We start from the raw sequence: 144179 nt of genomic DNA, 5'->3' as shown, positions 1-144179 counted from the left end.
AAGGTAGACAAAATTATGCATCTCATCTGTATAACAAAAGTTACTGTGTCTGTTCAGCATTGTGCACAACGTTTCATGTTATTTGATTTCTCCAGTACAATTAACACTATCCATCCAGTTTTATTAGTTGAGTAGTTCTAGTGGGATGACTCCCTCATGACCTTAAGTGTGCACTATAGGACTGGCAGACCACAGTATTTTCACCTACAACACTGTGAGGTCAGCAACACTCAGAATGTTTATATTCACTGTAGATCAAAGTAAACACCTTAATCAGATTGCAAACGGACTAAATTGGAGTACCAGGCCCAGAGTATTCGATACATTCGGATAACTCCTGGATGTTAATGCCATTCTCGAATTGAATAAGAGAATGCATTCTGCACGTACTCAGGTCTCACCTCCCTGGGCTGGAAAGTGAACAAGACAGGGTGATAAATACATTGGTGGTTTTGTCTGTTAGCATTACTCTTAGGGACAACATTTATGGATTTACTCTTAGACATGTCTCCAAAGAGATATGTCCCCATCTATGTTGTCGCTAGGGCTATTTGTTGTGTGTTACATAAAAAGTCAAGCTGAAGTGACTAAAGACCCAGCAGGTGAAATGAGAACAGCACTGCCTAACGTCACGGAGGCAACACAACTTTAGCCTATAATCCAACTACAGTTGTGGTCAGAAGTTTACATACAGTACATGTTTCTACACCATGCTAAGTTCAAGTTACACACTTGAATCTTGAATAACCTAGCATTCATGAAGCCCTAGGATTAATGCTTTTGAGAAATAAAAAGAAAAGGCAAAAAGTTCTTTATAATTTGAGATTTATTGATATTTCTTTGCAGAACACTGCTTTTTCACTGGGTCACAAGTTTACATACACCCTTGTCTTCAGGACTTAGTACTTGGTAGCATTTCCATTAACTTTTATAATTTCAGCAAGCCGCTTCCGATAATCCTGGCAGATTTGGTACAACTCGGTCAGATTTGTTGGTCTTCTCTTACGGACTTGTTTCTTCAGTTCACTCCACATATTCTTGATAGGATTGAAGTCAGGGCTTTGTGAAGGCCTCCAGTACTTTCACCTTGTTCTGCTGAAACCATTTTGAAACTAATTTTGCAGTATGTTTTGGATCATTGTCCTGTTGAAAGATCCAATTTCAACCAAGCTGCAGAGATTTGGATGACTTTTTGAGGTTTCCTTGCAATATTTCCAAGTATTGCTTTTTTCTCATGATTCCATTGATCTTCTGGAGTTCACCAGTTCCTGATGCTGCAAAGCAACCCCACAACATGATACTTCCTCCACCATACATGACCGTCGGGATGGTATTCTTGGGATTAAAGGCTTCACCCTTTCGCCGGAAAATGTATTCTGGCCATTATGCCCAAACAGTTCAATTTTTATCTGTGCGACCACATGACACTCTTCCAGAAGATTTTATCCTTATGTCACACCGTGGTGAGGTTGTCTTGTCTGGGCTCACTGTGTCTCGTCATTTCCTGTTTTATTTTGAAATGCCTAACTCTCCTCTCGTTTCAGAACACTTGCCCTTCCTCATGTCTCCGGTGTGTCCTCCTGATTACCGATTGTCTCCACCTGTTCTCCATTTTCCCCCACAGTTCAAATAGCCTGTCTTTCCCTTGTCTTGTGCCAGTGTGTCGTCATTTCATGTCTCACACCAGCGTACGTCCAAGCCATAGTCCTCGTCTCCTTGCGTAAGCCTTTGATCCTCTACGGAGTGAATTTTTGTTTGTAAACTTCTATATCTGAGTTAGCTCATTTCCAACAATAGCCTTTTGTTTTTCCTCTGTATGAGCAATTTTTTTTTTTTTTTTTTTTTTTTTTTTGTAAAATCTGTTATTTAGATTAATGTTCATAGCTTTTGTGTTTTTCCTCCTTGAGAGTGATTTTGAGTTTTTATACATTTTTATAGAGTTACCTTGATCCTCCGCTTAATAGCGCGAGTGAGTTTTCTTTTGTTTAGTCAGGTTTTCCTCCCTACGGAGAGTTTTGTGTTGTTCCCCTTTTTCCCTCGTGACTCCCCGCTGAAGTTAAGGTTTCATAGCCTGGTTTCCTTTATTCACTCGGTTCTGAGGTCATTGCTACCGAGAATAAAGTCTGTGACTGACCAAACCTCTGTTCCTGAGTCCTGTGTGAGTCCCAGCCTGACAGTACACACTGGCCAGTATGGACTCAGCAGAGGCGGCCCAGCTGATGGCCACACTACGGTCCCAGGAAGCGCGACTGACCCACCAGGAGGCGTTGCAGGGGGCGCTGTTTGCACGGATGGACCAACTGTCAACCCAGGTGCAGGCCCTGGCCGGACATCCGCGGCAAGCCGCCGCACCACCCATTGAACCAACGGCTCCGAACGCGGTTGCCGTTCAGGCTGCGCCCGTTGCTGGGGCCGGCCTCAGACTGGCGCCTCCAGAACAATTCTCGGGGGAGCCCGGACTTTGCAAGGCGTTTTTGATAGACTGCTCTATTCACTTCGAGCATTCTCCCCATGCCTTTTCCACTGACCGAGCAAAGATTGCCTTTATGGTGTCCCATCTGACCGGGAGAGCAATGGCATGGGCCATGGCGGAATGGGGTCGTGATTCCCCACTTTGTCACTCACTCCGAGATTTTCAAGCGGCTCTCCAGAGAATGTTCGACCCAGTAACCACAGACCGGGAAAAGGCCAGAGCACTAGTCGGGCTGACACAGGCCGATGGGCCGGTCAGTGACTACGCCATCCACTTCCGCACCTTAGCGGCAGAGAGTGGATGGAATTCCGCGGCATTGTACGACGTATTACTCAAGGGACTATCTACACCCATACGGGAACGGCTGGCTCAGGTGGACCTACCCGGGGATCTGGATTCACTCATCGCCCTAGCCATCCGGACGGACAACCGGATGAGGGAGCTCCGCCAACATCGAGGACCGACGCCGCCGTCGGGGAGGTTCTGCTGTTTCCCGAGACCGGATGTCCCGGCGGCCCCAGGTTCAACCTTGGAAAGACCAGCGGGGGAATCCAAACCCATGGAACTTGGCAGAGCACGCCTGACACCCGAGGAACGGCAGCGACGACAGCAGGAGGGCCGGTGCTTCTATTGCGGGGAGCCCAGCCCCCTTATTGCTGCATGCCCCGCCAAAGGGACCAAACGGGTGAGTTCACCCGCAGTTCAGGGCCGTGTTTCACGCGCCCTCACAGCAGCGACGGTTTTGCACCACGACAGTCACACGAACCTTAAAGTACTCATAGACTCAGGGGCGGATGAGAGCCTGATGGACTGGGGGTTGGCGACCAAATTAGGGCTCAATTCCGAGGCGTTGGCTAAGCCCATTAGAGCTCGTGCCCTTAACGGCAAGGAGCTATTCACTATAACCCATGTCACTGAAACCATTACGCTAAAAATCCACAGACATCAGGAACACATGCAGTTTTTTCTCTGCCACTCCCCATCACAGAAACTGATCCTGGGTTACCCCTGGTTGTGTACCCATAACCCCCACATTGACTGGAAGACCGGAAAGGTCATAGGGTGGGGAGGGGGATGTGTGGAGCACACTGGATGTGTCCAGAACCCGGAAACGGCCTTGTCAAATATTAACCATGTTTCTCTCCATGTCACTACAGACTCAGAAATAGACCTTATGTCCGTTCCCCCCTGTTATCACCACCTGAGGGAAGTGTTCAGCAAAGCCAAGGCCTTGTCGCTGCCTCCTCATAGACCCTATAACTGTGCAATCGACCTAATACCCGGCTCCAGCATCCCCAAGGGCCGCCTTTACTCGGTCTCCGGGCCGGAGAAGGCAGCCATGAAAGAATACATTGAGTCTTCACTGAAGGCGGGGCTGATCCGCCCCTCTTCGTCAGCTGCTGGAGCCGGATTCTTCTTTGTAGGAAAAAAAAGATGGTTCTCTTAGGCCTTGTATTGATTACAGCCCCCTGAATGACATAACAATAAAAAACCGTTACCCATTACCTCTCATGTCTTCCGTTTTCGACCAGATCCAACAGGCCAAAATATTCACCAAATTAGACCTCCGAAATGCCTATCACCTTGTAAGAATCAGGGAGGGGGATGAATGGAAGACGGGGTTCAACACTCCAAGCGGCCACTATGAATACCTAGTCATGCCCTTCGGACTCACTAATGCACCGGCAGTGTTTCAGGCCATGATTAACGACGTGCTCAGGGACTTCCTCAACCAATTTGTATATTTAGATGACATCCTTATCTACTCTCCAGATATAGACTCCAGCCGAAAGCATGTGACCGCAGTTCTTCATCGATTATTAACCCATAAGTTATATGTTAAGGCTGAAAAAAGCGAGTTCCATGCCGACACCATCTCCTTCCTGGGCTTCATCGTAGCCCCTGGGAGAGTACAGATGGACCCGGCTAAAGTTAGCGCTGTGGCCAACTGGCCCACACCTGATAGCTGCAAGAAGGTTCAGCAGTTCCTCGGATTTGCTAACTTTTACAGGCGGTTCATCAGAGGCTTCAGCGCCATAGCGGCCCCTCTGCACGCACTAACCTCATCCAAGGTACGGTTCTCCTGGTCTCCAGAGGCAGAGACAGCCTTCCAGACCCTGAAGTCCCGCTTCACCACTGCTCCCATTCTCACAATGCCGGATCCCAGACGACAGTTCACAGTAGAGGTGGATCCCTCCAATGAGGGAATTGGGGCCGTCCTCTCCCAACGGTCCGAGCTGGATGGGAAAATGCCCCCATGCGCCTTCCTATCCCGAAGGTTATCTAAAGCAGAGCGCAATTATGACGTTGGCAACCGAGAGCTGCTAGCAGTCAAGGTGGCCCTGGAGGATTGGAGACACTGGTTGGAGGGAGCCGAACAGCCATTCATCGTCTGGACGGACCACAAGAACTTGGAATATATACGCAAGGCCAAGAGACTGAATTCCCGTCAGGCCAGGTGGGCGCTCTTCTTTAACCGCTTCTCTTTCTCCATCTCTTACAGGCCAGGGTCCCGGAACATAAAACCGGACGCCTTGTCACGTCTCTACGACCCTGAGCTGGTTGCCAAGGAACCCAAGCCTATCCTGCCACTGACCTGTGTGGTTGGAGCGGTGACTTGGCAGATAGAAGATGAGGTTGGGCCCACTCCTCGCTGCTTTCCTGTCATCCGGGAGTCCGGCGGACGATGTTCGTCATCTCCCGGAGGTTCTGGTGGCCTGCCATGGAATCGGAGGTTCGGGAGTACATCGAGGCGTGCCCGGTCTGTGCCAGGAATAAGGCGTCCTCTAGGTCACAAATGGGACTACTGCAACCCTTGCCCATCCCTTCCCGACGTTGGTCGGACATCTCCATGGACTTCGTCAAAGGGCTCCCGGTCTCACAAGGTAACACCACTGTCCTTACGGTGGTGGATAGATTTTCCAAGATGGCCAGATTCATTGCTTTACCGAGGCTGCCTTCAGCCAAGGAGACGGCTGAAATAATGATAAACCAAGTGTTCAAAGTTCATGGTTTTCCTAAGGACATTGTTTCAGACCGGGGGCCCCAGTTCGTGTTGCGATTCTGGAAGGAATTCTGCCAACTCATCAGGGCCAAAGCCAGCCTGACCTCAGGCTATCATCCGGAGGCCAACGGCCGGACCGAACGCCTCAACCAGCAGCTGGACACCGGCCTCCGTTGCCTAGTGTCCCAGAACCCCTCGACATGGAGCAACCACCTGGTCTGGGTCGAATATGCCCACAACTCCCTCCCCACCTCAGCCGCCGGATTCTCCCCGTTTAAGTGCGTTTACGGGTATGACCCAACCGTTTTTTCGGCCCAGGAACCTGAAGTAACGGTCCCCTCTGCCCACGCCCTGATCCGCCGCTGCCGACGCATCTGGGCAGCGGCTCGACAGGTGTTGATCCGCCAGGGGGATCGCACCAAGAAAGCGGCGGACCGCAAGCGACGACCCGCACCCGCTTACCATCTAGGTCAGAGAGTATGGCATCTGCCAAGAACTTACACCTTCGGGTTCCTTCTAAGAAATTGGCCCCACGCTTTGTGGGGCCTTTCCCCATCACCAAGGTCATCAGCCCATCCGCAGTCCGTGTGCGCTTACCTCGCTCCCTCCGGATCCACCCCACATTCCATGTCAGCCAGGTCAAACCTGCCAAGGAGAGTTCCCTGGTCCCGCCCCTCCCCCCCCTCCTCCTCCTGAGGTGATTGATGGGAGCCCAGTCTATAAGGTCAAGCGGCTGTTGGCCGTCCGCAAGAGAGGCCGGGGCAGACAGTATCTAGTGGACTGGCAGGGGTACGGTCCTGAGGAGAGACAATGGGTCCCTTCGTGGTTTATTATAGACCAAGACCTAATCACGGATTTTCACCGGGATCACCCTGAACAGCCTGGACCGTCTGGCAGCCGGTCCTAGAGAGGGGGGTTCTGTCACACCGTGGTGAGGTTGTCTTGTCTGGGCTCACTGTCTCGTCATTTCCTGTTTTATTTTGAAATGCCTAACTCTCCTCTCGTTTCAGAACACTTGCCCTTCCTCATGTCTCCGGTGTGTCCTCCTGATTACCGATTGTCTCCACCTGTTCCCCATTTTCCCCCACAGTTCAAATAGCCTGTCTTTCCCTTGTCTTGTGCCAGTGTGTCGTCATTTCATGTCTCACACCAGCGTACGTCCAAGCCACAGTCCTCGTCTCCTTGCGTAAGCCTTTGATCCTCTACGGAGTGAATCTTTGTTTGTAAACTTCTATATCTGAGTTAGCTCGTTTCCAACAATAGCCTTTTGTTTTTCCTCTATATGAGCGTTTTTTTTTTTTTTTTTTTTTTTTGTTTTTTTGGTACAATCTGTTATTTAGATTAATGTTCATAGCTTTTGTGTTTTTCCTCCTTGAGAGTGATTTTGAGTTTTTATACATTTTTATAGAGTTACCTTGATCCTCCACTTAATAGCGCGAGTGAGTTTTCTTTTGTTTAGTCAGGTTTTCCTCCCTACGGAGAGTTTTGTGGTGTTCCCCTTTTCCCTTGTGACTCCCCGCTACAGTTAAGGTTTCATAGCCTGGTTTCCTTTATTCACTCGGTTCTGAGGTCATTGCTACCGAGAATAAAGTCTGTGACTGACCAAACCTCTGCTCCTGAGTCCTGTGTGAGTCCCAGCCTGACACCTTATCCCAGTGCTCTTTCACAAATTTGTCTCTTTTGGAGTAATGGCTTCTTTCTGGCCTGGTACCCTGTTAGCCCATGTCAAAGGAGAACTCTCTTGATCGTGGACACAGATATTTTTTCCTGAGGCAGTCAATTTATTGCAGATGGCTTTCTTGGTCGTCTTGGGGTTAATTTTCACCTTTCTGACCAAAAGCTTTTCATCTCTGGATGTTAATTTCTGTTTCCTTCCAGACCGTGGCATTACGGCTGTTCTCCCAAGGTGCTTATAAGGTGCTTTGTGGACAATTGTCTGAACAGATGCCCTTGGTACATCAAGCTGCCTTGAAATGGTCCCAAGGGATGAGCCTGACTTAAGCAAGGCAATAATTCGCTCCCTGATGTTATCGCTGTATTCTTTTGACTTTCCCATTGCAAGTCTCAAGTTGAAATGCAGTGTGTGTAAAGTCAAGCTGCTTTTATACCCCATAATTTCTACACCTTGGCTTTTACACAACATGAATGAACACCAGAATAAAGGGATGATTCCATGAAAGATTGCACAGCCTGATTTCAACTAATTTACAATTAAATAGGCCAGACTAGTGGGTGTATGTGAACCACAAGAATCTGAAATAAACTAAATATCTATCTGAGGTCAAAAATTCTAATCTGCCCCATGGGCAGAATAATGAAGACACTCATTATTGAATAACCACATATGTCTTCATTCAAATTGGGTGGCAAATTGGGTTAAAGCTGTCTTGAATAGTTTTTATCTTTGGTGTATGTAAACTTCTGACCACGACTGTATCTATTTGGGATGTAAATGCGGAGTAGGGACAGTTCTCCATTTTGATTCTGAGTAAGAAAATAACTCTGATTATCTAGAGTGCTTGTAAACTTACTGACTGTGGCTCTTGACAGAGTCCTGTCAAGAAGTTTTCTGATGGCTCTGCTCTGGTTAGATGTATTAGCGAGGGTGATGAGTCTGGGTATTGGGCTGTAGTGAACAGCTTTGTCACATGGAGTGATGGTGTCGGAACCACACATGAAATTGGCCCAAATCCTGTTTGAAAAGGTCAGATTCCATGCGGTTTGTGGTGTAAACAGTCATTAAACAATCAGATCATAGCTGTCTGTCCTGATTGGTCGGATGTTGAATAAGAATATGGATCTAGATCTTGAAAAATAGAACACCATGGTAGTTACTACATATGGATTGACACAATTGTGGTCACAGTGTGTCCTTGACCACCTGTGGAGGTGGTTTGGCTGATTGGATCACTAACTCTCCTCAATGCAACCATCTACTGCATGCCCCCACACTAACCCTAAACCAAGCCTTTCCATATTTCCTTTATCATTGATAAATGATAGATAAGATTATTACGTGATTATTAATTGTGTAATAATGTGCATAACTGCTGCCCTTGATTTAACTGATATTAACAACATACACTGCACTATTTTAGTTTGCATTTCAATATTTCCCCCTAACTTACTTCTCATTACATACATCTCACCTTAATTATTTAACAATGTGTACTTAAGATTATCATTTATTACTATTATAACTTATTCGTATACATATTCTTGTAATATTTCTACCTCTTTTTCTACTTCTATCTCAGAGAACCTGTAACAAATGGAATTTCCCTCAGTGATCAATGAAGATTTCTGGTTCTTCTTCTGATTCTACTAAAGTTATGTGCAACCACATAAAGGTTATATCAGTCTTTATGTACAGTGAATGTTAAGCAATTATTATTTACATTAACAAACAAAGTGCTGTGCATATATTTAAAAGAGTAAAAATCGAATTAAGTCAGTTGGGCATGAGTTAATCAAGAGAGTGATATGCCTTCATAAGTGGGAGAACAAAGTGCATACACTGCCTGCTGCATCAGCAGTTACAAAGGTGAAGGTACACACCTTTACCACAATGTGTCTCAAAATGTTTCTGAATCATTTTAACTACAGAAGTAGTTTCAGTACAGAAGACATGATCACAAAGTTCACAAAGATACAATTGCTGGAGGCGTTAGCATCCACAGATGCTGCTGCCACCACGAGGGCAGCCGATAACATTAAGACTGCAAACAGGTTATATTAGACCAGTGCTTGCACTGGTACAATTCTAGCAATTTTTGTCATGGTACAACCCCACAAAGTATGGAGAGATTGATAGAGTAGACAAACAGCTCCACAATTACATCTACAACAGCTTTGATCGATATCAGTTGGACTTAGGGGGTTATTGTCTCAATGTGGCATTGTGTTATTTACTAATGTTTTTAGAGAGGTTTTTCCCACGAGCTCATCATTTCTAGTGGCGCTTCCAACATTTTGGGGTTTTCCTTGATTTTGCTATGAGGGAGCACGGTATTTTTATGATTTTGACAAAGAATTTCATTGAGCACTTGCCATGATCTCTTTTGATCATCCCGATGGACTTTGATGATTTCAGTGTAGTACCTTCGCTTACTCATGCGTATTACTTGAGTAAGCGAAGTACTTGAGTATTCCTGTACTTAAAAACCCTAGTGATGTGAACAAGGAAATATATTCTAATAATCGATTATAATTAGCTTTTATGTTCATAGATTTTATAATACCTTTTGTAAGCCAGGATTTTTGTTCAGTAGGAACATAAAGCGTTATGTATCTTCAGGGTATAGTACAATCTATGGAAACCGTGAGTTCATTAATTAAAGCATTATATGCAGCATTCGGCTCCTTACATTTATACACTTCATACTGCATACTTCAGCTCCCAGTATCTAGTTTAGTGGAGGAGTTCAAATGTACTAAGGTTAGGACAGAGCTCCTGTTATCTGGGAGTAAAGATGTGGTTGTTAGTAAGGTGGTTCCAAACCCGACCAAGGGGAGAAAATGGAATCCAAGAATGGCAGTGCAGGAAGCATAAGCAGCTCTTAGGCATACCGAGATTGTGGGTAATGTACAGATAGGCCGGGGAGGCTTGGGGCTTGGCTCAGGCAAACCGGTGTGGAGTAGAGCAGGTCCCAAAGAGAAGAGGAAGCTAGTTGTGGAGCAGGTTCGTAGACAGGAGGAAATATTAAGAGGTGCGAGGGCAGTGGCTCAGGCTAAGCAGGGACAGTGGTTGAATTGGGAAGGTGTAGAGAAGAAAAAGCTTAGTTGGAAAGAACTGTGGAGTATGGAGGAAAGTAGGATTAGATTTTTGATAGGGGCAACATATGATGTATTGCCAACTCCCCAGAACCTAAAACTCTGGGTAAATGGAGACCCGGTATGTTCGTTGTGTTCAGGTACTGCAACTTTAAAACACATCTTGTCAGGTTGTAAGGTTAGTCTCTCACAAGGCCGATATACGTGGCGACATAACCAGGTTTTAAAAAGCTTAGCTGCAGGCATTGAAGATATACGGAGGCAGGCAGTTTTAGGAGGGTCTAAGACAAAGATAGTTGCAATACAGTTTGTGCAGGAAGGAGGGAAAGTTAATAAGATAATAAGGAAGCAAGGCAGTTTAGAGGATGCTAGTGACTGGGAGATGCAGGTAGATTTAGGAGGAAAGCTTGTTGTTCCCCAGGAAATAGCCTGTACAAAGCTAAGGCCTGATATAGTTTTGTGGTCTAGGAGTAGAAAGAAAGTATATTTCATAGAGCTGACTGTGCCTTGGGAGGATTTAGTTGAGGAAGCATATGAAAGGAAAAAGCTCAGGTATGCAGATCTAGGTAAGGATGCTGAGCAGCGAGGATGGAAGGTTAGGATTTGTCCAGTGGAAGTAGGATGTAGAGGTTTTGTAGCCAGATCTGTTGTTGCTTCGTTGAGAGAGTTAGGAGGAAGTGGCCAGAGGGTGAGGAAAATAGTGAAGGAAATGTCAGATGAGGCAGTCAGATCCAGTCAGTGGATTTGGGTCAGAAGAGGTAATAGTAACTGGGGGCCCAGCAGGGGGAGCTCTTAAGATAGACAGACTCTAGGGAGAAGCAGAGGAAGAAATCCAGGAAGGGGAAGTGTATTTAAGTGGGGGTGTGGCCTGTTTGAGCCTCTTTGCCACCATGCGGTTAGTCTAGGCCTGTGTTGGTGTGTTGATTTTACTTGAATATAGGAGTGTTTAGATGAGGTTAGTTGCTGAATCTGCTAGCGTAGCTTGTCCAGGTGAGTTGGCCTGTGTTGGTGTGTTGATTTTACTAGGATTATTTAGATGAGATTAGTTGCTGAATCTGCTAGCGTAGCTTGTACTGCCTCCACCTCCTGCGCCCTCTATACTTTCATGCCCCCTACCCGAACCAGGGTCTGTATCCCATTCCTACTTTTATCTCCACCTCTTCTATTTCTCCCCCCTACCCGAACCAGGGTCTGTATCCCCACCCCGCTTTCACTGGTGCAATTGGTGAGAGGTTAGAGTAGTTGACAGTGGTGTTGCTTGAAATAGTTTTGTTTGTGCCTTTTCGATGCCATGCGGTTAGCCTAGGAGAATTGGCCTGTGTTGGAGTGTTGGCTTTGGCTGTTCAGGTGAACTTGGTTTCTGAATCTGCTGGTGTGCTAGCGTAGCTTGTAGTTCCTCCACTTCCTGCACACTCTATACTCTCATGCCCCCTACCCGAACCAGGGTCTGTATCCCATCCCTACTTTTCTCTCTCCTCTATTTCTCCCCCCTACCCGAACCAGGGTCTGTATCCCCACCCCGCTTTCACTGGTGCAGTTGGTGAGAGGTTAGAGTAGTTGACAGTGGTGTTTGAGATAGTTCCTTTTGTGTTCCTTTTCTGTTTGTGCCTCTTTGACACCATGTAGTTAGTACAGGTGAGCTGGCCTGTGTTGGAGTGTTGTTTGAGTATAGGACCATTTAGGTGAGTTTAGTTGCTGAATCTACTAATGCAGCTTGTATTGCCTCCACCTCCTGCGCCCTCTATACTTTCATGCCCCCTACCCGAACCAGGGTCTGTATCCCATCCCTACTTTTATCTCCACCTCTTCTATTTCTCCCCCCTACCCGAACCAGGGTCTGTATCCCTACCCCGCTTTCACTGGTGCAGTTGGTGAGAGGTCAGAGTAGGTGATAGTAGTGCTGTTTGAGATAGTTGTGTTTGTGTGAGGAGTGGTGATGGCTGGCATTAGGGGGGTGACTCTGGGACGCCAGTGTTCACGGTCTAGCCTTCTGGAGGTGTTGTGGGCCTAACTAGACGAAACACCGGTGAAAGGAGGTTCCCACCTGATGACCCCAAAGACATGATAGCTATCACCGCTCACTGGTCTAGTTGGATATTATCTGTAGGGAACATAGAGCAGTGTGAAATTTTGTTGCTAGGAAGGTGATCACTGAGTCTGGTCCATTTTTTGTCGCACAAGTTTCTTGTGTTTCTCTAAATACTGAATCCCATTTCTTGGTTCGCAGGTGTGCACCTAGATTTTGCAGTGTTTTTCCAGTTAGAACTTCAGCTTTAATTTTGGGGGAAGGATCATCAAACTTTTCTACAAGGTCAGTAAATAAAACAATAGTGTAATGAGCTGTTAGGTCTGAGTACATTATACGAGAAGCTATTGAAGATCTATGTGAATTTGTGGAAATATTGTCCATAGTTGTCTTGCTAGTCTCTGTAACACCGGTGGGTTTATTTATTGTGGGAAAGAAAGAGGAGAAATGTAAAATATTTATGAAATCATTTGTCATGGTATCACCCTTACCAAAATCTATATTATAGTCTCAGAGTGAAACATATTTTGTTTGCTATGTTTATGTAATGTAGAAGTTTTTTCTAAATACATTTTGAAGATTTCAGTATCTGTAAATTACTGTTACAGTGATGTTTTTATCATTTTTTTAAATCTATCTCCATGAATGATGAATCAGAGTGACCATCCTCAATGATGAGGTCATCACAAATACTGACTGAAGAATCCTGATTTACCATATATATTTATTATGTAATTGGTTAAATGAAATCTCAATCTTCATGGATACAAAGTTTCACTACAGCGTGTCACTAATGTGTCAGCTGCTGTGGTAGAAAATGCTTACAGTTTAGATTCCCACCATTAGAGAGGCAATGCTGCTGAAGTACTTTGTAATCTGCATTGCAATTTAAATCAATCAGTCCCATACAGTATGAACCTATAATAATAATAATAATAATAATAATAATAATGTTAAAATGTTAACATTTTTGATATTCAGTTACATCCCCATTGTAATGACCTAATAAAACCAGTTACTCTTGAATTGTGCAGCGTAGATGGACTGGATTTAACATGCCGACTTTGTGTCCACTTCTTTTTGGAAATTTAATCCATGGTCATAACTTTTTCACTGCTGCTTGGTTGGTGGAGACATCTTACACTCCCATGTTGTCATATTCCCAAAGTGTGATCAGGAGGACAGTGATGAAACTAGAAAAAATATGCTTGTGTTCCTGTCAAAAACAGAGACCATTTACCACATGACAGGAGCCAAAAGAAGCAGGGAGAAAAGAGACCAGATGACTCTGTGTGTGTCTGTGTGCGCATACAAGTGTGTCTAAATATTCTTGTTTTTAGTCTGCCATAGGGAAAAAGAAGGGCTTATGAAGTGTGTAAGTGGCTAAGAGTTTTTTGTGTCTTTGTGTGTGTGGTGGCTACGATTGACAGGCCTTGACAAGGTGTGTCTCATTCCCATCTGCACACTGAGCTTCCGATCCAGCATTGCTTTGGATCAATCAAATGCTTCTGGGATGGGAATGTTGAGGAGGCAGGAAAACACGACTCGCTTCCCTGGTTTTACACAAACTCAGACAGACAGTGATATTGATTCACAGCCTGATCTCCATCACTGCTTTAAAACCATAGCAGGCAACTGCTCAGTATTGAATCTCAAACCATCTCCAGATTAACAGGAAGTTAACAATAACTTGAGTTTATTGCATCTAAAACATACGTTTTCAACAGTGTACAGACATCAGTTAAATCACTCATTCTGTTGAAGTAATGGATGAGTAAATAATTAAATTTAGCATTTTCACAGATAATGAATAACTACTACACTTCAGTGCAAAAACAAAAATTGTTATTATGTTTGCATAAAGCAAAAGATAAAACTTGCCATGTCTTCAAACTTCAACATCAGGCTTTTCACCGACTTTTTTTTTTTGACCTACCTAAAAACATTTTGTTTGCCTTTACGTATCACAGGACTTATGTAATACATTATTTCTTGGTCAGGAAGAGAAGCTGCTGGGAATCTCTGCTGGTTGCAATCAGATAGAAGTAGTATAGATAGATAGATGTGGTATGGTTAATATTACAATCCAAAGTGAGTTGAGAAAACATTCCCTACAACATTATGGTGCCACAACATGTTAACTGGTCTGTGCAGCTGAGGCGACCAAAAAGAGGGGACCCAGACATAGGGTGACACCAGTTTATATAAAAGGCTGTTTAACACCTGACAGATACCATTTCATCACACACCTGCCTAATAAAAAGCACAACTAATAAATAGGTAACTGGACCCCAGGGAACTCTTTTATCCAGGCATCCTGAGAGGAAGAGAAGCAGCAGAGGTAAATTTCTTTATGCTCACATAACCAATTATCAAGATAATACAGAGACAGATATAGACAAGCAACCACTCACACTCAAACCTACGGACAATTTAGAGTCACTAATGAACCTAAAAATGCATGTCTTTGGACAGTGGGAGGAAACCAGAGTACCCAGAGGAAACTCACGCAGGTATAGGGAGAACAAGCAAACTCTGCGCAGAAAGGCCCCAGGCTGGGAACCAATCCCACGGCCTTCTTGATATGGGGAAGCAGTGCTAACCACTATGCTGCCGTGCTGACCTAAATTGAATCCTTCAAATCATATTTACTTCCACACCGCCAAATCATAACAGATACATTATGGCATTTTGCATATCGAGCTGGTTTAGATCAAATTTGTTATGAAGTTATTAAAGAGACCCAACAAATCCCTCCATGAGTAAGTACTTGGCGGAAGTTGCTGGGGCTTACCTCCACAAGTAGCTCTTGTGGCTCCCAACTGCCAGGCTTAGAGCCAGATAAGACCTGGCAGTAGTGCTCAATTGTTGTGTTCTTCCAAAGTTTCAGGAAAAAAATCTTAGAGTTTTCAGAGTGTTTTGAGGTTGCAGTTTTACTCAAAGTACAGCAAGTATTTGAACAAACAGCGTGAGTGGTTTGGACCCCTGTGACAGACCCCGGGTGCAAACCCTGGGGTCTGAAAGCACACCAAAAGCACACTCTGAACACACTGAGGATTGATTCTTTGCCCCCCCCTATATAAGCTTCTTTGAGCTTTCACACACGATCTACACTCCAATGTCTCCAAGCTTCCTGTCCTCATTAGTATTCCCACCAGGCTCCTACACACCATTCTGATCGGTTAAAGGATTCCATAGCATCAAGTGAAAGTACAGACATAGTTGTTTTGTTATCTATTTCAGCATAAATGATGTGAAGTAGATGTAAAACATTATCTGCTGCAAGCCGCAACTTAATGAAGCCTGTCTGATCAGGATTGACTAATGATGGCATGTGGTGCTTGAACAAGAGTTCCTTTGGATGAGGGCTGGGTGTACAGAACAAGGCAAACCAAAAGTTGCAAGTATGCAAATTTATTTCTAAATGTTGTTAAATTTCTAACATCAGTTAGAGGCCTTAGAGCGCATCAGGGAAGCAAGAGATGTGAGGGAAAGGAAGGGCAGTGTGGCCGCATCAATCAGAACTTTTTAAGAAGTCAATTGAGTAAGTCGGATGAAATCCAGCGACAGGTAGGTAACACAGCCACAGAGGTGGAGGAGGACGTCATAAGAAGGGATGCAGCTGATAATATGGTGAACAGGCCAGTCAGAGAGAGAAATATGGAGCAGAAAATTTGAGTTAAATGGCCTAGGGCAAATAGTAGCAAGGAATGGGAGACAGGGACTTGTCAATAATTCTGACCAGACTAGGAGGAAATGCAAGCGATAGATTAGAGAAGATGGGAGACATAATTTACTCATATGGTGTCGAAAGATTTGGGGTGCAAGATAGAAAGAGGGTTGAAAGAGTACAGGTAGCTAAGTCTAGACGGCAAAGAGAAATGGAGAAATTAGTTAAAGAAAGAAGACAATCAAGAAAGCAGTGGAAAAGAGCTACAGAGGAAGAGAGGGAAGGAATTAATGCGTTGCAAGAGTAACTGAGAAGTAGGCTAGCAATACTCAGATGGGCTGAATATTTTAGGAAAAAGAGTTAAAAGAAAGAATATGCAAGGACAGCGTTTTACAGGAACCCATTCGAGTTAGGAGGTCAGATTCTGATTCAGATTCTGAACAGAATAGAGTAGCGGGGCTTCCACTTGAAATACCACCATTAGGGGAGATAGATCAGGAAATTAATGTTCGACCACCTAGGTGGAAGGAGCTTGAGGAGGTAGTCAAGTGTGCAAAGGCTTCGTCGGCTTGAGGGCCAAATGTAGTCCCCTTCTGGGTCTACAAAAGTGCACATGATATTCTAAGGTTCTTGTGGAGGCAATTAAGAATAGTTCGGAAGAAACAGTCTATCCCCAGAGCATGGCGTAGGGCAGGAGGTGTTCTTATTCCAAAGGAGAAGGAGTCTTCAAACCTGAGTCAGTTCCATATGATCTCTCTCCTGAACGTAGAGGGGAAGATTTTCTTTAGTGTAGTTGCACGGAGACTAGTTAGTTATTTAGAAAGGAATAGCTTAATAGACACTTCAGTACAGAAAGCAGGAATACCAGGTTTCACAGGATGTTTAGAGCACACTAGTATGATTTGGCATGAGATTCAGGCAGCCAAGAGTGAGAAAAGAGACTTGCATGTGATATTCTTGGACTTAGCAAATGCTTTTGGGTCAGTGCCACATAGCCTTATTTTGGAGGCGTTTGACTATTTTAGAGTGCCTGGAGTAGTTGTCAATTTAGTAAGAATATATTTCCAGGATATCAGACTATGTTTAAGTGCAGCAGGTTTTACAACAGGTTGGCAGAGGCTAAAAATAGGTATTATGGCAGGGTGCACAATTTCCCCATTAGCATTCACAATGGCAATGGAGGTCATTATTAGAGCTTCTCGGTGGGTTGTAGGCGGAGAGAGGTGGCAGGATGGAATACGCCTTGCACTAATTAGGGCATACATGGATGATATGACATTGATAACTACAACGGTGCCATGTATGAAAAGAATACTTGAGAGACTCAATGAAAGACTAGTAAGCTTTTACACTAGAAAGTGGCGCGGTGTTCCAAGATGTTTAAGCACTGTGGCAATGTATGGGAAAAGCATACTTCAGCTCCCAGTATCTATTCTAGTGGAGGAGTTTAAATGCACTAAGGTTAGGCCAGAGCTCCAGTTATCTGGGAGTAAAGATGTGGTTGTTAGTAAGGTGGTTCCAAACCCAACCAAGGGGAGAAAATTGAATCCAAGAATGGCAGTGCAGGAATCTGAGGCATACAGAGATTGTGGGTAATGTACAGATAGGCCGGGGAGGCTTGGGGCTTGGCCCAGGCAAACCGGTGTGGAGTAGAGCAGGTCCCAAAGAAAAGAGAAAGCTAGTTGCGGAGGTTCGTAGACAGGAGGAAATGTTAAGGAATGCAAGGGCAGTGGCGACATAACCAGGTTTTAAAAAGCTTAGCTGCAGGCATTGAAGATATACAGAGGCAGGCAAATTTAGGAAGGTCTAAGGCAAACAGAGTTGCAAATCAGTTTGTTCAATAAGGAGAGAAAATTTATAAGATAACAAGGAGGCAAGGCAGCTTAGAGGCCAGTGACTGGGAGATGCAGGTAGATTTAGGAGGAAAGCTTGTTGTTCCCCAGGAAATAGCCTGTATAAAGCTAAGGCCTGATAAAATTTTGTGGTATAGGAGTAGAACGATAGTATATTTCTTAGAGCTGGCTGTGCCATGGGAGGATTCAGTTGGTGAAGCATATGGAAGGAAAAGTCTCAGGTATGCAGATCTAGGTAAGGATGCTGAGCAGGGATGTAGAGGGTTTGTTGCCAGATCTGTTGTTTCTTTGTTGGGGGAGTTAGGAGGAAGGGGACAGAGTGTGAGGAAAATAGAGAAAGAAATGTCGGATGAGGCCGTAAGATCCAGTCATTTGATTTGGATTAGAAGACCTAATAGTAGCTGGGGGCCCAGCAGGGGCAGCTCTTAAGATAGACAGACTCTAGGGAGAAGCAGAGGAAGAAATCCAGGAAGAGAAAGTGTATTTACGTGGAGGGTGTGGCCTGTTTGAGCCTCTTTGAGACTAGGAGGTTAGTCCAGGTGAGTTGGCCTGTATTGGTGTGATTATAGGATTGTCCAGGTGAGTTTATTTGCTGAATTTGCTAGTGTAGCTTGTCCTCCACCTCCTGCACCCCTCTATACTTTCATGCCCCCTACCCGAACACTTTCATGCCCCCTACGAACACTTCAAGAGATTCCATAAGTAAAAAGAAAACTGCCACAACTATTGTTGCCAGTGGGATTAAACGGTTAATATCTGGGATGTCTACAAAGTGGTCACTGGTTGTAATTCTCATGGTCAGGAGATGGCAAGGTCTGACACCATGAAAGTAATATTTGTTTCTGGTCCTATGAATTTGACATTCTGACTGTTGCTTCAAAATGTTGTTGATTTCCTTCTTAACTAGTGTACGCTGTAGCACAATTTGCTCTGTAAAATTAGATACCAAATGTTGCACTCGCACTACATGTTAGCCCAAACGTGTAGTGCACAGAGTATGGGGTGAGGGGGTCTCTGGGAGTACAGAGATTGGATGGCCCTCAACAAAGTGAGAGCTGTGTCCGAGTGCTCGGCAATAAGTCAGACTTGTTTCAGGTGGGGGTTGGCCTCCGCCAGGGTTGAGCTTTGTCACCAATCGTGCTTGTGATTTTCATGGACAGGATATCGAGGCGTAGTTGTGGGGGAGGAGGGCTGCAGTTCGGGGAGCTGGGGGTTGCATCTCTCCTTTTTGCGGATGTTGTGGTTCTATTGGCTCCATCGGCCTGTGACCTCCAATGCTCACTGGACAGGTGAGTCGAGTGTGAAGTGGTTGGGATGAGGCTCAGCACCTCTAAATCTGAGGCCATGGTTCTCAGCAGGAAACCGGTGGCATGCATACACCAGGTAGGAAATGAGTCCTTACCCCAAGTGAAGGAGTTTAAGTATCTCAGGGTCTTGTTCACGAGTAAGGGTAAGATGGAGCATGAGATTGGCCAGAGAATCAGAACAGCAGGGGCGGTGTTGCGTTCACTCTACCGCACTGTTGTGATCAAATCAAATCAAATCAGATTTATTTGTATAGCGCCAAATCATAACAAAGTTACATACTTTACATATAGAGCAGGTCTAGACCAAACTCTTTATACATTTATTTAAAGAGACCCAACAGATCCCCTGATGAGCAAGCACTTGACAACAGTGGCAAGGAAAAACTTCCTTTAACACTAGAAGATTCCATAACTACTAGAACTGCCGTAAACGGTCATTTAGACCGCTTGGTTCCAAACTCTATAATCTCTCATGAAAAATACCCAGTTAAACATGTATTCATTAATTGTGTTATGATATCTTGATAAAACAAAATAACACCAAGATGTATAACTATACATCAACAAGTTTAACAAGTTTCGCTCATTTATTTTAGACATTGTCTGGTCTCCTTACTCTAAACTTTGATATATAGAATGGTACAAATACAGATTTCTGTATAATCCGAGACCGATTGTGACTTGACAGACAGTGATAGTTGCTGAGCAACTAAAACTGCGACATAAATCGTGGGAAATATGAACTTCAATACCGTGAAATTTTGTGCGGTCAATATGACCGCTTACGGACGAAAGAGGTAAAAATAATCATGTCTGCTTTGTGTTTTGTGTTATTTATATAAAAAACTTTTTAAATTAAAATACAGACACTTTTAGGAAAAGTCAAGTACCAGCAGGATTGTATCTTATTATTTGACAAAGTTATTGCACATAGAAATTTCAAAACAGTCAAAATGACCGTCTTGGCCGTTCTAGTGTCAAGAGGCAGAAATCTCGAGCAGGCTCAGGGGGGTGGCCATCTGCCTAGACCGGTTGGGTTGAGAGAGGGGGAGAGAGAGAGACAGGCATTGGAGGAGGGGGGGGGTGTAGGCAGGAACATATTGCTGCATGAAGTTCATAGAGTTGAGCTGTAGTACAGAATTCAGGAAATATGGGACCAGCAGGTGTTGCAGGAACATGGAATGGCGATGAGTCACCACCTGCAGGGTGAGGACAGGGAGAGAGAGGAGAAGAACTGGGAGAGATAGAGACTTTGGCAGAATATGATTAGTAAATGTAGTATAAATGCTTAAAACTGGGTGAAACTGTGTTTTTTCAGAAGGATGGTTCTTATCAAGAAGGGGGGAGGACAGGAGAGCGAGCGAGAGAGGGGGTGACAGAGAGAGAGAGAGAGAGAGAAGCTCAGTCCTTCCCCCAGCAGCCTAGGCCTACAGCAGCATAGCTAAAGAGTAGAGGACTTTAACTTTTTAACTATAAGCTCTCTCATACAGGAAAGTTTTAGGCCTGGTCTTTTATTTTTAAATTACTAAAGAGTCCACCCCCCCAGACCGATACTGATGATGATGAAGAGGGAGCTGAGCCAAAAGGCAAAGCTCTCTATCTACTGGTCGGTCTTTGTTCCTACTCTCACCTATGGTCATGAGCGATGGGTCATGACTGAAAGAACAAGATCGTGGGTACAAGCGGCCAAAATGGGTTTTCTCAGGAAGGTAGCCAGAGTCTCCCTTAGAGATAGGGTAAGAAGTTCGGCCAGCCGGGAGGAACTCGGAGTAGAGCCACTGCTCCTTCGTGTGGAAAAGAGCCATTTGAGGTGGTCCGGGCATCTGATAAGGATGCCACCGGGACGCCTCCCAAAGGAGTTGTTCCTGGCATGTCCAGCTGGGAGGAGGCCACGGGGCAGGCCGAGGACCAGGTGGGGAGATTATATCTCCACACTGGCATGGGAGAGCTTTGGGATCCCCCAGTCAGAGCTGGCCAATGTGGTCAGTGAAAAGAAAGTGTGGGGTCGCCTACTGGAGCTGCTACCTCTGTGACCCAGCCTCTCGGATAAGCGGATGAAGATGAATGAATGAATGAATGAATGTTGCACTCTCAAAGAGACAGGACTCCTTCTTCTGTTTGGCAAATTTATTCTTCCTGGTCCCCCTCTGGGTGTGAGATTTTTTAACCAGGACATGATCACCCAGCTCCAGGGTGGAACTCCATCTGCACTGGTTGTAGTTTCTCTGTCCTCTTTCTGCACTCTTTTTCATATTTTTCATCGCCACCGCATAGGCTTCTTCCATACCCTCTCTCCACTGCTCTGTGTAGCCCGTTAGCCCGACTAGAGTTGGCTCGCGACCAAAGAGAGGAAAAATGGGGAAACACCTGTCGAATCATGCACTGACAAGTTTTTGCCATGAACCACATTATTTAGACACTATTCTCAAACTTTTTTTTCCCTGATCATGGTGTATCCTGGATGGAAAACCAAAGCGCATGATGAAGTCATCAAAGACTTTTCTGGCTGCTGTCTTCCCAGGCTTTGTCGCATCAGCCTGTGCAGACTTGGGGAAATGAGCCCCGACTACAAATATGTATTCTTCACCTCCCTTACTTTTTTGCAGGTGCAGATACTCAATTGGGATCATTTCAAATGATGCAGAAGTTTCAATGCTCTGGATTAGCATTGTGGTTACTCTGTTAGGTTTTTTTCTTTTTTATGCACCTGAGTCACAGAATGCTCCATTTCCTGCCTCATCTTGGGCCAGAAAAAGCATTCCCTGGCAAGAGCAACCATCCGGTCTGCCCCAAGGTGTCCCATCTCCTCGTGCAGATATTTGTAAATGGTGGCTTTCAGGGACTCGGGAACAACCACCTGCCATCTGGGCGCTGTCTCTCTCCTGAGGATTCCTTCCTTATCGACATGCAGGTGGGGCCACTCCCTAATAAGCTGTCAGACAGCGTCACTCTCTGCCAGCTTCTGTGTTCTATTCAGCACCAAGACTCTTTGTATGACAGGATCTGTGCTTTGAGCTACTCTGATGTTTTCCACTGTGAGACGCTGCATCAGTTCACAGATACTGCTCCCTTCCAGCAGTGCGTCAGGGTTACAGGTGACAACAGAAATGCAATTTATTTCTCCTGTTTTTTTCTATCTCCAGAGCTTTTCCGATGGATTCAATTACCTCCTGCTGGCACTCCTCTGTACATTCCTGCATAATTAGCTTGATGGCCTTTGATCGCCTAGATAAGAAATCAGCATCCCTGTTTGCTGATCTAGGCCTGTACTTGAGAGTGAACCTGTAAGACTAGCAGCCAGCACCCTTTTTCTTATGGTTGTTCTTCTGCTTGGTCTTTGGTTTTGCCAGCAGCTCGTAGAGAGGTTTAGCTGTCCTGGAAAAGTCTGGTATATAGGGTAGATAGCAACTGAGGAAACCCATCAGTTTTCTCACCTCTCGAACAGTGGTTGGTGTCTCTTGTCTCAGAGCTTGTACCACCTCCACCTCTTTCGGGTTCATTCTGTAACCCTCTGCTGAAATTACCCAACCAACATAGCAGACCTCACGTTTTAAAAAGTCACATTTCTTGGGCCATAACTTTATGCCACACTGATTTTGTCACTGTAGAACCCACCTCACATCTTGGATGTGTTGTTGGAAACTGCTGCCCAAATGGGATTCTGACCCATTTATAAAGTCCCCATGGTGTTATGAATGCCGAACAGGCGCTGCTTTTCTCACTCATGAAGCCCTGGTGATAGGCTTTACCCTGGTCTAACACCACGAACCAGGATTTGCATCCCAGGTTTTCCAGGATTTCTTGTATCCTGAGGATGGGATGGTGGTCAGGCAGTGTTTTCAAGTTTAGCAATCTGTAGTTGATGCACAAATGAAGACGCTTGTCTTTCTTCCTGACATCCACGGATGGATCCCAGGGCTCATTCTGTGACATCTGGCTGGGTTGCTCCCCTGAGGGTATGACACTGCCGTCTGCTGACTGAGATTCCTGGCCCTCCATAGGTTGTGCCTCCAGTGGGTAAATTGCTTCAACACCGTGCAACCAGCCTAGTGTGGGGCGGCCATGCAGTATGATGTCATTATGAGTTAAATTTTCAACTGGCACTCTTATTTTCCCATCATGCTCTTGTGGCAGCTGTATCAGCTGTTCTGTGATGGTAAGTCCTGTGGGCCATGGTGCCTCTTGGTTCGGCTCCAGCACGACATGTGACTCACTCAGCACTCTCTGATTAATCTGGTCACATTCCACTTCCATGACTTTGTTTTTTGGTATAGTGGCAGGTTGTCTGCCAAGCCTGGCTATGTAGGGTTTTCAAGTTTTTTTTTTTTTTTGCAAGATCTCTTGCAGTTTTGCATCTCACCTGTAGTGTTGAGCTTAGTCTGTACCATGTGACCAGATGAAATACAGTCTCCGGATGTGTTGTTTGTCAGTGTCGGCTCCTCAAACACATTAAACCCTATGATGGGTGTTCCGGCCGTCGCCGTGTTATTGGGGAATCTGTCTGTCTCTCTCTCTCTCCCTTGGTGGTTGTTTCGAGCAGATCACCTGGTGGATCCTGCGGGGGGGGATGTGGCCATTTGCTTTTGTGCCAAATCCTCAATCCCCGATTTTGACTGTGGCCCTTTTGTGTTCCACGTTGGCCACCTTCTTTTGTTCACTGATTACTTTTATTAATAAATACCTTTTATTTTACCTCTTGCCATCGGGTTTTTATGTTACTTCCGTTTCCCCAAATGAGCTGGTCATAACATGGGGCATTCCAAGTTGCTATTCGGATACCAGGATTGGGATCAGAATTGGTTTCTCACTCATTCCAGACACAGCACTTTTGGACTGGGGGAACTCAACTCCCATCCATCCTTCATAGGGAATATATGTCCTGTTTGCTGCTGAGAGGTCCAACTCTCCTTCCTCAAGCAACTCCTCCACGAGTCTCACCTCAACATCTCGCAGGTGTTCCTTTTTCCAATTTAGTCTGACAATGTACGCTTGTTAGCCTGTGTCCCACAGTGCGGTCATGTCAACACCACCAAGGGACGATCAATAAATCTCTTCCTTACCAGATTGGCAGTTTGTTGCTGTTTACCTGTAAGAGGTGTTCTCAGGTTAAACTGATCCCTCTGGTCTGTCTTTTCTCCAGGATGGAGTAGAGTCTCAATTTTATTTGTAGATGCTGATATGTTTTTGGTGCGACAACCTGACGCCCAGTGTTCTGTGCTGCCACATTTGTAACAATGTCCACATTTTCCTTCAGGGTTGGACACCTGACACTGCTGGCATGGTCTTGGGTTTGCTGCCCTGGGCTATGGCCGATATTTCCAATTTATCTGCTCATCTGCCTCATTGTTTGAGGCCTTGGTGAAACTGTGGTCAAAGTGAGGAATAGTCATCACCCCACGCCAAAGTCTCTGGGCATGGAGCTGGGACTAATGCTTGAAAATACCCTGCTTCTTTGAGTGAGGTGAAGGCCTTGTATTGAGCACCGTCTTTTACTCTTTATAAATAATTTTCATCTTTTCAAAGGACAAATACAGAACTTTAAACAGTTACACATTCAGGGTAGAGGGATGATCAGTATATACAAGAGACAAAGTATCATATATATACATCATATACACAACACCCATAAACATTCTCACTCATTGACAAAATAAGCGATCCATTTCTACTATCGTTTCTCATCCAGATCTTTTTGGAGTTGGATTGAGTAGGTCATTTGCTCAAGGACACATAGTTGTTTTATAGTATTGACAAAAGTATCTCTAGTGGAGGAAAATGGAGGAAGATGGATGATCAGCTGCAGGAAAAAAAAAAGTAATTTGGCCTGAAAACCATCTCTGGCCACAAGGAACCTGACTCCCAAGCTGCTCACCTCATCAACCCAGCACTCCCCCGACGCCAGTGCACAGCCCCCCTGCTCCAACTTGTCCCTCACAATTACCCAGGTGTGAGAAGCCAGCTCCGGAAGATCAAGGCAAGGAAGGCTGCAGGCCCTGACGGTATCAATTCCAGGGGTGAACCATCACCTCACTCACTGGATTCTGGACTACCTCACCAACCATCCACAATATGTGAGGACCCGGGACCGTGTGTCTGACACGGTCATCTGCAGCACGGGGGCCCCGCGGGGATGGGTCCTGGCTCCGTTCCTCTTCACCCTCTATAATGCAGACTTTTCCTACAACACACCCACCTGTCACCTGCAGAAGACTGCAATCATCAGGCTCAACACAGATGGAGACGAAAGAGAGTACAGAGTCACCTGTCACTTGCAGAGGACTGACACAGGACTTCTTGGACTGGTGCCAGTGGAACAACCTCCAGATCAATGCTGGGAAAACTAAAGAACTGGTGGTGGATTTCCGCAGACGAGCTTCCTGCCCTCCAACACCAGTAAACATCCAGGGGACAGACATAGAGATGGTGACATCCTATAAGTACCTGGGCTTTCACCTAAATAAGGAACTGGAATGGACTCTGAACACAACCGCACTTTACAAGAAAGGCCAGAGGAGACTTTTTCTACTCAGGAGACTGTGGTCTTTTGGGGTGCGGGGGGCACTCCTGAAGACCTTTTATGACACCGTGGTGGTATTAGCCATCTTTTATGGAGTGGCATGCTGGGGGAGCAGCATCTCGATGGCTGACAGAAAGAGACTTGACAAACTGGTCAAGAAGGCCTGCTCTGTCCTGGAATCCCCCTTTGACTCAGTGGGGGTGGTAGGAGAGAAGAGGATGATGGCTAAGCTGTCATCCACGTTGGAGAATGACTCCCACCCCCTGCAGGACTTCTTAACAACGCTGGGGAGCTCCTTCAGCAACAGACTGCTTCACCCAAAGTGCATGCAGGAACGATATTGCAGGTCCTTCCTTTCTGAAGCTGTCAGACTTCACAACCAGCAAGTTGCAGAACCAGCAGACCACACACACAAGTTTCTAAACTGACTGTACTGTACACATTTTTTTCTATATTACTACTGTACATACTTTTTATATTACTTATCTATATTCTATTTCTTTTTTAGTGATTCCCTCTTTTGCTGCTGTAATACTGTAAATTTCCCCAGTGTGGGATGAATGAAGGAATATCTTATCATATCTTAGTGGGGGCGTTTTTCTGGAGCCAACATTTTGTGATGGCCTTTTTACTTGCTGCCAGCCAGACTTTGAAAAGATACTTATCAGCTTTACTTATCGATCCATCAAGAATATTTCCAAGGTAAAGGGTTGAAAAAGATACATCGTTATTGAAACACAGAACCTTTGAAATGATTTCTGCCACTTCTTTCCAGAACAACTGGATGAGGGGGCAAGACCAAAAAACATGGGCCTGGTCTGCAGTGATCTCTTCACAATCTCTCCAGCAGGCCGGTTGTGTACCAGTTTGTTTGTTATAGCAGTAACACAATAGTAGGTCCATTGTTTGTATCTGTGATCATTTAGTGCTGGTGTAGATTCAGGGTCATATGCTGGCCATCTAAGTAGTTTTGTCTGATTTTGGAGTTCAATTTTTTTAACCACCTCTCTCCATACCTTCAATAAATAATTAACCAATTGGCTCTCTGTAATATTTTTCCCCATTCCTGTGCACCCAAGCAGAGATTGTATTGTTGCATCTGTTAAAGATAGTTCCATAGTTTTCCATTTAGCACCATACATACAGAGATCTCAGTTGGGCAGCCAAGTAGTTATTCCTTAAAGATGTGAGGGCCCTGCCACCCCTCTCCTCCAGAAACTGAAGTGTGGAAGATTTAACCCTTGGTCTCTGTTGATTCCAAATGAATCAATGTTTCTGTTTATTACTATGTTTATTCCATTCTCTAAATGTAGGGATTTCTACTCGTATTAATAAAAAGAGATATATAATATAATAACCTCAGGAGGATATTAATTTTTATTAATCTCATTTTACTTCCAAAGTCAAGAGGCAGCAGGCCCCACCCATCAAGGTCATCATATATTTTTTGTTAATACAATTTTAAATATTATTGAATAATTGTGATATGTCCTCAGGAAAGTTCACTCCCAGGTATTTAACATAGGAAGAATTCCAGTTAAAATGATACATTGCGTTGATTTCTTCTTTAGGAGTGTAATCAAATGTTATAACCTGTGTTTTATGTATGTTTAGGACATATCCTATATAATACTTATTCAACATTTTCATTAGTAGAGGCAAGCCTGAATTAGGCCCTTTTATTATAAAAAATACATTGTCCATGTATAGACTTATTTTATACTCCACTCCTCCCATGAAGATACCATTTAGTCCTGACTCCTGACGTATTGCTTGGGCTAGAGGATGAATAAATTAAATAGGTTGGGGATGAGGGGGCAGCCCTGTCTATAACCACGTTGTAATTTAGAGTAAACACAGGAAACTTATGTGACAAAAAAAATGGACCAAACTAATTGACTAACTCCCTTGCAACAAACTTTCACCCTGCCCTATGTGCCCTAAAGCTAATATCTAACTAGTCCAGTGAGCAGTGACAGCTAACATTGTATTTGTACAGGCTATTTCCTGGGGAACAAAAAGCTTTCCTCCTAAATCTGCCTGCATTTCACAGTCACTAGCATCCTCTAAGCTGCCTTGCCTCCTTGTTAACTTTCCCTCCTTGAACAAACGGAATTGCAACTCTCTTTGTCTTAGACCTTCCTAAATTTGCCTGCTTACCTATATCTTCAATGCCTGCAGCTAAGCTTTTCAAAACCTGGTTATGTCGCCATGTATACCGTCCTTGTGACAGACTAACCTTACTACCTGACAAGATGTGCTTTAGAGTTGCAGCACCTGAACACAACAAACATAGCAGGTCTCCATTTACCCAGAGTTTTAGGTTCTGGGGAGTTGGCAATACATCATATGTTGCCCCAATCAAAAATCTAATACTACTTTCCTCCATATTCCACAGCTCTTTCCAACTAAGCTTTTTCTACTCTACACCTTCCCAGTTCAACCACTGTCCCTGCTTAGCCTGAGCCACTGCCCTTGCATTCCTTAATATTTCCTCCTGTTGATGAACCTGCTTCACAACCAGCTTCCTCTCTCTTTGGGCACTACTCCACACCAGTTTGCCTGGGCCAAGCCCCAAGCCTCCCCGGCCTATCTGTAGATTACCCGCAATCTCTGTATGCCTAAGAGTTGCTTTCGCTTCCTGCACTGCCATTCTCGGATTCCATTTTCTCCTCTTGGTTGTGTTTGGAACCACCTAACTAACCCTAACCCTAACCCTACCACATCTTTACTCCCAGATAACAGGAGCTCTGTCCTAACCTAAGTGCAGTTAAACTCCTCCACTAGACTAGATACCGGGAGCCTTTCCCATACAGTGCCACAGTGCTTAAACATCTCGGAACACCTAGCCACTTCCTAATGTAAAAGCTTACTAGTCTTTCCAGCAGATATTGGAATCTCATATCCCGACAGTGGACATCAACCCTGGAAATAACCCTAACCACCACAGCGTCAACTTTCCTGGAAGTCCTGATTTGTCTATTCTATCCAGTCCCTCAGCAACATCCTTCCGAAACTGCACTACCTGTTTTCCGTCATGCGAATCTGCCTTCTGCTACCTACCTAGACTCTTTATTGGTTTTTCCCTAGTTATTGGAACTTCCTCTTCATCTGTTACAAATGAATGAACTAACTACCTCTCAGCCCGTAGACCACATAACAGCTGTCTACAGTAATGTGGCCTTACCGTGTAGTAACTCCATCATCTCTTTGTCTCCCCTAATTCAGGACCAACACCAGACCCGGGCAGTGGCAAAACGGACTCTTTCAAAAGAAGGAATAGAAGGTGGAAATCATGTGATGATGGGTGATACCTCTAAGGATACACAATGTCTAAAGGACTCCCACTCTGAATCCCCTTCTAATACCATCACTCACCTTGATGAAGAGTCAGTTGAAAACACTCATCCCGAGCCACATAGACATCCTAATACCTTTCGGAAAATTGCAGAATGGTCCTTCAATGCCCACAAACCTGTAGTCATTATTGAAGACTCTAACCTCTCCCGTATTCCCCCCTTTACCAGCTCACAGGTTCAGGTGGACAGTTTCCCTGGTGCCACTTTCCTCCACATCAAGGAGATCCTCAAAAAGAACTCTCCTATGCCAAAAGCAGAAAGAGTGATCCTATCATTAGGACTCAACAACTGCCTTAAAGGCCATAACAACTCCACTACCTGGAAACAATTACAACAACTGTTGAAAACCTGTGAAACACTCTTCCCAAAGGCTCAGATATTTGTCCCACTGATCAATTACTCAGAAAAACTCAATAAAATTCAACAAGAACGACTAATGGCATTGAATAAAACAATTCAAGAAAAATGCCTGTTCTTACCTGACATTAACAAATTATTATTCCAAAAAGAGCCAGATGATCCTGTCTACTGGACAAAGGAAACAGCCTCCAAATTTTTGGAATTTTGGCTGGATCAAATACATTTTTCATAGGGGAGAATAGCTCAATCACTACTCCCCCTCATAGCAATATTATGAACCTCTCCACTTCCTTTGTACTGTCCACCCAAGAAGTGGAAGTTTTGGAGAAGGGCCTTACCTTTATCCCCACTCCCACTAAATTTGACTGGAAGGAACTCCACAGGGACCTCTATAAATACCACAGACGGCTGAGAATATTGGATTACTTCAAATATAATTCCAATTTCTCTTATGTGCCGTTCATTGACCCCTCTACTTGGACTCCTCCAGCCGAAGGAGCCTCTGACAGTGTCAGAACCCTGATCCTAAAAGACATCAGGCTCTCTCCACCCTCAGGTCACAACCTCCATCTCGCAAGGCTGAACAAACAAGTCAGAATCAAACCAGACAAAGAACCAAGGGCAAGGCAAAGGCGAGGCTGATGGAGTCACACCACATAAACTGGACAGGACAAAAGAAAAGAAACACAATCACAAAACATGAAAAACGGTCATGAGGCAACTGGGAAATAAGTGTAACTGGGTGAATGAAAGGCATAGCTTCAAATAACAGGGATATAACAGGGATGAGGGGCAGGAGAAGCAGGAACACAGAGAACAAGACAGCAAGGAAAAAACATAAACCATGACAATTTAACTGGTAAGTCTAATGCTGGGTGGTAAAATAAATCTATCTATGGTATGCTGTTACACCAACCGTGAGTTACTCTCCAAGGAAAAAGAATGGCTGGAGTCGCTACAGTAGTTTGAGGTGATTTCATTACAAAAAAGGTGAAAAACAAGAAACTCGGGTGTCCAGGAAATGGAATTCAGGAAAAACTGAGGGAAAAAATACTGACAATGATCTTCCCATGCTCTGTTCGGCAGCAACCCCTAGACTGAACCACTCAAGCCTTGATGGCCAGCTTTTAACTGCCAAGCCCCTCCCTCTGGACCAACCCATAGTTAATTGATAATCAAATAAAGGTAACAGGTGAATCCTATACTGGAACGACTGAACACTACAAGATAATACTGGACTAGAGAATACTAGAGAACATTACAGGACTGGGGAAACATAACAGAACTCTACAGAATCTTACGGAGTAATGCAGGGCATTACAGAGCTTACAGAATAACACAGAGCAGTACAAAGGATCCGGGAAGGGGTGAACAGAAACCAGGGCATAAATAAAAATGGAACTAACAACACAACAAGGAGCAGGTCTGGAGACAGGGGCAGGCAGGGAGCGTATTGATTGTAAGGACACAAGGAGGAGGGAGATAACAAGACAGGTGAAACATATTAGGGCAGGGAAGGCAATCCACAGGTGGGAAACTTGACAGGGATGATACCAGGACTTCAAAATAAAACAGAAAGTGACAAGACAAAACATGGAGACAGGAAAAAAAATCCCAACAATTACATGTACATATGTAATGTACCATGCATGGTGACTAAGTTCAAACCAGTTAAACAAATCTGAAATATATGTGCATTGCACACTAGGTTGTGGGGACTCAGATGCAGGAAAGGCTTGAACATAGAGTCAACAAATTTCGATAGAAACATAGGATCACGTGATCTACTAGATCTACTACTTCCCCTAAACTTGGAACAAGGACTGGCTGATCCTGACGCTCTCTACAATTGCCCATAAACAACCCAGATGTACATTTGACTTCACTGTTACCTCATATCAAACAATCCCCCAAAATCTTACCACAAATCAACTTCATTGAATAATTACTCAGCCACACAGGGTATGCCCCGCTGTTTTCTGTTTGCTATATTACAATTGAGAGCAGCTCTAGTTCAGAACTTTTAAATGTAGAGAAGAGAGAGAAGAAAAAAAATCTGACTGACTGAACTCTGGCTGTGTATTTTCTTTGTAGAGTACTTTGTTATGATTGGGCGCTATACACATAAATCTGATTTGATTTGATTTGATTTAGAGGCATGTGCTGTCTGTCCTCAGTGACGGGCCTTCATCACATTGCCACCTTCCTCTCCTGCAGCAACAATGTTTGGCAGTCTTGACAGGAATCCCACTGTTATGTTCTCCTTGCCTGCTTTATTCTGCAGGGTTGAAGCTCCAGGTACCACCTAGTCAACCTTGCATTCCAGTCCTACATTGACTGGATTCAGGTCAAAGCTCCCTCCCAAGAAGGTAGTATCTTCGGCTGTCCAACGCCCACTTGATCGCTAGACACGCCTTCTTGATTGTGGAGTATAGAGTTTCACGAAGCAGAAGTTTCCTGCTGAGGTACAGCACTGTATGTTCCTCATCTGGCTCTCCAGCATGGCACCAATTTCCACACCAGAGGCATCCACCTGCACCAGGAAGTGGCTCTCAAAGTCAGGGCTCTGCAACACAGGGAAAGAGCACAATTTCTCCTTCAGGCCCTGGAAAGCATTTTCACACTCCCCACTCCATTTCACATGATTACAGATTGGTCAAGGGGGCTCCCAGTGTGGAGAAATGAGGAATGAATCATCGGTACCAACCGATCAGGTCAAGGTCTTGAGACTTGGTGTGGCACCTAGGGCTGTTCAGAATGGCCTCAACTTTGACCACCTGAGGCCGAAGTTCACCTCTCCCCAACTGGTATCCCGGGTAACACGTTTCCTGTTTGGCCCGTTCACAATGACATGGGACCATGTCATAACAAAAAAAGACAAATGCATTTTGCTGGTCAAACACTAGATACAGGTTCATGAGCATTGCTAAGGTGTTTAGCCCTATTCAATAGATCATACAGCACACATAAATCCTGTCCCAAAAGCATCTTTACTGGTTGATTCTTCACCACCCTCACTGTCAGATATTTTTGTCCATCTACCTCAACTGTAAGCTCTACCTGTGGCTCTGGCTGACAATCACCATGTACACACAAATCCTCTGCTGACTGTAATCACTCGTACAAGGCACACAACCTTTCCTGATGAATGGAATGGAGCTACCAGAATCCAGAAGAGCAGTAAGTGGTTTACCATTAACTTTTAGTGGAACAGACTTAAACTCTCCCTCCCCATCCTGATAGTCACTCTGCTCCCCTTGTCTAGGCACATAACACAGTCCAGCCAATTTTGGCCTCTTCAAGGGGCAAACAGATGCCTTATGTCCCTGCTGCTGACAATGATAACATACCAGAGTCCTAGTAAAAGACTGAGCGGGATGTCCCTTGTCATTTTCCAACTGACTACCTTCAAAGGTCTTTGCAAACCTGTCCCTGGAGTGGTTGTAGTCCCTAGTATCCACCTATATTGGCCGAGATGGGGCTCCTTTTCTGGCATTCATGTACTGCATAGCAAACTTCTCTGCCGTCTGGCCATCCCTGGGTTCATGTTCCCTTACCCATGTTCTGGTGTCTGGAGGAAGCACTTGCAGCAGCTATTCAACACTTTTTATTTGTATAGTGCCAAATCATTACAAAGTTACATCAAGGCACTTTACATGAGCAGGTCAAGACCAAATTCTTTCTAAAATTATTTTAAGAGACCCAACAGATCCCTCGATGAGCAAGCACATGGCGACAGTGGCAAGGAAAAACTTCCTTTAAGTGGCAGAAACCTCGGGCAGAACCAGGCTCAAGGGGGGTGGCCATCTGCCTCAACTGGTTGGGTTGAGAGTGGGAGAGAAAGAGAGAGAGGGTGAGAGAGGCATTGGGGGGGGGGGGGGGGGGGGGGGGTGAAAATGTTGCAACATGAAGTCCATGGAGATTGCTGTAGTACAGAATTCATGAAGATATGGGAGCAGCAGGCGTTGCAGGGACATGGGATGGCGATGAGTCACCATCTGCAGGATGAGGACTGGGAGAGACAGAGACTTCGGAAGAACATGGTTAGTAAATGCAGTGCAAATACTTAGAACTGGAAGAAACAGTGATTTTTAAGAAGCATGGTTCTTATCAGCGCATGCAGGGGGAAGGGAGGGAGAGAGGGAAAGAGAGGGAGAGAGATGCTCAATCCTTTTCCCAGTAGCCTAGGCCTATAGCAGCTTAGCTAAAGAGTAGAGGACTTTAGCAATTTTCAAGATCGGCTTTTTAAGCTGGGGTTTGATGACTATGGTCTTAAGAGCCTGAAGTACATAACCCAAAGATAAAGTCAAATTAATCAGGTCTAGAATGAATGGCTCAATTAAATAAAAAATCTCTTTAAAGAGGCTAGTTGGTACTGGGTCTAATAGACATGTTGACGGTCTGGATGATGAAACTATAGAAGCTAGCTCTGAGAGATTCAGAGGTGAGAATGACTTGAGATGTAAAAGAGGCGTTGAAGTAGATTCAGGAGTTGCTGTATTCAGTCGAAGATTATTGTCTAATGTAGGCAAGAGCTGATGAATTCTTTCTCTGATTGTGAGAATTTTATCTGTAAAAAAGCCCATAAAAATCCATAAGGGGATCATTGGTTATTGGTCATTGGTCATACTGGCTACCGTGCTGGAGAGAAACCTGGGGTTGTTCTTGTTTTCTTCTATTAGTGCTGAGTAATATGAACTTCTAGCACTGCAGAGAGCTATTTTATTTGTGTTAAAGCTATCTTTCCAGGCTCTGTGAGACTCTTCCGACTTAATGGAACGGCAATTTCTTTCTAATTTCCTTGATGTCTGCTTTAAGGGACGGATTTGGGAATTATACCAGGGAGCCAGCCTCCTCTGTTTGATTAGTTTCTTTTTGAGAGGGGCGGCATCGTTGAAATTTGAACATAGTGTGGCCATAGTGCTAATCACAAAGTCATCAACCTGTGTATGGGACAAATGCTCATTTGAATTTAGATATGGCATTGTTGGGAATGTTCTAAAATTTTGCCACAGCATCTTCAGATAAACATCTTCTATAGCTGAGTTTATTCCTCAAAGCTATGCAGCCCATTAAAGTAAATTAAAATGTTATAAGGTAATGGTCAGTCAGGCGAGAGTTTTGAGGAAAAATTGTTAGCTTGTCAATTTCAATGCCATATGTTAGGACAAGATCAAGGATGTGATTGTAGATGTGAGCGGGTTCATTCACAAGCTGGGAAAATCTATCAATAGAGGCCCTTCAGCCAGTGGTACATCTGTCTGTTGATGTACAGTGTTGAAGTGGCATGGAACCGTTGAGGATAGGTCTCAGATGAGATGTCAAACTTGGCCAACAGTGCCTCCCTCAGGTCTGTGTAGCTGCTGGGCTTGTCTTTGTGAATGGCCACCAAGGTGTTCCTGGTCAACAGGGTAATCAGTAGGTAGGGCCACTCCTCCCTTGGCCACTGCCATGTTTTTGCCATGTGTTTGAAACGTAGAAGGTAATTTTCAATGGCTTCATCTTGGTGATAGATAGGTATTTTGGACTCCTCACGCTGGACTACTGAGGGGTCAACAGGGGTCCCTGTAAAAAAAGGAAAAGACAGCCTTGACTGGTCAAGTCAAGTTTATTTATATAGCACATTTCATACACAGAGGTCATTCAATGTGCTTTACATAAACAAAACCAAACTGTAAAAATGTAAAATAAAAAAAGCATAAAATGAGGTAAAATTATGTAAAAATAAAGAATAATTAACAAGAAAAACATAAAAGACACACGGTGGAATAATTAAAAGACGGACCCAGAACTCAGTGTCAGAAAGTATTTGAGAACAGTTTGGTCTTAAGTCTAGATTTAAACTAGCTGCAGTTGGGGCCTTTTTAATGTCATCCGAAAGTTGGTTCTAGAGCTGAGCTGCATAGTAGCTAAAAGCTGCTTCACCATGTTTAGTTCTATCAGCCGGGATTACTAACAGGTTTTTCTCCTGGGATCTGAGAGGATGAGCAGGTGTGTACTGATGAAATGTGTCTGATAGGTATTTAGGTCCTGCGCCATTTAATGATTTATAAACAAGCTGTAGCGCTTTAAAGTCAATTCTATGACTTACTGGAAACCAGTGTAGGGACTTAATAATCGGAGTAATGTGATCTGTTCTGTTTGTTTTTAGCTGTTGCATTTTGAATCATCTGAAACTGTTTGATAGTCTTTTTTTAGGAAGCCCTCTATAAAGTCCATTGCAGTAATCAACCCTGCTAGAGATAGATGCATGAATGAGTTCTTCTAAATCATGTTTTGACATCAGCCATCTAAGTTTGGAAAAATGTTTGAGGTAGTAAAAAGCTAAATTAGTTATCGCTTTCATGTGGCTGTTGGAATTTTGATCACTGTTGATTAATACACCAAGATTCTTAACAGTATCCTTTGCTGTCAAACCTTTTGTGTCAAGGAGAGTGGCAACCCTAAGTCTTTCCTCTTTTTTTCCAAATATAATTACTTTTACTACATTACTACAGTTTTTTCTGTGTTCAGCTGAAGAAAATTTTGAGACATCCAGGTGTTGATTTCTTCTATACACTGACACAGAGATTCAAGGGGACCATAGTCATTTGGGGAAAGACCTAAGTAAATTTGTGTGTCATATGCATAGCTATGATATGAAATCTAATTATTTTTGAATGATTTGTCCAAGTGGAAGCATATAGAGGTTGAATAATAATGGCCCCAAGATCTACTCCTGGAGAACACCACAGGTCAAGGACGTTGGTGTTGAAGTACAGTTGCTGATGGCAACAAAGAAGCTCCTTTCTTGTAGATATGATTTGAGCCAGTTGATAACTATCCCTGTAAATCCAACCCAGTGTACTAGTTTGTGTAGTAAAATATTGTGATCAACAGTGTCAAATGTTTTACCTGAATCTATGTTGAGGTGTATGTCACTGAAAACCTTAATGAGAACTGTTTCAGTGCTGTGATTTGCCTGAAAACCAGACTGAAAGTAATCAAAATACCCATTTGATGTTAGGAAGGTGGTTACTTGATTAAAGATTACTTTTTTCAATAATTTTACCAATAAAAGGTAGATTGGATATGGGCCTGTAATTGTTTAGTTTACCAGACAGCAGTAATACTTTTACAATGTGAAGGACATCTGGAGCTATAAGGTGAAAAACAGTTTTGAAGAAATTTGTGGGCAGGGTGTTTTAACCACGTGTGGAGGAGCTGAGATTCTGTACCATTTTTTTCAAGTGTTTCGTAGTCTATCAAGTTGAACTCTGACATCAAGTTAAGTTTCCTTCTATTTGTAACTGGAAGTTCTGGATGTTGAATAAGTAATTGAGCAGATATGTTGAATCTGATTTTGATCATTTTACCTTTGAAAAAAAGATGAAAACTCATTGCATATATTAGTTGAGAGAAATTCAGGCATTAATTGTGAGGGGGGATTTGTTAACTTATCAACAGTGGAAAATAAAACATGAGTATTATTTGAACTTCAACTGATGATGTTTGAAATATGCTAAGCGAGACAATCTCTATTTTCTGAGTTAAATGTGTGTAGCATCTCTTTATGGATTTCATCGTGGATCTGAAGTTTGCATTTACACCATTCTCTTTCAGTCTTCCTACACTCTCTTTTTAGTTTAACTGCTGGATTTTGCTTCCATGGTGCTTTCTGTTTGTCCTTAACTTTATTCAATTTTAATGGAGCAATGTCATCCATAATGTTTGCCATTTTTGCATTAATGTGAGCCAATAAGTCTTCCACCGAGTCTGACAATTTATTTGATGCCTGTGAAAGTGCTTGATCAAAAAGACCACTTGTCTGATCATTTATGATTCTCCTTTTTGCCATCATAGATCTGTTCTGAGTGTTTGGGGACATTGAACACACAGAAATGATCAGTCCTTAACAACTGTAGAGACATTGAGACCCTTTCTGATAACAAGGTCGAGGGTATGGTCTTGAGTGTGTGTTGACCCCTGTACATGCTGTATTGGGGAGAAAGTATCGATTAGTGCAATTAATTCCTTGGCATAATTGTTTTCCGGATTATCCACATGCAGGTTTAGATCCCCTGATATAAGACAGTCAAACTCTATGCAAATGACTGATATCAGTTCACCTAACTCTTCAAGAAAGACTTTAGCTGAATGTTTTGGAGGCCTGTAAATAGTCAGTAACAAAATCTGAGGATCTGAGAATCTGCAATTGCAGAAAAGGTTAAAATTGTCAATAAAATTTATCCCAACTGAAAAGCATGTTTTTGTGAGCCTGGTGTTTAAACTGAATAGCCTGGTAAATACAAAGCTTTCCTCTGCTGGGAGTGGGCCACTGATGAAAGTTTGTATTCCAAGCTTAAATAGGGCAGAGAAAAGTTCCTTGAAATCTTCTTGGACATACAGCTATTCTTTGTAAATGTCGTTTGCTCCAACATCAATAAAGATACGCCTGATAGTTGCCTATTTTGCCACCTGTTCTGCAAGTTTGTTTTTTGTGTCAGACACTGAAGCATTTGGGAAATGTTACGACCAGCTCATTTGGGGAAAAGGAAGTAACATAAAAACCCGGTTTAATAAAAGTAAACAGTTAACAAAAGAAGGCATTCAAATCTTTTCCATAGTTTTATGGGCTCTGGGTTTCCCTTAGGGTCACAAGCCCGATAGCAGTTTACTGATCTGTCTGTATTTCTGATCTGAGTTTGAGGTGACATAATTACAGTTCTTGTATTACGTTTTTTGCCTTTTGGTCTGGCACCCTGCCTGTGCCAAAGCTCAGTACTCTCATTTCCCTTTGTGAGGTCAATGGATTCAATGCTATACTATGCTGTTGGGTTACATTCTCTGTGTTTCCAGCTGTTGCTGTACTCATTCCATGAGATGTCTCCTGCAGTTCATCCGTCCTTCATTATAGGGCATCAATCTTTGATTTAAAAGTAGAAATCCTCTGTTCTAGGTCAGTACATTTTCTAAATGATCTCCTGGGTCTCGGGCCAGAGGAGCACATTTTGTTTTAATCCCACTTCAAGGTGACTTGCCATTCAGTTTTTTCCCAGTCAGGGGCGTCACATCGGCTAGCCCTTCTGGGTACTGGTGTCGGGAGATGCAGTCTGGGGCTCACACTTTCTGCTGTGGCAGACTGCCCGGATGAAAGGGGCTGCAAAGGCTGTCAGGAGCTCTTCCTTGAGAAGATCATCTCTCTTCTTTTGATTGGCCAAAAAGCCAAGAGAGATCTCCCAAGAGAGATCTACCAACTCTGAGGTCGAGATTACGTTCTGCTGATTGTCCAGGATGCAAGCGTCGTGTTTTGAGTATTGCCGCTTGTGCCTTAAATCCTTGTGTCTTTTCTTCTGATGTCACGGCCGTTTCCCACTCATCCTCATCCTTCTCCTGTGGCTGCTTGGTTTGAGATCATAGCCCAGGTCTCTTTTTAAAAATATGATCATGCTTGTGTTTGGCCGTCCCACCACTGCCACCATGTGTTACACTAACTGTGTGTTACTGTCCAAGGAAAAGGGATGGCTGGAGTCGCTGCAGTAGTTTGAGGTGTTTTATTTACAAAAAGGGTGAAAAACAGGAAACTTGGATATCTGACAAATACAATTAAGGAAAAACTGAGGAAAAAGTACGGACAATAATCTTCCCCTGCTCTGCTCAGCGACAACCCCTAGACTGAACCATCCGAGCCTTGATGGCCAGAGGCTTTTAACTGCTGAGCTGCTCCCTCTGGACCAACTCATAGTTACTTGATAATCAAACAAAGGTAACACATAAACAAATAGAGGATCTCTACAATGTCCCAAAAACAACCCAGAAGTACATTTGACTTCATTATTACCTCATATCAAGCAATCCCCCAAAACCATACCACAAATTGAATTGAATTGAATTGAATAATTGCTCAGCCATACAGGGTATGCCCCACTATCAGCACACCTATGTGGCCGGCTGATTTCTTTTTGCTATATTAGGCACTTAAAAGCAGCTCTGGTTCAGACCTTGTAACTGTGGAGGAGAGAGACAGCAGCTACCCCTCCTGTTGTCCTAAGGGTAAAAAATGACCCATGTTTAACAGCAGAAAAAAACCCCTAAATTACCTTATTCCAACTTGCAATTTTATGACTTTCCCCAAAGTGACCCCAACATTAGAAAAAGTAAAACATCGCCTTTGTTCATATTTCCACAAAAGCTGTACACCACCATCGTACAAAGTTTGTCTTATGGGTCATTTTTGACCCTGGTGTAATAAAAACATTTACACACCACAAATAAGTACAAAGGCACACAAACACACATCATCTTCCATAACATCATTGATGTGTCCTCATACAATGCCTTTGTGATATGGAATAAGATCAACCTGGATGTCTGAGAAGAAGAACAAGAGGAGGGTGTTTGTGGTGTTCGTTCAGCAGGGAAAAGCACTTGTAACCTGTGAAAGCTGTTCAGGTGGCTGAATCTTGTCCTGACCTACCTGAGGCTGCAGCTGGGCCAGGCAAGAGAAGAAGATACCAATTCTGCCCCCCAAAAAAGGGCTGCAAAACAAATATTTTGGGCTGCACTTTTGAGAAGTATATCTGCAAAAATCATGCACACACACTTGCATACTGTCCTACATGTGCTTATTAGAGTGGATTGTTCATCACATTTTTGTTTTGTGTCTCTTATTTCATTTTATTCTTATTTATTGTTCATACATGGTCATGCTCATGGTTCAGAAAATGAGAGAATACTAGTATTTTGTAGTTGAATTTCTATAAGACTATGTGGGAATGTCAAATGCATTGCTTGGTATCAACACTCCCTCTGATTTTATTGCCTCTGGTCATGTGGCCTGGCTTCAATCAAGAAGTAATAAATTGTTGCCTGTCTCAGTGCAGAGCCCCTTTGACTTGGCTGCAGCACCTTTAAATGGTGACTCACACAGGGTGATACCCAGGCGGGTGCGTCCTGTCACGGCGTCGAACAAAGTGAAAATAACATTCGTGATTGATGTGACCACTACGAATGATCCCGGGCTAGAAACTCAAAGACACTGCTGAGCACTGGATGTTTCCCTGCCCTCCCACATTAATTCTTCCATGGGAGTTATTTTATTTTTCTAGTTATTTTTGTGTTTTTATATAACTAAAATTGTTGCATTCTAACACTGTTGGCTTATAGGTTTGTAGGCTATATGTTCTAGGCGTCAGGCATCGATTGTCCACCTTTTATCAATACCAACTGTTTGACTCTGTTCAAGGCCAGTTCCACAGTGTCACACTGCCTCTTTTCTGTGGTGGGACTGCGCTGGTGGTACTGTGTAGTGCTATGTATACTTAATCAAGACACTGCATGTTGTGTAATCGATAAATTGATAAGATTGTTGTGCATGTTGGGGTTTCCTCTGTCTGCATCGTTCTTGTCTCACAGCCTTTCTTGGTTGTTGTGCATAGCACATCGACAGACTTCTTATTGTAAGAAGTACAATAAGTACAAATTTCTACCATCCATTTATTGTCTTGGAGTGTTCTGTTTATTTTGCCTCATGCCTATTTGCATGAGATTTTAGATTTTTATATTGTAATAAAGCCAACATATTTTTTAGACCAGCTACACCTCTGTTAAATTGTTCCTGTTCGGGGAATTCAGAGTGGGTCATGCAACATGCTGATGAACATATTAAATGTTTAAGGGTTCCTCCTGGCCCTTGATAGGAGGTGGCATGGTTGGTACCTTTAAAGAGCAGTCTTAGTAGCAACTATATAACTATGTTACCAAAAAGTTCCAGACTGTTGACAGTTGACTGCTGTTTCCATTCAGTACAATTAATTTAAAACTAATTTCGGCACACTTCACCAATGGAGTACGTTTAGCAATAGTAATAATAAACCTCTAATTTTGTAAAGAAATCAATTATGACTATTGTGTTGTGATAAAAACGAATGTCCACTGCTTAGATTAAGTCTTTCTGCACTGTGTAAGAGAAAACTTGGATATAAGTTTTATGATGCCCTCAGTGCTCTGAGATGACTTGTTTTGAGAGTGGCACCATACATATTAAAACTGAATTGAATTGAGTTGAATTGATGAATAACAGGTTGTTTCATCATGAAAAATAGATTTTGGATTTAAAATTAAATTAAGCTGGTTTATTTAAGGGGTTAAGTGGAGGGGGCACATTCTTGACCCTCAGTCAAGGAGAGTCTACAAAATGTTAAGACTTCACAAGGGCCAGTACATTGCAGCAAACAACCAAAAGGTGAGCATGAATAAAAATGAAAAAAAAAAATCTGACAGACTAAACTGTGGCTGTGCATTTTCTTGGTAACGCTATGTGCTGTCTGTCTTCAGTGACGGGTTTTCATCAGCGTGTTACGTCATTGTCACTGGTGGTTGTGCTCTGTTACCTCGTGTGCTGTCTCTGCTATTTTTTTGCTATTCACCTGATTAATCAACAGTATTCCGTTATCAAACTTATACTAGCCCAGAACTCCATCTCTTCCCCCTTCCTAAGCTTTACAGCTGCCCCCCTGTAGCCAGGGCGGGCTGACCAGATTCTACGGCAGCTGAGAGTTTCCTGCCCCCCAACGGCTCCCGAGCAGCCCGGATCTAATCAGGGTGGCTGGGTGACTGTCCGAGCCAAGCGGCATAGTCATAGGCAGCAGCCCCGGCTCACCTCCAACCAGTTCACGTTTAACCACTGGCTGTCAAGGTGGTGTCCCAAAAACAATGTGGGCTACATAGATAACTGGAAGACTTTCTGGGCGCGACCTAGTCTGATCAGGAGAGATGGTGTCCCCCACTGTGAATGGGGTCGCTTATACCTAGGAATATGGCCGATTTTATTAGAAAGCCGAAACCTTGACAACCTTAAATAGAGACCGATAGGCAGAGCTGCAGTTTAATACGCTCCTCTGCACCTCAGTCAGAGCGGTCAACTGCCAAGAATAGAATAGAGTCTCTGTCTATCTTTAGGTCTATATATACTGTGTCTGTCCCCCAACCACTTGACTTTAGAAAAGTTACTAAACCCAAATTAAACAGAAGAGGAGCTAAAAACAAAAACTGCTGCAGCAGGATGAGTATCTTAGTCTTATTGAAGCTACACCCCCACTCATGTTAATTTCATGTCCCTCGTACCACAGGTTGAGGAGGGTGGGTGGCTGCGATATTTCAATCAAGCCTATTAATCAACCCTAGGCCAAAGTCTAGCTGTAGGTCTTCTGAAAGCCTCACTCTTAGTCTTTACTGAGTACTAACTCAGGTTATAAATGATATAAACTCAGAAAACTGTAATTAACAGAACTGGTTTTTCACCTTTCCAATTTGAGTGGTAAAGATAAAATCATGGTATTGGGTGAATTCAATATACGTGTAGATGTAGAAAGCGACAGTCTAGGTTCTGGGTTTTTTTTTTCCCTACGAGGCTCAATTGGCTGTTCCCAGCATGTGGATGAACCCACTGACCGCTACAATCATATCCTTGACCTTGTTCTAACATATGGAATTGAAACTGACAAGTTAAAAATCTTCCCTCAAAACTCTCTTTTGACCGACTATTACCTCATTACATTTGAATTTATTTTTTTTGGCTGCACTGCATCGAGGAATAAATTCAACTATGTGTTTATCTGAAGATGCTGTCACTAAATTTAAAGAGAACATTTGGTCATCATTTCCAACAATGCCATATCTAAATTCAAATGAGGATTTCTCCCATACACAGGTTGATGACCTTGTGATTAGCACTATGGCCACACTGTGTTCAAATGTTGATGATGTGCTGCCCCTCTCAAAAAGAAAGTAATCAATTACTCAGCACCAATAGAAGAAAACAAGAATAACCCCAGGTTTCTCTTCAACACTATAGCCAGGCTGACAGAGTACCATAGCTCAGTTAAACCAGTGATCCCCTTAGCTCTAAGCAGTGATGATTTTATGGCCTTTTTTACAGACAAAATTCTCACAATCAGAGAAAGAAATCATCAGCTCTTATCTACATTAGACAATAATCTTCTGCTGGATACAGCAACTCCTGAATCTACTGCAATGCCTATTGTACATCTGGAATCATTCTCACCTCTGAATCTCTCAGAGCGAGGTTCTATATTCTCATTATCCAGATCATCAACCTGTCTATTAGACCCAGTGCCAACTAGCCTCTTTCAAGAGATGTTTTACTTAATTTAGCCGTTCATCGTAGATCTGATTAATTTCACCTTATCTTTGGGTTATGTACTTCAGAATGCAGTCATTAAACCCCAGCTTAAAAAGCCAAAATTGATCCAGTGTCAGGTTTTGAGTTAATTCTGGTGTTCAATGTTCTGTCCTTGTAACTTCCTGTTTTATTTTGAAGTCCTGGTTCTTTTGTGTTCCCCATTACTTTACTTCCTTCCTTTAAGTCCTGTTTTCAGTCTTGTCCTTGTCAGTTTCTTGTCAGAGTCTGTTGCTTGTCCGTTGTCCATGCTCTGCCTTGTTGCGTTGTCCATGCCTTGTCGTTTTGTCCATGCCCTGTCAGATTTGTTTTCTTGTTCAGTTTATGTTATAAATTTAGTTCAGATTAAAGTCTTTTTAATCATCACCTACCTGGTTTCTGGCTCCTGCAATTGGGTCCTCACCCTGCAATACACTTCACCGCGTTTTTCGGCATAACAAAAGGACCAAGTGGCCACCAGTTCCACCTGCTGTTCCCCAGCCCCCGGGACTTGGTTTTGTGAATCTCCAGCTCTTCTGCCAGGTAGAGATTCGGGAGGCGTGGATGGCAGAGGTTGGTCGGCTGTCGTCCCAGCTGTGGGAACTACAGGGACACCTGTAGCCGTCCTTTAAGGGGGGGGTACTGTCAGGTTTTGAGTTAATTCTCATGTTCAGTGTTCTGTCCTTGTAACTTCCTGTTTTATTTTGAAGTCCTGGTTCTTTTTTGTTCCCCATTACTTTGACCAGGACATGTCCTTTGTCCTTCACATAAAACAAGTCATTAGGGCAACTTTCTTCAACTGAGAAACATTACGAAAATCCGAAACATCCTCTGTCAAGATGATGTAGAAAAACTAGTCCATGTATTTGTTACTTCTAGGCTGGACTACTGTAACTCATTACTATCTGGATGTCCAAACAAATCTCTGAAAGGCCTTCAGTTGTTTCAACTGAATTTGGTTGTCCCTTTGGAGGTTTCCTGTATTTGTCCGGGGGGCGGACTCCTTAGCAATTTTCAAGGCCCGGCTTCAAACTTTTCTGTATGACAGAGCTTATAGTTAAAAAGTGAAAGTCCACCTACTCTTTAGCTATGCTGCTATAGGCCTAGGCTGCTGGGGGAAGGACCGAGCACCCCCCCCCCCCCCCGCCCCCTTGCGTGCGCTGCCAATAACCATGCTTCTTAGAAATCCCTGTTTCTCTCTGTTCTAAGCATGTGTACTGCATTTTGTCTTTCCCAGCTCCTCTTGTCTCTCTCCCTCCCGAGCAGCCGGGATCTAATCAGGGTGGCTGGGTGACTGTCCGAGCCAAGAGGCATAGTCATAGGCAGCAGCCCCGGCTCACCTCCAACCAGTTCACGTTTAACCACTGGCTGTCAAGGTGGTGTCCCAAAAACAATGTGGGCTACATAGATAACTGGAAGACTTTCTGGGCGCGACCTAGTCTGATCAGGAGAGATGGTGTCCCCCACTGTGAATGGGGTCGCTTATACCTAGGAATATGGCCGATTTTATTAGAAAGCCGAAACCTTGACAACCTTAAATAGAGACCGATAGGCAGAGCTGCAGTTTAATACGCTCCTCTGCGCCTCAGTCAGAGCGGTCAACTGCCAAGAATAGAATAGAGTCTCTGTCTATCTTTAGGTCTATATAAACTGTGTCTGTCCCCCAACCACTTGACTTTAGAAAAGTTACTAAACCCAAATTAAACAGAAGAGGAGCTAAAAACAAAAACTGCTGCAGCAGGATGAGTATGTTAGTCTTACTGAAGCTGAACGTGAATCTGTTGCTTGTCCGTTGTCCATGCTGTCCATGCTATCTGGATGTCCAAACAAATCTCTGAAAGGCCTTCAGTTGTTTCAACTGAATTTGGTTGTCCCTTTGGAGGTTTCCTGTATTTGTCCGGGGGGCGGACTCCTTAGCAATTTTCAAGGCCCGGCTTAAAACTTTTCTGTATGACAGAGCTTATAGTTAAAAAGTGAAAGTCCACCTACTCTTTAGCTATGCTGCTATAGGCCTAGGCTGCTGGGGGAAGGACCGAGCACCCCCCCCCCACCCCCTTGCGTGCGCTACCAATAACCATGCTTCTTAGAAATCCCTGTTTCTCTCTGTTCTAAGCATGTGTACTGCATTTTGTCTTTCCCAGCTCCTCTTGTCTCTCTCCCTGTCCTCATCCTGCAGGGGGTGAATCAGTGCCACCCCATGTTTCTGCAATGCCTGCTGCTCCCTCAGCCCCACGAATTCCATACTACAGCATCATCTCCATGAACTCCATGCAGCATCATGTTCCTGCCTACACCTGTTTTGAACATCCCCCTCTCTTGCTCTCATTCTCACCCTTCCCCACCCCGCCCCCCTGTGCCTCTCATGTTCTCGCTCTCTCTCCCACTCTCAACCCAACTGGTCGTGACAGACGGCCGCCCCCCCGAGCCTGGTTGCGCCTCAGGTTTCTGGCTCTTCAAGGAAATTTTTCCTTGCCAGTGTTGCCAAGTGCTTACTCATTGTGGGATCTGTTGGGTCTCTTTAAATAATTCTATAAAGAGTTTGGTTTGGACCTGCTTTATATGTAAAGTGCCTTGATTTAACTTTGTTATGATTTGGCGTGATACAAATAAATCTGATTTGACTTGATTTGATCACATATGCTGTCATACCATATAACTTATGAGAAGTTAATTGAATAACAGTAAATACCTGGTTACCATGCCACCTGCCAGCGTTGGAATATATTAGGCAGCAGGGGTACATTTAGTCTTGATGTTGCTGTATTGAAGGAGGACCATGGTGAACTTGTGAAGGGACAGGACATGGAAGATTCTGACATAGACCAAACTGTGAGATGCTCTGACCAAGATATCAAACACCATAGCTGCCGGGTGATATCCACAGTGCTCAGCACCTATCAAAATTGGTCCTAGGAAGAAAAAGCACTGAACAAGGTCATGGCTCAGGGATTATTGAGTTGATTATCATAGTTTGGGGAGTAAATGTTGAATCATGTGGCCTGATCAAAAAGAAGCTCAAAATGAAGCTAAAATGTTAGTGCTGGTTCTGATAAAAAGGTGTCAGAACATATTGAACATTGCAGTTTGTTGTGTTGTTTTGTGTTGTGTAGCTGTGTAGCTGCAGACCAATCAGGATGTCCATGTAGACACCTTCCCACCCCAAAAAATTTTTACATTGGGGGAGCATCAGAAATGGACCATAGAGCAATGGAAGCAGATGTCCATTTGAACAACCTAGACTTCTATTTTCCCCAGATCACAATCTAATCTAGCAACCTTTGTCTAGATACCACAGCTCACCTTCAAATGCCTCCAGGCTAGGCCTCCACAGGCCTCTCTAATGGTGTCATACTTCCACACACACACACACACACACACACACAGGTCATAAGTAAAGTCGGGCTTGAATGCCAGGGAGGGAGGGGATTTGTTAATAATGGATTTAACTGGAATATATGGTGTGAATTGCCACTGAGCTCTTTCTTCACCCAGTCCTCTCAGATCCGTTGATGACACCTAGATGTTGTCTAGGTGGACATGGTTGTTTAAGGCTGCTGGGGGGAGAGCTGATCACCCTTTTTATATTTTGGTCATATCTCAGGGGCAGCATTGTGGATATAGTGACCAACCAGATGATGGTCTGCACCACCCTGTCTATATTGTAGTGGTTGACAGGGAATTGTGGTACATTATATAGATAGCTGTTGGATGGATTAGTTGTCTATTGTCAAAAGGTCCATATCTTGCTGATGCAGTGCCTGAGAGAGAAAGAGAGAGGGGAAAGACTGACAAAGGAGTGACTGAAGAAACAGAGAAATGTAGGGATTGAAAGCAAAATCGTGGCTTTCTTTTTGGCTGTTATTGTTGTAACTGCTTTGTCACCTTGTCTTTTCAACCCTAGTCACGGTGGTCTCTCACCATTACACTTCCCTCCCGCTTCACTAGTAATGTCCTCAGGCTAGTGGATTACAGCACTAATAGAAGGAAGTTGTTGTCAAATGTTTGACAGTTTTTGTCCAGTTAAATATTCTTAGAATTGATTTTAAGATTTGGTTGATCAAATTTAAACCCAATGCCTGGCTCGAAGTCACATAATTGAACTTCTGAGTAGATATGAGCCACTATACAGCCTGAGGTGCTTTGGCAAGGCCTTTTTGTTTCAAACTTAGCTCAAAAGGCACCGCTGCTTTTGGGAGATAACATCCCAATACACACCACTCCAACACACACACATTTCAGACTGAACAATGTCTTTTTGGGTACATATCTTTTTCCTGAACTTATGTGCTGATCCGCCCACTTGAACCAACTCCCTGATGAAACAATGTATCATGTCTTCACGCAGATGAGACAGATGTCTGTTTTGTGAACCCATCTCTTTCCTATGCTTTTGTGCCTACCCCCACATGAACCAAACCTTCCGGATTAATCAATACATCATCTTCACACAGACCCCTAAAATACAGGTGGATGTTTTCCCACCTGGCATTCCCTTGCACTCCTTTTTCTTTGAGCACAATGAGTAGGCAACTGACCTTGCAATTATCTGTCAGCCCAGAGGCTCTGGACCAGATTTTAAAACAAGATGAAGAGGGCACTGAAGGTGAACCAGCAATAGTGGAGAATGTCTCAGAAGTGTAAGACAACACTGATCTTGATTCAGACTTTGAGGAGACTGACCACTCAACAGATGGAGAGGGAGAGGCACCTGAAGAGACATTCCAGTCCAAGAGTGGAGATTTGCTCTGGTCTTGATCCCCTTAGGACAGAGGAAGCAGAGTGAGAGTGGAAAACAGATTACACCAGGGCCAACATGGTATGCAACATCTCTTGTGGAGGACATCAAGTCCAGCTTCCAACTCTATTTACCAGAGTCCCTTGAGGGAATTATACTGGAGGTGACAAACCTGGACAAACCTGGTAGACCTCCAAGCCTACATGGGTCTGAAAAGGAAGCACTGTGTCCCAAGAGACAACAGAACGAGCCTGAGATGCTGCAAATGTGAAGCCTATGTTTGCAAGGCCCACTCTGACGTTAGTGTCAAATGCTACTTGTGTGCATGAATTCACATGCATACATGCACTCAAGCACACACACTCACACGACTTCATGTTGAGGATTTAGGTCTCTGATTTTTAATTTCTTTTTTATATGACATGTTCATTTTGGAATATATTTTCAGTGCATATATGTATTTTCTCTGCAGCTATTCGTGTTAACCACTACTCTGTTGCATTGCTCACAGCTATTGTATTGAGTATTGAGTATTGAATAAAAATTTGTTGGTGATTAATTTTCGTGTTAATTTAAGAGAAGTTAAAACACTGAAATAAGAGGTGTGGGTGAACGCAACAGAAAGGTTAAACCAATGAATTTGTAAAAAAAAATATCAGAAATAAAAGAATAGAATGAGAAGTGAGAAAGTAAGAAAATTGGGAAAATTACATGAATGCAAGTTCATCAAATCAGTTTTAAGAGATGATTGTTATGTATATATGCATATGTGTTATAGTCTTATATCATCTCGTTTGTTTTTTTTCCTCAGTTGTTCTTGATTTGCCGTTGCACCCCTCATCCTCTTATTTTCCTTTTCCTTGTCCTGGTCCAGGTCTGACAGGCCATGCAGTTGATACCTGACAGTTGAGTGTTTAGCTTAGTACATGACTGTTGTTTCTCATTTAGTATTGTTAATTTGTTTACCAGTACCTTAGACTGACTGATTTATTTTGTTTATAGATTCTTTGATCAATCAATTTAACTTGAGCATTTAAAGTAAAAGTTGCCTATTAAAGTTTGCTTAAGTGTGCTAAAAGCACTTAAATTGTTGAAAGTAGGAGCTAATGTTCCTTTCACTGCGCTCTCACTCACAGGCACGCACACATACACACACACACACACACACAATGACAAATAAAACACTGCATGTGCCAACATTTTATCTACTCATCAGCAGACCATTAACTTCCTTCCCTTTTTACAGAAAGTGTGTTCGTGAAGTGTGCTCATGCTCATATGGGTGTGTATGTGTGTATTGTTTGTTAGAGCCTATTCAGTTGTCCCAACTTTACTTCCTGGAGATTGAAACAAAAACAAACCTAGCTAGAGGGGTGCAGACTTCCGCTGAAGGCAGTGGAAAACAATACACAACAGACTGCATAGACCAATCAGCCAGAATGCTGTTGACAAATACAAGGCCAGGTGAAAACGTTAAAAACATTAACTTTGTGGTCACTGCTCACATTGTGAATCTGAGCAGAACCAGCCTCAGGGGGGGCGCCCATTTGCCTCGACCGGTTCTTCTTTTCATAGGCAGAAACAGTGGTCAGTACATAGAGAAACAGAGGTAGACAATGACTTATAAGGATAGACAAGCAGAGCAAAATCATCAATATTCATCCATTATCAACACTGCTTATCTGTCAGGATTGCAGGGGGCTGGGGCTGATCTCAGGTGTTTGGGGTACACTGTCAGCTAGTTGCAAGTCCATTAGATGGTCAACAAATAGAGAATACTAGAGTGCCTTAAGAGACAGAGTGGTGACAACTCCATTTTCTGCAACGGTTCAGTTTTTTCACAGCAATAGCGTCGTATGGAGACCCTCGAAAGCTCCTTGAAGTTAGGATAAGCTAACAGCTGCTCAGTGTATTTCAATGGAGCAGATTGCTACCCTTTTTCAAGGTAAAATGTTTAAATAACTGTATTTCCATATTGACTGTGCATTGAAATCAAATTGACACAAGTAATTAAGTAAGTTAACAGATTGTCATCATCTTGATTAGTATATTTAGAGAATATAAACTGATAAAGGTTTAGGCTAGCACACTGGATAATGATAGCAACAGATGCCACAGGCTGATAAATGCAAATTCTGTTCTTAAATATCTCTTCATCCAACGCTGTTGATAGCAAGGTTAATATGTAGAGAGAGCTATTGTAGTTAAACTTTTATTTAATTTTAATTTATTATTGATGCTGCAGAATAATGGGCAAAGCACATGATATGAAGATAGTGATATTGATTTTCCTGTCTTTTTTTTTCTACATTCTGCAACCTCAACCTTATACAGCTCCTTTTGTTCTCTGTTTTTAATTAAAAAATATTCAACTTCCCTATGGTGTGGTCTTTGAAAATGTGCAATGCATTGTTTGAATATGATTACCTCACATATTTTTTTGTTTTCACAATCTATGAAGGCGGTCATAATTATTCCTGCTGACTTTAGCCATTCATATTTTCCTCCTGTCCTTGTCTTTGGGGAAACTATACATGTGCACGTCTTTCTCTGAAGGACTGGAGCATCCCCATGCAGCACAGCATCCCATGGTGAAGACTGTATTCAAGGACAGTAGAGAAAAAAAATGGCTACATATCCTGATCTATTAGAGTTTGGGATAGCAGTGATAGAAATCCATATATTTGCCATGGATTTCCTGTAAGAACTCATGGTATTGTGAGTCCAGACTTGTGTAGTTACTTAGTAGATAATATACAGAAATCTACACAGTCTGGCCCGTCCGCAACTGATTGATGTCCTCCAGGTCCCAGCTCCTATGTTTTTAGTTCCACCTCTGATCATAACACAAACAATATTAGACTTGGACCTTCTCTTTTCACCAACAGCTCACCAATTCCTGTCATCATCATTCAGCGCTTGCTAATCAAATCTCACAGAGTTCACTCTGTGAACTTCAAAAAACTCAGCCCTCTCCCAAAATATCAACAATCCACCTGCACAGTTAGCAGGCCACCTGTCACTATCAACGTGGCACTTTTAAATGTTTGCTCCCTTGCGAACAAATATTTTATCATGACTGACCTGATTTTAGACAGTAAGTTAGATTGCGTTTGTTAACAGAGACATGGCTCGGCACATGGCTCGGCACAGATGCACCAGTTGCATCTGTTGCCTGCATCAAGGCTTGCCCACCAGATTTTAACTTTTTATTTTCTACCAGGGGTGATAAAAGAGGAGGCAGAACTACTTCAATTTCTAAAATTATGTTAAACTCAAAGGAAGTTTCCTTTAACAGCTACTCATCGTTTGAGCTTCATGCCTTCATGCCTTGTTGAGAGAATTTTTAAATCTTTTAAACTGCATGGATTTTAATCAGCATGTAACACAGACGATTCACAACAGACCTGGACCTGGCCATAACCTATGGCCTGTCCACTGGTGTGTCCTCTGTGATTAAAACTGGTAATGTTAAAATACACGTAGTAGTGGTCAGACACAGCCAGGTAAACAACAAAGTTTTAAACACTACCTTACTTCTGAAGTGGCTGCAAATTTTATCAAGATTTTACAGAGTACTCCTGCTAAAATTTTACCCACACCTTGCAATTTTATTGTTGACAATTTTAATAGTAAATTGAAATCAACATTGGACTCTGTGGTTTTTAACTTTTAACTAAAACCATAAAAAGTAAACCTATACTCCCGTGGAGAAGTGATGAAATCAAAAATCTAAAGAAAAATGTAGGATTGCAGAGACAAAAAGTAAACTTCCAGTTCATAATGAAATATGTGAACAACTCAAATCCTACAATCAAACAGTCAAACAGGCAAGAATATCCCATTTTCAAAACTCAATACAGATAATAAAAACAACCCTAAATTTCTTTTCTCCACCTTCAATCTTTTAACTAAGATCAATAAAAAAAAAAAAAAAACCCTCAGCAGCACCAAACCTAACCCCATCCTAGCCCTAACCCTGACCCTCATCTCTGCGAGGACTTTGCAGACCATTTGGGAAGGAAAATCAATGACAGTCAAAATGTCATTTTTTAACACATCTGGAAAGTACATCAGGGTGGCTGATATATCAGATAAAAACTGTGTGCTGGAAAACTGGATCATCATTATGAGGGACATAAAGATTCACATTCATGTATAATTTAACAAAGACTGATCTCTTGATAATGATGTATCTTCTGGGTTAGGGTTAGTTAAGGTATGCCTTCTGGGTCTATTACCATATTGTTTAAAGTAAAGAGCATTCTCCCATGGACTAAAATGGAGACTCTTCTTTGTCCACTATTATAACAAGAAAAAAGACTTGGTTTAGTAAGTGGGTTTCTTGAATGAGGAAAATAGCTACTTTCAAAATTGTGATGTAAAGAATATATATTTTTTTTATTGCTTTATTTTTGACCATGAGCGAATGCCATGCACATTCCAGTATACTATAGTTAAGTAAGACATGGGGAGGGAGAGCATTCAATCATTCTGTGAATGAATATGGAGACTGGTCTGCATGTGTCTCAATACAAGACTTACTGTATTGTACTGTACTGTATACAATACTTCTATCAGTAAGTAAAATGTTACAATCAGAGAGTGGGGTGGACTCTCGATGGGAATGTGAGAGTGTGGGGTTGTGGGAGGAGAATAGTACAGTAGACATTTGAAGGAGGTGTGTACAGCAAAGTCACAGGATATGTCATAAAACTTGAATGTCAAGACCTGGAAAAGAAACAGCAAAGCTATTGGCATAATGAGAAAAGCTATTGGATTGGGGATATGTGGAGGGGTGAGAGGGTTAGTGCAAGGCAGTGTGGAGGAGAGGGAGACATAGACAGAAGGGAGGAAAGAAAAGCAAGGGGAGACTGACAGGGAGAGTGGATAGATTGAGATGTGACATATATTAACATTTTGTGAGATTTTTTTAAATGTTGGTTGATGTTTGTTATATATATTGAATCTGTTTAAGCCATATTGATATTATCATGGTACTTATGCCTTCAAAAGACCCAGGGCGTCCCCGAACAGCTGACCATCCATGAGCAGTTTGTCCGCAGTTACTGCAGTCCTCTTTCCTTTCTGCTGATATTCCTTCAGGGTACAGCACAATTTGCCTCTCGTTGATCTCTTTTAAAAATTGGTAGTTCATCCCAAAAGACATGCCTTTGAGTTTGTGGCTTTTGCTCTTAACAAACCCCATCTGTTGGTAATATTCAATGTTGAGTCTCCAAGAGTAAATTGGGAAGCAGATCTTTCAGCTTTCAGACTCTTCTTCTGTGGAACCAACTCCCAATCGGTCCTGGGGTCAGACTCTGTCACAGCTTTCAAGATCAGGCTTAAAACCTTCCTTCAAGACAAAGCTTCCAGTTAAAATAAAGTTAAAAAATAAAAATAAATTAAAAAAGTTTTATTACTCTTTTTCTTTTAGTTGGGCTGCTATCGGCCTAGACTGTTGGGGGTTGCGCTGGGCACCTCACTTTCTCCCCCATGCATGCACATTACATTGCACATTAAGTCATTAACTTTGTTTCTTCCCATAGTATGTGCTTTGTCCCTCCTGTCCTGTCTCTTCTATGGTGGAAATCTGCACTGTGAGACCCCAAATGCCATGTTTTTTTTTTTAAGACATATGCGACTCCTGACTGATTCCTTCAACAGATTAACCTGGTCTTTGATTTCATTTCATTTGTGAAGATCCTGTGGAGATAGCCAGGAAGTGGCATTTGTCACCTGAGGTCATAAACATTACCACAGGACAGGAAGACTCATCTGACCCCCCTCAGGGAAATGATGAACAAAGGTCTATCAACACCCTTTGTTCTCCCCAGAGGTTGCATGCATAAAATTGAACTCAGGTCACAGGGTAATTGTCAGACTTCTCAAACCCATCTGGAGGAAAGAACTCTGTCCCTACTAGGCTGACTAGTTAGATACAATTCTGACTTGTTGCTTGCTTGCAACAGTTTTATATAGTAATCTGTGTTGTGTCCTGTTTAATGTTTGCTCATATTAAATCTCCCAAGTCTGGCTGCGTTGAGCATGTCCATTCTCTCACCTGGGAAACAAAAAATTGCCACCACATCTTCCTGTCCCTGTCATACAGGTGCTGAGTCATCTCTGCTCCATATTCCAGCGCAGTACCTGTGGCTGCAAGCTCCCTGAGCCTGGTTGTGCCCAAGGATTATGTCCCTTATCCCTTTGTCACCAAAGATTCCTCCTGGACCTTTTGTTTATTTTCACCATAAATGGGCCAGAAAACTATTCAGCATACACCTGTAGCCTCCAGATAAGCTCTGGTCTGTTCATTCCTTGTCAGTCCTCGTCGTGTGCTCTGCAAGGATCTCTCTCTCTTCCAGTTCAGCTTGCCTGGTTCTTGCCTTGCCTGCTCAACCAGCTTAACTACAGCCTCTAGTGTTGGTTTATTCCTATGTTTGGACATTGTTTATTTATTTTATTTTATTTTATTTTTTTTGTTACCCTACTTGGCTGAGAATAAAACTTCAAGTTTGGATTCATCCCCCATTGCTGTGTTGAGTCTGCACTTTGGGTTCAAATTGATTATTCACTGTAACAGTAGGAGCTGACTGAATGAACCCAGCAGACTTAACCCATTTTGACCAATCCTCGCCTGGAAAAAAGGCATAATAAAATGTGAAGTAAACCTCTAATCCTCAGTATATTCTAAAAAATGAGAACAAATTGACCTCGCTTACTAAAACCTTATTTTCTCAGGCTCTAGAGGAGATAGAAACATGAAATAAAAAGCATTTGAAAGTTTGGCAATAATATTAAATTTAGATTTTAAGAAATTCAATAAACAACAAAAATACTTCAGTAAATGTAGATTAAATGTTCAATAATAACTAATGTGCACATTTCTTAAAACAGGTATAGCAACTATGTGGAACAGAGAGAACAGTGAATGGGAGATCTGTAGACATTGCGAAATGACAACTATAACACAGAGAGGAGAGTGTGTGTGATTCACATAATTTGAAAACTCTCCAGTTGTGTGTGTATATATACATTCGTTATTGTTGAACATTTATTCTGCATTTATTGCAAGTGTTTTATATATATATATATATATATATATATATATATATATATATATATATACCCATATATATCCATATATAGCCACACAACTGGAGAGTTTACAAATTATGTGAATCTCACACACTCTCCTCTCTGTCTTATAGTTGTCAGTCATATATATAAATGTACCGCTTCTCCTGCTATGTTTGGTGAAACACTTGTGGCTCACAGGCACTTCGCAATGCTGGCATTGATACTCCGTTGCAGAAGGTTGGACAGGCTTCTCTGTTGTTGACCTATTCTGACCAATTACGAAGATTTTTTTGCCACATGACCTCACTGAGTGCAAGGGATGTCTTATTTATTGGCCACTTACGTGGGATCTTAGCTTATCATGGTACATGTCATCAGTCGCATGCCTTGAAAATGACAACACAGCAGAAATACACACAAAGATGCTGCTGGCCCTCAGCCAAGGCACACAATGTGTTGCAAAGATGGCTGATGAGTTTCACACATTCGCCACCAAGAGTGGGTGGAATGACAAAGCTCTACAGGGGGTATTCCAGAATGCACTCTAGAGTACTAGAAGCGGCTTGTACCCAACTACTCGCCAGGGTTTGTGAGAGAACAGTCTGTGGGTCTAACCATCAAGAGAGGATTAACTTCCACACTATGCACTGTCCTGGCTCCCCCCTGTTTCTTGGCTGTCCCTGGTTGAAGCAGCATAACCCCAGACTGACTGGTCCTCGGGAAAGGTAACATCATGGATCCCATTTTGTCATGCTGTTTACATTCTACTCCTCTCTCCTCTGTTCCTTACTCCACCCCGGAGTTTCAGTCCCTCCCGAGTATCATAACCTTGTCCCTGTGTTTGCTGCCACGCAGGCCTTACGATTGCACTATCAACCTCCTGAAAGGAGTCCCACTTGGAGCAGCAGGCTATACAACCTTTCTCACACCAAGGACATGTTGATTGAGACATACATCCAGACTCTATGGCTACTGGCATAATCAGACCCTGTGAACACTGATTTCTTTTTTGTGAAGAAAAGGGATGGCTTCCTGTGGCCATACATGCTATTACTATTAAGCAGCCAAACAGTTTTTTAAGGCAAAGGAGAAAATGGGGCATACTTCTAGCGTAAATGTTATGATTTAGAAAAACTGACTTGGCAGAAAAATATGTGCAGTAGTACATTAACATTAGATCTGTGCGTATAAACATTTTGGTTTATTTTGCATTTAATAATCAAAGCTCTTTACATATACAGCATGTCTAGGCTAAGCTCTTTCTAGAATTATTTAAAGAGATCCAAGAAATTCCTTCATGATTAAGCACTTGGCAGCAGTGGGATGGAAAAAATAAGCAGCAGAAACCTCGCACAGAAGTAGGCTCAGGGTAGGTGGGCATCTACCTTGAACGGTTGGGTTGAGGGAGAGAGAGAGAGAGAGAGAAAGAGAGGGGAGAGACGGAGGGGGTAGAAGAGAAGGGGGTGGTGATCGAGATAACGAGAACCTCTGAAGAAAGAATACAATACAAATGAAGTAAAAACTTATAGATATGAAGAGGGATTAATGTCTGGTGCCACTACAAGCGCATATGTAAATATTAGCAGAGAAAAAACTATCAGGCTGCACACAGCATAGTGGTTAGCACTGTTTCCTCACAATAAGAAGGTTATGGGTTCAATTCCTGCGTCTGGGGCTTTTCTTTGAGAAGTTTGCATGTTTGCTCAGGGTTCCTTCCCACAGTCAAAGTGGTTTTGGTTGATTGGTGGCTCTAAATTGTGTGAGGGTGAGTGGTTGTTTGTATGTCTCTTATATGTTGGTCCTGCGATGGCATGACAACAATTTCAGGGTTTACCCCACTGTCACCCAGACCTTTGGCTGGGATTGGCTCCAACAATCTCCGAGACCTTGAGAGATCAGTAGTAGAAAATGGGTGAGATTGAGAGAGTGAAAAAGTGCAAAAATAAATAATGGAAATGGCTAGTATAGATTATTGACACATAATGTCAAATAGAAGATGATTAACTTTGTTCTCTTTTGTTCCACCTTCAGATCTGATCAGATTTTTTTTTTCTCAATTCTGGGACTCACTTCTTTTTCACACTCACATCCTTTACAGTAATGACAGTGAATACCACTCACTAGATTTTCTTTTCTTTGTGATACCACTACACCAAATAAAATATTTTCCCTGTCCTTCACCTCACCCAAAAGCACCTCTATATCAGTCGCTGGGAAATAAATTTCCCTCATCTTTTATTTGGTTGCCATGATTGAGCATGCAATACCATTGATCAGCAGGCTCATTCATATGTATCAGCATTCATGAGATATTTTGAAGTGACCATGTATGGTTGAATTTGAACGTGTAGAGGGCAGGATATGAGGTCGATCCACCTGTGTAAACTTCCAGGTGGACACTGATTTATAGAGCAAATTTCTTTCAGGCATGCTTATTCATGCACAGTTTTATAAAGATTTGTTTTGCCATTTTTGTATTTTGGGTCACATACACTTGTAGTGTGAGCGTATACACAGACACACACAGAGAAACACATATACTGTCTTTAAGACATCATTATTAGATCCTAGCTGCTACTGGCTCCTGCTTAAGTTTGTCTCACAAATGGTTCTTTTCAGATAACAAAACCTTTACATTAAAGCAATAGTATGCAGAGGTCTTTGGATTTTATACAATCTAGTCACACATCCAGACCGAACCTGCAGAAACCCAAGGATAGGGAAATGCTGATTTCTGACAATCTATGACAATTTAATGAATGAACAAGCAGTTGCATAAACAATCAGCACCACCACCACCACCAACAACAACAATAACATAATGAAAACTTTTTTTTTTCTTTTTCATTGTTAAGAGCAAAACTTGCTTGCTGATATTCTGAAAACAGTTTTGGCTTTCGTTCCTATGTCAGAATGAAACGAATGAATCCACTTTTTTATGTTGTTTAGCTTAATTCAATGGGAATAATATAATATTACTGGTCATCTTGATATATCAATATTTGGTCTGTGCGATCTCCTCAGTGTAAAAGTGCGACTTTTTTTTTTTTTTAAGGAGACTTTTATTGAAGTCAAGTAACCTCAAGCAACATGCAAAGTTCACAATTTTCATTATCCCTCTGGCCTCAAAATGCAGCTTTCGGTATGGTGATTGTAACATACCTAACATCCATGTGTTCTGATTAAATTGGATCCATGTGAAACCAGATCCTGCCTGACTCTACCTGTCTGACATGGGACCCAGGTTTGGTTTGAGTTCCTTAGAAGTGAGTGAACCCAAAAGGACCAGTAGCATGCATTTCAGTGACTTGTAAACAGATGAGGTTTCTGAAGCGGAAAAGACTGGCCAGTAAGCTTTTGGTAATGGTAACACTGGCTATGTAGCAATAGCAAAATTTACAAATAACTACTTTAAACATCAAGGCAAACATTCATTGAACAACATCGAACAAACAAATGCAAATATAGTTTCAATGGTTTAACCTTAAATCCAGAACTCATATTATAATTGTCTTCATTAAACAAATTATTATTTAACATACTAGACCCATGCTCATGCTCAAACATCTGGTCCTCTAAATTTGAGCAATGCCACTTTTTACCACTTTTGAAGTCCCAAAAGTGTTTATTTTGGATCTGATGTGGATCAGGAAAAGAGAAATCTAATGGAATGAAAAAGATTGGATAACTAAGTTAGCAATCATCTACATCCAGTATACTTTATTTTACACATATACTGCATATGATACAAAAATATTGGTCACAGTGTATTTTCTTAAAAAGGATTGAAATTGCAATAAAATACTATTGAAATACTTAATGAAATACTATTTAATAAATTATATAATTAATATAAAGAATATATAGTCATAACTAATGCCCCCCCGTCCTCCCCGTCCCCACACTCACACACACACGCACACAAAAAAAATATTTAGACAATATTTCCACAACAACTGTTGAGTGTTGACTCTCTTTTAGTCCTTCCTTTCATTGCTGGGCTACAATCAGTCCCACTCTTATAGAAATGCTTTCACAGCCACAGAACATTTCCCGCCTTCAAATGAGCAGAGTTTCCCATATTTGCATTCAGCCACGAAGATTCCCACATTTACCAAGGTCCACACACTTAGCTGCCATCAGAGCTATCGGGGATAGTCATAACCTGCAAGTCTACAGGAGATGGGCGATTAATTCTACTTTATAAATTTGGTATCTGCTCATTAGCTTCTCGTCATACAGCAGTTAGTCCAACCGTCTCCAGTGGGACGGTACACAGCGACATACTTCCTCACTGAAGGAGAAACCTGCCTCACACCTTCTCCTCCTGATCTCACAGGGAGGCCTGAGACAACTGCAACAAAAAAAAAACAAAAAACAAACAAACAACAACACACGATTACAAATTAGGACTATCAAGACAACAGCAATATTTCAAGAGTAGGTGAAATTTGAGTTGCTGAAAAAGCTCAAATATTGGTCTAACAAGACTGGGTCAAATATGTCTTGGTAGAAAACTTTTTTTGTATTTCTAATAGTTAACCTAGGTCTGCAAGCATGAGGTATGGATATATTCTCTGGGACATGAATATGATAACATACATTTCAGGAACAGCATTATTTTTAGAATAACAAAGCTTTGTAATCCCTTCAGAAAGTGATTTCAATGATGTCCAACTACACAGTAAAAACAATAATCCAATTTTTTTTTTACATAAATTGATTTGTCGAAGACAACACATATAGATTACTTGCTAGTAGGCTTTTTGCTGAATTGTAGGAGCCAAGAGCCATCCTGACGGTATCTATTTAAAAACACATTTAGGATTAATCTGAGAAATGTATCTATCCATAGAAAATTAGAAATATGTTCATTAAATCCGTGGACACCTTCTTAATTTTTAATATTTCTTCCTTTCTGGTGTTTTTCATATAGTCCTGAAAACACATGCCTCATCAAAGCATTGTAACTTGTGTTGGACTCTTCTCCCACTTATACATGGGCAGATTCTATCGATGTGAATGAAACCCCTCATTGTTGATTAAAAGTAACACGATGAATCCACCATAGGATGGCATTTGTGTGATTTATCGAAGAAATATTTACTGCAAAGGTTGTTTAAAAGTAAGTTTAGAGTTGGTTGCTATCTGTAAAGTCATTTAATAGATTGCTTCCCACTGTACAGAAAAGGCCTCAGTACAGTATCCTCATCTTTAATAATTTAATGGGGCTTATATTCTACTACACATATTGACTGCAAAAAGGTCTGGAGGGTTTTACTACAGCCAAACACTTCTACAATGAGTGAGAAGATCTGCATCTCCACCAACAGGAACTACTTTCTTGTGTCTTCCAAGTGTCAAAGGTAAGACCTATGGTTTAGATTTCATAGCAGTAAAAACTACAGCCTTCAGAACTACTTTGGGATTTACAGCCCGTGTTCGAGCCAGAAGACATTTCTCAGAAAAATTTGTCAAAGCTGAAGAAATGTCTTACAGTTTCACCTCTAATGGACGTTCATCTCTGGCATCCTGAGGCAGTGTGGTTTACCTCCTTTTGTGGTTATTGTTAATGCAGCAAGAATACAATTAAGCAACTTTAGTTTACTCCTGTCTGCAGTTGAGACCTGGCTGTCCAGTCTTCAAAGGATTACACAAGAAGTGGATCCATGGACCTTCTAAAACTACATTAAATGTTGAAGGGACTGAGCCTGGGTCTATGGAGCACTAACGTACCTCATCAACACCACAAATATTGTCAGACTGGCAGGTTGATGAAACTGAACAGCTGCATAGGTTGTCACACAGTGGATGACATAGTATTTGTATGAGTCCCTGATGAAATACACAGAGGCATAGCTAAATAGACTCATGTGGTGTCTTAAAATTACACACCATCATGACTTCTAGAACACAGACATTAGATTCCTGCTGCTATGCTATACTCATAAATCACTCTGAAACAAGGTCACAGAGGGTCAAGACTGGACAACTTGTGTGTGTCCTTCCTCTTTTGTGGGGAGAGGAAATAGTTAAGTGACAGCAAAGAGAAGTCATTAGCACAGTGAGGTCTTGTAATACACATCAGGCTCACTGGTATTCAACAACCACCAACAACAGTTGGATTAGTGCCATTCCAATGACTGCACACAGCCATTTACAGAAAAATCTAAAATACTTTATTAATCCCCAAAGGGAAATTTTGCAACATTACAAGTGTGTGTGTTTGTGTGTGTGTGTCCCCGCAAGCATGGATTTACTTTCTCAGGATAACACATCCACCAAAGCACTAAAATCAAAATATAACTATATATTATATCATAGTTAGAAAATGTATATTTACTGATTTGATAATAAATATATTTTATTCTTTATTAGGCTATAACTATAGACTGTATGTCTGATAATAATGAAGTTAGTAATTCTATACCAACACAGTTGGCTTGCATAATGCATGATTGTGTGATATCGAAAAAAAGCAATAAACAGTACAAGAATAAGATAGTAACGTGTAGTGAACCAGTGTGGTTTTCCGTAGCTTTGGGAAGACACATGAAAGCAATATTAATCCACCAGTTTCCACCAGCACAATACATACTGTAGTTACCTCGGTGGAAATGGTTGCCTTGAACCTGAGGCGAAGCATTAAAAAATGTTTTTTCAATCACCATACAGTAAGTGGTTCCTTACCTGCATGTTGCTTGATGGAACCGCCGTCCTTTTAGGAAACACTTGTTCGGTGACTCATTACATTCACAAGAACACTTTGTTTTATTGAGCGGTTGATGTCTTGGACATGTCTTGCTGCACATGCACTGGCATATCTCTTTGTTAAAAACATGGTTGAGTGGGCAAGTGGGAGGAGACAGGGTGCTGCAAACACACTGGCATGTATTGTGGTCAAGATGACGGTTAGGGCCACAGTCTTGAATTTGAGCTCTGTGCTGACACACACACTGACAGGTTTCCACATCCAGTTCCTTATCTGGACCACACATATCTGATGAAAAAACGTCTGTAGAGATGAAAGCAGGGAGACACACACAAGTAAATTTTGTTATTTTAAGGGGTTTGGACAGGTCATTGTCATCATATAATTAGAAATTACATTCTTTTCACCATTTTTTCTAATGTATGTAGTTCATGTTGTGTTATGTTAGTTCATGAGTTTCCCTATAACAGTCAGTTTCACCAAAATAAAATTCACTCCATCTATAAAATAAATAAGGTAAGGTAATAGTACTGTTGGGTTTGAAAAGGGTGTGTTTGGTTATCAGCTATAATCCCTAATTTTCAGAGATAATTAGGAATTATGAAATCAGAAATAATTAAATTCAATTAATAATGTGGGGAACCACCCAGAGTCAGGGTCCAATAAACAAACTGTAAGCATTGCCTCATAAAAAGTTGTTCAATTAGAGGAGCCGATATCTGAAATATCAGCACCATTAGGTGCACATTAGGTGTGAAATTCAAGCTCTGACTTTCTCAATCAGCCACCTAATACAATAAAATATGCACAATAATGACAAGAAGACTTCTTCCTAAAACTTCCACTATAATTAACAAAGCCAAAAATTATTTCATTCAATAAATTACATCCTGAGGAGATGCCCAAAACACATCAGGTGGCTACTCTGAGCCAGTGCTCCTCTGCATCCTCCACTACTTTGAGCCACGTCCATATGTCTAAGTGCCTAACTCTCCAAGGCTGACTCCAGCCCCCTTTCTGAGGAAAGCTCATTTTGACTGCCTGCCTGCCTTTTGGTCGCTTCCCACATCTCATAACTATAGATGAGGGTCAGAACATAGACCAGTAAATCTTCAGCACCACATGAACCAGTATATACTCTGTATCACTGCAGATGCTGCCCTGATGTGTCTCTCTATCTGCCAATTCATTTCCCCATTACTTGTGAACAAGATCAAGAGACATTTAAACTCCTTCAATGAGGGCCTAAGAAAAAATGTTATAGAATTCTTGTACTACATATATATATATATGTATATATATATATATATATATATATATATATATATATATATTTCAATGATTTTTATTCAGTCAGTACTTGCAATATTGTTATAATCTTGGACTAATATTTCTTGGGAGACAATGGGTTAATATAATAGAAAGAGAAATGGACCAATAACAGTTTTTCTTCAAATGGTATCTGGGTAGGCTGTTAAATCAGCAATTCATCCTGCTGGAATTTCGGTGGCTGTAACAAAGGCCTGTGTAATTCAAGTCAATGTGGGCATGAATTTGAGTTTGACAGGTGTCAAAGGTGAGTTGTGGGCAGGACCATATCACGACATCTTCCAGGAATTCGCAAATACCTAGGAGAACATATATAAGTCAAGCGACCCACTAGAACAGTGAGTCAGTGGAGGGAAGACAGACAGAAGACAGAGACAGAAGATGATTTAGAGAGGGGAAATGGCGGGAGCTAATGAAGAAGAAGACAGTGTGGCTTATTAACCCTAACCCTAACCCTAACCCTTAATAAGGTATGTTGGAGCAGGAAACATCTAAAACATGCAGGACAGTGGCCCTCCAATACTGCATTTGGACACCTCTGCTGTAGTGTGTAGCCAGGTTTGGCTAATGTGTTTTTATATTTTCAAAGAAACAAGGTAAAGGAATTATTTTAACGTAATAGTTGGATGCAAGAAATTTTGGTGCCCAAGTGTGCAACACAGTGTGTGTGACAGTTCCTTGAGATTACTGACAGTAGGAAATTGAAATATTCCTGAAGTGGGGCACTGATGTTCTGTCTTTCCTCAGGGACATCACAGATGGTTCTCTCTCAATAGTAGAAAACAACTAACTAAAAACAAAGGAGAGGCAGAGTGAGAGCTACAGAATGTCTGGTAAATAGATGTTAAGACTGTTCCATACACGTGTGTGTATTTATGTTTTTACAGATGAACAAACACAGATAAACAAAATGCAGTTGTCTTCTACATCATAGTAGTGTTGCCCAAATTGCCCAAAGTAGCAGGGCAATAAAGGAGTTAAGCAAAAAAAGTGCATGGAAATAGAACAAGATTGTTGCATTATATTTTACAGCATTAAAAGTCACTCTTATACTGCTTCTTCCAAACTGGACATGACTGAACTATATATATTTGGAAAACTTTGATGATTCCCTGTTACAAAACAAAAAGTTGTGAAGTCAATATGGAATAAGGGTAATACGCAGTTTGTGAATTACTACTAGTACAAGTTACTAGTAGTTTCCTAGTCATGTACTGAAGGCCATCCTCAAAAGAGTCCTGACTGGAATTTTGACTCTTAGGAAATAACTTATATCTTATATCTAGCAAAAAAGTTGTTGCAAAGTAGTGGTGTCTCAGAGAGGCTTTTTGTAAGCTTCCTCTGCTGGTTACAGTGGGTACTGGTGACTTCAAAGCAGGGCTAGCATAGGAGAAGAGGTTACAATATATCATCTGAGCAACTACTTGGGGACCATTTTGAGGCAGTCACTAATAGAAAGTTACGAAACAGCCCTAGGCTACCTGCTCAGCATGCTAACTTCAGTAGAAGACAAGGGGTGATACATATAACAGTCAGGTACTGACAGGTGTAACTGAGCTCAGGTGGAACTTCATCAAGCTTCACCCACTACTCTATATAAAGGCATTGCCATTGTGAGATACCATGGCTACTTTACAGCATATTCTCACTGCAAATCAACAATATTGCTGTGTGCGAAGCCAAATAGTTTATGTAAATCCATTTATGCATCAGAACTTTAGCCCACGAAATGTATTGTCGGACCGAGCTGAGGTACCAGCTGCCCCATGAGGAGATCCACCACCTGTGTAATTTTACCCTCAGCCTGGAGGTGCAGTGCCTGGCTGTACTGCATCCTGTTTTCACACTCATCCATCGCTTGTCAGGTGGGCTTCGCTTACAAGAGGCCCTTGTCCCCCAGGACATCTACCCCCAACCCTCGATACTTTCAGAGGCAATCTTGCCAATTATGGACATCTTCTCCTTTCCAGGGGTGAGGGTGGTGTCTCCAGGTCCCCCACCACCTGTGGCATGGCTCTCCCGCTGATCCTCGCTGCCTTCTTTTTTGGTTTGGCTTTGAAACTGCCACGTGTTTCCTCACAGCCGGCCAATCTCGTAGACAACTGGGCTGGATGGAGCCCTCTTTTCAGCAATAATGTGCCCAATATGGTTCTTGACCACTAAACTCTGTTTTCCTTCTGTTCTGCCGAAGAGTGTGTCCTGCATCTGCCACACTTCATCTACCAGGATGGCCATCTCTTCTAGGGTGAATGCAAGTGACAGCTTGGCTGGCTTGCACACTGCTTCTGCCATTCTGTCTGGATGGTTGCACTTGCGCTTTAATTGGCTGTACAGCATCGAGGAATAAATTCAGCTATAGAAGATGTTTATCCGAAGATGCTATGGCTAAATTTAGGGTGAACATTCGGATTCCAACAATGCCATAACTAAATTCAAATGAGGATTTCTCCCATACAGAGGTTGATGACCTAGTGATTAGCACTATGGCCACACTGTGTTCAAATCTTGATGATACCGCCCCTCTCAAAAAGAAAGTAATCAAACAGAGGAGGCTGGCTCCGTGGTATGATTCCCAAATTCATGCCTAAAAGCAGACATCAAGGAAATTAGAAAGACGTTGGCGTTCCAGTAACTCAGAAGAGTGTCACAGAGTCTGGAAAGATAGATTAAAAACATATCAAAGAGCCAACGGCACTGCTAGAAGTTCACATTAGTCAGCACTAATAGAAGAAAATAAGAACTACCCCAGGTTTCTCTTCAGCACTGAAGCCAGGCTGACAGAGAGTCATACCTCAATTGAAGCAGTGATCCCCTTAGCTCTGAGCAGTGATGATTTTATGGGCTTTTTTAGAGATAAAATTATAACAATCAGAGAAAGAATTCATCAGCTCTTACCTACATTAGACAATAATCTTCTACTGAATACAGCAACTCCTGAATCAACTGCAACGCTTATTGTACATCTGGAATCATTCTCGCCTCTGAATCTCTCAGAACCAGCTTCTAAAGTTTCATCATCCAGATCATCAACCTGTCTATTAGACCCAGTACCACCTATCCTCTTTAAAGATATTTTTTACTTAATTGAACCGTTCATTCTAGATCCGATTAATTTCACCTTATCTTGGGTTATTTACCTCAGACTCTTAAGACCGCAGTCATCAAACCTCAGCTTAAAAAGCCGAATTTGATTCAGACGTTTTGGCCAACTATCGACCCATATCAAACCTTCCATTTATTTCTAAAATCATTGACAAAACAGTAGCAAACCAATTGCACAACCATCTGGATGGGAAGGGTTTGCTTGAAGAATTTCAGTCAGGATTTAGAGTCGACCACAGCACAGAAACAGCGCTGGTTAAAGTCTCCAAGGATATTCTAATGGCTTCAGACAATGGATCAGCCTCCATACTTCTCCTAGATCTCAGTTTGTTCATATTAACAATGACACCTCCTCATGCACTGTAGTCAGTTATGGAGTCCCACAGGGTTCGGTACTTGGACCAATCATCTTTACTCTTTATCTGCTTTATCTAGGCAACATTATGCGGAAACACAGCATCAACCTCCACTGTTATGCAGACAACGCGCAGCTGTACTTATCAATGAAGCCAGTCAGATAGGCAAACTGCAGACATAAAAGTTTGGATGACCCAAATTTTTTTACTCCTTAATTCTGACAAGACTGAAGTTATTGTACTTGGCCCTAAGCACCTCAGAGAAATGCTATTTTATCATCTAATAAGTCTGGACGGCATCAGGTTGGCTTCCAGCTCCACTGTAAGAAACCATGGAGTAACTTTTGATCAGGACATGTCCTTTGTCCCTCACATAAAACAAGTTAGTAGGGCAACATTACGAAAATAATAAACATCCTCTCTCAAGATGATGCAGAAAAACTAGTCGATGCATTTGTTACTTCTCGGCTGGACTCATTACTATCTGGATGTCCATACAAATCTCTGAAAGGCCTTCAATGGATTCGGAATGCTGCTGCATGAATATTAACAGGAACTAGGAAACTAGATCACATCTCTCCTGTGTTAGCTGCTCTTCATTGGCTGCTAGTAAATTACAGAGTAGAATTTAAAATCCTTCTGTTAACATATAAAGCCAAGCTCCATCATATCTCAGAGAGCTCATAGTTCCTTATTGTCCTAGTAGGCTACTCCACTCCCTAGATGGAGGTTTACTTGTGGTACCTAGAGTCTCCAAGAGTAAATCTGGAGGCAGATCTTTCAGTTATCAGACTCATCTTCTATGGAAGCAAATTCCAGTATCAGTATCCTTAGCAATTTTCAAGACCAGGCTTAAAACTTTTCTGTATGACAGAGCTTGCTATGCTGCTATAGGCCTAGGCTGCTGGTGGAAGGACTGAGCATCTGATAATAACCATGCTTCTTAGAAATCCCTGTTTCTCACACATGGTTAGTACTGCCCCCCCGTGCCTCTTGAAGGAAGTTTTTCCTTGCTCACTGGAGGATCTTTGAGACCAGTTGGACACACACACAGCAGGGAATTAGTGTGTTGGCTCGCGGCTGGGTATCGCCACACATCCGTGCATATATGCCACATATACTGTTTTGACAACTGCCAGTGTATTGCCTACATGTTTTCGTAGTTCATACCTGGCGTTATCTCTGAATCTCAGTGTTGATTAAAATATTCCATACATCTGTCAATATATATATATATTTGTTTGAATATAATACATTTTTTCTCATGATTCTATTACCTAGACTACCTCATATTTAGTTGTGGTCTTATTTTCGTCATGAAAATAGGTCATTAACAAATATTTGTTGTCTTAGTTTGTCAGTGGAATTATTAGACCACACATCAACACAGCGGCAGGGAATTAATCCTTTAGGTAGCAGCATTGTGCTTGATTTATGTGGTGGGTGATCGATTGATTTTGTTCCAGCACCACAGTTGTGGACTGCTCCTATTACACGCATCTTAAAGAGCAATCCTAAGATGGGCATTAAGAATCTTGGAAACATATTTGTCTTAGCAACCTTTCTTAGCTATGACCTTCTTAACAGCACTCTTATCTCTTAAGAACAATCTCAACTGGGAAACGCGGCCAATGTCATTTCTGACCCCTGGATGATCAGAGACGCAATATCTTCTGGTGTCACCAGGTGAGGTACTGTTCCTTTGACTCCCTATTGAAATGATGAAAAATATTCTCTTAGCACTGATGAGATTTTGTCTTTATTAAACTCCATATGCACTGAGATCTTGGACTCTCTTCTAAGGACAAAACGCCCAAAGCCATTTTCAGAAACATGGTTAAATGACTCTACATGCCAAGAAGAAAAGGAAAAAGAACAAACTCTATGTATCCAGAGAAATTCTTCATAGTTGCCTGTCTGACTATCAGAGAGCTGTCAAAAAGCTGGCAAAACAGCCTAAGTCTCAAATATCTCCACAAATAGTCATAAAGTTTAGGTTTCATTTAATGTTCTCAACTCTCTTATCAATCCTTGCGATGTTTCCCCTCGTCTATTCTATGTGAAAATTTCTTAAAACTTTTTGAATAAAGTTTCCTCTCTCAGACCTGTCCCTTGTCTGTTATATCTACCTAAGACCATGCTCTTTTTCAGTGCCTGGCTACCCTTGAGCAGTCTGAGCCTGTGTCGTTCTCTTCACTTTGTTGTAGTTAAGCATCTGCGGCCTACAAACTGCCCCACTGACAGCATCCACCATTACTCTTTAGGGAAGTCTTTGATTCTGTTGAAAACTGTCCTCCATCAAGTTTTTAACACTTTGATTTTACCTGTTGACTCAGGAAGTCCTGGTTTTAGACTTGACAACTGCTTTTGATACAGTTGACCATGGCATTCTGCTACAACGTCTCGAGCAGTATGTGGCATCACAGGTAGTGCCCTAAGCTTATTCAAGTGCTGTCTGATGACTGACTGACCAGAGCTTTTCAATGCAGTTGGGTAATTTTTCCTCTGCTGTGGCCCCACTGGTCTGTGGAGTCCCTCAAGGTTCCATCCTAGGCCCTGTGCTCTTCATCCTTTATATGCTGCCCCTAGGTTGTGCTTTTAGAAAAGATATCTCACACCACTCTTTTACGGACAACGTCCAGATGTACCAGTGCCAGTGTCTCATCAAAAGTTGGATGAGCACTAACTTCTTAAATCCTAAATCCAAGACCGAGTATCCTGTTTGGAGGCCACGCATCTCTGATGCGCTGGGTCCCCAAACTACTAATATCGGTTCCTCTGACAAAACTCTTGGGGTGATTTTTTAACAGATCAGTGATGTAGTAAAATCAAGCGTCTTTCAAATATATATTGTTGCTAATATCAAACTCTATCTCTCTGTAACAGACCTAGAGAGTGTGATCCATGCTTTTATCACTTCCAGACTTGATTACACTTCACACCAGTCTTGGCTTCTCTCCACTGGCTCCCGGTCCACTTCTGTATTGATTTTAAACTTCTTTTAATTGTTTTTTTTAAAGCCCTAAATGAACTCGAACCATTGTATCTGGCTTCTCCATTGCCACACCCCAACCAGAGCCTTAAGACCCTCTGACAAACTGCTGCTGGTGGTTCCAAGAACAAGGCTGAAGCCTACTGGTGACAGGGCCTTCACGTTGGTTTCCCCTAGGCTCTGGAATAGTCTACCTCTCCATATAAGAGCCCTGAAAATTCACTTTTTCTCCCTGGCGTTTCATCCAGTCTGAACACTCAGTATGACTGTAGTAATGTTCTGTATCGTATCATTCTCATTGCTTGTATCTATTTGTGATTTTATTATGTCTTAACCTGTGTACAGCACTTTGGTCGACTACTGTCATTTTAAACATGCTCTATAATTAAATTGAACTTTAACTTGCACTACAATTGAATAAAACTATTTACTAAAAAGTTGACCAGGAGGCAGAAACACAGTTTAACACTTTTCTTCGTGCCTCAGTCGGACCAGTTGCCTGCCCAGAATAGAACCAATGTCTATTGAAATGATGTCTGTCCCCCGACCTCCAAAATTTTGTGAATTTACTGAACCAAAAGTGAAAAGAAGATGAGCTAAAAACGAGAACTTAATTGAAATTAAAACCACCAACAATTCAAATCTTAATATAGCAAAAATCTAGTGCTGATCCGCTTTCACTTGAATGTCAAGCAGCATAGACAAGAGTAAGTTAGCGTGTCACCGTGATGCCTCCTCGCCCTAGCTCTTTGGAAGGACAGGGCTTACATGTCCACAGGTCTTCTGATGGGCTCTGCCCCATCCCACTGAGAGATTGTCTGTCCAGATGCCCACCCTATGACAGAGATGAGAGTGTACCAGAACTGGGTAGCTCAGGGATAATGGTCCCTGCAGGGCTGCAGCAAACATATCAATGTGTTCGAGTCCCAAGCAGTAGACCTAGCTATCAAGCACTTTTTGCCATAACTGAGTGGAAGGCATATACTTAAACAGTCAGTCAACAACTAGATCATCCTCCACATCAACCACCAGGAAGGTTCAGAATCTCGACAGCTGCTACAGGAGCAAAGGAACTCCTGACATGGGCAGCCTGACATCCTGTGGGCAATGTATCTACCGGGAGAGCAGAACCAGCTTGCAGAGGGGCAAGGCAGAAGTCAATCTCTTCATCAGGGGAATCAACTTTCTGTTTTTTCCTGAGGGAGATGAGCAGCCCTTTGGGCTGAGATGCGTTGACTCACTCTTGGCCAAAGTGCCTTCTTTACACATTTCCACTACTTCTTCTGATTTGTCTAGTATTTCAGAGGGTTCTATAGTCAGGCCACAAGATGTTCCTGGTGTCTTCTGGCCAAAATACATGTGGCTCCCTCTGCTGCACATACTCTGTCATTGCATATCCCCATCAGGGAGGACATGCTGTCACTATTAGGACCCCCTTCAAAGTTGTCTTTCTGAAGGTATTCATCTGTGTAAAAGTCTGTGTGTCTTCTCTGTGTGAATGATGTCCATGTCTCTGCCCTTTCTCTGTGTGCCAATATTGTTTTCTTTCACATCACTCCACACCCCCTTCATGCTTTGATTATACCAGAATGTTGTCCTACAGATTATTTTTATGTGAATGATGTTATCTAATTTAGACTCTTGTGTCCTTTTCATCTAGTCTTTTATTCATTCATTCAATCATCTTCAACAGCTTATCTATTTCCGGGTTGCAGGGGTGTTGGAGCCAATCCAGCTCACACTGGGCGAGGGTGGGGTACAACCTGGACAGGTCGCCATCACAGGGCCATCACACAGAGATAGCAAGGCAAATAACCACTCGCACTCACGCTTAGACCTACGGACAATTTAGAGCCACCAGTTAACCCAATCATGCATGTCTTTGGACGGCGGGAGGAAACCAGAGTACCCGGAGAAAGCCCACGCAGACACAGGGAGATCATGCAAACTCCGCACCAAAAAGCCCCAGGCAGCCCCACAGTTTGGAAACCCTTTCCTATTCCTATTATCCTATTTGAATGAGAAAGTGTCTCCAAACTTTTGGCCTGTACTGTATGTGTATATATATACATAGGTATTAAGAAAATGGCCAAATACAGTCTTCTTCCAATTTTTTTCAAGGTTACTGCAGAAAAATTGTTTCTGCTACAATATATACATTTTTTTCTTTTAGAAAATTAGCAGAGATACCACATAAACCTTTTTGTGCAAATGTGGAAACACTCACCAATGTGTTGTTGGGATGACTTTGGAAGGGGAAATAATGGGGGAGGGGTGTTCTGGTGAATGAAGGCTATGCTAACACACCAACACAGCCTGCTGCTCCAAACCTGACCAGGAGGACATGTCCTGTTGGCTATTGGACACCTTCAAAAGAGACAGGCAGAGAGACAGTTAACACTCACACCCTCCTGTACTCCTGACTGTACTCACTGAAAAACAGCAAATAATCACGTCTGTGTATATTTTCATTCATCAAGGTCATCAAATCCGGCCAACGATTGAATTGAAATCAACTGGTCTTAGGACAATCCATTTTGTCAAGCCTACACTGCTTTGAAAAAGTATTTGCCCCCTTCCTGATTTCTTACTTTTTGCATGTGTGTCACACTCAACTGTTTCAGGTCGTCAAACAAATTTAAATATTAGACAAAGATAACCCAAGTAAACATAAAATGCAGTTTTCCTGTGATGATTTTATTTGTTAAGAGAAAAATACTATCTACATGATCCTGTGTGAAAAAGTAATTGCCCCCCTTGTTAAATGATGAGGTAACCATGATTAATCATATTATTGTGGAAAGCTGAGTTAAATTTCATAGCCACATCCTGGCCTGATTGTTGCCAGACCTTTCAAATCAATAGATCACTTAAATAGAACTTGTCTGACAAGGTGAAGTAGGCCATATTGAATCCAAGACATCATGCTGTGATCCAAAGAAATTCAGGAGCAAATAAGAAGAAAAGTCATTGACATGTCTCAGTCTGGAATAGGTCATAAAGCCATTTCTAAATCTTTGGGACTCCAGCGAACCGCAGTGAGAGCCATTATCCACAAATGGATAAAGGATGGGACATGTGGTGAACTTTCCCAGGAGTGGCCAGCATACAAAAAATTACCCCAAGAGCACAATGACGACTGATCCAAGAAGTCACAAAGGAACCTAGAACAACATCTAAACAACTGCAGGCCTCACTTGCCTCAGTAAAGTGTTCAGTGTTCATGACTCAACCATAAGAGAGAGACTAGGCAAAAATAGCATGTATGGCAGAGTTCTAAGGCGAAAGCCACTGCTGAAAAAGAAGAACATAAAGCTTTGTCTCCCTTTTGCCAAAAAACATCTTGATGATCCGCAAAAAATTTTACTTTTTGGAAGGAGTACATCCCGTTACACCTGGCGTAAAATGAACACAGCATTTGATTAAATAGAACATCATGCCAACAGTGAAACATGGTGGTGGTAGTGTCATGGTTTGGGGCTGCTTTGCTGCTTCAGGGCCTGGACGACTTGCTGTGATTGAAGGAACCATGAACTCTGCTCTCTACCGACAAATCCCGAAGGAGATCAGTTTGTGACCTCAAACTGAATCGCACTTGGGTTCTGCATCAGGACAATGATGCAAAGCATACCAGCAATTCCACTTCTGAATGGCTTAAAGAAAAAAAAATAGGGTTTTGAAGTGGCCTAGTCAAAGTCCAGACCTGAACCCAACTGAGATGCTGTGGCATCACCTTAAAATGGTGGTTCATGCTCGGAAACCCTCCAATGTGGTTGATTTAAAACAATTCTGCAAAGAGTGGGCCAAAATTCCTTCCTTCCTGAGACTGTTGCCCCTGTGACTTGGTTGATGAGGAATTCTAAAGAAAGCTGATTCCTAGCAAACTAAAGTCTTCATCAATGACTGGGTTCTTGGGTCAACTTCAGATAAGTGCAGGGGAGTCACTGATATGTCTATAGCTGTAGAAGTTCTGCTGTTTGCTATGAATGCAGCCTCATGTGTTTGACTGAAACCTGGTTGAACCAAAACATCTCTTATTTCTTGTTAGAATAAATGTACATAAAGTGATTATCACAGTATTGCTCTACTTTTACTAACCCTGCAAGAATGCAGAAACTTGTGTTTTTCTTACAGGAACTGAGATCATACCTCCGGAGATAAGCAACGACCTTCGAAGAACAATTATGAAGAAAGGGAGGAGGTCTAAGCGAGATTACTTTGGTTATGAACTAACTCCTCAATGTGTTTCTTGTGATGTAACTTGAATATAAATCATACAACAAGCATCTATTCATTTACTAGGTTGCAGCTGTGTGTTCCCCGCCTTTAGAGCTGCAACGTCCTGTAACTAGGGACCACCCTAAGGAAATAAAAAGGGGAGAACAGAAGAGATACTTCAGAGCAGGTAGAGAATTTAACTGAACATATCTCTGTCTGTTCTCCTTGCAAGTAAAATGAGCGCTGTTGTCCTTTGTATTTCTTCCCTGTGTATTTAATAATGTTCTAGGTGGTTTAAACCTGACATTTCTGCTTGGAACTACCTGGCTTCCCTCTCATACGGATGTGCAGAGACACTAAAGCTAGTAGAAAGAAGAAAGGAGGAGGACTGGCGTTAATACTGTCAAAGAAGATGTGCTGTCAAGATATTGAATTATTGGTAGCTGAGACCATACTATATACCAAATCATATCATAATAACACTTTTGTACATTCCACCATTCCACCTGTAACTGCTGAAGTTGCATGTGCAGTTCTCCATGAAACTATTGCCAGGATACAGACTAAACATTTTGAGGTAACCCCTGCTGACTGGATAATGTTTTTTTTTTTTATTTACTTTATTTTTTTTGACTAGGTGAATTTCCCCTTGGGGATCAATAAAGTTATATCTATCTATATAAAGACCAGATGAACTGGGTATTTGTTTTTCTGGTTAAATTGTTCCTGTTTCATGTCAAAATGACCCCCTGCGGGACTGGTTGCTGCCTCGCCCTCTCCTTGCCTCTCCATCCCATCACACTCCACCTTATGTGACACTTGGCCTTGAGGGGCCGAACCCCCCAATTTTAATGAAAAAGTAGACACCAAGGGCTTGGGGGACTCCATGGTGGGACTCTGCCACCTACAAACGGCAGGGCTCCCATGCTATCTGTGCCTCCCCCAATTTTAATTACACCCTAGGCCACACCGTCACATCTACACTCTCACACACAACATGCACCCTGTACCCATGTTGGGATGGGAGAGGCGTCTGGGGCGGGACATGGGCTCATTACTGTTCCTGTAGCAGACTGCTCCAGTGTTGGGCTGAGGCTCCGAGGCCTGGCGGATGGGGCAGCTTTGATCTGGGCCTAGGGGTCCGTTTGGTGTCCTTGAGGGAGGGGAGGCCGGAGGGGGGACTTGGTGGGCAGCTCTGTCCGGGGTCTGGTCGCTGTAGTGGGCTGCGGCTTGCCTGCCTGCTATGGTGGGCCAGGGGCAGGTAGTGCCGGCCCCCCACATCAGCTACAGTGAGCTACCCACGGCATCGAATGACAAACTATAGCATGCTAACTGATATTGTTGTTGTTATCATTTCTGTACGCCCCCCCCCCCCCCCGTCTCCCCCATGTTGATAGTGCTGCTGCTGTTGCTTTTGTTGTGTTTTTACCCACCCTCTTGTCTTCCCCATGCTATTTTGGTTCTCTCTTTCTTTCCACCCCTGAGCCTCAGCCTGGTAGCTTTCTCATAAAACCAGTACCATTTCCACTAAAGTTAAGTGCAGACAGCAATGGGAGGAGTATGCCAGACTCCTTCGCAGAATAAAACTTTTTCAGCACAACAAGGTACCAGGAGCTTTCATACTGCCTGCCCCCGCTGATGAACAGAACAGGTAAAAAAAAAAAAGTCATTCTTTTAGAACCAAGTTTTTTTTTCTAGTTCAAAACCATTTCAAAACCATTATTTATGTGTGTGTGTGTAACATGTTCCGCACTACATAAATGATGCCATCAAAGGGAAACATTGTGGTGACTTTTAGAGACTGTCAGACAAACAGACCTAAACAACCCTGAACCGTCCTTGAAAAAACACCATCTTATTGTGTGATTCAGCTGTTGCAAGAATGCAACAAAAAATAAGTAGCAACAGAAAATATCAGGTACCAGCCCATCCTGTCTCATGGCTTTATGCTGTCTGTCTCTGTGCTGGTCTCTGCCAGAAAATCTTCCCCTATCTCCTTGCTTGCAGAAGTTTTTCCTTCTTCTTTTCTCTTCCCTCTTCACTGACTCTTAATGTCACATGTGCAGTAATGATGAGATATATCTAAAAACCTCTTCTATAGAAATCCTCAATGGATTTGACAATAACAGAAAATACAAAGACTCCAATGAAATAAACCTTTCCTAACTCATTTGACTCCTATTTACACCAAAAAATTGAGAAAGTGTAGCATTTACTATCTTGTTAGCACATTCAAACCTGGATTTTTTACAACTATGCTGTTTTGAGTAAATTGAGCCCACTTTGTCCTTTTTCTTCCTGTCTCACTGACTGATGGTAGATGCAATATGATAAGCTAGAAATCTAACAGAGCTGGTTTTATAAAACTACAGAGAGTTTTTTGCTTACACTGTTTGTGCATGCATGTGTATGGGAGGGATATATATTGAGGTCTCAATAATCCAAATGTGGTTTCTTCTGGTCTCAAAAAAAGTTAAATGGCAGATGGACAAATTTTAATCTCATTTGTAGATAAAATGGTGTGATATTAGAAAATAAAGAAAACACTTAAATTTATATTGGCTTTTCTGTTGAAATTTAGTAATGTTTCCCTGCTGACCTTGCCCTCAGTTTTCCTGTAGAGGAAACAGAGGTTGAGCACATATAGAGAACACTGATGACACGAAGGCACTGGATCAGCAAAGGCACATGGATAAACGGACTGAGAGGAATCATCTGCCAGAGTGGTAGAGAAAATACCAGGCTTATACAGTCAGGTGATGAGGTAAATGGAAACAGGTGTGTCTTTTTGCTTTTTCATGCCAGACTCAGTGTGCATGCTGAAGATACGCCTGCACTGAGGGAACTCCCACTTTGGCTTCCCAAGCTGGGAATCGTGGGGGTGGAAACCATTAGATACCATGAATGGAGACATACCTGTGGCGAAGCAAACCAGGGAGTTGTGGACATATTTGACCCAGGGAAGGTGGATGGACCAGGAAGCCGGGTAATGAGATGTGACACAATGGGGTTCTCCCTCTAGGTTCTGATTAGCCCATCCCGATGACAAGCTGGCAGATGCCCCCAATGCCTGACAAAAGGCTTTCAACACCCTGGAGGAAAACTGTGGCGCCCTGTCTGACACAATGTCCTGTAGAATGCCATTCAGTCTAAAAACATGCTGGATGAGTAGCATGCCAGCGTCCAGAGAAGAAGGTAGTCCAAGCAGGGAGATGAAGTGTACACCCTGGGAAAAGCAGTCAACTATGGTTTAAATAGTAGTATTACCCTCTGAGGTAGACCTGTGACAAAATACACAAAGATGTGAGACCAAGGGTGATTGGGAGGGGGCAAAGAAGACCAGCGGGGGCCAGGAGAGAAGCTTTGCTGCTGGAGCAGATATAGCAGGTAGGGACGTACTCCTTAGTGTCAGCAGACATAGATGGCTGTCAAAAGTATTACTGTAGAAGACCTGGAGCCACATAAGCCCCCTTGGATTCATTAACCCCACTACAGCACTGGAGACCTGGCAGAAAGGGGTACAAACAGCTGGTTGGGTGGGCATTCCTCAGTCGATGGTCGTCTTGACTCTTCTGGACCATTCTTTTTTACTGTATCTCTCACAACAGTGGAAAATGGCAGGATAGTGTCGTCAGTGGCATCTTCCACAGCATGGGAAAACTGACATGACAGAACATCGGGTTTTACACCCCTGGAGCCTGGCCGATAGGTGAGTGAAAAGTTAAACTGGCCGAGGAACAGAGCCCACCGAGACTGGCGTGGGTCAAAACGGTGTGAGGTTTTTGTGGTCAGCCCACACCACACAGGGATGAGGGTGCCCTCCAGCCAGTACCTCCATTCCTGAAGGACCAACACGACTGTCAGCTCTCAATTCCCCACACCCCTGGGGTGAGCTGGCAAGAGAAGAAGGTGCAAGGATGCAGTTTGTGGTCAGAGGCAGAGCGCTGGGAGAGGACTGCGGAAGAAAAAAAAAAACAAGGACTTCAACTTGAAAAATGCAGCATCTGCAGCTGGTGGCCACAAATGGGGAGTTTTCACAGAAGTAAGTTTGGTTAGTGGTGTAGAAACTTTACTGTAATTACGGATAAACCTGCAGTGAAAGTGAGCAAAATCCAAAAACTTTTGAAGTTGCTTTGTTGTAGTAGTGGTGGGCTATTTGGCCACTGCCTGAACCTTCGCAGGGTCAGTCTTGATCTTCAGTACAAAACCCAAGAAACTTACAGAGGAGACATGGAACTTGCATTTTTCAGCCTTAACATAGAGTCATTTCTCTGCAGCGCCCTTCTGACATGCTGGACATGTTCATGGAGAGAGCAAGAAACAAATCTAAATATCATCCAATTACACAAACACAAATCTATTGACCATATCATGGAGGACATTTCTGAGTGTCTGGAACACTGCAGGTGCATTAGATAAACCAAAAGGCATAACAAGGTACTCAAAATGACCCAGGGGATTGTTAAATGCGCTCACCGCCCCCCCCCCCCCCCCTTATCCTCACCAGGTGGTAAGTGTTGCAGAGGTCCAATTTAGAGAAGATAATTGCTTGGTGGACGGGGCTGAAGGTAGAGTCAATGAGTGGATGAGGATACTTGTTTTTCACCAAATGTCATTTCATAATGTCATTCAAGCCAATAGTCAATACAAGGATGGAGGGTCTTGTCCTTTTTGAGGACGGAAAAATGAATGCCACTGCAAGAGACTATGGATATACACCTCCATGGCCTCCCTTTCAGGCCTACAAGTCAATACTGTAATTATAGGGTCTGTGAGGTGGCCAAGACAAATCATCGTTAAAGACCTCTTGAACGTCATGATACTCGGTCGGAATGGAAATGAGATCAAGTGTTTGAGAAGGGCAGGTGGGAATGTGACAGTGGAGGAATGGCTGAGTGTAAACAGTGCAAGTGACAAAACAAACTCCAATTGGTGATGGATGAATTGGACCAGTCTATGTGTCAGTTGTGACACTCAAGCCAAGGCAGATATAACACTATGATAGCTGAGAATGAAAATAGAATATAGAAAGAGATGGTTTTGTGACGTTTGCCGGAAAGTTGTAGTGACATAGGGGTAGCGGGGTGAGTGACATGGGCAAGGAGTCTCCCGTCAATGGCAGAAAAGTCCTTGGGTTCCTACTAGCAGCTTGGAGGGTAGGGTAGACTAAGTAACAAAACCAGAGTCAATAAAATCCTCATCTTCACCAGAATATATCAGTACTTGGAGGGGAAAGGAAACCTGTGACCAGGACACAGTACCTTTAAGTTGTATTCGGTTGGAGGGAGATGAAACAGATCTAAGACTCACCAGCTTCCCTCCAATGGCTGATGAGCCTTCTCTTTTAGCCAACCCGGGCAGCTGGCTAGGATGGCTGCAGTAGATACAGAGCCTCGGACGAACACAATGTTTGTGTTCAGCAGGGATGAGTATTAGTTTGAACCGGATGGCATCTGTTCAAATACAAGGGAACACTGATGGAGGAACTGACTTCATGACCCTGTCACTCTTGAGTATCTGACAGGTGTGAGGATAAAGTGTTCATGAGTTCAGCTAGGTTGTGTGACTAGAAGGGCCTAAGAATGAACTGGAGCCATCTGTGTGGAAAAATAAGCGGAGACCTGGTCCAGACGGTTGTTAAGTGGAGTCACACTGGTGGTAAGGTTGTCATCAGGTTGTCAAAGGGTTTCCATGATTTGCCTTAAGAAGCTGTCCAATCAGAGCTCCCTGAGAGGATATGGTCTTGTTTGATCCTCTCAACCTGGGGGGTTCATCTTTTGGCCAGATGATTCTGTTTTGTTTTGGTTAGTTTAGGTTTGGACCACAAAGCAGAGATGGACACTGGATGGAAAGTGTGAAGAAGTTTTAATGTTCACAATAAACAGGCTGAGGAGGCAGGGAGCTAGCTGGCATGGCATAGTTGGCAAGCCAGTCATGAGTGGATCCACTGGACCAGCAAGGCACATGGATAGACACATGGAGCGGAATCAACTGGCAAAGGGGTGGAGTGAAAACCAGGCTTATACAGTTAGGTGGTGAGGTAAATGGAAACAGGTGTGTCTTGTTGCAGCCATAGGAGAAGCCAGCCATGTCCCCTGTAGAAAGGAGAGGGGGATGGAGAGAGAACACCAAAACCAGACCACTAACAGATTCATAATGCATGTCCTCCAAAATTACTACGTCAAAGAAAAATATACAAAATTGTATTAATACGTTATAAATCTTCAAAAATCTCATTGTTGAAAACTAATTCCAGCCTAAAACTAATTTACATCAGAAACCAGATAAAATATTAAAAATATTTCTCCTCCTTCCTTTTGACAATTAGTAAGAAATGTTTTGCGATAAAGTGGAAATCAGACACCCCCCTTCCAATTAAAATGCGGCTTTGTGAAATCAATAGTTATGTGCCCCTAGAGAAAATTACTTATTGGATGCAGAAAAGAAGTAAAACATTTTTACAAAATATAGCAACTATTTTTAATATATATGGAAAATTTACCTGCACACCAGGTTGACTGACTTCCCTGAATTCGAGTTTGGCTTGGTATGGCCTATGAGCAATGATGCTACCCTCTGTCTCTCCCTGTATTTTCTATTATTGCATAATATATATATATATATATATATATATATATATATATATATATATATTTATTCATTTATTACAACAACAACAATAATAATAGTAATAATAATAATTATTATTATTATTGTTGTTGTTGTTGTCCAGAGTCTATTGTCCTGTCATTGTGAGTTAATTTAATTTTTACATTTCCACCTAGTGGATATTGCCTTTTTCCTTGATTTGATGTTGTTTTGTTTTGTTACTGTGTAACTTTTTTGTTCCTGAAAAAAATCAAAAAGAAAATATTTAAAAGAAAAAAAATATATATTCTACAGTCCAACACTGTACACATAGAAATTCATATAAAAAAAACAAATCATTTAGGGGAAGGCAGTTTTTGAAGCTATGAAAGACTGTCTGTGAAAAGGACAAAGTGTGGATTTAATTAGAGTTGCAGTGGCACGGTCTCACACACACAGACACACATACACTGATCTGGGGCTGAGAAGGAAAGAAGAAAGTGAAAAAAGAATTAAAAAAGAAAAGATGAGGAGAGAAAGCTTGAGTGTTCTCTCACTTAACCGAATGTAAAACATAATTGTTCCACACATTTTTGTCTGTGTGTGTGTTTTCTTAAATGTTGGATAATTTGTGTAGAAGATGTAGAACTTCCCATTTCTGTACTAATGTGACATACTCTTTTTAACACGTGATTGTGTGTGTGTATTTGAGTTTGAGTGTGTATAAACTTTCAAACACACACACACACACACAAACATGCAAACATGCACACACTTGCATTGCCTTCGAATGTCAGTGAGGTGGATTCTGGATATCTGGATATTTAAAGACTGAAATAACAGGCCAATGGTTTTCTTCAAGCATGTGTATTGCTCTTCAAAGAACACACCAGTCATATTGTAAGATCATCATATTAAACATCGTGCAGGTTGCAGCCCAGCAATGATTTTCAGTCACTCATACACACATACAGTCTGTGAGTGACTGTCTTGGGCTTGGTTTAATTGTGATGGCCTCCACAGCTCATATACAAGTGCTGTTCATATAATTAGAATATCATCAAAAAGCAGCAATGCGGCATGGCATGGAGTCGATGAGTCTGTGGCACTGCTCATGTGTTATGAGAGCCCAGGTTGTTCTGATAGTGACCTTTAGCTCTTCTGCATTGTTGGGTCTGGCGTATCGCATCTTCCTCTTCACAATACCCCATAGATTTTCTATGGGGTTAAGGTTAGGCAAGTTCGCTGGCCAATTAAGAACAGGATACCATGGTCCTTAAACCAGGTACTAGCTTTGGCACTGTGTGCAGGTGCCAAGTCCTGTTGAAATCTGCATCTCCATAAAGTTGGTCAGCAGCAGGAAGCATGAAGTGCTCTAAAACTTCCTGGTAGACGGCTGCGTTGACCTTGGACCTCAGAAAACACAGTGGACCAATGCCAGCAGATGACATGGCACCCTAAACCATCATTGACTGTGGAAACTTTACACTGGACCTCAAGCAACATGGATTCTGTGCCTCTCCTCTCTTCCTCCAGACTCTGTTGTTCTTTCATCAAAGAACATAACTTTTAACCACTCAGCAACAGTCCAGTCCTTTTTGTCTTTAGCTCAGATGCTTCTGACCTCCTTGTGCAAGGTGTCAATGGTCGTCTTTTGGACAACTGTCAAGTCAGCAGTCTTCCCCATGATTGTGTATCCTACAGAACTAGACTCAGAGACTATTTAAAGGCCTTTGCAGGTGTTTTGAGTTCATGATTAGAGAGCTGATTAGAGTGTGGCACCAGGTGTCTTCAATACTGAACCTTTTCACAATGTTCTGAGATACTGAATTTGGGGTTTTTGTCAGTTATAATCATCAAAATTAAAAGAAATAAACACTTGAAATATATCAGTCTGTGTGGAATGAATATATACATTATACAGTTTCACTTTTTGAATGGAATTACTGGAATAAATCAACTTTTTCATGATATTCTAATTATATGACCAGCACCTGTGTACATTCCATATTGAACAGGTCATTAATCTTTGTGAGTGGACGCCCCACACACAGAGACCCACGCAGACACAAGGGGAAACTTCTTGAAACAACTACTTGAATTTCATCTGCACCAGGATCTAAGTATCATTATGTTTTTCATCCACCTGAGGAAGCGCCTCTTCAGATGTAAACTACAGTCCGTCTGCCACATACTAACTACAGTATTATATACCCATACAGAATGAATGCTACAGTATAACAGTACAGGTAAAGCGGTCACAGATTTCTACTTCCTACTGGGTGTACCTTACTCTGTCTTTTAAATGGTTGTGTCAAATATCTGCAGGCAAAGACATATTCATTGTGAAAACCTATAATTTGCATGATGGTAAATCATAATTTTAACAATCTGGATATGAAAGTAAATTTTCTGGGAAATTTGACAAGACAAAGCCAAAAGAGGAAGACAAAAATCTCCTTCAGGGCAGGTTGAAGGTTGAAAAAATCCACCGAGGGTTGTCTGTCCATTCATGGCTACTTTTTATGATTGATCTGCTAATAGATTATTTGATAACTTCATGGGAAAATGTATGATAATTTGGCCAGAAAGACCATCACTCTTTCAACCATAGGTTGATATTAGGTCAGCTCATTTCATGAGCTTGTACATGTCAAAGAAACAAAGACACAAACAAAACAACCTATGAACATGAAGTTTACCTGCATGCAGGTAAATACAGTGGAATATCCAGTCAAGTTAATTAAAACATAATCTGAACTTTTTCCTGAGATAACACCCCTGTATATACACAGCACTGGATGTAACCTCTGTAACAATGGAAGAAACACTGCGTGTGTGCGTGTGTGTTTAAAAAACACCTCTGCTGGAAAAAGACAAATATCATTCCTGTCCTGAATGCAAAAGTAAACAGTGATGCTTACTCAGGCAAGGCTCTCCTGATGATGCTATGGACCTGCTTGTAGACATCCAGTTTGGACAGACAGCTGCATTGTGTGTGGTTGGCCACACTGATGGTCACTGGCCTGGTGCCCTGGGTAATTGGAACCGTGATCTCAAACAGCTGCAAAAAGAGTGACAAGGTGAATCAAGACAAGGTGTTCACATTTATCAAAGAAAGATATTAGAAATCCAGGCATGTCTTACAGACATAAGGGCTTGAATGACCTTTGGGATACAGTAATTGATTACTATCTCGATTTAAAAACAATTTTCTGAAAAGCCTTCAGCTAATTCAGAATGCTGCTGCACAAATATTAACATGAACCAGAAAAACTTAGTCTGGGATTTTCCCTCTTGTACTCTCTCCTCCCGACCATGTCGTACAGGTGGTGAATCATCTCTGCTCCATGTTACTTCTCAATACATGCTGCTGCGACAGTTACAATTAGTTATCGTTACACACTGCTAATCAATTCCCATTGTTATTTTTTCTGCTAAAAACGTAATTGTCACCTACTAGCTTACTAATAGTTACAATGGCACATTTAGGGGTACCCTGCTTTAATCATTATTTACATGTGTAGGTTTTACTTATAATTTTTATTCCATCTTCTCTCCTTCTGCTCTTTCTCACTCTACCATGCTCCCCACTCTCAACCCAACCGGTCGAGGCAGATGGCTGCCCCCCCTGAGCTTGGTTCTGCTCGAGGTTTCTGCCTCTTAAAGGAAGTTTTTCCTTGCCACTGTCGCCAAGTGCTTGCTCATCGGGGGATCTGTTGGGTCTCTTTAAATAATTTTATAAAGAGTTTGGTCTAGACCTGCTCTATATGTAAAGTGCCTTGATGTATCTTTGTTATGATTTGGCGCTATACAAATAAATCTGATTTGATTTGATTTCACACCCTCACTTTCTTACTCTCTCTCTCTCTCCCTCTCTCAACTCAACCGGTCAGGACAGATGGCTGAATTCCCTGAGTCTGGTTCTGCCCAAGATTTCTGCCTCTTAAAGGAAGATGTGGTTCAAGATAGCACTCCCCACAATGCAACATTGTGGCTCTCCCTTTACTCATTTTCTATTAAGTTTTGTATCTTTGTGGGTGGTTTGCAGTGGTACACATCTGTGCAGAGACATTAAAGTAGTAATATAAACCTAGAATAATGATGTGAAAAAATGGTGCTAATCTGCTAGCCCATAAGTCTCATAACACTCCAGTGGACCAATCCAGCACCCTCAACAAGACTGGTATGTAAACATTAGCTAATGCTAATGTGACTAAGCAGCAATAGAAAATTTAATTCGAGTGTATGGAGTCAGTTTACTTTTGCCCAAGTGGCAACACACTGTGAGGTTGCTCATTGTTTGGGCGACCTCATGGTGAGCAGCAACAACTCCTGTATAACTGTCCCTGCATGAAGTGTTGCTACATTTTAAATTACACAGTAGCAACACTCCACATTGTAAACCCTGCACCATGGTCAATTTTACTCTGAAAGGGATAACAAGAGAACATTGTGTTGTTTTAAAGACTTGAAACATTTACTGGGCTAATAAATCATGTGAGGGGTGAAACCTCTTTATGCATATAAGTGGAGTCATTGTCTGATTGTCTTGTTATTAAAAACAATGAAAATTGCCGACACTTCAGCATTTGCTTAACTTAACAGCCTCAGGGTCTGTCAACTTATATTAACACCCCATGCCCCAGCCTAATCTTTCTACTTTGGGCGGCCTTCTGTGAACCTTTCTTTTGATGGATCCAAACAAACGTTTAGCCAACCAAATCCTATCAACAGCTTTCATATAAGCATTCCAGACTAGGATTGTGTTACTGTACTTTTGTTTATGTTGACCAATAGTTCCACATGGAACATCACTGCTGACAGAGCCCAAGAGCAGAGTTCCTTTAATGAGTGGCGCTTTGTATCATCTTCCCCTAATTCTGAGTGGATAGCGAAGAAGGCAGTGGAGGTGGCAGAGTCACACCTGAGAGAAAAGGCATTGGTAGGCACTGTGGAAGTAGCCCAGACCTGCTCTGACAACTGCCAAAGGACCCAGGTCAGTAATGCCCAGGGCAAAGAGAGGCACTACCTTCTCTAGGAAGGGGTATGAGTAGGTGTGCAGGAAAAGCAACTGAGCAAGGCGGTAGAACTCTGGGAGCAGGGAGCGTAAACCAGATGAGAGAGTACCCTCGTGTCACGTCTGGTTCAGGCAGTCTCTGACGCCTTCCCAATCCCAGCAAACCTCCACATCTTGGGAAAGAGCGAGACGCCCTCCTGCCTGCTTTGCTCTGGAAGAGGCTCATTAGAACACTGAACAGTGACTCGGGAAGACCGTATTGAGTGTATTGAGGAAGCACGCAAGGTACCAGGAACTAGAGGAGGAGTGCAGGGGCAGAGGCTGGAAAACATTCCATGTGCCCATACAAGTTGGCTGTAGAAGATTTGCAGGACTTTCTTTCTGCAAGCTTCTGACTCAGTAGGGCGTCATAGGAACAGCCAAGACGAGGGCCATTGAGGCCGCAGAACTAACCCCGTTTGGTGACTTGATGATGTGAAAGATACCTGTTTCATCAGGAGACAAAGCAAGAGAAATTAACCATAACTCTTCTCAGCTCCTTATCTGCGCAAATGTAACACGGGTCTTCACTAGGTGGGATTTATTACAACCCTAACCCTAACACAATGTTCAGTCTCACTGAAATACGAACAAAATTAGTCCATCATTTCACACATTGTTTTAACAAAGAATAAATGGGTAGCTGAACTTGAAAGCTGAGGAAATTGGTGCATTTTAAAAGATTAAAACACACCCAGGGCCCTCAAAACCATCGAGCACCAAAACACCCAACTAAAAGCAATGGCAAAGCATGTGAAGGACCTCCACTTGAAGAATAACAGGAATCTGGAGCTGCGCTTGCATTTTCACATGGCACTGATCAAGATGCTTGAACAAGACTGTTACATAGAACAGAGACCATGAGGGGCACTTCAATCTGTCAGTGTCAGAGTTGAACAGCCTGAACAGAATATAATCATCTCAATGACTCCTATTCAAGGCCCCTTAACAGCTTAAACTGTCTCTCCCACTCATTTTAATGAGAATATCATTAAGGCTGACCTCAGTGTTTGTGACCTGGTGCAGTGCTCACCATGGCAACGGAACACACACACACATACTGATGTCAACACTGATCTCAAAAGTTCCACTGAAAAAAATGTTTTGTGTTTGTGCTGTGTAGTCTTCTAGATCAACGGTCCCCAACCCTGAGGCTGCGGACCGGTACCGGTCTGTGGTTCTTTTGAACAGGGCTGCGCAGAAAGAATAAATAACTTACATTACTTATATTTTATTTATTATCTGAATCTGAACTATGTTTTATTGTGAAAAATGACCGGATTCTCTCCATTACGTCCATCTATGGCTCACTCTTCATGCATGTCAAGACGCTTGTCTTGGTCACATGATACGTCACTGCTAAAATTAAACCCACAAGCTAGCGAAATGATTTAAAAAGGACAGTTTCTTTGTGATGGGGAAAAAAGGGCAAAAAGGGTTGGGGACCGTTGTTCTAGATGACCAAATTCTCATTCCTGTTTTTTGCAACCATTTTTCCACTGGTGGAACAAACCCTTCCATTGTGCTCAGGTTTTACCAGGACACTGAATGCTGGTAAAAACCTGAATGCCATAAAGTGAGAACGTTTTTCCTATTGAACTCGAGGTATTGGAGCAGGTACAAAATCATGACTGAACAAATTGCCTGGTCTGATCATGACAGTGTGTCTAAAGAGGCTCAAAGACAGACAGACATCCATCCATTAACTTAATTGCTTGTTGTTAACATTTTTATGTGCTAAATACATTATGTTATTGCCAGAGGACCTTGACAGCTGACGTCCGTTGTAACAATGACTCAGATGTAAACATGGGCTAATGTAAGCTTGTTAAAGCTAATGTGTGCCTATTTAGTTTACAAAAGTGAAAACGTATTAACTAATTGTGAGCTTAATGCTCACAACATTGAGAGGCTACATTCATCACTTTTTGTGTGAATATATGTACATAATTTTACAAATAAATATTTTAAGACTATGAGTTTTACACCTTGTTCAACTACTGCTGTACACTGACCTAATGGTGAATGACTTGGGTACACTGTGGCACAGTGGCTTCAACTGTCCACTGTTGCTACATACCACTGACCAATTTATGCAACAATGTTAAAGTTATGTCAACAGAACTTTACAGTGTTAGCAGATGTCCAACTCAGGATATGAATTATTTTTTTTAAATATGTGTGTTCAATTTCATCAAAATGATCAAATGAAATTTTAAATATGTTCCTTCCATTCCAAATTAAATGTGCGTCCTCTCTTGGGTGAATGAGAGGGGCTGTGGGTCATTCATTACATTTTGGATAAATTATTAGAACTTGCTGAGATTCTTGTCATTGTTGGTACCACCTATCCTAACATCAACTGGTCTACAATGGTGCAAAATACAATAAAGTTATCCACATGACACCAACCTTTGCTTTCCTTTGTACCTTTGTATTTTCTAGATAAATTTTCATGATTATTTGTGTGGCATGTTTGAACTTGCTTACATTTTTTGCTTTCTGCAGCAGTAGATCCTCTGGTGGGCATTTCTATGTTCCTTTTTTGGAAACCACAGGATTAGGAATAAGTGAAAACATTTTGACAGTAAATTATTAATTGGAACAGTGTTTTTGGATTTTTGTGCTGTGTTTGCTATTGACAGCCATGAACTGCTACTTTCAAACCTGACTGCTAAAGGTTTGAAACTCTCAGCTATTTAGAGTAAACACAAGATGAAAAGGATGAAAACTTACCTATTCAGCAATGTGTCATGTTCAATGGAGTTCTTTCAAGTTTGAAAACATTAGATTGCACATTATTACACTCAAAATTTGTAAATGATACCCCATATATTTTAAAGAATGCTTAAATTTAAATTTAGAGATTTTTAAATGAGTCACTGAAGATAAGATTAAAATATTTCTAAAACAGAATTTCTCCAACAGAAAAATGGAGTTGAGCAAATTAAGGAGGCCAGATTGCTGGTGTTTGCAATTGACGAAACGCATTCTTTGGCTACTCACATTCATAATATAGTAATCAGTTGACATGGATGAGAGTCCAAGAGAGACTAGCTTGTAGCATTAATGTATTTTTGAAAAATCTATATCTCACGTAAACCCACTAGTCTCTCTTCTCAGCTGTTGCTCGCTAATGACAGTCACAACTATGCAACTAGACAAGCCTTGAGAGGTGATTTCATCTTTCATACCTTTATTCATCATCAACTACTTATCCATTTCTGGGTTGCAGGGGTTAGGAGCCACACAGGCGCAGGGAGAACATGCAAACTCTGCACAGAAAAGCCCCTGGCCCAGGATCCGAACCCTCTTATTGTGGGGCAACAACAATCACCACTATGCCACCATGCTGCCCACGATTTCATCTTGCCTAGACCTAAAACGGGTGCCTTAAAAAAAACTGTGATGCACAGGGCAATTACAAACTGGAATAGACTTCTGCAACATTTGGTTTTAATTAATTTAATTTCAACCAGCAGAGTTGGCTTTACAAAAATACTAAGAAGAGTTGTAATGCAGAAAGAGGTTGTTTTAGATTATGAGTAATGTTTTTGTCAGTTAATTGTATTCTATTATGACTAATGTATACTTCATTTTCTTTGGACCTAGTTTTTAATTTCAATTTAGTTTGCTGGGTGAGGTTGTTACTATTTTAATAAATCTTCTATTTTTGTTTACTTCTGTACTTATTTTGTCAGTTATATTTTATAATTCTTTGTGATTTAGGATAATCTTTGTTGTTTTCTTTTTCTTTTGGTGGAGGTTTAAATTTATATTTTATATTTCGTGTTTAATGTGTTTTGTTTTCATTAGGTTTTGCTAGCAAATCTTTTAATTGCACTGTAATTTTTCATTGAATTGAAGGAAGAATACTCACTGCTGAGGCAGTGACTAAACCCAGTCTTTTACAAGAGAATAGGGATGATGAGAGGTGAGAGGCGGAGCTCACTTTCTCTGTAATTTCTCTGACAGGGCAGTAATCAAGTAATCAATCAATCATTCACAGGATTACCAGATCCCCTTATGTCATTGTTAGGAAAATGTTTTGACTGAAAACAAGAGATTGACACTTTAGACTGACACCTTCAACTCAATATGTTTCAAAATGAATGTGGCTAATAAATCGAGACATTTGAGAAGTTTGACATTTTCCTATAGACTTTAATACTGTTGGTAAAAATGTTTACAACTGGTTTGAGTTCAGGGGATGTAAAGTGAAGCCGATGCCAAGACCCTTAAAACAGCATGCTATGTCCACTTTTGCATACAGCTTATGCTGATCCAATTTACTAGTCTTAATTTTTACTCCAGCTTCCTGCCTTCTGTTGTGTCTCATTATTGTATGAATAACACCAGTGGGACATCAGTCAGGTTCGATTCTGACCTGACCTGGAGAAAACAAATCGTAAAAAATGAGAATTAAGAAATTTCAGAAAACAATTTAATCTTTCCTGTGTACTCATGGAGGTTCTGAACTGATAATAGTTATGGCAGATTTATTGTTTTGAGACCTCAATTGCCAAGAACATCTAATTTAATCTAACAATCTAACAATTGGTGGTCAAAATACATGAACAAGGTTACTTATTGATCAAAATAAGTCAGATTTTTTTATATAGCTCCAAATCATAACAAAGTTACATCAAGGCACTTTACATATACAGCAGGTCTTGACTAAACTGTTTATAAACCTATTTAAAGAGACCCAACAGCCCCCCCATGAGCAAGCAGTTGGCAACAGTGGCAAGGATATGTATATATATATATATATATATATATATATATATATAGAGAGAGAGAGAGAGAGAGAGAGAGAGAGCAAGAAATAGCTTAATATATGTTTCAATTTCCTAAATTTTTTCATCAAAATTCTGCATGACGTAATGGCTTCTGCTGGAAACTAATGGCTTCATATGAATTGCACAGACATATTGGCCCACAAGTTAGACATATCGGGAAAAAAAACACCGTACAACATGAAAGTTGAAAGCTGAAACAGTGCAAAACACAAAAGTAACAAGGCAAAATTTTTTCCATTTCATTACCATGCAGATGAAAGAAGTATAACCAGTGATCTGGTCAGGGAGCTGCATTTTATAAAGGTCTGTAGCACCCCCTGTGACCCAGATAAGGATAAGTGGTAGATGAGTGAGTTACAGTAGTTGCCAGTTTAGCTAGAACCCCTTTCACAGAATCCCCTGGATATTAAGTTCATTGTATACATCATATTAGTGGAAGCACAATGTAGTTTGTAAACTGATTGCGCATGCTGGATTGCGGGTCTCAATCATGTATGTTATTGAGACATGTCCTCAATGTCCCATTTGAACTAACAAGTCTCGAAGTCTCATTTTCTACTTTCTGGGTCGCAGTGGGTGCTGGAGCCAATCCCAGCTCACATCAGGCAAGGACAGGGTACACCCTGGACAAGTCGCCAGTCCATCACAGGGCCAACGTACAGACAGACAAGAGACAATCACTCACACTCCGACCTATTGGCAATTTAGAGTCCCAAATTAACCTATGGCATTGGACAATGGGAGGAAACTCAAACAAGGGGAGAGCATGCATACTCCACACAGAAAAAAGCCAGGCTCAGGAACCAAATCTGCAACCTTCTTGCTGTGAGGCAACAGCACTAACCACTTTTCCATGGTGCTGCCCTTTGTCTTTCATATATCTTACAGTTTGGCCTGCAATATTTATTGTGTATACTGATATTAATTCATGCTAGTACTTTGTCTTCTTCTGGAGCTGTAAATCCCATTTCCTTCTATTTACAGGGACTACTGTTGTCACATACTGCTCATGGGCAAAAAAATATTCTTTCTAAATTATATAATAAAGAGTAAAGTCTAGACATGCTCTATGTGAAACCTGCCCTGAGATATTTGCTGTTATGGTTTGCTGCTATATAAAGTCAGCAACATGGACTGTTTCCAGATGTTTTGCAGTAATTTTCTTATTCAGCTGGTGGAAGACGTCATACCGCCTGATCATCTTCATAAGAACATGTTTATAGGAAACATGCTCTGGTATCCACAACATCCACTTTGGAGAAGCACATCTTGGGGTCAACAGCAAGCATTGGGACTTGTACTGTACAATAAAGTAAACATAGCCCAAACTGCTGTTCATAAGCTTCAGCTTTTTTGGAAAATACCTTATCTGCTTCTGTGACAGCCTAGTGTGCTTTGAGAGATTTATTTTTTATCATAAATACATAACTCAAGAAGAAAAATTTATGTGCACTTGAGGGCAGGACTTTCAACTGCTTGTTCATCAACAACCAAAAGAATTCAAGGATCATAGTTATATTTATGAGTGGGAAGAAAAATCTTTGGAAAGTTTTCATGTAAAAATCTTATCAATTTTCTGTCACCTGAGCAATGTTATGTTCTAAGGTAATTCAATTGATGTTAAAAACATATTATCAGAGTTAGTGATCAGAGTTAAGTATCAGAACTGCATTTTTTCCATTACATGTAATGAAAATCTCAGTAGTTTGGTATTATCGCACAAGCCCTGTTCAGACCAGCTTTAGACACATAACTTCAGACCTTTAAACAACCTACATGTTGCACAAATTCAAAAATCAGATCAATAGGGAAACATGCATTGTTGTATTTAGGCAGTCTCAGGTCCATTATGAACAACATTTTGAGAGGGGCTGGTTGAGAAAATCAGCTTCTGCCCCAGCGATTCACTTTATTGTATTTAGGACTCATTATGAAAACTGTAGTAGGCCTAAATCTGTCCCAACACACATTTGCATTCAAATTGCTAGAGATGTATTCAAATTTGGCTCTGACCACTTTAGGATGTGGTTTAATTCTTCCATGTCTAAATGCATCAGTGTGTTCAGACCTGAAGTCACAGCTCTCCACTTGAGATTAGGTCACCTGAGAGAATTGTCATTAACAGGTCTGAACATGGCAAAGGTTGTGGACAATATGCCTTTTTGACCATCCCTGGCCACTCTGGGCATTTCTCAAGTGGAAAGCGTGAACAAAATACATCTTGGTGCAATCATTGAGCAAAACTTGTAAAAACTTATTTAAAGTCTTCACATGTGACAAAATACCTGCAAAACAAAGTACACTTCCATTTGCCTCACATATTTAGTGCTTATTAGAAAATGTTAGCTAGCATGCTAAGATAGATAATGACCGTGACTGGCATAACTTCCTTTGCTAAATTAGGAATCTCCCCTTACATTGGTACATCTCTTTTCCCCATGTTCCTGTGTTTTTCCTTTGCCTGCTTTGTGTATGTCACCCTGAATCTGCCTGGGTTTGTGTGAATGTGTGCTTGTCTGTCTGGATGTCGGTGAAATACTTCCCCTTTTATGCCAACTCACCTGCACACTTGATGAAGTTGTCAATGCTCCGGTTCCTGAAGTCATTATCATTAGATTAATAATTTTTATGTACTAACGTATAGATACATATGATTACATCAAATTAAACATGTAAGTATAATCCCCAACCCTAATTACAGTCACATGATTTCTTGTTTACCTGACGAATACTCGAGAAAGCAGTAACACAGTCACACACTCATCTCACTCATGATCACTAAGAGGTCAATTACTTTGATCTAGTGTGAAATATCATGACAGCAATTGATAGATAATGTGTCTCATACAACAGTTCTGACCTGTATTGTCCGGTGTTCAGTCATGCATTAGACCCTCTGTTTTCTAAACTGAAAGCCACCACATTTGAACACAAAATAGTATGAATTATTGAATGTGCTTACAGTTTTGCTGAGGTAACCAGTGGATATATTTCTGCACTGTTTGTCCTCAGAGTGGCAGCATCCTCCACATCTATAGACAGACACACAGGGTGGTTTATAGAAGATGTTGGTGGGAGCTCCAAACTCCCTGCCCACGTCGATGCACACTTCCCTGGGCATGCACCGAGTCTTCCTCCATTCAGATTCTATACCTGCACACAGAAAATCAGGCCACCACCATGCAACAAGTCAGAATATTTTCTCATCACGTGCATGGAAACACACAAGTCTGAAAGACACACACACACAGGTGTGTGCACACGTGCAGGCAGTTAATGTATATATAATATATAGATAAAAGATATATAAAAGATAGACTGAACAGTGACTTGTTGTCATTGTTGTGTCAAGTTTTGTCCAGGACTCGTTTTTCCAGACAATGTTCATGCGGGGCATTGATCATGATGGCCTGTCTGATAAACCAGCCAGATATTGCTAGAGAGGCATTAGAGTACATCTGCAAAAAAATCATTCTGACCGTGGCCTGTTGCCTTGTCTGTAGTTTCTGCTTTTTGATTTTTACTTTAAAATAACTTCACACATTTAATAAAATTCCAGAGGAGCACATATGAGAAAATTCCAGGTCACAAGCGCATGAGGTCAAATCTGGTCTTTTTTAACCTTTTCTTGTTACAAGCAATGAAGGGGAACATCATCACATTCACTGTATGTATGTGACTTTTATTTTAAGAGTCAGGTTTAATTCTTTTCAAAGTGGCAGACTGACTCAATGGAACAATATGTGTAGCACAAGAACCCTCTCACTGCAATAATGCAAATGGGCACCAGACTACCTCAAACATTTATGTTGAAATATCTGATATTAATGGTCTTACATTATTGTTGCCATTTTTAGATGACACATTTCCCTTTAATTAACAAATAGCACAGCAATAGTCAATCAAACATTGTAGTATTTAATGCCTGCATCTTTCTTTTATTTAAACACAGGGACACTGTTTGCCACAGATTGCTAAATACACATTTACCAAATGATTCTGACAATGAGCTTAATGTGAATTAACAACACAAATGATACAGATGGTTCCCAGAATCTGAGGTAATACTGTAAGTTACAGTCGTCATTATGGCTGACTGGGGCTTGAACTGCAGTGCAAACACTGAATAATGGCTAGCTCTAACAGGCCCGGCAACCAACTCTGTTATATTGACGATGTTTCTATTTCTGTTTGTCTGGAAAAATTAAACCAAAGTGTGCACATACTTTTCAAGATATCCAGGTTGAGATAAGCAGCAGCAAAAGTTGACTCTTCTGCTTCAGCCAGAGGCTTCTGGTGGCGAGGCTGTGGTCGCTGTGAAAGCTTGGAGGATGGGGAGGCAATGGCAGCAGAGAGTTTGGAGCGGCATTTTAGAGTGGCCCAGTATGAGGGATAGATAAGAGTCATCAGCTCGTCAACGCTGGATGCTGAACGCAGCTTCTGCTCCATGTCTGGCTTTGGTGGAGAGTCCTGGAGATAAAGAGAGACCCTTTTATGAGGACACTGCTGCACACATACCTTGGACATTGAAACTGCCCTTACTCATCTGACCAGGATTTTGGTGCCACAGTTTGCAGTGCAGAGGTTGGAGGCTGTGAAGTTCATTAAAAATTCTTGGTAGTTTGGTAGAAAATTAGTCAATGCTGAGATGGGAACAGATATGTTGGAATCACTTGTGGTTCTCTTTTACCATGTACAAGTCTTCTTCAACAGAAATCACACACACTGCACAACAGGTGGCATTACTATTATTATTAACCAATTCTGTTTTTGCCAATTATTCTATTATCTTGTCCATTGTTCTATATTTTACAGTTTATTGTAGAGTACCAGAGAGGGCTAACTTTTAGCATTATCCATATTTCATTTCAAATGGCATGCTGGTTGTTTTTATGTAAATTGTAAAACATAAGCTGTCTCAAAACAGCAGGTTATAGTGGCATAAAACAGACAACTGAAGTAATATTTGACTTCACGTATGAGTAGTTTTAATAGTTACTACAAGGCTCTGTGGTCCCTCACAGACAGTTTGATTTAATAATGAATTAAACCATATTTTAACATTTTGCTCAGTGGTCTTTGTAGACCAATGAGCAGACCATCCTTTCCCATTATTCCAATAGAATTATTGGAAACACAGAGGAATATTAGAGGGAGAAACTCACTGTACTTAGGACGAAGCCTTAAAAGGGTGCATTCTACCAGTTTGTTGAAAGCATTTAAATAAGCATCAAAATAGATAGATAGATATAACTTTATTGATCCCCAAGGGGAAATTCACCTAGTCAGGAACTCATAAAAATAAAAATAAAAAATATAAAAAACAAAACATTATCCTGTCGGCTGGGGTTGAAATCTCCAGATATTAATACAAGTACCTCAGGATGTTTAGTCTGTATCCTGACAACAGTTTCATGGAGAACTTCACATGGAACATCAGCAGTTGCCATGGGTGGAATGTACAAAAGTATTGTTCTGATATGACTGAATTCTCTTGGTACATAGTATGGTCTCATACCAACTGCCAATAATTCCATATCTGGACAGCACATCTTCTACTTGACAGTAACAAAGCCAGTTCTCCTCCTTTCTTCTTTCCACTAGCTTTAGTGTCTCTGTCCATCCGTATAAGAGGGAAGCCAGGTAGTTCCACCCAGGAATCAGAGATGTTTTGATTCAACCAGGTTTCAGTAAAACACACGAGGCTGCACTCGCGGTATACTTTCTGAGTCTTCACCAATGTCATGTTTGTTGGGAGAGAGTTGACATTGAGTTGACATGGCCAAAAATTCTTTTATCGGATTTCATGATGACATTCACACAGTCAAGACATCTAGTGCCAGAAACAGCAAAGCAGCCACAAATTATCTGCAAGCTTTTATCATGTTTGACTAAAGGTATTGTGTTGTTTTCATTCAAGGCCTAAATTTCTTTTCTGTAAACAGTGCCATGATGTGCTGAGCAAAGAGCTCTACTTTTGCCTCATCTGTTCACAAGAAGTTCTTCCAGATTTTTGGCTTCTTCAGGTAAAGCCAGGTCAAATCAGATAAATCTTCTGTTGCTTTTTTATGTTTCTTTGTTAGCATTGGCAGCAAGACAGGTTACCTACAGCCTTAGACTGTAAACACTTTTGATGATGTGTGCAAGAGACAGAGTAACATCCAAATCTTGAGATTTTGATTTTTCACAATTTTTGTTCTCAAATCCTTGTCAAGGACTTACAGACAGGCGGACACAATAGTCTCTGGGTCTTTAAGGTAGTCCAATTTTGTTATACAGTAAACAAGAGCTCAAGGCCAAAGAACAAAATCGGCAGGCAATACTCAGCAACCGGTAAACTAAGAATGGAGGTCATACATGAGGAAATAGAGACTAAATTGTTGGGACGCTGCTCACAAAAAGGCAAGCAGATAAGACGAACTGGCATCAGAGCGAAGGGAAGCACAGCTTAAATACACATAAGGGCAGGGAGACAACAAGACACAGGTGAAACACATTCAGGTAGTCACTACAGGGAGAAAGGAATAAAGGGAGGAAGTAAGGATCAAGACATTACAAGGGGAGACAAAACTATCAAAATAAAACAGGAAGTGGTCAACACAACATAGAAACTAAATCCCAGACAGAAATCTGAAACCCTGACAATTCTCAGACAACTCATTGCAGTTTTCTTTCTTTTCTTCATGTTCATTGTAGTATATACATAGACACAACAGGTTAAATTAACTTTTCTCCTTTTTAACTGGTTGCAAGTGTGATTCCTCAATTGCCAACATCTGTAACTTACCACAGGTGAGTTTAACAACTAATTACAGGTCCATCACATGATGAATTTTGAAAAGGCAACAATTATGTTGAATCGATTTTTATGTTTGACTTTATGCTCTTTTTTTCTGTTGCTTAAATGCAAACAAATAAATAATCATGCAAATACCAAATCACATGTAATTGCAAGGATTGTAATATGGGAGCTTGCTGCTCCCATATCCTCATGAATTCCATATAGCATCATCTCCATTAACTTCATGCAGCATCATGTTCCTGTCTACACCTGTTTTGAATATGCCCTCCTCTACCCAACTTTGCCCCTGCCCCAGCCTGGTTCTGTCCGAGATTTCTGCCTCTTAAAGGAAGTTTTTCCTTACCACTGTCACCAAGTGCTTGCTGTATATGTAAACTGCCTTGATGTAACTTTGTTATGATTTGGCGCAATACAAATAAATCTGATTTGATTTTCCTGCCTCATAACTATGATAGTCTGGAGAATTTGTGTGTAGTTTCAGAGAGAAGTAGGAGTCCAGATAGGAGCAAATGTATCGGTAGTGATAGGTTTTGTTCACAAGCTAGGCATTATTAAATATGAATGTGAAACCATCCCCAGGCTTCTCCCTCAGCACCCCATCACCCAAACATGGGTTGGGGGACTGTGGTGCTGCAAGGCACCAAGCCTGGGCCCCCACCACACCACACACAAGACCAGAGACAAAAAATTTACGTCTTCATGCAGAGGCAGTTTTTGGCAATTTCCGCCTGTTTTGTATCACTGCAAATAAAGCTTTATAACCACAGAAGTACTAATCCCAGAACTATGGCTGATGGCTTAAATGGAAGAAGATATTTGTCCCGTTACATCTATTCACAAAAAAATAGAGCCATTGAAAAAACTACATTTTGGGGAAAAATAAAAAACAAGTTTGAAATTTTGTGTGAGAACAGTGATATCTCAAAATCTTCATGATAAAAAACTGGTAGAATTTTACATATTTATATTTTACATATATGGTTCACACATTGTCCATTGTTTAGGAACACCAGTTACATAAGTAAAATTCTGTTTGAAAATTGCATTTATAGGGATGAATATAAGGTGTCCAAAACCTATCCAAACCCAATATGACCTATTTTTGCCTGTTTTACATTGTTATTTTGAAACTTTATAACTCCAGAAGTAAACCCACAACTATCAGTGATGGCTTAAATTCACAGAGACCTCTGAAATATGAATTTTATATTCATATTTTATTATTAATTTCATAATTACATTAAAACTTTGGGCAGTAAAAACACACATATTGTCGAGATGTCCATTATTTACTTGTTGGCACGGAGAGGAGAGCCAACAAAGGGACCACCTGGGTGTAGGCTGTTGTTGTTAACGTTGCCCTCCTTATCGTTCTCACTTTCCAACATTTGCAGCACCTCCGTCGTTATAAATACCCTATTCTTCATGTTGGTGCAAAAAAATGCCAAACTTCCCCACGACAATAACAAAAACGATGCTAAGAAGCGATTAAAAACCGAGTAAAAGAGAAATCCAGGACAACATCATTGACTGTGTTTGTCGCTGCATGTGTGCATGTGTGTCTTGTACGCCTAAATTACGGTTACGCAGGGCTAATTTGGGGTGAAAAATTTGCCCAATCAGAGATTGTTACCTGCGCATAAAAGCTATGCAGTCTTACAGCCCTTTGAATTAGCATTAGCACAGAGGGGAAAAACGTCCAATTAGCTGGACATGATGGATAAATTGGAACTGCGGATTATTGTTGAGAACATCTTCAACTTTAAAATTAGGGCAAGCTTGTGAATTTATTTAGTAGTTGTTTGATCGAAGAATGTTCGTCTTCCAAGGCAATAGAAAATGACGTCTAACATTTTGTCTTTTTTGTGAGCAGGCTTGTTGAAAACTTTATTGGGATATAAACTCCATTTTTGTTCGTTATTGTTGTTTCTATGACACCATACGATTTTTTGGTGGTGAAAGAAACAGTGTAAAGATGGTACACATATGTTTACACTCCCTTTGTTGTTGACATTACAACAAAGGGGCTTGCTGCCGGCTTGACATTTTCAGTAACTATGAAAAAACCGTAGCATCTAGAAATTTCAAAATTTTTGTGAATGTTGCTGAAAGTGTCCTAAAAATGTCTGGGCTGAAATTTTCATTACACCATGCCTACTTTCGTTGTAGAAAGAATACCTTTCATATGTTAATTAGTTTGGGACACCGGCGTCCCAACCACTAGGGGGACTGAGTGAACAGGTTAAGGCCATTCAATCTCTGTATGCCCACAGCAAGAGCTGTGTGCGGGTATTTCGCAGTAAGTGGTGGAGGGAACATATCTCCAATCTGGCCTGGGAGCGGAATCCCCTAGTCAGAGCTGGTGGATGTGACCAGGAAAAGGAAAGTCTGGGGTTCCCTGTTGAAGTTGCTACCCCCGTGACCCAACCTCGGATAAGCGGATGAACATGAATGGATGGATGGATGGATGATGATTTTGTATGATACTGACAAATGATGATTAGTGAACAGCATCACTCTTTCCAACATGAACTACAGTGAGCGAATTGCACATATGATGGAGTTTAATACGGGAGTACCTGGAAGAAGTGGTGGTTTGGGTAGGATAAAAGACGTAAATAATATGAAAGTAAATACAATGGATTGTTAACACTCGAACCACCAATGTGTAAAATTTACCCGCAGCCGTCTTTAAACTGTATGTAACTTTTTCCCATGAAATATTCAAGTCCTCCCATCTTTAACTTTTCCTAAGAGTGTGTTAAGTAGTACCACATATTGTTAAAAATTTTCAACATAAAGCCAGATTTTAGAAAAAATGGCCATTTATACCTATAAGCACCAGCGGGTAAAATTTACCAGATAATACAGTCAATTTTGCGCTATTGATTTCACGCTTATACACCGTTGCGGTGTTCTACAATGTGCTGGATCTCACCGTGATCTAAGCCTGGAGGCTGTGCCGGAGCTGCACGGGGGACAACATCCCCAGAAGGGATTTTGTGCTCCGGCTGGTACAGGAGCTGAATAGGTTGCATCAAAACAGATGCCATGTGTTGACGTGCCAAAGTAGCTGAAGAAGAGTGCAGGGGGATGACCTGCATGGTGAAGGCTAACTGCAAAATAGATATATACATGGCGCTTGTTCATTAATTCCATCCGTTAATTCCATACTGTTTTACTCATTTTTATTTGTTTTGTTTTGTTTTTTTTTTGTGTTCAGAATAAGCTCAGAAAAACACACCACAACTAGCATCTCGTTATGAAAACTTGTGTTGTAGTATGATAAATAAATGAATTAATCTTTTACTTTGAAAGTCAATGCATTCTAATCTGGCTGTTCTAGTGTTAAGATCACTTGCAAGAAAAAGTGTTAATAAAATATAAAATTGTAAAAAAAACACAATGTAAGATAAAGATAATAAATAATGAATAAAATTGTATCAGTTAAAAATGTATAAATAATAAAAATAAAAAAAATAGATCCCATGATGGTCCATTTCCTTTTTTTTTTTTAGAAAAGAGAAGATAAATTACATGATAAAAAGAGAGGGAGCCCTCCCTGCAATAAGGAAATTAAATACTTCTCCACATTGATATATTATTTTATTTATTGCTGTATGTCAAGTTTATTAAAAGAGGTTTAAAACACATTGAAATCCCTCAGGCCTATGGACACAAAAGTGCAGCTGGGGCAGATATCATAAAGATATCATAAAATATGGACGGTCCAGCCGTAAATATCAATAAATGGTCCAGTCTTTATTGCTTTCCATTCCTAGACTTTATATGTTGTGTGGACCATGCCATTTAAAATGTAAGTCATTTTATATTTATGTTGTTTAATTCTCAGAAGTTCATTCCCATGTCCCCCACATACAAAAATATGGCAGGCCTCCCATTTAATTGCATAGACTACATTTTTAATTTTATGGTTTAAGGCCATAGATTTGTGCCAGTTTTACCAGGATTAAAAATGTAGAGACAGATAAAAGACAGAAAACTATTTCAGATCCAAGAAGCGCTTCCTTGTTCTGATTTTCTTTGTTATTAAGAGCTGTATAGACCAGAATGTCTTTTATTTTATTTCTGCTGTAGGTGGAGATCATACGGCACCCCTCCAACATATGGCAAGTGGTCCTCATCCCTTGGAAATTATCCTTTAAGGTTTTCAAAAAATTTGCTCCAGGAAGGTGCAGATTCTGTGCGTTAATTGGGATGTATGTATATTTCGTGTGGAAGTGCATGGCACTCTGTGTCCTTAAAGTAAACTTTTTTTGTTGCCAATAGTTTTTTCTGGTCATTGGAGTCACAGAAATTCAACAGTAAGTGGTTGAAGATTGTACTTTAATTTTGTTTTTTGGGAATGCTTATTGAGAATATGGAGGAATGTTTGGAATTGCTCCTCCATCTTGTCCCAAAGGCCAAATATATCATCCAGGTATCTGTTATAAAGTAATAGTTTTATTGTGGTTTTCAGAAAGGCTGAATGTTCCCAATTAGCTAAATAACTGTCAGTGTAAGGTGGAGAATATTTGCGACAACTGCAAAGCTGGAGATAATATTTATTGTCAAATGTGAAGTAATTTCTACTGAGGGTGAGTTCCAGTAATATTTCAATGCTGGGTCGAGAAGGATTTGTTTTTTTTGTTTGTTTGTTTGTTTGTTTGTTTTTTTTCCTTGAATGGCCAAGTGGAGGTTCTGTGTTTGTATATTGTGAAGCTGTGTCTATGGAAAAAAGGAAAGTACAACTGGGACACCTTATTATTTTATTAATTTTTTTTACGAATTCATATGGACAGTGAGTAAAATAAGTTTTGAACACGTCACCATTTTTCTCAGTAAATATATTTCTAAATATATTAATGACGTAAAATTTTCACCAGATGTCAGTAACAACCCATGCAACCCACACAAACCTTAGATGTCCATAAATTAATTTATGTATAATAAAATGGAATGACACAGTGAAAAAGTATTGAACACACTTGCTTAAATTTATTTATTTCTGTGTTGGTGTGTTGTTGATAAAAACAGCTTCAAGACACCTCCTGTATGGAGAAACTAGTTGCATGGTTTGCTCAGGTGTAATTTTGGTCCATTCTTCCACACAAACAGGCTTCAAAATCTTTAATGTTCTGTGGGCCTCTTTTATGAAATCTAATCTTTAGTTCTTTCCATAGATTTTCTATTGGGTTCAAGTCAAGCTGGGCCATTCAAGCAGCTTTATTTTCTTTCTCTGAAACCAAGTGAGAATTTCCTTGGCTGTGTGTGTTTCATCTCCATTATCCTGGTGGATGGCAGCAGATTTTTATCAAGAATGTCTCTGTAAATTTTTCCATTCTTCCTCTCTTCAGTTACATTAAGTTTGCTAGTGCTGTATGCTGAAAAACAGCCCCACACCATGATGTTCCCACCTCCAAACTTCGCTGTTGGTATGGTGTTTTTGGGGTGATGTGCTGTGCCATTTGACCACCAAACATGGTGTGTATTGACACCATATGACATCCAGAGAGTTCAATTTTGGTCTCATCTGACCATTCACCCAGTATTTCACAGAGTTGTCTAAATGTTATGCAGCAAACTTTAAACAAGATTCAACATGAGTGTTTTCTTATTGCTTTCTTTGTACCTGCTTATTCCAGGTTTTTCTGAAGCTCTCCACAAGTGTTCCTTGTCTCTTGGACAACTCTTCTGATAATTCTTTTGACTCCTCCAGTTTATGGTGAAATAATCTGTTTCCACTTCCGGATTATGGTCCCAACAGTGCTCACTGGAACATTCAGAAGTTTAGAAATCCTTCTGTAACCAATGCCATCAGTATGTTTTGCAACAATAAGGTTGTGATGGTCTTGAGAGAATTCTTTGCTTTTGCCCACCATGAGATGTTTCTTGTGTGGCACCTGGCAATGAGACACCTTATAGTTCATCAGTTGGGACTGAACAGCTGATATTTACTGTATTTGCACTGACAAGGGGCAGGATTGATTACTGATAGATTTCACCTGGTGTCTTGGCTGTCTTGGTCCATGTCTTCATGTGTTCAATACCTTTTCCCTGTGCAATTCCATTTTATCACACATAATTTATGGACATCTAAATTTTGATTTCCTTGTATATGTGGCTTAATCGAGTTATATTCTTGCGATCCAACATCGCATGCATCGATCTGTGCTAGGCAAATTGTTCATTTCGGACGACATATATAGATTAAAAAAAATTGTATGGATGTGTGTTTCTTTGTTTGTTTTTAGCACTTTAGACATGTTATACGGTAATCGATTCAGTCTGCCTGTCTGTGACGTCATCAGCACATGCCAACAGCAGCACGCAACTCAGAAGGACAACTAAACGCAGCATGGTGGAGGAGATGGCGAGAAAGAAATTTACAAGTCACCTTCTCGATCCAGTGTGTGGAAACATTTTGTTTTTTGCAAAGATGCGTGTGTTCTAAATAAGTCAGCCGCTGTTTGTAGAATATGCAGATGCCAAATGAAAAACCATGGAAACACAACAAATCTTTCAAATCATCTACTAAGGGACCATGGGATTAAACAAAATGCAGACAGTCCAGGCACCTCTCCTGAAGAAATGTTGGTTGAACTTTATTTTTGATATTAATATTGTACTCTTTTTATGTTGAAACAAAGGAAATGAGGGATGAGGAAATGATGGTTGGACTTTATTGTGTACTGTTTATTTTAAAAATGAGAGCAGAAGGTTAACCTTCTGGTTGGTTAATGTATTTAATGTATTTGCCATTAATTGTTGTTTGCTTGTTATAATATCCATAATTAATTTTAACCTGATTTCCCTACAAGATACAAGGACTGCAAAAACTTACCGCACGGTCCAGTGTCCAGGTATTTATTTCAGTCACATTGGTTGAATTTTTGATTAAAAGTTACTGAATTGATTTCAAGTCACCTCCATTACCTACCTACCAGGTTGTACGCGGGACATCCTGACGTCACCACGCAGCCAGTTCTGGAACATATGCATGAGCAAGGATGAAACTACAATAATGGAGGAAAGAGAGATTCAACCAGCCCCATCCTCATTCAAGGCAAAGATTTGAACTCATTCTGGTTTTTACCGAATGCCTGGGAAGACCGAGCTTGACATGACTAATTTTATAGCTAGTTACTGAGGCTCAATCCCAATGTTCACCCTACTCATTATCACTAGCCCTCACCCACTACCCTTTCACTATTAAAAGAAAGCCACAAGGGGTAGGGCTTTTGTAATCTTCCATAGGAATTGGGACACCACTTGCTACATCACTGCGTAGTTTATGTTCGGGCACACAAGCGACTGTGTAGTCCCAGCAGCATCATGGAGGCTACGGTTCATGCAAATTTCAATCTGCATTATTTTATTTTCATATGTAACCCCCTCAGCCTGTTTGTACTCTGTCTGTCAAAGTAAATTTTGGCATTAAAAAAAAAAACAAAAAACATGTAGTCTGCGATAGATGTTTCAGCATTCATCATGCTTCGGTTGATAAATACATTTTTTGTGGTTTTTCTTCTCCAGCTTGTCCACATCCTCTCTCTCTCTGGGGGTTATTTGATTCAGTATGCAAATTATGACATAAAGCATTCTGGGAAGTTTTCACAGATCAAATCAAATCAATTCAGATTTATTTATATAGCACCAAATCATAACAGAGTTACATCAAGGCACTTTACATATAGAGCAAGGCTAGACCAAACCCTTTATAAAATTATTTAAAGAGATCCCCCATGAGCAAGCTCTTGGCAACAGTCGCAAGGAAAAACTTCCTTTAACCTTGGGGTGAACCAGGCTCAGGGTGGGTAGCCATCTGCCTCGACTGGTTGGGTTGAGAGAGAGAAAGACAGCAAGAGCAAGAGAGGCGAGGGGGAGTAGCGTAGGGAGAGAATGAGAGCAGGAGAAGGGGATATTCAAAACAACACTGGCCCCTTCCTCAGGAAGTCAGCCTTGGAAAACCATCGATCTGAAGGGCTAGATACATAGCCCCTACCCTTCGTTATGCCCACTACTCCTACATGAAAAAGGGGTAGGGGGTGTATTGGGACTGTGCCGTAGAGTAGCAGATGCTGTCCACATACATTGGAAAAGGCATTTTCCTTAGAATTTAAAAGGCAGCATTTTTAACTGCACTACTTTTTTTTTATGTTTTTAGAAAGAGATACTTATTTTCGCTACTTAAGCAGTATGTGATATTGCTTTTATGTAACAGTTGCAACAATTCCATCTGAGCATGGATAAATGTTTAAAACTTAATAAATCATAAATAAATCAATGTCTACATTTGTCATTCTGTCTTGCAAAGCAGACTGGAGTAGATGAGGGTGCAATCCTCATCTACCTGCAAATCCTGCAAATCATTATGAATCAAATTGTTTTGAATTGAATCATAGCCCCAAAAATCAGAATCACATCAAATCGGGAGATAGTCAACGATGCCCACCCCTACTGATGATATCTTGCTCTCCTTACAGGAATGCCAAACATCATTACAGGAATCATATCACCTTATAAAAAATTTCACAACTCTCGGACTACCTGATTAACAGGTCTAAATCAACACAACTACCACTTATAGAGAATGCATGGGAACCTGCAGACCAAAATTCTCAATTTTCTTTCCCCACACAATTAAATGTATGGGTATAAATACCTCACCCAAAGTATCAGAGTAAGTCGACCTGAATTTCAACCCACTTCTTGATAAAATCTCTGGTGACCTGGAGTGCTGGAGCAATTGTAATATCTTTATTTTAACAATGGCTATCTATTCTCCATGTTTCCATTCAAACCTATAAAATATTCTCTCCACCCTTCAAAAAAATAAACCTGAAGGAGTATTTGAAAAATTTTATAAACTATCACGAATCAAATACAAAAACCCTCACTTTCACTGCCCTTAGACCTAATATCTACATCTAAGTGTAATGAGTTTGCAATGTTCTTTAATGGGTGGGAATCTCTGGTACTATTCTAAACTGGTTTAAGTCCTATCTGGAGGACACGACATTCTTTGTTGAAATTGTTAACTGTGTCTCAGACCAAATGGCTATGACCTTTGAGGTTCCTCCGGGGTCAATTCTGGGACCCCTATTGTTTAATCTGTACATGCTTCCATTACACTAGGTAATACACTGTTATAATGTGTCCTACCACAGCTATGCAGATGACACTCAGATCTACGTGTCACTGAGGACAGGTGAACATGGCCTATAGATACACTCACTCTGCACTGCAAAACAATTTTCTCCAGCTAAACTCAAACAAAACTTAAGTCATTGTCTGTGGCCCACAGAAACAAAGAAAGAGAGATATCAGTCACTTCAAGACTCTCTCTAAAGCCTAATAATCAGGTTAGAAACCCACATTAAATCAATAACATCAACAGCTTTTTATTATCTAAAAAACATTGCCAGAATCAAAGGAATGGTGCCTAAACCAGACTTAGAGAAACAATCGTTGTATTTGTCTTCAGCAGGTTAGACTACTGTAATGGCCTACTCACTGGATTCTCTAAGCAAGCTGTAAGACAGCTGCAGTACATCCAGAATGCTGCTTGAGTCCTGACTAGAACCAGGAAATATGACCATATTAGTCCAGTGCTCAGGTCTCTGCACTGGCGCTCAGAGAACAGACTATAACCTGTTCACTTAGGCCCCCTAGTGGTTAGGACGTTGGCGTCCCAATCTAATTAACATATGAAATGCGTCCTTTATATAACAAAAGTAGGCATGGTGTATATTTTTAAGACACTTTCAGCAACATGCACAAAAATTCTGAAGTTACGGTTTTTTCATAGTTACTGAAAAGGTCTCAAACAATAGAAGACGATGGGAGCCCACATGCAACGTCACGTAGAAAACGTAGATTTAAATATATATGTACCATCTTTACACCATTGCTTTCACCACCAAAAAATCGTATAGTTTCATAGAAACAAAAACAAAGAACAAAAATGTAGTTTATATCCCAATGAAGTTTACAACAAGCCTGCTCACAAAACAGAAAAAAAGGCGGACGTCATTTTCTATTGCCGTGGAATGCTAACATTCATTAATCAAACAACTACTATAATATTCAATAAATTTGAAAGCTTGCCCTCATTTTAAACCTGAAGATGTGCATCTCTGATTGGAACACCAAAGGTGCACAATGCCCCAGGAACCCCTCTCTTCCTGATGATGACAAATTCTACGCCCACTTTGAGGCCTCCAACACCACCACCCCCTCCAGCACCAGACTCACCCCAACATCACAAGGCATGCCCCTCAGCGTCACCTCAGCAGAAGTGAGACGAACCCTGCAAAGGATTAATCCTCATACTGCAGACCTGCACCAGTACATCTATCAGAGAAACAGATCCACTGATGATGTCATTTCCCACACTGCACACTCCCCTCACCCACTTGGGAGAGTAAGAACTCGTATGTCCGCTCTTCGTGAACTGCATTTGCATTTAACACAATAATATCACAGACCCTGGTGACAAAACTAAACACACTTGTAATGAGTTCCACCATCTGCAACTGGGTCCTGGACCATCCTGGACCACGTCTACAGAAATGTGAGAGGCACCTATAGGGCTGTATCTTGGCCACTATTCTGCTACATCAGCACATGCACAGAGGCAATCATTCTCACAAAACACTTCAAAGTATATCCAAACCAGAAACCCCGATATGACCTACGCAGGTCCATCAGGGAGACCAAGAGACAATACAGACAGAAGCTGGAGGGTTACTCCAGTGATATGTTTTGCAACATATCACGGATTATAAGCAGAGGAGCAGGGAGAGCACACAAATCTCTTCCTGTGTGTACAGCCCCTTGCTGTACACACTCTTCACACATGACTGTTTCCTCTCAGGACAACACCAGGATCGTCAAATTTGCAGATCACAGTCATCGGACTAACAGAGAGGTGGCAGACCTGGAGATCTGGTGCCAGGACAACATTCTTTCCTTGAATCTTTTCAGTGATTATTGACCTGAGGAGAAAGGGCGAGCTGCATACAGCCCTATACATCAGAGGGATTGAGGTGGAAAGAGTTCAAAACTGCGAATTTCTTGGTATCCGCATCAGCAGGGATCTCACCTGAATCTCAACACGAAGCACCTGATCAAGAGGTCCCAGCAACACCTATACTTCCAGAGGAGACTGTGGAAATTTGGGATCCATCCCAAATTCTCCAAAACTTCAACAGTAGCACAGTGGAAAGTGTCCTCACCTGCTCCATCACTGTCTGGTGTGGGAACTGTACTGCCCAGGAAAGGAAGGCTCTCCAGCATATGATTAAGACTGCACAGCACAACACAGCACAGCACAGGAGCTACCCTTCTGTCACTGTAAGACATTTACCAAACCAGGGTCATAAGGTGGGCACACAGCATCATCAGGGACAATACAAACTTCAGCTAGAAGATATAGAACAATGAATGTCAAACTCAATTGTACAAGGGGCCAAAATTCAAAACACACTTTAGGTCGCGGCACAAACAGGATAAACATTTATTGAACACACTAAAACTAAATGTTTTTGGAACATAAATATGAATAAAAACAGACTGGAATATTATTCTGAAACAAACTTAAACCTAAAATAACTTATATTTAAATATTGCTCTCCATAAAAATATCTTGTTAAATTATACAACTTAGAACTTAAATTAAACAATTTAACATTAAAATAACATTCAAATTCCTTTGCTCCTATGTCAATGTATATAAAAAAATAAACTTAAATATCCCAAAAGATTTTGCTCTCCTTGAAAATATCTCCTGTCAAAATTATACAAGTTAGAAATATGAACATGCTACAAAACCTGGAAATATACATAAAATGTGTGCTTTTCAGCAATGACAATTCAAATCATTCAATTTTCTTTGCTCTTATGACTCTGATCTGATCATATGCTCTGATCGCAGCCGGACACCTGGCATCTTTTTTTGGCAACAAGTTGGTTTATGTTTGGTGTGAAGTCCTGTGTTGTAGAGATTCTCAGGATGGACTGCAGGTGCTCATCAGTGAGACGACTTCTGTGTGCTGTTTTGTTAATCTTCATCACTGAGAAGAGCTTCTCACACAGATATGTGCTCCCAAACATGCACAAGGTTCGAGCCGCATGAAGACGGAGCTGACGCATTACTGTAGGGATGGAGTGAATGAACTGTGCGGGCCCTGTAGTGTCGTACTTTGCCTTCAGTGTCCCATTACACTGTAGCTCAATCAATTCCATCTGAATCTGCACAGGTGCAGTTTCAACATCAACGGCAAATGGATTGCGAAGCAACTCAAAACTCTTTTTTTGTGCTTCAAAGTCACTAAAGCGCCGTGCGAACTCCACGCGTAGTGTGCTCAGTTTGTCGGCAAAGTGCGTTTTGGGGAACACAGTTGCGCCGACTTGGTTCAACATTACTTGGCAACAGGGAAAGTGAGGCAAGTTGCACTGTTGCATTTGTGTCTCCCATAAAAGCAGCTTCACTTGAAATACTTTCACTGCGTCATACATGTCAGTGATCATGCGGTAACGTCCCCGAAGCTGCAGATTTAAGGCGTTAAGATGAGCTGTTATGTCAGCCAGAAACGCTAACTCGCACTTCCATTTTTCATCCCTAAAAACAGTGGAGTCTTTTCCTTTACTGTCCATGAACTGACAGATTTCATTGGTGAGCTCAAAAACTCTGTTGAGAACTTTCCCCCGACTTAGCCAACGCACCTCTGTATGATAAGGAATGTCGGCAAACTCTGAATCTATTTCCTGCATAAAGGACCTAAACTGCCGGTGATTTAACCCTTTAGCTCGGATAAAGTTTATGGTTTGCGTTACAGTGCTCATTACATGTACCATCTTCAGGACTTTGCCGCATAGTGCTTCCTGGTGTATGATGCAGTGATATGCTGTTAACTCACCAATACAGTTCTCCTCCTGCATCTTCACAATCATCCTTCCCACTAGTCCACTTTTTTCACTGCACATAGCCGGTGCTCCATCGGTTGTAAGTCCAATAAGTTTGTCCCAGGGCAGTTTCATGTCGGTTACACTTTGACATACGTTTTCAAAAATGTCTTTTCCAGTCGTTGTCCCATGCATCGATTTAATGTCCATCACTTCCTCTGTTACGCGCAAATTGGAGTCCACTCCACAGATGAAGATGGCCAGTTGTGCAGTATCAGTCAGGTCAGTACTTTCATCCACAGCAAGAGAGTAGGCAATAAAGTCTTTGCTTCTTTCACTCAACTGTGCTCTTAAATCAGTGACCGTATTTCTACTCAGGCTTATATTTGCCAGCATCTGCTTTTTGTCTGGACATGAGACGTCGAACACCTTGATCATGCAGCTCTTCAGAAATTCTCCCTCCGTAAATGGCCGCACTGATTTGGCGATCTCCTCTGCCACGATAAAACTTGCTTTCACAGCAGCTTCACTTCGTGATTTTGCACGGGTAAAAAACGTCTGCTGGAATGTCAGATTCTTCTTTAACTCTTCTGCTTTCTGTTTCTTCTGCTCTGCATCCAGGTCTTTCAGATTATCCTTATGTTTTGTCTCAAAGTGCCGTCTTAGATTGAATTCTTTAGTTACAGCCACATTAGCGCCACAAATGAGACACACGGGTTTACCGGCAATGTCAGTAAACATATACTCAGCCTCCCATCGGTTATTAAAGGCTCTGTTTTCAGAATCAACTTTTCTCTTCGGGATCGTGAGGGGTATCTTTCGCTAAGGGCTATCTTCGTAATATCTTGTAATAACTAGACTTAATTGATGCGGGAAGTGCGCGGCAAGGCAGCCGAAGCATTGCATTATGGGATATGTAGTTGATATTGTGTTATCAACGTTTCATATCGACGGCCCATTAATAACGATAATGTAAAATGATCTTTCGGGCCGGATATGATTACACGGCGGGCTGGATGTGGCCCGCGGGCCGTGAGTTTGACACATGTGATATAGAAGCACCAGGTCCAAGACCACAAGACTCTCAAACAGCCAGGGTTGCCAGATTGGGTAGTTCTATTTTGTGGGCAAATATGGGTTTGGTTTAAAAACTGGGCCGTTTCGGACCAGTTTGGTGGGTTTTTATGGCTGAAACATCGGCACTTCAGATCCTTCCTCCTGCAACCCTCTGTTGAGCAGGCAGCAGTCTCACTCACACACACACACACACACACACACACACACACACACACTTACACACACACACTACAGCTCTGACTGACTCGGCCCCTAAACTCACAACAAACACTCCCACCAATTTCAGTTCATGTCACGCATGCCCACCCACCCGCCCCTCAAACAAATAAAAAAGTTACAAGAAAGAGTGAGAAAGAGTCATGGATTGTACCAGGTGCAGAAGAAAGAAATAGCAAATACTGCAACGCTGATATCCGGCTCATTTAAAAGATCTCAAAGATCATGCAGCCACCAAGAAGCATAAGACACGGTGCGAGCCAACGGTTAGACAATTTACAGTTAGCAGAGTGGGTGAGTCCAGTGCCACACGGCCAGTAATGCTGTTTAAGTACTATCTGATATGCTGAAAGATGAAACAGGTGCATTCCAGATGCACAGAACAAAATGCACTGCTGTCATTAAGTCAATGCTAGCACCTAATTTTAGACAGGAGCTAAAAGATGACATCTGTGACTCCCTGTTCTCACTATATTTGAACAAGACAATGGACATTACAGTGAGCAAATTGCTCCTCATTTGCATAAAATATCCCTCCAGAAAACACAACCAGTTAATTAGCACTTACTTGGGTTTGATGGACCTCTCAGATGCTGATGCTAATGTAGTTGTGGAGGCAATCATTAGATTTTTGCAGAAGTTTGAACTGGACATTGCTAATATGGTGGGGATAGCAACAGATGGGGCCAGTGTAATGGTTGGCAGGCATCATTCAGTGTACACATTACTGACACAGGCAGCAACTTATGAGATGTGTGTGCAGATATAGACTTGGGACTATATTCCGGCAGAGCACCGGCAGAGCACCGGCAGAGCACCGGAAAAGCACCACTGCCAGGCGCAAAGACACCGTGCATCACCTGAAAACCCCCAACTTCCGTCAACACACCAGTGTGATTATTAGGCTGATTATTACCTACATGTGAACCAGCTGTTCATAAACACACAGACAGACAGAAAGACAAATTGTGAGTTGTGAGTTCACATTAGTTGTGTTGAGTGCAGTCAGGGCTCTGGCATAGAAACTGTTCTTTAGTAAGTTTTCAGTTAGATAAAACGTTGCACTTCAAAGAGTGAGTGTCCTGTGTCTTCTGTGCTTTTCTGAGACATTGGGTGTTGTACAGTTCCTCCAGGGAAGGGAAAGGGTAGTCAATTATGTTTTGGTCTGGGGTGACAACCCTCTGGAGTGCTTTCCTGTTTGTCACTGGAGAATCACCCACAGATGGAGTAAGTGAGATGTGCTGTATGGAGCAGCGATAGTAGGACACCGGAAGTCTTTGTGTGAGGTGGTTGTTTCTTAGTAGTCTGAGAAAGTACAGTCTGTTGAGCCTTCTTGATGATGGTGGTGCTATTGACAGACACTCCAGGTCAGGTCAACCTCTTTGCCCATACCCAGAAACCGGTAGCCACACGGTCTCTGCTGATGTAGAGGGCTGAATGGCTCTTTTTCCTCCTGGAGTCTATGATCAACTTCTTAGTTTTTGCCATGTTCAGGACGATATTCAGATGACTGACCCAAATGTGGTAGTGCCGTAGCCCTAAATATCTGCTTGGTATTTGAGTAAAACTTGGCCAGTGTATTTACTACCCTGGTACCACATTTCACATGTTGATGGACTCAATCGACATGGTTGAAGTCTCCTGCAATGATGTGAACAGCCTCGGGGTACTTGCTCTTCTGACTGCTACTACTGACAGTCAAGGGCCAACGGCCAGGCTAGCATTAGTATCAGGTGGATATACACAGCAATCATCCTAACAACAGTAAAATCCCAAGGTAGGTATATGGATCTGCATCTAACAGTCACAAACTCCTGGTCCTGGGAGCAGTGGCTGCTAACAGCCTTGGTGTGAATGCACCAGTTGTTGTTCACATATACGCATAACCCCCCTCCTTTGCTCTTAACAGAGTTCTTAGTTCGGTAATGTCAGTGTGCCATGAATCTTGCTCGCTAGATAACTGCATCTGGGATGGATGACTGCAGCCAAGTTTCTGTTGCAGCAGAATACAGCTGGCCTCCACCATGTTGTTTGTTGTAACCCATAGTTTCAGCTCATCCATCTTGTTAGCAAGGGGCCTTATGTTTGTGAGGAAGACACTTGGAAGTAAAGGGTCAAACTGATCCAATTTATGCAGACTAAAAACCTCAAACCATCACGAAGCAATAATCCTCTCAAGGCCACATGATTTTTGGAAGCATGTACACTTTCATGGGTTAGGATCAAGATAAAAAAACACTTTTCATTTATTTATTCCCTTTTTTTATCTTGTCTTCAAATTATAGGGAGGCGTGTTTGTGCACATGAAGTATAAGAAGGAGCAACATACTGGCATATATATATATATATATATATATATATATATATATATATATATATATATATATATACACACACACATATATATTGTAATAATTTCCATCCTGTTCACAGACATTCAGTTCTACTCCTCAGATTGTCTGTCTACTTTGCTTTGTCGCATCTTGTATACTTTATTATGAATTTTTGCTATCACAATATTTAACATAAAGCCCACCAGAACTCATGTCTTTATTGGATGAGCAAACTCCAGAAACATATCAGGAGAATAGCATTATTATTTTCATTTAAAAAGATGTTTATTCCTTTGTCTTGCATTTTCCACATCTCCTTCTTTTAAAGCTGTTTTGAATGATTACCAAAGATATTTTCTTTTGAACTTCCACAGCTACAAGGAAGCCAAACATACTCTTTCAAGATCTCTGTCATTTCTTCTATGAATCTGCAGGATCATGTGACATTTTGTATTCCCATTATTTTAAAGATATTTATAGATCAGAGTCAAGGGTGGACATGAATGTCTGCACTCAGGTGACGCAATCAAACTGAGCTGGAATGTCCATGGAGAAATCACAAAAAATTCCTACAGAATGATTGATAATTATACAGTGCATTCCTCTGCAGACTCCTAGGAATTGTGAAATTTTGGCAAAAAACAGTACAGTCAGAGGGAAAGAGGGTGAGAGTTGAGGACAAGGCAGCTGGAAAGAGAATACACAAAAAGAGATGAAAGAAAAACCTTTGTGGTGACAAGTTGGGGACATAAGCTAACGAAAGAGAGTAAAAACATTTATGTTATTCTATTTATATCCATCTTCAATATGAAACAGTAATAGAGATGGAGCAACAGAAGCCTGCAGAGAGTTATAAAGAGACATTGAGACAGACTTGGGGAGACCACAAAAGAGACACTGGCACATTTCAGGTATTTCAACACTACCATTTGTTCAGGACCTTTCACAGATTGCACCAAGATTGTGGCTTCTTGGTGTGCAGCAGTGAAGCATTATCATGTCAAACCATCCAATTAGTGTTATCTCATTAATGCTTTAGATACCATTAATGCATTTGACTCTCTAAGGTTTTGTTATCCCAAACAGTCCAGAATATCAATCAATGTGTCCTGGAGGGAAAACCAGAAGTGAGAATTCAGTAGCGGTTTCACCAAAATGGTTTTAATTGCAGAGGGGAAAACTCCTGTTTGAAGAGAACTATTGACAATGTTTAGAATGGTAAAACAAGGTTGATCAAATGAGAAGTTTTTTCAGAGATAAAATTGGGGAATTGGTTTTCTGATATAACCTTGGAAAGTTGTGCTTTTCTATATATATATAGAGCAAATATGGTTCCCCTCTTGATGAGATTCCCTCTCCCTATCAGACCAGATTAAAGTTTTTGAATTATTATTTTTTTTTTTTAGATTTTTAGTCATGATAAACTCTTTTGGTTTGGTTGGCATAATGCTTTAGCTTTTTGAGTCCTTGCCCTGGCTGTAACAAATGGGCCTTTTCAAAAAGAAAAAAAATAAAAAAATACTATTATCAGCTGCTAAAACGTGTTTCGAAATATTGTTTTTTGAAGAAATGACAGTGGTGCTCTATCTGAGAAAAATCCAGAAGCAATGAAGGTCAGAAGGAAAACCTTGACACTTAAAGCTAACAAAAACATGCAACTGTGATAAACCCCCAGGTTTGCCTGTAATGTGACTGCAAATTGTTGGGAGGAAATTTTAAGACAGTTGTGCTCAAGTATCAACTGACAATTTGGGGACACGACTTTTTGCTCTCGATGTGTGGTTCTGCGAAAGACTCCACCTTGGCCAATTGACTTAATGGGGAGTTGAGGGAAAATGATCAAGGGAGACTGCCTGCTTGTTCTAAATCGCTGTGTTGTATTGCCATTCATAGGGTTGACAAAAGTATCAATCTTAAAACACTATCTGGAGATGATACTCATTTGTAATATCAAGTATCAATCATTGTCCGTGGCCACTGGCCATTGATGACATTTTTTTTTAATACCCAATTCTAAGCCGTGTATCGATCCTATCAAAAATATTACCATACTAAAGCGAAGCAGAATTACTTGCCACTCCTTGGTTCCTCCAGGTGATGGAACACTATCGCAAAGCCCCATATGTTGTTGTTGAGCCATCCTAGCAACCTCATTTAGCATGTAGCACAGACCAGCCTCATTGAGTTTGAGCTATCCAAGCAAATTTGAGTTAATTAGACAAAGTAACGACCCAGGAGAAGCATGAGGCTTGAAAGTTGAAAATGCTTGCAGTATTTTCAACATGCTACAGTTAAATTGATCTTTATTTTATTACTTATTTTTACTTTCCTACCTAAACACAGTTATGTTTAGATTTTAACATTTAAACATTAGTTACCATCCTTCTTTCAGGGATTTGTGTTATGTTTAACATTTTCACTGTTTTATGCTTTCAATTTGACAGATTTTGGGGATTTTTGCATTTATCTGTACCAAAAATTTAACAAACCGTTATTTTTAAGCTGAGTTTCATACCAAGCTGTAACTTTAGCGTATCATTACACCCCTATTAGCCATTATCCATGGCTAATAGCCTTTAGCTACAGGCCTAAGGTTAATATTACTGATAAAACTATGTTATTAGTCATGCCCATCTATCTATGTAAAATCACCATGTGTCCCATTATGTAATGAGTTAACTAGTATCTTCGGTTCTGTAAAAAACAAAAAAAAAGTTTTATGATGACCTTCTACTTTTTGCATTTTCATGTTTATAAAAATATTTCTTTGTGCCTTTTAATTTTTTTTCAACCCTGCAGTATCAAAATTGGAATAGAATGTTTTCCCTTCTGATACAGGAGGAGCAATATGGATTCACAATTAGTTATCACAACTATTTATCATTTATTATTTAGTATTACTCATTCCTTACATCTTTATGTAGGCAGTTTCACCACAACGGTTTTAATTGATGAGGGGAAACTCCTGTTTGAACCCCCCACCACCCTCTCTCTCTTCCCTCCCTCAGCTTTTCCTCTCCTTCTGTCTCCTACTCATTCTCCCTCTCCCTCTCCCTCTCTTGCTCACACTCTCTCAAGGCAACCAGTCAAGGCAGATTGCTGCCCACCCTGAGTCTGGTTATTTCAGTGATTCCTGCCTTTTAAACCCTGAAAGAAAGTTTCTGCTTTCTCTTCGTCATCAAATGCTTGCTTTTGGGGAGATATCTCCTAAATAACTCTATGAAGACTTTGGTCTTGACCTGCTCCACGTATTGGTGCCTTGATGTAATTGTTACTATTTGGCGCAATATAAGTAAAATTTATTTGGTTTGAAAAGATTAAGATTGCCAGTCATAGTGACAGGAAAACCTTTTTTTAATCATAAGAGTTTTATAAAGCCTCTATGTACTTATTTAATAAGTCAAAGGGGAAGGCTAAAGAAAAGAAAAAACTAAACACAAAACAAAGAACCACACCACTGAACCATGAAACCAGATAAAATGCTGTGGAGAGAAAATCGCTTGCTGGATTAACTTCAAAAGTACAGTTTGTGTGTGTGTGTTTTAATCCTTACACCCTTGATAGCAGAGATAAACAGATGTAATTTGAATTCCACAGAATAACTGTTAGGACACTCAAGGTTGAGGACAGGAGCTGAGAGAGAACAGCATCATCCCAGTTCACAGTCTACTATGTTCAAATGGCTGCATGATACTACTTAGCACTTAAACCCCCTCTTTCTCTAGCCCTGTCCCCGTGGAAGCCACACACACACATTTGACCTATGTGACACTCCATTGGCTCTTTTCTGTGGCCTCCTCCCCCTTTGATGGAAAACGTTCACTGTTCTTTCCCTTCCTCTGTCTTCAAGTTTCTCAGTAAATTAAGTTCAAATAGACGCTAGTCTATCAGGGTATTTGTTTTAATTATCAGGGTGAAATAAGCAATTTTCATGTACAAAAATATTGGGTAGGTTCTGGTCATAATGGTGAATTTTCCCACGATATGTGTATATGTCAGGGGAATATAGTAACATTTTAATGGGGATACAATTCATTATATATATATATATATTTTTTTTTTTCCGAGTGTCATGATGGCTTGTGTATATATTAATTTTAACGTTTTAGCCAATTTCAAAGTGTAGTCCAGCATAATTTTACAGAGTTTTACAGAGTTGTTTACAGTCTTTGATTAGTTTTATAAATGGCCTAAATGGCCACTTTCCTTCAACCCAGACGTGCGCAGAAAGTTGTTTTTTTTTTTTTTTTTTTTTTTTTTTTCAAACATTGAGATAACCCTAACCGCACAACCTTGACGATGCCACATTTAGACAAGGCGCTTTGCCTAGGCACCCGTGTGTGTGTGTTTTGGTTGGGGGGGTATTTATATACTTTTCAAGATTCACTTCTAACAAGTTCTGCCGATTCTTTGTTAAACTTACCGGCTCGTCCATTTGCGCTTGCTGGTAGTACTCATCAAAGCTGCTAGCGCTGAAGTCGCTGGCGAGGTTGGTATAGAGGAGATAAGTTAGTAACAGAGATAGTCCCAGTAGGTGCATGGTGATTCGAAAGTCCTCTGGTGTATTTCATCCGACAACCATAGGATAGAAATAAAAAAAAAAACATCCGCTGTGTCTGCGCTCCCCTCTTTTCTTGCCACTAATATCCCTGTTTCATTTAGTGTCTCGCTTTTCCCTCTCTTTTTCTCTCTTCTTTGTCTCTCTTTCAAGGTCCAGTATTCCGGTGTGAACCCTACTGTGAAAGAAAGTCCAGTCATATGGAAACAGATAAATCCGGTCAGTGGTGTCCGCTGAGTCAATTCACCCGTCGAATGACAGAATTACAGGAAATCGGGCACGCTGATTTCAAAATAAAAGTCCATCGGACGTGTGTGTGTTTGTGTGTGAGAGAGAGAGACAAAGCGAGAGACATAAAGATAGTGTAAATATACTTTACTAACCTCTATTCATCACAAAAAGTAATTGTATTTGTTATTTGCTTATTTAGAGCACAGACCTCACATAAGCTGTGATTTGTCATCAGGTCTCACTCACATAACAGAATTTTAATTAATAAATACCATCCTTGGGTGCAGCACAGCCTTGTGGTTAGATCTGATGCCCCACAACAGATAGGTAGCTGGTTTGATTCCAGGGGCTGGGGCCTTTCTGAGTTTGCATGTTCTCTCAGTGCTTGCATGAATTTCTTCCGGGTACTCCTGTTTCCTCCCATTGTCCAACGACATGCATGTTTAGGTTCATTGCTGACTCAAAGACTCTACTCTGGGTGTGAGTGGTTGTTCATTTTTGTCTGTCTCTGTGTATTGGCACTGTGATAGATTGGCAGCCTGTCCAGGGTGTACCCCACCCTCAGCCATTTTGAGCTGGGATTGCTGGGATTGCTCCAGCAGCCCCCACAGCCCAGAAACAGATAAGTAATAGAAGATAAATGCTTACTGGTAGTACTCATCAAAACTTATTATGATCTGGCTGATTCTCAGACACACATGGAAGGGGCATCTGAGGAGATTCAATGAGCAATATTTTCCTCTGTCCTCCAGTCAAGTTCCCTGTGTAATTATATCCTTCTCTACCTGTGTATTGGTCTATGTTTGATCACCATATCAATTTGGTTATGATTAGCCTTCAGTTAACCAAATACAAATATGTGTTAAATACACAATAGCTGTGAATGGTGCTTACAATGATTTAATTACAACTCAAGGTAAAATGGTTTGGATTTGGCAAAGCTTCAGTACTGCCACAGCTGGAAGGAAAACCTCAGCAGCAATTAAACCATGATATACATTCATCACCTGTTTGATAACACCCAAATGCTGAAGCTAGTTAGAGATAGCATCAGGTTAGTGAGTGTGTTACAGTGGCAAAAACAGTAGTCAGGACTGAAGCAAAGCTTAAGAGAGCAAAGTAAGTCAAGACAACCCCAGACAAAATGGCATTAATGATTACATGATTAACACCATAATTAGTCATCTGCAACAAATTACAATTCAGATGTATCCTCCCAATATCCTTAAAGGTCCATAAAGCCTAAAGGTAGATGTTAAAGGTCCATTGACTGTAAGGGTAGATGTTAATAGTCCATGCAGTCTAAGGGTAGATATCAAAGGTCCATACAGTCTAAATGGTGATGTTCAAGGTCCAAAAGTATCAAAGGTCTCAGTCCACAATATACATTCAGAAACTCAGCCTTAAAATCAGGTGCCAGGACCTCTGGAACTTTGTAAAATCCCAATAAAGCTGTCACAGCCCACAACCATATGCCTAAGCTTCACTAACTTGGTCAAATATCCAATATATCCAATATCCTTGCAAGATTTGTTTCTTTTACCAGAAATCCACTGTATTATATATTTGCTAAGTCAAAACTGATCAGAGATGAGCCTTTCTTCCAATAGGCTATGGTTTGTTAAAATCACAAATGTATCTTCATATGGATATAAACACTTAAATCACAAGTTTAAATTAAAAAAAATGCAACAAACTCGTGCTTTTTGTCATGACAATGCCAGAGATTATTACTTAAAAGTATCACTGCGGCTAATCATAGGACATTTTCAGGCCATGATCACATTCCTGATGGGTACAAATGCTGAGATGAAGCCAGTCCATACTGTGTCCAGATTTACTGAAATAACCTTGCATGAACCAGAGGGAAATGGAACAACAAAGTTATTGAACAAGCCTTGGCCTGCAGGCCTAACAATTATGTACATCCACGAACACACACACAATGGTGAAGTTGAAAGGTTGTACTGTCTTGATTCATTTCTAAGTTCAGCCAAGACTCTGCTTTTCTTAGGAATGAATGCATGTGTGTTAGGGGCCACCCTGCTTATATTTAGGGGGTATGAAATCCCTCACCAGGATTGACATTCCAAAGTATTACAAGACACACACAATGAGAGCACAACCCTGAATGGGCTTTTGCTTGAGATAAATTCAATGAGTGAATTAACAGAAACAACAGAGATGTAGTGACAATTTTCACTAATACAAAGGTATGAAAGTTCATACATGTGCATAATTATCTTGTTTTTATTACTGGATGCATCAAAAGGTGTGTAAATTGAAGGCAATAATCTTCACTTTTGAACAAGAAAATATAAAGAAATAATAAAACTCCTTCAATGTGGGCAACAAATCAAATCTAAGCAAAAGGTGCACAATACAATTTCCAGGAAAAAACCATCAGTTGACTCAATATATTGAAGGTCACAATGCGGTGACAGCAACAGAGTCACATCATCTGTAAAGAGAAATGGAAACCAGATTGCTGTTCCTCGATCTAAGAGCAGACACTTGGTCAGAACCAGGCCTGAATCGAATCAGGAGTACTGGGAAAATACTTGGTGGGCCACTCTAGTTTTAGGGCATGGGTCATGTCACTGGGTAGAAAGAAACAGGCAAAATCTGTGGCATAGTCAGTTTAGGCAAATACTAAGGGCATGGGTATGTATCAAATGGCTACAAATGGAGGAAGAAATAAAATCTGAATGTGTGACTTCATTTTTTTAAGAATACTTTTTACTGGTGCTATTGTTTCTCAATATGAAATAATTCCAATACAATAAAACTCCATATCCTATAAAATAATAGTGAGCCCTTTCTGAAGTTGTTGCCACCCCCCCCCAAGGCTCATTATAGTTGGCTGCTCTCTGCAGGATCAGCAAGCTATCTGACATGACCACAAAATACATTATTACCTGTGGTGATGGACGAAAAAGAAGAAAAAGAGGAGGAGAAAAATGACAAAAAAGGCAGAGGTACAGGAAAGTTAATGTGACAAAATAAAAAGTTTATTTGCCATGTGTAATAAATATACAAAGACCACCACTGAAAGGATGATATTTGAATTTAAGACACGAAAGAAAGCTTCCATAAGCTGTCCCAGGGAGGTTGATTAGTGAGTTGCCTGATAACTGGAGAACACCTACCATTGTCTATTTTTTGGAGCATGTGAATAAACAGGAACCAACACGCTTACGGTGGTGCAATCCCAAATAAGCCCCATCCCCTTGTTCTATCCACTCCCCTGTCTGCGTGTTCTTGTGGAGGGTCTGCTACATCAAGGGCCATCTCAAACCAAATTAGGCAGAGGGAAGTGGACTGTAAAAACCCTCAAATGTATGCATGCATCAGAGCTGTCAAAGCCAGCAGTGCTACTGTTTGGGATTGACCATTATAGGAATCTAATGTGTTTCTCTCAGTCTTGGCTAGATACTGTGTGAATTTAAACACCTGACAGGAATGTGAAAGCATCTGTTAAGATCAAGGTACACAGTCCTTTAGATGCTCCACGAACAACAAATTGAGGAAATAAGTGCAGATTTAACCTGTGGAGTGACATGCTGTACTTGTCCAAGCCAGTGGTGGAGCATCAACTCAGCAACATCATGGATAATAAGCAGTGAGTGGTTATTATCAATGCACTGAAGGAGTGAGAACATTGGTATGCACTCTCACCCTGTTCCAACCCACCAAGCAGTAAGTAGTTGTAGTTATGATGGGTTTTTTTTATCCCTTTTATATGGTTATGTGTTTATGAGATAAAAAATAAATTTCCTATCGGGTAAATTATAAATTATTATTAGGTATTTTACAAAGTATTTGTCTGTCTGCAAATAGCCATTACTCATTTGAATTCTGACTGAGATATTGAACTGAAAGTTGCATTTTTTTCCCCTTGACCATAGCTTTTTTCAGGGGCTTCACATCAAAGGTCAAGCCACGTGACATTGTCTTTTGGTCTGTGAGCTGACATTGTCAAAAAGAATTAAAAGCAGAAACTGAGACCATAAACTCAGTAGGAAAACATTTACTGAGATGGAAAAATCAAGTGTTCAGGCAATCAAATTGGGAATTTTGATGAATTTTGATTTGATGATCGTCCTCCCTCTCAAATGATTATATGTACTATTAGAGGAATAACTGGTAATTAGTCCAGTCATAGCACATGTAAATAATATAGTGTACTCATTGGAGAGGAAGTGAGACTCATGATTCCTCCTCAGCCACATCCATCCATCTTCTACCGCTTTTTCAGTTTCCAGGTCCAGGGGTGTTTGAGCCTATCCTAGCCAACGTTCCGGGCGAGAGCAGGTTACACCCTGGACAGGTTGCCAGTCCATCACAGGCCCAACACACAGAGAAAAACAGAGACATATAACCACTCACACTCTGACCTATGGTCAATTTAGAGTCACAAGTTAACCTAGACATGCATGTCTTTGGATGATGGGAGGAAAATGGAGTACTTGGAGGGAACCCATGCAGACACAGGGAGAACATGCAAACTCTGCTCAGAAAGGACCCAAGACAGGAAATGAATGCGCAACCTTCTTGTAGGGCTACAACGTTAACTGCATCGCCTTATGTCATCCACAGCTGGCATCATATCCCAACATCTTCCCAAGTGTGGAAACATTCTCATCCGCTGATCTTACACCACTTTTTTTAAAGCTTTGATGGTGTTTATGCTTCATTCACTTACTCCACAACTGATCGAGGCCACTGTTCTAGACTGGTCTGATCTGCCAACGCTTTACAGTCCTGAAGAAAGTGTATTGCATTTGTTATTTTGAGTGTGTGTGTATGGGTGTGTGTCTGTGGGTGTGTGTATATAGTCGGCCAGCCATTCCAACTGTGGGAATTTTCAGTCTACCGGAACCTTACAACAATGGAGAGGGTGGTAATAGGGTGTTTTGTTTGTGTGTGTGGGGGCTGTGGACATGAGTGTTTGTTAGAGATATGGAAAATGTGTAAAATGGAAAGGACTCTTGTTTGTAAATTATTTGAATTTTAAGGGTAAAAAAAGAGCCACGACTCAGGTTTGGTCAGGTTTAAAGTATTACATTACACGGTTGCAGTCAGTGGAATGTGGTGGACACCAAGTTCAGTGCACAGTATGAAAATCAAGAAGATATCTTGGATCCTGACTAGTACTGGTTAGTTAGGTTGCAGTTTCTGGGATGTGATAGGAGAGGAATCCTCTTTTGTGGTTGACAGAAAATGCATTCGGTTTATTTTCGGGCCTGCATAGTTGACAGAACCACAAAGACTTAAAGCTTCAAGCAGCGATGAACTGGCCATCGCAGACGTGTACAACTCGGAGGCCCCGGACTCACCCCCACTGAAACACCCTCAAACCTGAAACGTTTTGTTGCAAGTGGCATGCATGCAAGAGAGCTTTTTTATACGTTTTTAAGCTATCTTTCCAGGCTCGGTGAGACTCTTCCAAGTTACTGGAATGCCGATTTCTTTCTATATTTCTGTGACATCTACTTTAAGGCACAAATTTGAGAATTATACTATACTATACTTTTTTATTACTTTCTTTTTGAGAGGGGCAGCATCATCAAGATTTTAACACTCTGTGCTAATCACAAGAACATCAACATCAGTGGGATGGAAGTAGCTCAGGGGGTTGGGACCTGAGTTGGGAACTGGAGGGTCGCTGGTTCACTTTCCAGCCCAGCCAAAGAAAAGCAAAATGTGGACTGGTGGATGGGAGAGGTGCAAGTCCACCTCTAGGGCACTGCCAAGGTGCCCTTGAGCAAACCACACTGAATTGCTCCAAGGTGCACTGAGCTACAGCGGCACCTTCATTTCACTCTGGAAAAAACAGTGCTGCCTCTCTGTGTGTGCACTGATTCCCTCAGTGTGTGTAAAAATAACAGCATTCATCTTCTTCATCAGCCTGTGTATGGGAGAAATCCCATTCCATTGTTGCAAATGATGACGCCAAATTTATTCCTTGATGCTGTGCAGTCAATTAAAGTAAACTCAAATGTAATGAGGTAATGGTCGGTCAAAGGAGAGTTTTGAGGGCAGATTGTTAACTTGTCAATTTCAATTCCATAAGTCAGAACAAGATCAAGGATATGATTGAAGCAGTGAGTTAGTTCATTCACATGCTGGTAAAAGCCAATTGAGTATAGTTGGGAAAGAAACCAAGAACTAAGGCTGTCGCTTTCTACATCTACATGTATATTGAAATCTATACATGTATCATGATTTTATCTGTACTGAGTACTAACTCTGAAAAACTCAGAAAACTGATAGGAATTCTGAGTACGGACCAGATGGACAGTATACTGCAATTAACTGAACTGGTTTTTCACCTTTTCAATATGAGTGGGAAAGACTAAGAGTGAGGCTTCCAAAAGACCTACAGACAGATTTGGTCTAGGGTTGATTAATAGGCTCGACTGAAATATCGCAGCCACCCCTTCTCCTTGACCTATGGTACGAGGGATATGAAAATTAACACGAGTCGGGGGTGTAGCTTCATTAATACAAAAATACTCATCCTGCTGAAGCCAGATTTCAGTGATACAAAATAAATCAATGCGATGATCATCTAAGAGATCATTAACTAGTAGAGATTTTGATGATAGTGATAGTGAATATTCAACAGTTCACATTTAATTGCAGTGCTATTTGAGATCGGATTTGTGGCTGTTTAATTTAGGTTTAGTAACTTTTATAAATTTAGGTGGCCGGGGACAGACACAGTTTCTATAGACCTAAACATAGACAGAGACTCTATTCTATACTCAGCAGGTAACCACTCTGACAGAGGCGCAGAGGAGCATGTTTAACTGTGGCTTTGCCTCCTGGTCTCGACTTGGGGTTGTCAGAGTTTTAGCTTTCTAATGAACTCGGCCATATTCTTAGCTATGAGAGCAGCACCAGCCACAGTGGGATGGAAACCGTCTTTCCTAATCAGACCAGGTCTCCAGAAAGTCTTCCAGTTATCTATGGAGCCCATATTGTTTTTGGGACACCAAAAGGACTGAGCATTTGACAGACTGACAGTCTGAATTTATTTATTTACTTAGTATGCCAATTGGAACATTATATTTTATTTTAGGTTCTGCCAAACAAGAATTTGCACAATATTTATTTATGCAGTCTAGTTCACGTCTATGTTGCCCATCCAATCCAACCCATATACCCATATATAGGCATATTACAGGTACCCAGGGGACACATACACATCTTCACTCCTATTCTCAGCAGCTTCTCTGCCCCTTAAAACTTTTGTTCTATCTGCAGGCGTTTTGAGCATTGATTGAATTAGAGGTTTCTGAGACTGCAGTTACGTTTATATTGTCAGCTAAAATGCTTATCTCATTCCAGTGAGGTCACAGTGAGTCAGCTACACTATTTTTTTTGGAGAAAACACAAGAAACTTGTGAGACCAAAAAAATGGACCAGACTCAGTGATTACCTTCCTAGCAACAAACTTTCGCCCTGCTCTATGTGCCCTACAGATAATATCCAACTAGGCCAGTGAGCGGTGATAACTATCATGTCTTTAGGGTCATCAGGTGGGAACCTCCTTTCGTCTGTGTTTCGTCTAGTTTGGCCACAACAGCTCCAGGAGGTTAGACCGTGAACACTGGCGTCCCAGAATCACCCCCTAATGCCAGCCGTCACCACTCCTCACACAAAGACAACTATCTCAAACAGCACCACTGTCAACTACTCTAACCTCTCACCAACTGCACCAGTGAAAGCGGGGTGGGGATACAGACCCTGGTTCGGGTAGGGGGCATGAAAGTAGAGGGTGCAGGAGATGGAGGCAATACAAGCTACACTAGCAGATTCAGCAACTAAACTCACCTGAACAGCCCTATACTCAAACAAACCCAAGACACCAACACAGGCCAACTCACCTGGGCTAACCGCATGGTGTCAAATAGGCACAAACACAAAGACAACTATCTCAAGCAGCACCACTGTCATTGCTGCATTGCTTACTTATTATCTTATTAACTTTCCCTCCTTCCTGAACAAACTGTATTGCAACTCTCTTTGTCTTAGACCCTCCTAAAATTGCCTGCCTCCGTATATCTTCAATGCTTGCAGCTAAGCTTTTTAAAACCTGGTTATGTTGCCACGTATATCGGCCTTGTGAGAGACTAACCGTACAACCGGACAAGATGTGCTTTAGAGTTGCAGCACCTGAACACAACGAACATAACGGGTCTCCATTTACCCAGAGTTTTAGGTTCTGGGTAGTTGGCAATACATCATATGTTTTTCCCTAATTATTGGAATATCCTCTTCATCTATTACAAACTTTCGATCACTTAATCTTCCTCTGCTTATTGAGTTACTTCTAGACTTGATTCTCATACTAGCCCACTTTAAGTTTCAAGTCTCAAGTATTCTTTTCATACATGGCACCGTTGTAGCTATCAACGTCATATCATCCATATATGCCCTAATTGGTATAAGGCACATCCCATCCTGCCGCCTCTCTCCACCTACAACCCACCTAGAAGCTCTAATACTTACCTCCATTGCCATTGTAAATGCTAATGGAGAAATTGTTTACCCTGCCATAATACCTATTTCTAGCCTCTGCAAACCTGTTGTAAAGCCTGCTGTACTTAAACATAGTCTGATATCCTGGAAATATCTTCTTAGTAAATTGACAACTGCTCCAGGCACTCTAAAATAATCACACACCTCCCAAATAAGGCTATGTGGCACTGCAAATCTCTTTTCTCACTCTTGGCTGCCTGAATCTGATGCCAAATCATGCTAGTGTGCTCTAAACACCCTGCGAAACCAGGTATTCCTGCCTTCTGTACTGCAGTATCTATTAAACTATTCCTTTCTAAATAACTAGCTAATCTCCATGGAACTACACTAAAGGAAATCTTTCCCTCTACATTCAGGAGAGAGATCATATGGAACTGACTCAGCTCTGAAGACTCCTTCTCCTTAGGAATAAGAACACCTCCTGCCCTACGCCATGCTCTGGGAATAGACTGTTTCTTCTTTCTTCTTAATTGCCTCCACAAAAACCTTAGAATATCAGGTGCGCTTTTATAGGGGACTCCATTTGGCCCTGGGGCCAAAGAAGCCTTCTCTACCTCCTTCCACCTAGGGGTCTAACATCCATTTCTTGATCTATCTATCTATCTATCTCCTAATGGTGGCATGTCAGGTGGAAATCCTACTACTCTATTCTGATCAGAATATGTATTTCTCAGGTACTCTTCTACTTCTATCTTTGTCGCTTTAAGCTGCCCTCCCTTTTCCTGGTTAAACAATCCTTTAACAAACTTGAATGGGTCCCTGTAAAATGTTGTTCTTACATATTCTTTCTTTTTTCTCTTTTTCCTAAGATGTTCGGCCCTTCTGAGTACAGCTAGCCTACTTCTCAACCCCTCTTGCAACACATTAATTCCCTCTATCTCTTCCTCTGTAGCTCTTTTCCACTGCTTTCTTAATTGTCTTCTTTCTTTAACTAATTTCTCAATTTCTCTTTGCCGTCTAGACTTAGCTACCTGTACTCTTTCAACCCTCTTTCTATCTTGCACCCCAAATCTTTCGACACCATAGGAGTAAATTATGTCTCCCATTTTCTCCAATCTATCACTTGCGTCTCCTCTTAGTCTACTCAGAATTATTGAAGTTCCTGTTGACTGTCTCCCATTCCTTGCTACTATTTGCCCTAGGCCATTTAACTCTAGCTTTATGCTCCATATTTCGCTCTCTGACTGGCCTGTTCACCTCAATATCAGCTGCATCCCTTCTTATAACCTCCTCCTCTGTGGCTGTGTTGTTGATATCCTCCGAACTGTGGTTTTCTACCTATCGCTGGATTTCATCCCACTTACTCAATTGACTTCTTAAAAAGTATCCATGATATCAGCGCGGCAGCTCCCTATATGGATTTTATTCAATTAGCACTATGTTCATCCCTTTAAGTGCTGGTGCCGGACAAAAAATTTTCCAATGATTAAAAAGAGGAAAGTCTGCACAAATAGCTTTTATGCTGCACTGATTTATGCAAAAAAGGTCACAACGTTGCTAGAAACGTTGCGGCCTGATGTCACAATGATGACACAGTTTGTTGGGGTCTGATATCATGCTGTAACAGCCATTTTGGGGGTAGCTACAGTGGAAACACTATATGGGTCCATGGTCTGCCCACCGCATATGTTACATGCCAGGCAGGAAAAGAGCCTGTTTTCCCTCCTGCCTGTGTGTTTTTTCTCTTCCCCTCCCCTCCGTTTTCTCCAAGGTGATGAGGGTTCAGGAGGCATAGATAGGCTCCTCATTGGTCCTTTTGAACGCGGAGCTGTCCAATCAGGAGTGAGAGCAGACTATAAGAAGGCTGAGAAGACAAGTCTCTAGGCGGCTGCTCTGAGCCTGCCTGCTGCTGTCTGTGGCCCTGTGTGGCCTTTGTGCTGAGAAAAAATAAATAAATAAATAAATAAAAAAAATAATGGTTAGTGGTGGGAGATTGGAGGACACTAGGTGAGTTTGGGGTACCCTGTACATTTTATTTCACACACTTAGTTATTGTCTGTCTAGAATCACTAGGTTTATTGGTTGGTGCCATCCCTGTACGTTTTGGTGAAGCTTTTTTTGTTAGACTAGACAGTTAGATCTTTTGGTTGTTTTCTTTTATGAGCTAGAACGTACTTACTCTCCCCCTCACTGTGAAAACCTGTGTTTGTAAAAATAAAGAAAAAAAAATGATGTAAATAAACTCTCTGTATATTTTGCCAATCCTCAGACTCCATTCAATTCTTGGTTGTCGTTTTACTACCTTGGTTAAGAAGTTAATGTAACAGCATATATTTGAGAGATTGTCCAGCCTTCCATCGTGCACCCAACCATTAAATAATTTTAATATAGGATTTTGCACATTAAAAGTTCTTATTTTTTCTCCAAACACATGAATTATTCTAGAAGATAACTGTTTAAAACCTTCAAAAAAAAAAAAAAAACAACTACTCCCCAGAATCCTGCAGGTTTTCCTCCTGAATCACAGCAGAAAACCAGGAAATAGTCAGCAGATTCCGTTTGGGTTAGGACATAAGATTGAAGCATAAGATTGATGGAATTTCTCTCATACCGCAGACTGGACACTCAACAGAAATTCCTTTAAACTCCAACATACATTGTCAAATCTTCCATAAACTTTGTACACTTCCCATGATGTGTCAATACTGAGTCACACACAGAAAGTCAGCTTCATTACACAAACATCATCCAATTTGTATGATTCTGGATGTGTTCTCTGTACACTTCCACATGGTGTGAAACTGATGGGCAATTCAGCACACAGGGGACCCTCACAATATGTTGCACACAAGCCACTCACATCAAAAAGTTTCAAGTTTGAAGGTGTTTGCATGGGGGCGAACAAGGCTCCTCTGAGTTATGCAGGTGCATGAGGGCCAGCTCATCACTGCTTGCAGCTTTATTTGTTGGAATCTGTGTTCATAAGCACCCCTAAGGCTTCTGAAATTGTGTACTTTTTTAGTGGAGCTGGCATTTTAAATTCCAAAGCACATTGATGCTGTATACTTCGTTGCTGTTAGGATACAAGTTATTAGTGTTAAAATACTTTGTAGCCCCTTCCTTATTTTTCTGGAAGAGCTGCTTTTTTGTTTGTTTTCAGACCCAGGTGTGACATAGTAATTCACAAAATCCACAACAGCGCCCCCTTTATTATAACTGCAAACAGGCCCAGGAATCAAACCCACAACCTTGTTGTTGTGAGGTAACAGTGCTATCCACTATATCCACCGTCCTGCCCGCTATTAACATCTCAAAAATGGCAAAGGATAGTCAATGGTCCAGATCATGTAGCTGTATTTTTCACTCAACATTGATCTGTACACCCTGGCACAGCCTGGATTGATTAAAGAGTGTTATTCTGCCACCTACTGGTCATATTTGATAAAGTAAAATTTTGTCTGCATCTCTACGTTTTCATTTAAAGTTCAATCGAAACTAACACAGTGATTTTTAACATTTAAACAGTTTGTTGATATGGTAATAATAATTAAGTTCAATGTGTGTAAAAGCAACAAAGACATTTGTCTTCACAAAACAAAACAACACACACACACAACACATGAGACACTAAAAACGATGAGAACTGGAAATAAAGAGAGCATTCTACTCATCTTGTTGGTTTGCAGTGTGTCCACTATAACAACAGTTGAGACCTTTTCCATCACAGATATGTTTTGAAACAGTGTGTATGATGTGTGACCATAGTGGAGGGTTTTGAGTGACATAAGCATCACACAATAAAAGGAGAGCAAACTGTGACTAAACGGACAGATACAGAACTGTCTCACATTTTGTATTTTAACTTATTGTATTGATTATTTTAATGGATTTATTTAGGTATGTAATTCTGCAATATGTCACAAATTAAAATACTATATGATTTTTTTTTATTACAACGAAATAAACTATATTTCATATTGTTCTGTCAAATTTGTCATGAGTAGCTGCTGCTGTAAATTGAGCAAAATAAAGCCAATCACTGTCGTTCATTTTTCGTGTTTCTTCCAGCTAGGTTATATTTTGAAGGTTTGTAACGGAAGTACAAAAAGGTTTCCTGGTGAACGGACTGGAGTTCCATCTGGTTGTTCGGCCGTGAGTCTTGTAGCTAAACTAAGATACAGGTATGTTAACACACAGGGACACGCAACCGTTATTGTCTTAACAAATTCTTAATGGAAGTTCTTGGAAAAGGCCTCTTGGTTAGTACTGACTTGCGGCTGTTGATGACGTGTCGTAAATTAAGTTTAGCACAGTTAGCCTCGGTTAGCTCTCTAGCTAATTTCCTGACTGATGCTACTGCACGTGTAAGCAACACATTATCTTATTTTTGCGTTATCAAAGTTAACGGTATGCTTCTCTGACTTGTCTGCTTTTTCAGTAGTTAAATTATCTCTCAATCACTGGAGATGACCGCATATTATTTTCATATATATAGTGTGTCAGACACTAGAATAAACTAGTTTATAATATATAGACTAAAATGATGCATGGGATTGAGAAGTTAATACAATTCATAGTGTTTATACTATACAGTTTATATATTGGGTTACCTTCCTGATCCCATGCATGATTTTAACACATATCAGCATGTGGGCGTTTTGCATGACCAAACAGTGCACCATCATATTTGATTCTCGAGTAAAGATCATTGATCATTCAGACAATACCTTGTTTACTTCGCTAACCCGAACCCTTCATCACAATGTTTCATAACTGTTTTTTTTTTTTGTTTGTTTGTTTTTTTTTTATTACTAGATGAGAAATTAGAAATTGTTTTTTTTCAGCTCTACTCGAGATACCCAGGTTACCATTGTGGTTCAATTGTGCATTTCTGCAATTTATTCACATGCACTATTTATATCTATTCAATATGTTACTGATAGTTACTGTTTTTGAATCATAAAATGTATCTAACATTTCAGATGGATGAAAAAGTGGAAAATGGACTGAAACACAGGGAGGAGGTGATTGAGGTTACTGAGACAACAAAACCTGCAGGCTTCACTGTAGCCTCTGACAGTGCTAATGCACAAACTAAGTCAGAAGGAAAAGGAGCTGTATGCACAGACTTTGCAGCACCATTGTTTCCTTTGACTAGTGCGTGTAAGGCTGTTGACTGTGATGACAAGGACTCAGAGGACTCAGACAGGTACTTAAACCCATAGCGGGAGGATGGTTTTAACCAATACGTTATCCAAACAGTCACCTGTTTGCTGGTAGGAAAGAAACTCTGGATTTATTTTTCTTTCCTCTGTGACAGCTCTTCCTCTTCCTCCTCATCATCCTCGTCTTCCTCATCCTCCTCTTCTCCCTCTCCTGTAATATTTGATGATGATGATGATGAGGGTTTCAGCCAACCGGCTCCTATCAAAACCAGAGATGAAGTCCTGCTTGAGGTTTGTATGTTTGTGTTTAATGACAGCCAGTGAATTTTATAAAAGAGTTGAGGAGTCTATTCCTGAGCCGCAATCCGACCACAGAAACTTTCCCCAAAAACCTTTCAAGGAAGCATGTGTTCTGACTGTTAGAACCAGAGTAAGAAAGGATTTTCAGGTCTATTGATTTATCCCCAAAAATATCACTGCTTGGGGGGGTAATACTTTCTGATAGCCCAGGAACTTTGGCAGTGCAGCTTGGAGTGCTGAACATTTCTGATTGATTGAGTACAGACAGCGTTTTATTTCACCTGCCAGTCAGTCTATAATTTTTTTTTAGAGCCATTTTGTGGAGAAAAAAACATTGAGACCTCAAAAATAAAGTTGTAATTAAAAGTAAGAGTAAAGTCACAATAATATGGGAATGAAGTTGTAATTGAAGTTTTAATATTACCAGAATAAAATCACAATTTTATGAGAAAAAGGATATCAAAATACCTGCAATAGAAGGCACAGAGATCCTTCTCAAGCTCTTGCAAAGACCATTCTGCATACTTTTTTTAATGTAAGTCCTGATACTGATAATATGGTACTGATGTGCCAAAAGAGAAAATATTTCCTCATTTGTGAAAAGCCCTACTTAAGTACAGTTTACAAAGTCACCATTTTCCTAATTTTCATGCAGGAAGATGCTCATTGGATCCCAGAAGGGATTGGAGGTCTTTGAAAATTTATTCTTAGAATTTTATGACTTTATTCTTACAAATTCTCATTAGGTTTTATTCCAGAAGCTCCAATCTTTTCCCTCAGTGTGGCCTGAATATTGTATCATAAATCTGCAGCGCTACGCTTCCTACTTTTGCATTGAACGCTGATTGGTTTTCATATTCAAGAGGTTTTGTTCAGGATAGAAAAGCAGAATCAGACCAAATCAAATTTATTTATATAGTGCTAAATCATAACAAATTTACATCAAGACACACCTACATCAGGGCTAGACCAAACTATTCATGGAGGGACGAGAACAAGTACTTGGCAACAGTGACAAGGAAAAACTTCCTGTAAGTGGCAGAAACCATGAATGAGAGAGTATATGGATGCTGGACCAATGAGGAAGCCTTAACTTTAGTCAGCATTAATGCTGAAGAAGATATGCTGAGTGCTATGCAAGTGTTTGAGGTTTCAAAAGGTTTTGCCATAAAACATGAAGTTTTTATATCTCCAGAATACAATCTGCCCCAGTGAGTCAATGGTCAGAGTCAGAGCATCAACTGCCAGTCAAAGAAAATCAGCCTCCAGGTCCTAGTACTTTAATGAACTCCTCCTACAATTTATTCAAAATGAGTTCACATTCACTCAGTATTATCATAAGACCTCTTTCCACATGCAGTTAACTGCTGGATATCGAAGGTTTTGAGTGTTTCGGAAAAATGGGCTGAAACACTTACTCACAGGGCACTTTCTGGCACTTTAATGGTTAAATAAGCAAAAAGTTCAGGTGGACAGTAGGACTCGTGGGTGTTAAAGGGTTAAAATTTGCAATTTTGATGCTGTTTTCACAATTTCCCTGTTCCAGCTCTTACAATTTTTGTCAAAACGATGTTATCAAAATCTTACCTTTTGTTAGACTTGCTGGGCAGTCGTGCCAGTCCTCAAACACATCCATCAGTCTCTCATTAAACACGTCTATCTGTTAATACTGAATAAGACTGTCTGTGCCATCAACCGGACACAGACTGTCAACACACCTCATAAAAAAGCTGATTCCTCCTACATTTTCAATCCAAATGGCTTCATATCCATTAGACCTTGAAGACAGATATCAAAATAAGTTTCAACTGGTGTGGCTGTGCCTCCAATTTCTACTTATTACCTTAAAAGAGGAAATCCTGGTAACTCCAGCATACATTTACCAGTACCCCCAAATTCAACGCGTGTGTTTAAATTCCTGCCCTGAATATGTCATATGCCAATACTGAGTACCATCCACTGGATACAGGAAGTCAGCCCCATAGCATAATATTGTTCAAGTTACATATTTTCAGGTTTGTGCCATGCGGTTGTTACACTGACACTGGTCCCAGCAAAACGTTTCCTGTGTTAATGCAATTGGGTGGGGGTAAATACTGGGGATTCTGAGAAGCCAGGGATGTGAGGGCGCATTCATTTCTGCTCATAGCTTTCATCATTATTATTTTTCCGCCTTTCCAAAAATCTTTTTGGGGACCTTAACACACCACTAAACTCATGAAACCTGGACTCTGAATTACGTTGCAGGAATGGACGTCACAAAAGGGCCCAGTGGTCTTTCCACGGACTATCCCCATGGAGAAAGGTTTTCAGATTTAATGTGTTTGAGTGGGAGTGAATGTGTGGGGCTCCAAGTTGCACAGAGGACCGTTTCACAAAGCAGGTTTAGTAGAATCTGAGTTTAACCCTGAAATGAGGGAAACTCTGAGTTTTCTGTTTCACAGAGGTAACTCAAACCAGAGAAACAGCGGTAACACAAGCCTGTTTCATAAAGTGAGGTAATTTAACCTCTCGGTCAGTTACTGTAGTAACAGACTCTGTGAAACTAACCTGGTTGGTGCCAGGATTTTCTCAGTAAACCTCAAGTTTCTCTCTGACTCCCCCTCCTTCAGCCACACATGGCATTTGATTTCCTCATTCATTCAGTCATCAGGCAAATTTTGGTTTAGCATAGTTCGGAATTCGGTCTGTTCATTAAAAAAGAATCATTAAAAAAAAATCAGTCAGTAGGCCTGTATTAGAAGTCCATTAGGTGACTGTTTTAACATGGAATGTCCTTTTTGATAGTGACCCTGTGGATGATTACTGCACAGAGATATACATTTTCGTTGGGAGATGGTTAGACGTTCAGTCTTCTCCAGACAATTATCTTTTTGAATGGTGCAGTCCACCATCTCCATACACAACCTAATCCGTCTTTACATTTGCACCATTACCAAACATAGTCGTGCTCTCACATCCCAGCAGAAATTGTGAGTTGCGCTGTGTTTCTTTGCAATTGGGAGTTTTTTTGTACAATGTTGGAGGTGCAGAAAACTTAAGGCCATAATCACTTCAGAGATTGTCACCATCACCACAACAGTCAATAAAGACATACATTTAATATGTTCTTCTTTATTTACTACAAATAAAATAACTAGTTAAGTTAATGTTCCAATACTTAACATAATTCAACTGTGACCATGCAACCACCTTGTGTGCTGCAGTATTTCACCTGTTAGATCTGTCCTCTTTATCTGACCGTCCAAGTACTGCATTTCTGAGTGTTCAGTTTTTTTTTTTAGTTTTTTTTTTTTTAGTTTTTCAGCAGGTGAATTTTGTGAATATCTTGTACTAGTAACTGGGAATATATAAGGAGGACGTTAAATGATACAGTTGCACATAAATTCCACAGAATGAACCTCTGGTGTTTACTGAACGTCCATGTCACTGTGTCAATCTGTGCAGTTGAAATTGAGGGACCCTGCTGCTGGCCAGCCATGCCCTGTTAAAAAGGATGAGAATGTGTTAATACTTCAATGTAAGCAAAATGTCACACAATTTTAAGAAAAGTGAATGGGAAGAGAACTATCAGTAATGTATCAAGATGTTACCTCTATAGGTCTCTCTGGATCCCCCTCTGTAAAGGCAGCGGACACAGTTTCCTTGTGCTCTTCATCCAAGATGAGTGATATGTTTCAGTATACTTAAACTACCATTTGGCAGAAATCTTTGGTGTATTGCTTACTTACAGTTACAAGGTCTGTTGTGGCATGAGGGGACTCCACCAGGCAGATAGCACCATCAGAATCTGGTGGGACAAAAGGAAAAAAAAAAACAGACATGAAAGGGAAATGAATATTTTGCCGAGATTATTCCGAGCTCTTACCTGTTTGAACTACATGAAGTTTTTATATTTCATCTTAAGCTGCTGCCATGTGCACCTCTCCCTCGCAGGATTCCACCTAAATGAAATAAATTAATAAGCTACCATTCAAGCAGTTTTCCCCTGTAATATTATTGTGAGCTCAAAGGACTACATTTAAACTTACGTATTTACCTGAGCAGCAATGTTCTCCCATGCCGTCTCCCTCTCTTTTGCAGCTGCAGCAGTGTTGCACTTCTTTTTCTGTATGAGCGCATTAAGATGTCCAATTCTAGTGAGGTGGAAATTCAGCCCTCCTCTCCAATATTGCCATGGTGACCTGTTGAATCGAGGCTCCATTTATGCTGTCTTTTTATGGTTATGGTGCACGCACTTAACTCCGGGTGAAACTACTCCAAGTTGATCAAACTAACTGAGATAGGAAACTCAGAGTTTTGGGTTCCAGAAAGGCTGATTTCAGAGTAGATCAACTCAGAGTTTGTTGAACCTGCTTTGTGAAATGGACCCCAGGTGTCTGAGGGCCCGTTCATCACTGTTTACAGCTTTTAATTGTAATATAATCAAAAGAGCAATTGCGAGTTCAGGCCTCCGGTCAGTTTATTCAGCAATGTGTATCTTGAGTTATGCATAAATTTTGAAAGGCCACTTGCACTGATAATGGTTACTTCAGAGTTGGTCAGAACTGGTCCCTTAACATGCCTGCTTTAACTGATGAACTACTGCGATTGTATGGCTTATCTTTGGTATTTGTACTGACCCCCTAAGGGTCAGGCTCAAAATGTTTCAGTTGACCTGCATCCAAACATAGCCTGAGGATAAGCAAGCACATTTATGATGATTGAGGAAATTGTTAATAAGTAATTTTTTGTTGTATTGATCTGCAACACATCACTACCATGGTTTTTGCACATCAAGGGGCAAATCTGCATGTAAAAATGTTCAAAGTTCCAGATCTTAAGGTCATGCTGTGCTGTCTCAACCATAGTTCTGGAACATGTTTTCCTGTGAACCTTAACATATGTCACTACAGACTAAAACATCACAAAGTTTATGTGTAGGAGCTGCCTGCAGTCGAGAATGTGTATATATCGATACCAGAGGATGCAGAGTTGCAGCCTGTTGGAAAAGTCTCCAGTATTATACAGCAGCTTGGTAAATTAACATTCAAACACTGATGTCAACTTGTACTGTCAGATTTTCTTTTTGTGCATTTCTTCTGCATAGCTCTAAGCACTTTCTCTATCTCTGCAGTAATCATTCAGTCTCTAAGAGACACACCCCCTCTGACTGATGACAGCATCATTTTTACATCTGATAGGAGGTCTGTGGGTAAGGTAGGTATATAGTATTTTTCACACAAAAAGGCACATTTAAAATCCTTAGTTTTTCTGAAAAATTGGCAGTGCGCCTTATGTGTGAATTCTTGTTGTGCTTACTGTCCTCGAACCAATTTTATGTGGTACGCTGCACTCAGAAATCTGTCAAAATGTTTTAGTGCCACTTTGGTAAGCGACAAAGCAGCTTCGCTTGATGGATTGTCGGAGCATTCCCATCTGACACAGGGCCGTTGTATTAACATTGGTCCTTGGTTTAATATGGGTTGAAACGTCAGACAACATTAGATATCTAATTATGTAGTGCTGGCAACCAACCATCATCTAACATTTAGTTAGTGTTACCTTACTATACTTAGACGTCAAGCCAACGTTAGGTTTTGAACCTAAACCAAATTTTCAAATCCATCCAACGGTCTTCCAACGTCACACTAACTTCGGGTATTTGCTATCGCTGTCAACGATAAACCAATCAGAGAACAGTACACAGTACACTTACCTCCGCCACTTTTTGTAATACCAGTACGTACTGTGCTTCGCTTTATATGTTTTCTCACGCACCTTATAACCCGGTGTGCCTTATGGTCTGCAAAATACAGTATATTTATGTGTGTGTGTGTGTTTGTTATGCCGCCAATGCTCTCCCTGGGCTCCTGGAGTTTAGAGTGGGCTTAGCTTGTTGTTACCTGATGAGATCCGCAAAAAAAGGCGCCAGACTCAATTGTGATTTTTTTTTAAAAATTATAATTACGAACGTTTTATACTTTGCCAGTTTAACCCAAAGGGGAAATTTTGTTCAAAACCCAAAAGGGAAACTCCACAAAAAGTAAAAGCTAACTTGTTTTAAATAATTTCTTTGCCGTTTTAGTTTTTTTTTTTTATAAGAACAAAAGAGATGTATTAAAATTGAAAATCGGGTGGTGTGACAAAATCGGAGATTTTATTACTATGACATATTGCCCAGACCTGCTTGTAGGTTTTTTACAGGTTAATGATGTTCTGTTTATGCATGTCTCAGGTGTTTGAGGTGTTCGGTCCAGTCTCCAACCCGCTCTATATTTTACGTTTGAGCTCAGTGGAGCAGATAAGCAGCAAAGGACTGACAGAGGGAATGACTGTTTACTACGCACCAACTATCAAGGAGTGCACAGGATATATCCTCACACAACAGCTTAGACTGTAAGTAAACACACAGATGTACACACAGATGTATATGGATGGTAGATGGATTCCTTGTCAGGAGTTCCTTCATGCGCTGCTAAAAAACATAAAAGATATGATTAATCCTAATCAAATGATCATTGACACCTCCTGCCTTCTCCATGGAAACATTTCTGCTCATTTATTAAAGTTTCTCTTGGAATTTGTCACCCATCTGGAGAGTGCACAGAGAATGTTAAACCAACTTAATTTAGTAATCAATTGTGAGTAGATTTAGATTTTTTTTTTTTTTAACTTCTGATCAAAACTGGTCACAATGGTGTAATGGATATTATTCTTCTTCAGTTTAAAGGGATCTGATGCATCCTGGAAGAATGATCAGGAACCTCCAGAGGAGGTAAGCACAGAGAAAAAAATGTGAACCCAACGGATCCAGAATGTTGAGAGGGTGATGTTGAACAAAGCGAAAATCAACTGCTATGAAATGGAAAGAAATCGCTGAGAGGGAAATAGACATTTTGTTGTTGTTCGAAGAAAAATTTAAAGGTAACTTTTTTCAGTGAGGCGGTTTGAAAATATCAATCATTGTTGCTGGTGTGCAGTTTGCATTAAAGGGAGAAGTGGGAATGTCATGAAGCCACAGCAGCAGAGCCTCTTATACAAACATGAATGCCCTCACACACACACCTCCACACCTCTACATAGGTGACCAACAGCAGCAGTAGTTTGATCACTCCATGGCTCTGTCACCAGGTCAGTTCAGTCAGTGCCGTAAAGTCCCAGCTCATTATGAACTATTACTATGTTAGCTTCATTAAGCAAAAACTAGCCATTGTGAGTATTGTATTTTGATTGTTGTTATGACACATATCAGCTATCACAGTAAGATTTTGACAATAATATTGTTAGCATAAAGTAAACAACTGCCACTCTCTAACTCTGGATTCTGTTGTCAGACAGCTGTTTCTTCCTGTTCCTCTTTTGCCTCACTGGCCTCTGATGAACAAAAAACTGTTTGTGTAATGGGGACTTTGGCATTCTGTGCCCAAGGTTGACAATAGGTGTTGCACTACCAAGTCTCTGTATTCAACCACCATTTGATCAGTTGAATCACACAATGTCTGTGATCTACAAAGGAGCTCCTCTTGGTCAGCTGTATAACTTTCCACTGCCCTTTACTCTTGGTCAGTCTCAGACCCACTCCACCAGTAAACTCTCATCACTACAACAACCTTTGGGAACTAAGATTTAAGATATATTTTTTCATCTGCTCCTATATGTCACTTGATCAAATTTACATGTTAAATACCTTTATCAGTCAGGGTTGAACATAACCTTTCTGGTTTCATTTTTGTCCTAAAACAAACTTGTTTTTCTCTGCAGGCTTTAGATTATAGTGATGATGAGAAGGAGCAGGAGGCAAGGAGAAAAGGAAAAAACTCAAAGAAGAGGCGGGACAAAAACAGCACAGGTACACATACACTTTGTTGGTGTTTATTAATAAATCTTTAAAAAATTACCTACTATGATTTTCAATCCTGAGTAAGGAGAAAATGGATCCAGATAGGGAGAGATGGATCAGAGCTTCATCTACAGTAATGTGGACAATTTACTGGTCTGTTTAGGTAAAGTTGAGGTAGTAAGAGGGATTAGCTTCCTCCACAGGGTGGTGTAGTCTTCACCTCTGAGACTGCTGCTCCTAAACCTTAGAGATAATGTTAGGAGCTCAAAGTGGAGCTGCTGCACCTCCCCATCAGGAGAGGCCAGCTCAGGAGGTGTGGGCATCTGGTTAGAACGCCTCCAAGGGAAAGCTTACCCATCTCCAGACACCAGGCAGACCTGCTGGAGGGATTATGTCTCTTGACTTGGGAATGCCATGGGATTTTCCCAGAGGAGCTGGTGGAGATAGTTGGGGGAAGGAGTGTGTAGTCTTCACCTCTGAGACTTCTGCTCCTACAACCCAGATAAGCAGTTGAATATGACGACAAAGATACTTGATTCCCCCAAGAAGTATGTTTTTAAATCTTCTTATTTTACATTGCTTCATCCATCTCCTTTCAGATAATCCTGTCCAGGTTATCCAGAACACACAGCCGCAGCATGACGCATGGGGTTTCTCACAAAGATATTCAGGGCCTTCACTGAGGCAACAGAGCCCAAGGAACAAACTGACAACAGTCAGACACACACAACAACCACCCAGACAGACATACTTGCCACCCATGAACCTCCCACCCATCTGCACGTACCCTCTTCCACCTCAACACCATTTCCCTCCACCCCGCTTCCCCCTCTTCCCCCCCCCTCCATCTTTTTTCAATCCATCTTTCGCTGCTCCTCTCTGGCCTCCAAACTCATTCCCCTTCTCTGACCTTCCTCCCCCACCTCCTCCTCCCCATCCACCTCAATGATCCTCAGCACACACACTGTACATATACACCCTATCCCTGTTAGTAAGTCTGTTTTGTTTTTGTCTGTCATCACCAGTTAACTTCACCCTGTAGCTCTGACATCTTCTACAGCAGCTTTTCGTGGAGAACCTTAAATAGTCAGGATTGGGCTATTTTTTTGAGGGTTTGTTGTTTTTTTGTTTTTTTGTTTTTTTGGTGTAGAGTAAAATTTTGTTGACACCTCGTTCACATGTATTTACTGAAACACTGCCGAGGCTCTGGAACATTTAAGGTTCAGTAAGAGGTGGACCACCTACTCTGCTGCAGCAGTCAAAAAGTCACATTCAACCTCATTCAAATATCTTGGGGACAACCTATAACACTTACTTACTCACTTTTATTTCTTATAAAAACACATCTTCACTTAATGATGTAACTTGACTTTTGTAAGAACTGTGTGAGGAAAGCATGCTAGTTTGGAAGTGCACTAGTTCCTCTTGCATGTGTGTAATGGAACCTTAACTGCACAATCATAGTTGTTTGTTAATCATATTTTTAAGATGTAAAGGATGTGTAAGCTCTACAGCTGTTTTTTTTTTTTTTATGTTTTTGTTTTGTAAGAACACTGTCAACATCCACTGATTGTCAGTTTAAACCTTCTGACAGTCACATAAGGTCTCTTGGAAAATTAGGTGAATTAACTTTTGTGTTTGTGGTTGAAGATCACTTGTAGCAGAATTTGTGTTTGTGAAGATGTTTGGAACTGCATCAGTGAGAAATAAATATCTATGTGAGATGTCAGTCATTTTGAGCAACATTTGTTATTGTATAAAGATGGTGCTGTTTTGTTTTGTGGACAGGGCATTTTCAAAAGTCGTTCATTTTGTCCACACTCTCCTTTACCTGACCCACCAGAGATCAAGTGGTGGCAGTTAAGAAACTTTCAATTACATCATGACTTGATCTGATTTGATCTGGTTTCCACCTTCATGCAGGGAATCCCAACTTCATGAAGGTTACTGTGTAATTAAAATTCACATTTTCATGCAGCTCCTTTAGAGCAGTGAACTAAATCAACATCAGTCAAGAGACTGAGGGAAAATAACGTTGAAAAGACCTGGATGGAAATAGCTTCAGAATACAAATGCAGCATTTCAAGTCAAGTCCTAAGTAAAGCATCATATATATGATTTAGAAAGATTGTTCATTGCCGTTTGCCATTTGCTGACACGCAAATGCAGGCTAGTCTTCTTCCTGTGGTCCCCAAAATGCCCAAGTTACAACATTACACAGATCCACCTTACAGCAACAACAAAAAACATGCCCCATAAACAATGACCCATGCACTAACAATGAAAGACATCAGTTAGTCACGCCTGAGCAAATAAAGTTTCCTGTTTTTTCAAAACTTCACTTCTTGAAATGTTCCTAATACCCAAGAGCGTTCCATATGGAAATAGGTTCTGGTGCTGTACTGATGAATATCAGAGGGTTATTCCAGAAAGCGGGTTATGTGAAAACGTGAGTATGTTAACCCTGAGATGAGGGAAACTCTTGAGTTATCGGTTCCAGAAAGACGGGTATCTGACACTCAGAGTCAATCACCATGGTAACAGGCTCTAAACATAACCTGCTCGCTGGTAGGTTTTCTTTAAGAAACCCTGAGTTCCTACCTGTCTCCTCCCACACAAAGAAAGCTGTTAGACATGGATTGCCCATTCATTCTGAATACGATTGATTTCGAAGCCCAAATTATTCGAAACGCCTTACGTGGCGAGAGAATCTTCCGACCGAGATTAGATGTCCTGGCGTTTCCAGAGCAGTATCTGTACGAATGCTACTGCTTTTCAGCCAACGGTATCATTTATCTAAATAACATTCTCCGGCCCTACATAACCAATCTCACAAATCGTGGACGTGCGCTCACATCGCAGCAAATTGTATGCATAGCGTTTCAATTTTTTGCAAACAGTAGTTTTCTGTACAGCATCAGAGATGCAAAGCACCATGGAAAGGCAGCAGTGTGTAGAGCTGTGAGAAAGGTAACTACTGCACCAATGATGGTGTTCCCGGGACACAGACCTGTAAGAACCATCAAAGAAGAATTCCACAGAATTGCAGGTGACTGATTTAGGAATCATATTTAAATATAAATTATATTTTGCTGTGCCCTCAGACTGGGTTCAGTAGCTTAATTAGCTGCCATTTTGCAGGGCTTCCAAATGTGATTGAATGTTTGGATGGGACACAAATTCCTATTACTAAGCCTGCAGACAAATAGTAAATAGAAAATCCTTTCACAGCATCAACGTCCAGGCACAGTATAAGACCTACCATCTTCAAAATTATGTAGCCTAAATGGAAATGTATACATTACAGTAAACTGTAACCCATGTCATTCTCTGCACTGTGACGGTCATATGTGATGCAGCCTACGTCATTACAAATGTAGAAGCCAAGTGGCCTGGCTCTGTACATGATTCCCGGATCTACCGGGAGTGTAGTCTGAGCAACAGATTTGCACGTGGTAAGGAAACTAAAACTTTTTGTACAAATGTTCTGTGTCTCCCTTTTTAATGCACTGAAATGTGTCCTCTATAACTACAGGAGCGTTTGATGGCAACCTACTCGGGGATTGAGACTATCCATGCCAGCCTATTCTGTTGACCCCTGAGCCGGGGCCTCAGCAACATTTTAATGCGGCCCACTGCACGACTAGAGCCCGGGTTGAGATGACCATAGGTCTATTCAAATCCTGGTTCCAGTGTTTGGGTAAGCTCAGGGTTACCCCAGAGAGGGCATGTGACATCATTGTGGCATGTGTTGTTCTCCATAATATTACAACTATTGGGGGAGAGCAACACCCTGCCGTACA

At 41.3% G+C, this 144179-nt stretch overlaps 2 protein-coding genes across 6 annotated transcripts; one reads left to right on the top strand and one right to left on the bottom strand.

Annotated features, from left to right (window-relative positions):
• Positions 1 to 31395: 31395 nt before the first annotated feature.
• vegfc (vascular endothelial growth factor c) lies at positions 31396 to 118563 on the bottom strand. 4 transcript variants are annotated; one of them, XM_029503783.1, is made up of 8 exons: positions 118234 to 118563; positions 94700 to 94943; positions 93436 to 93626; positions 83537 to 83676; positions 72034 to 72173; positions 62006 to 62330; positions 48181 to 48259; positions 34875 to 34907 (listed from the first exon to the last, which is right to left on the bottom strand). In XM_029503783.1, the coding sequence occupies exons 1-7, from the start codon at positions 118348 to 118350 to the stop codon at positions 48184 to 48186; spliced, it is 1233 nt and encodes a 410-aa protein (XP_029359643.1). In that variant the 5' UTR covers positions 118351 to 118563; the 3' UTR covers positions 34875 to 34907; positions 48181 to 48183. The 4 variants fall into 4 exon arrangements, with proteins under 4 accessions (XP_029359636.1, XP_029359648.1, XP_029359643.1 ...); XM_029503776.1 differs by lacking the exons at positions 34875 to 34907; positions 48181 to 48259 and adding an exon at positions 31396 to 31908; XM_029503788.1 differs by lacking the exon at positions 48181 to 48259 and having other exon boundaries at positions 34829 to 34907.
• A 12641-nt stretch (positions 118564 to 131204) lies between these two features.
• naf1 (nuclear assembly factor 1 homolog (S. cerevisiae)) lies at positions 131205 to 142109 on the top strand. Of its 2 annotated transcripts, none has more exons than XM_029510004.1 (9): positions 131205 to 131270; positions 132072 to 132297; positions 132403 to 132545; positions 137478 to 137571; positions 137671 to 137753; positions 138772 to 138932; positions 139260 to 139311; positions 140298 to 140385; positions 140976 to 142109. In XM_029510004.1, exons 2-9 carry the CDS (start codon positions 132072 to 132074, stop codon positions 141323 to 141325), a joined length of 1197 nt encoding a protein of 398 aa, XP_029365864.1. In that variant the 5' UTR covers positions 131205 to 131270; the 3' UTR covers positions 141326 to 142109. The 2 variants fall into 2 exon arrangements, with proteins under 2 accessions (XP_029365864.1, XP_029365856.1); XM_029509996.1 differs by having other exon boundaries at positions 132072 to 132298; positions 132410 to 132545.
• The last annotated feature ends 2070 nt before the right edge of the window (positions 142110 to 144179 follow it).

This window comes from Echeneis naucrates, chromosome 1, assembly GCF_900963305.1.
Source record: "Echeneis naucrates chromosome 1, fEcheNa1.1, whole genome shotgun sequence".
Taxonomy (NCBI): domain Eukaryota; kingdom Metazoa; phylum Chordata; class Actinopteri; order Carangiformes; family Echeneidae; genus Echeneis; species Echeneis naucrates.
Note: the sequence above shows the minus strand (reverse complement) of the source record. Positions and strands in the feature narration are given on the sequence as shown.

Excerpts from the sequence above, each read along its gene's own strand:
- vegfc (XM_029503768.1), bottom strand. The coding sequence starts at position 118,350 with ATGCACCTACTGGGACTATCTCTGTTACTAACTTATCTCCTCTATACC. Across the intron at positions 94,944-118,233 it reads AAGCGCAAATGGACGAGCCG|GACTCTCCACCAAAGCCAGA; the intron begins GTAAGTTTAACA and ends CTTTATCTCCAG. Across the intron at positions 83,677-93,435 it reads CTGGTTACCTCAGCAAAACT|CTGTTTGAGATCACGGTTCC; the intron begins GTAAGCACATTC and ends CTCTTTTTGCAG.
- naf1 (XM_029510004.1), top strand. The coding sequence starts at position 132,072 with ATGGATGAAAAAGTGGAAAATGGACTGAAACACAGGGAGGAGGTGATT. Across the intron at positions 137,754-138,771 it reads ATAGGAGGTCTGTGGGTAAG|GTGTTTGAGGTGTTCGGTCC; the intron begins GTAGGTATATAG and ends TGCATGTCTCAG. Across the intron at positions 140,386-140,975 it reads GCGGGACAAAAACAGCACAG|ATAATCCTGTCCAGGTTATC; the intron begins GTACACATACAC and ends ATCTCCTTTCAG.